Genomic DNA, 144,179 nt, shown 5'->3' on the forward strand with positions numbered 1-144,179 from the left:
ACAAAGAAGCCAAGGCAATGAGCCAGATGAAACCGAAGAACCTGGCAGAGCCGTCAGCAATTTACAAAACATGAGAAAGCACCATCTTGAGGGTGCTGGGATTGGGGTGGAGAGGGACAAGTGGAAGACAGACTTCTTGCCTCGCAGCTCTGAGACACCATAATGTGATAGCGTTCTTATCAGCAGGACTTGCCTCTCATCTTCTCTTTGGACTCTGGAACACAGAGCGAGGCAAAAACAAAGTGTGTTCAGAGAGAGTCGAGAGTGAGGAAGTCTTTTTACAAGTCTCTGAGGCCTTACAGGGAAGATACTTTCCTAAAGTTAATTACTTTCTGGATGAATATCTGATTAGAAATATCATTTGCAAGCCCCACCTGCTGCGGATGTCTCTTGTTTTTAAAGTAGATGTTCAAAAAATGTTAAAATCCTAATATATATCTTCATCTCCCATGGAAAACAGAACAGTGATTATTTTGGTCCCTAGGGAGTTGGGATCTAGTCACGGAATTCATTTTAGCCTTATGTAATCTAGGAGAACAGGGAACAGATCGGATGAGAAATCTCAAAGTAAAACATGCCGCCCACAAAATTAGCCTGAGTCATTGCTCTAAGTGAGAGACTGGATTTAAATCAGAACTAATTTTTAAAATTTCAACCAATGACCCTTCGACTCTGATGATGAGGCTATTGTCTTGGAAATGAGCCAGTGTGTTTTTGTCTCTGTGTTAAAAATGTACTTGCTGCAATATTCACAAGATACAAGAAAAAAGGGCAGAGCCAGAACCCATGAAATGAGATTCCAGTCTCCACCATATGACTTAGTTACTCTGAGCCTCAGTTTCCTCACCCATAAAATTCTGATTCTGATGTGTTTATCTCTTTCCTGGTTACTCTTCCCTGTTATTTCCTCCCGAGCCCCATCTGCCTTCCTTCTCAACTCTCCACCTACCTACTGCCATGATAAAGAGAGAATATAAGTTGAGGGGTTAATGAATGCACTTGGACAAGCACAGGAACATCCCATACCATGTATTCATTCATTCATTTTTTTTCATACATTCATTCACTCATTTCGCAGAGCATCTATTTAAGTCTCTATCAAGTGCTAACTAGGCTTTAAGGCTGGATCCCACAGTCCTGGTGAGAAGAGAAAAATAAATGGTTAATCACAAATGAGTGTTACAGGCAAGGAAACACTTGAGATTGAGTGCAACCAGGGATTAGAGAGACTTATCTAGTTTTTCTTTGGGGGGAAGGTGATGGAAAGATTTCCAGAGGAGACAAATCTGGGGGAAAAATAAGAAAGAGAATATTCTTGAAGGAAGGGGTACTAAGCAATAAGCAAATGCTCAGATAGCTATATATATCTGTAATTTTAGGGCATGAGGCTGAAGCAGAAAACAAAGAGCCAAGGCCCTATGGGCATTGTTGAGGGAAGCAATTGACTTACTGATCATGGTCTGCATAGGGAACTGGAAGGGTCAATAATCACTTTGCTGATACTAGCATATCTAGCAGCGGGTGCACAGCTGTTATATCTCCATGCTTAAAAGGCATCACTTACGGGAGTGAAGAAAACCATTGTGTGGAGCTCCAGAGGATTTGAACAGAAGGGCAAAAACTACAGAAAATCACAAACGTTTAGCACTCAGTGCTATTAAATTGGAAGAGGGTGCTTGGAATAGCAATAATACTCCACCAATGGCTGGCCTACCACTTGCTAGAAATGTATCATAGTTGGACAACATAAGCTTTAAAATCTCTTCCAAACCAGTGAAGCTTAATTGGTATTCACTTTTCCTCCCAATGGACATCTGCTGAGTCTTCTATAAAAGAGAACACAACAATAAACCGGTGATATTTCTGAGACTTTTTTTTTAACCAATAATTTTTTTATGAATTCTTTCTTTCCCTCTTACCCCAATATGAAGCCAAATCTTGTGACGCTTTCTACTAGGCAAATTGTATTTATCAAATAATTATTGTCCAACTTTATATTTCAGTAGTCAAATCAAACAACAGTCCTGTGATTTAAGTAGAGATTTTTGGATATTGAAACTAGCTTGAAGTCTTCTACCTGGGGACTGAAGATTGGAAACCTGCAGAGAAAATAATCTCCAAGGTCCCCTCCAGCAATGATAGTCTATGACTCTAAAGATTAGAGTGAAAAAAAGGAGGGAGAAGGTGGATCTTCTCAAGATTCTGCAGACAAGCTCTCAGAAGAGAAAGCAAATGTGAGTGTGTATATATGTCAGTGAGGAGCCACTGAGAGGGAAAATCCCAAGAACAGTCTACAGTAGCAGAGAAGCATGAATGTGGATAGAGCATCAGGTGTATGAGTATGAAGATCTGGCATAGAAGTCCACGGGTCTGTGGGTTGGCTACACATTGACTTTTGATTAGGAGCAAGTATTTCACTGCTCTCAGTCTTCAGTTCTGTGTAGCAGGCCAATGATTTTTAGCTTGGAAGTGTCATTGCAAAGATTAAGTGAAATAACATGTAAAGCAATGAACCTATCCTTAGCACACAGTAGGTTCTCAAAAGACAGTAGTAATTATAAGACAATGATGCTTTAATCAAGAGGTTTAGACACCAAGGAGCTGTTTAATTTGTTTACTGTGCAGAAAGATGAGAGTCTTTATTGCTCTAATGACAGTTAGATGACTTTAGAGGCCGCCTAGGGATAGTGTGCTGTTGTCATTGTAGATAATAAAAACAGAAATGAGAGGAGAATTAATGAGGAAACCAGACAAATCCAAAATGCTGGGCCATCATCCGTCTGGACCGCATCAATGCAGGAAAGGGAAGAGATGACGTAAGTGTTTATTTCTAACTCTCCCTCTCTGAGAATGCTGAGTGTTTTCTGTCTGACTTCTGCTTTTAGCATTTCCAACACACCTGGACTCCAAGCAGCATTCTTTTTAAATCTTTTGTTGCTATTGTTGCTGTTGTCATTGGCCTGGATCCTGAAAGCACCTGTGTGCATGATTATGTTCTTGGTACACAGGTAGGAAGGTAATAATGATATGCTCCCCAAGAACTAGGAAATGAAGCAGAACTAGGAAATGAAGGATTGTCCTCCCAAGAGTTAAGCCTAGAAATTAATCCAGTTAAAACAAGATATGCAAATTTATCTCGCAAAGACCTTGAGCCCCAGGCCCCAGGATTGGGGCTAGCCTCAATGAAGATATTAAGGTATCTACAGAAAAACTTTTTTGGAAATTGGAAACTGGCATGGAAATGTAGAAAAAGAGAATGAAGCCCTGTTCAAGGTCATGCTACTTATCCAGTGCATTGGAATCTGTCATGACACCGATCGATTAGAGGACAAACTCCAAATCCCTCATACGGCTGCTGAGATCTGACATGATTTAGCCCCCTGCACCTCTGTCCCTGACTCAGTCCCCTCTGCCCTGGACTTCTTGCTGTTTATACAATGTCTGTCCTCATGGCCTGGGATTCCTTTCTCCCTAATTTTACATGGTGCTGTCCCTCACTTCGTGGCTCAAACTTAACTCCAAAGGGAAATGTCTTTGGACTACCTTGTCTAAAATCCATCCAACAAAGGCATCTGGCTCAGTCAGTTAGGTGTCTGCCTTCTGCTTGGGGAATGATCTTGAAGTCCTGGGATAGAGCCCTGAGTTGGGGACCTCACTCAACAGGGAGTCTGCTCGAGGATTCTCTCTCTCTACTTCTCTCTTTGCCCCTCCCCCTGCTTGTGCACTCTCTCTCTGTCTCTGTCTGTCTCTCTCTCAAATAAATAAAACCTTCAAAAAAATAAAAATCAAATTAAATTAAATTAAATCCATCCAACATAGGACCAGGGCCCCACAATACATTTGTGACTTATGAAATGACCAGGCACTGTCCTCAGACTTATGAAAACAATGAATGCAAAAACACAATTCAAGTACAAAAGCCAATAAATATCATGGCAGGAAAAGCTGATTTAAAAAGTTGAGAGAGGTATAGTCGGCACAACATAAAGCTGGTGAAATATTTAGTCTTGTGGATTGCAATGCTGCAACAATATTTTCTGAACAAGGAGGAAAGTCCTCCAGAAGAAGTTTATTTATTAGAACAAGGTTTTATTGTCATGAATCTGGCTTGCTAAAGCAAGTGAATATCTTCTAGAATACTTATTCACTCTGTCACTTAAATGTATTTGGTGAAATTTTTAAACTGTTTTCCTCAACCCGTCCTTTTCTGAGAGCTTGATCTTACCAACTGAGGTTTTTGAAGCCATGGATCTTTTTAAGAGAGAAGAGAACTCGTTTTTATTCCAATTTGGCAAAAGCATTCCAAATGGAAGATGGAGATGTCAGACTATCTTATGATATCACTACACTCCCAAATCTAATTCATGGTCTTTGTTCTGATTGCATTCACATTAAGCAAGGTTATGATTACGACTTGCCTTTTCATGTAGGTCTCCTAGGGAAAGAAAGAACTAGAAATGTGGACCCAAACTTTCTGTCTTCCTATATCAATTGTATTTCTTACTATTAATCAATGTAGAGCACCAATGACCTACTGAATACTTAACTTGTGGTTTCATATTTGGTATTTGTGTGTTTTGTCCTGTAGCAAGATGCCTACTTCAGCATCCTGATGAAGATGGGAGGGACAGGTCTCTATGGATGTTTATAGCAGAGAAGAATGGAAGGAGAGGAAAGGATAAAGCCTTTTTGCTTGCCAGCTTCTGGGTCCTTCCAAATTACTATCTGATATTTCATGGACCATTGGGAAAAACAAGAAGAATGTGGTGTGTGTGTGTGTGTGTGTGTGTGTGTGTGTGTGTGTAACTGATTCAGAATTTTTATAGGGAGCCAGGGGTGGAAGGAAAATGCCATTGGAAATCTGGTGGATCCCTTTATACATGGTGCCTATGAGGAAGTGGGGTTTGGAGAAGAATGGCCTGGAGAACCAGAGTCTTGGGACCCAAAGCCCGGAGCACTGTGGTCAAGCATGTTGCATGGGGAACAAAGCCATCCTGTTCTAAAGCATCCTGAGAATCTTAACAATGAACTGGGCAAGTGCAACAATCCAGTGGATAAAGTTTGAGTCAATTCTAATAATTTGAAGATCAAAAATGAATGGTGATGCAAGCAACCTGTGATTCTAAAGACCTTTACTCCTCTTACAAATGAAGTGGCACCTCATGTACCCTTCTCTGCCCTGACTCAGCATGCAGACAAATCAAGACTCTGATTTTGTACTGTGCATGTCCAGTGCTATGGTGATGAGCACCAAACTGAGAGGTAATTTTGCTAAACACTGTCCAGCCTCTGGGAATAACACACAAGACTCTGTAGTTTCTCTTTTGAAATTTTAACTGCAGATTGGGGCTGGTCTTAGAAATTACACAAATAGATAACATTTCTAGAAGTAAACTCTCAAATGTATTCCCCATTTGCCCTCTACTGAAAAAAAATAAAATAAACTTTGAAGGAGGTATGATGTTTTCTACTTCCTAAGTGAGTATACTAAGGCTCAGAGAAATTTAAGAAAATCCTCACAGTCATTCAGCTAGTAGATGACGCTCAAACCTGAGTGCCCAAGTCCAGTGCTGATCTGATAAAACTAAGTCATTTTGGAGTCATGAGAAAACTTGAAAGTTACACAAAGACACAATCCATTTACTTTTTTGAATATATATATATTTTTTTAAATTTTATTTAAATTGACTTAACTAACATATATATTATTGATTTTAGAGGTAGAGGTCAGTGATTCATCAGTCTTAGAGGATATCCATTTACTCTTTAAAAGGAGGAACGTATGGTGTACCAGACATCATGTTAGGTTCTGTTAATTAAAGTCCCAGTCCTGAGTAATGTAATTGTCCTCTGGTGGAGGGTAAGCACATGCTTTGAGCTTACTCATGACAGGTACTTACGGATTCTTCCATATAGATGGGAAAATGGGAGGAAAGAACGGGAAGCTTCTTCAAAAGAAGAAGCTGGGTTTCAAACAAAGACGTTTAAAGCAAATACAGGCATAGAAGTTTGAAACAGGCTGTGGGCAAGGTCAAGGAACAGTGAGCTGCTTATTTTGCTTTAAGAATATGGGGCGAGTTTCAGGAGTGAAAAAGTGGTAGAGGATTTCGTACAACTTAGGCAAGATAAACAGTGTCACATCCTGGGGACTGCCAGAAACACCCCAGAATCAAGACAGGGTCCAAAGATCAAAAACTAAACTCTTAAGAAGTCTAAAATTCTAGGACTTTAGTTACTTCCCTACTGTTGGGAGTCTCATTATGTCTATAACTTTTCCTTGTAGGAAGAGACATTAAAATCTTTAATTCAAAAAAGATCCTGTGGACTCTCATCCTTAGCAGCACAAAAGCAGGGAGCCGATTTAGCTGATCTGGAAAACAAACTGGTGCATGGTGGTGGCCATTTGGAAGATCAGAAAGAAAGTGAGTCTCTGGGGCCTGTGATAAGAAAACCAAGATGAGCACAGGAAATAAATCCGGCTTGTTGAAGGAGCCCTGGGGATGAACAGTGGATAAGCTCAGAGGTTCCTGGATAAGACGAAGAACTCCCAGCAAGTTGCCCTCCTTGAGCCACTACAGAGCTCTGAAGAGATAGGAGTGAAATCACAACCCATGTGCTCTGATGATTTTCTCTCCTGGGCTCTGAGCAGGAACATAGGAATCCTGCCATTAAACTGCTACCTCTGGATGCTCATGCTTTGGTTTGTAATCCAACATTCCTAAAGCCTTTCATCTGTGTCTCTGGACTCAGCCTATTGCCAGAGCAGAGCCTTGTTGGCTGTTTAATGATAGTCTAATGAGGTCTCAGAGTGTCCTAAAGGGATGCCTCTAGCCTGCTGCTATCCCTTTAAGGAGGGGGCCTTTGAATCTAGGTCTGCATTAAGTATAAATCAACTTTCCATCTGTGTCTGGTGCACACATGGGTGAAATCCACCTTCCCTATCACTCGTTCCTGGAGGGGATTTTCTCTCTGCATTACACCTGCAGAACGCCATCCTCTTTTCTCTGGCAAGCCTGGATACATGATTAATATTTTAAGCCTCCCAGGTTCCGCTTTCCCTAGTTTCAAAAGTGCCTGAATGTTGGACTTTTAAAAAATGTATTTATCTCCCCATCCAGACCACTGAGGAGGAATTGCAAGTAGAAGGCACAGCCACGGGGGCCGAAACAAATCCGGGCAAATCTTTAAATTGCTTCTGCAGTCATCTGGGTTTTCTTTCATTAGCATCTCAGATGCTACTTCTCTCCCCTGCTGACCTTCGTTTTGGAAAGGAAGAGAGAACAGATTTAGGAGGGTATTATATCTTTTCCTTCTGAAATGTGGACTTGAAATGTATGGTGAGTGTTCTCAGCTCGGTTCAGAGAGAAATCGGTCTGGCTTCTCCTGTCCTGGGCACTGCCGTCCTCTTCAGCTCAGCTCTCAGGAGATTCTTCTAATTTCCCCCTCTCTTTCTCTCCCTCCTTCTCTCCCGGCAGCTCTACTAAAGTTTTCCCTACCAGGCTTCTTGCATTCACCTCACGACTGGCTGCAGGCACTTGGTTACCTCCTCATCCGCAGTCTCCTTACAGCTTGGTTGTTTGGCTCCAGAAGCAGAAATAGCCTTAGATATGGAGGCAGGAAGGGCTGACCACATACCCAAGAACCTGGGATCTGAGTATTTATGTCCAAGTTCATCTTTGACACTAATTCCTAAGCCAGAGCACAGATGTTGATCACGTTAAGCTTCAATTTCTTCACCTGTAAAATCAGGGATGGTAATAATAGTAAATGAATAATAAAGAACAAATAAATAATAAATGAGAACATAAATATGATTCAAATGTCACAAAACATGTGCAACTTGTTACATAGATCTATTGTGTGCATCTACTGCACGGGGGGGGGCTGTCATTTGGGAGACTTCAGTCTGGAAAGATGCTCACTCAGTGCAGCCCTTGCATCTCTAAATTCCTAAGCATTGATCCATATAATAGACAACTATTTATTGAGAGACCATATCTGTGTTGGGTACTGGAGACACAAAGAAAAATGGTATTTGTGGTATTCACAGTCTAGTGAGACAAAGTCACCAATAGCCCCAGGAGAAGCTCTGTTCACTGCCCTCCACTTGGCTAAGTAGCCAGGACAATGGAAGCCCTTCTCTCATTGAGAAATATAGACTGACTCATTCCCAGAACATACTGAATGTCTGCAACTAGTAGAGTCTTCTCTATACACTGTGTTCTTCTGCCCCCCACCAGCATTTGATTGAACACCATTGTCCTGATTTCATAGAATCAAAGATCTCTGTGCATTGACAATATATTATGAGGACTTGGAATGCTACAAAGGAGCGCAAAGTAGCAGAGGCACCAGCCTTCAAAGAGCAGTGCTGGAGAGCAGGACAATAACAGGACTTGAAAGCCAAGGACCCAGGAGGAGTCATGGCACTCCCCAGTTCTGTGAGTTTGGGCGATGCACTTGACCAAGCCCATATTCCCCATTTGTAAGATAGAGTTAAGTCTACCTGCCTGTCAACAGTGTCATGAGAAATAAATGATACAACTTATATGAAAGTATTGTTTAGATTATAAATGTTCTCTTGTTAGTTTCAGAGCCTGGCATAAAGAAGATGCTAAAGAAAATTCACAGAAGGAATAAGGAAAGATGAAGAGGAGAGAAGAGACAAGATACATAGGTATATTTTTCAAAACTGTGAAACAGAAAAATATCTGCCAAGAGCTAGTAGGCTCTAGGAATTGAGTAGGAATTGATGACAGAAGCATATTAGGAGCTGGTTTGTATTTTAGTATTAATTTTAAAAAATACTCTAGTAAGTTTAAGTATGGTGGATCTGTGAAGGGAAATATCAGAGATAAAAAGACAAGCTAAAAAACATCTATAATAGTCAATAATAACCTAAGGCAACATCATTTGGAATGCACTCAATATATTGGAGGAGCATAAGGAGGACATTTTACGATGTGGGAAGGAAGGGACATGTTGAAAATTAATTTTCAGATTCCTCACTGGGAAGCTGGCTGGAGGAGCATGTCATTTAACTAGGACAGGAAATATATGAGAGAAAGAAGGTTTGAGGAGGCAGTGATGAATGCAGTTACAGACAGGCTGAGTGGCAGTGTCTACAGGACAGTCAGGAGAAGATGGTGGCACCTAGCTGGATGCAGAAATCTGAAGCTCAAAATCACATGTGTGGGGCCGATTCAAAGGGAGTGACTGAGGTCATCCTCTGCAAGCTGTGTCATGTGAGAATAATAAAAATGGGCTCAAAACAGAACCATGAAGAAGTCTGATATTTTCATATGGTTCTAAAAAGTTGTCATCAATCAAAGCTAGACAATTTATATGCAATTTTCAAAGATAGGCTTAAAAGCACCAAATCTGGAGTCAGACTGCCTGGTCTCCAGTGCCAGCTCCACCACTTATTAGCCTGGGCAGGTCAAGTCAGCTCTTTGAACCCCAATTTTGCCATTTGTCAAATGGGAACATGAGAGGAAGCAGCTGTTGGGAGCATTAGCCAAGTTAATGTGGGTAAGATGTTTATCCCAGTGCCTAATTCATAAACACAAAAATATATTTAAAATATTAGATATTTTAAGAGACTTTGGGGGCAAGACTCACATTTGTGTTTTAAGCCTTTTTTAAACTCTGAATGAGAGTTGTTTTCCAGGCCACCAGTCTAGAAAAAGATCAATGAAAGGGTCATTTGTCATTTCCTCTTAGTTTGGTCTTTGAACAGCCTCCAGCCTCCCTCCACCTCTTTCCACCTCTCTCTGCAACCCTCCACCCACCTCAGACATCAATGCTTGCTCTCCATGCTAGAGCTCTCAGTGCTCTTGGCCTCTATGCATACTGGAGGCTCGCAGTGGTACCACTGGGAGTCCTGGGCCAGCGTATCTGCTGCCTGCCATGCAGAGGCCTGCTGCTACCTGCCCCCCAACACCACCACCACAGACTCCTTGTCCCAGCAAACCAGAATAGCCATCCCTCCTGTGCAGGCTATTCCAATACTTCCTGCCTCTGCTGCCCCATCTCTGCCCCAGCTTCCACTTCTTGTAAACAGTGGTCCTATTACCCTTGTCTCTGGCCACCAACACTTCTGAAATTTGAGAATTCATTCACTCCTTCAAGAAATATTTATTAAGTTCCCATCATGAGCCACTGAGCTAGGCATTATTGAGGAGAATAAAACTTTCCCTTATGGAGATTATCACAAGAAAATAATATGTTGTTTTAAGAAAATAATATGTTAATCAACCAAACATAAATCAAGAAATAAGATAATTTCAATGATGAAGGAAATAAATAAAGAGATGAAATAGGATAAGTTAGAGTAGGATACAGTAGGATAGGGTAGAGTAAGATAGGGCAGGGTAAGGTAGCGTAGGATAGGATAAGATAGAGATGGATAAGGTAGGATATGGTAGGAAAGGTAGGATAGGATAGGATAGGATAGGATAGGATAGGATATGGTAAGGTAGTATAGGATACAGTAACACAGAGTAGAGTATGGCAGGGTAGGGGAGGGTAGGATATGGCAGGGTAGAGTAGGGTAGGATAGAATAGGTTTGAGATGGATCTCTAACACAGTGACATTTAACTGAAACCTGGATCCTAATAATGTTGTGTGTGTGAATGTGTAGAGGAGAGGGGAGTGGAGATTTTCTTATTTGAGGTCTTATTAAAGCCAAGCACGTTGCTGGATATCTTCTTAGATTTGCATTTCTCATTTGCAAGTCTCTTTCTCCCTCTTGAATTAAGCAAGCTCAACAAAAGAAATATTCTCCACCCCCTTTCCAATGAAACGAAGAATGCTTTGAATTACATGATAGATTTTTCTGTTTCTGCCACTCTCGGTGTCTCCATATTTTAAGGTGTTTGATGAGTGAGAACATGAGGTTCAAAGATCCTACCACGTAGAAGATGAACTAGAAGAATTTCTTCTCATCAACTAAAATCCACTGTAGCACCAACTAGTTGGAAATAATATAACAGCCTCTCAAACCTGTGCAGAGCTTGACAGTTTGCAAAGTGCTTCTGTAGACTTGATTTATGTAAGATCCACAGCCACTACATGAAATAGTATTTTCTCTATTTTGCCAATGGAGAAACTGAGGCTCAGAGAAATCATGTGACTCTCCAAATATGCCACTTGTAAGCGATGAAACTGAGATTTGAAGCTGTTACCCATCAGTCTTTGGGCACATTTCCTACCACTGTTATTGCACAGCTTCTGAAACAGTCTCAGGTCAATTTATGACATTGGGTCTGTCCTAAATTGCTATGGTTAGTTTTTACTCAGCCATAACTTATGTTTGTGTCCTGTAGTTTTGCCTCCCTAAGGGTCGAGACAGACACCACTGCTTTTCTGGCTTACTCACATGATGAAAGACAAGACTTAACTAAAAGTGTGTCCCCTGCTCACCTGGCAGTCCCGAGTGGGTGTCTAAGAGTCTCCCAATGCAACACCTCTGCTGTCCTGAGGGCTTCCATGGACAATTTGTTCTTGCCTCTCACACTTAAAATCTGGGCAGCCCAGGTGGCTCAGCGGTTTAGCGCCGCCTGCAGCCCGGGGTGTGATCCTGGAGACCCGGGATCGAGTCCTGCGTTGGGCTCCCTGAGTGGAGCGCCTGCTTCTCTCTCTCTCTGTCTCTATGAATAAATAAATAAAATATTTTTAAAAATCTGGCTCCATCAGCCCCTTGCCCCATTGGGCCAGAGAATGCAGTGGCTGCTGGGAGCACTACCGCCCCTATTGGTTCTGGCACTGTCTAATGAAATCTCCCCTCCATGCCCATCTCAGGTCCCAGGAGGTCAAGGCACCTTACTCTGGAGCAGAAAGAATTCTGTTCCTCCTAACATTACTTCATTTAGATTTCCCAGCTGCTCTCTGGTATTGTCCACTCTGAGCATCTTTACATTAAAGGTGATGAAGCCAAGACACAGAGACATTAGCCTCTTACTCAGATCCATACGGTAATAAGTAGAAATGGGATTTGAACCCAGGCAAGTCTGACTGCGGAATCCACATGATGAAACCCTGTCCCCTAAAGGAAAGCACTCAGCCTCAGAGAACAGATGCTGACACACAGGCTTTATCTAGTGAGGCATGTGACTGCCATCTTATAAGGCATGTGACTCGGACTTGTCCCCTGTCCATCCTCAAGGACTTAGGTCAAAAAGCCTGGGATAAACAGGTTGCAGACACATAATCAAATGAAACAAATGGCATTCAGTCATCAAAATATGAGGGATCTGTTTTCACATGCACACATGCATGCATACACACATCAACAGTATATTTGGAGAACAGGCAGCAGCATTTGAGCTCTCAGACACACACTGCCCTGTTAAGAAACCCGAGAGTGTGTCAGAGAGCCAGCAGCTCTCCAACCCTAGTGCACTGTGACATACTAGCTTGTTAAAAAAATTCTTTTGAGTGGATGAATAGAATCTGGAGTGTCTAGATATTATTGCCTTATTACTGAAGCTTTTGAACTAATTATTTTGTAATCCCACATATTCTAATAAAAAAGTAGTGAGTTTTAGAGGCAAGAGCCAGATTTAGCATATACCTAGGTTTGAATGTGACCTTGTAGAAGCTGTTTAATTTTCTGAAGTGTGACACCCCGAGCTACAGTACACAGCTAGTAATGGATAAGGGTTACAAATGCAGCTAAACCTGGCAGCTCCATACTTGCTGGGCACAGCTGGCACTGAACAAAGGCTTATTCCCTTCTTTCAGCTTCCTCATTGGTATTTGTACCTTCAATCTCAGTGACTGCTTATCTGACCCTTCATGGTGTGAACAAAGGGAAATGGTCCTAGGAGTTTGGACACCTGATCTTGGTACTACTAACTCTCTCTGGGCAGTGCTTTAAGCTATTCAGACTTGCCTCATCTCACATTCTAATCAATCAAATAAGACAAGACTAGATGTCTTAGCATGTATTTGTGAGGAGGAAATTAGACTTTATCTTGAGAAGGAGATATAACAAATCCCATTTCTCAACCTCAGCACTATTGACATTTTGGGGTTGGAAACTTCCTCATCGGGGGCTGACCTGTGTACTAGCAGCATGCCCAGTCTCTATCTACTAGCTGCCAGTAGCATCTCTCCTCTCAGTTGTGACAACTAAAAATGGCCTCATTTGAGAACTACTGAGCTAAACAAATGGTGGACACTATTATTGGCCTTTTTGCAGCATAGAATTAGAATAGGGGTGTGTGGGCAGCCCTGTCCACAATTTCTCTTTAGCTCACTTTCACTCTGTTACAGATGGGGTTTAGGACAGTAATTCTTTACTTCTAATACGTGTGTGATAAACTCTGATTTTCCAAGTGAGCAATATATGACTTAGCCCCTCCTCTCATTGAGTTAAACAAAAGATCTTATAAATTTTAATCCCTACCTCTCACTAATAAGCAAACATATACTCCATTAAGTAAAAGAATTAAGAACAAAATGCACTCCTAGCTACCGATTGATTCCTCTTCACATTTGTGTTCCTTTCTATATGAAGACAGAGACGAATCCTCTCTTGCACTCCCACCCAAAGCTTCAGCTCTTTCTGTGGCCTCCAGAGGTTACTGGAGAACAAGAACCACACTTCCTCCTCTGTAACTTTTCCTTGTGGCCCTTCAAACATTAGCACTGTCTTTCAGCCCCTTAGAAGGCAGCTCTTTAATCCTGCCAGACCCAGAAGACATCCTTCCCCCTCATACCTGTAAATTTCTGGTCTCCAACCTCTGTTTAATCTTCTTCACAGCACCTCACTTTCCTTTGTCAAAACTGAGAACTTGACCCAGCATTTCTGCTTCTGGGTATATATCCAAAAGAACTGAAAGCAAGGTCTCAAAGAGTGAGTTGTACACCCGTGTTCATAGCAGCATTATTCACAAGAAAGAAAAGGTGAAAGTAACACAAGTGAACATCTATCTATGGATGGATGGATAAACCAAATGTGGCATATACATAAAATAAAATATGATTCAGCCTTCAAAAAATGAATTCTGACACAGGCTACAACATGAATAAAATTTGAGGACATTATGCTAAGTTAAAAATAAGCTAATTACAAAAAAAAAAAATATGACTCTACTTACATGAAGTCCCTAGAGTAGTCAACGTCATAGAGACAGGCAATAGAGTTGTGGTTGTCAGGGACTGGGTAAAGGAAGCAATAAGGAGTTAGTGGGGTTCTTTTTAGAATTTTAGTTTTGCAAAATGAAAAAGTTCCAGACATTGGCTACACAACAATAGAAATATACACTAGTGAACTGTACACTTGAAAAATGGTTAGCATAGAAAATTTCAGGCTATATATATATTTTGTCACAATTTAAAATAAAATTTAAAAACACTGGGATCCCTGGGTGGCTCAGCAGTTTAGCTCCTGCCTTCGACCCAGGGCATGATTCTGGAGTCCTGGGATCGAGTTCTGCATCAAGCTCCCTGCATGGATCCTGCTTCTCCCTCTACCTGTGTCTTTGCCTCTCTCTCTCTCTCTCTCTCTCTCTCTCTCTCTCTCTCTGTGTCTCATGAATAAATAAATAAAATCTTTTAAAAAATTAAAAAACAAAGAAAAACCCCAAGAGATCTATGTCCTCTCCTCATCTCTGCATCAGGGATCCCACCACCTCCTCAGTGGCTTCATACGTCTGCAACTTTCCTTGTCTTGCCCCCTATTTCTGGAAGGTACAGGAGAATGTTTTTCCCTCTGCATGATCCTTCCTTGGTCTTTAAAATAAGGAGGGTCATCTTCTTCATTCTTTTTTCTCCACTTCTCACCAGGAAGTGAATCTTCTCTCACTAGACAGTTAAGTAGTGGGCCTTCCTGCATCCCTCCCCTCTCTCTTTTCTACTCCTTAACTCTATGTAGTTACATCTCCATCTTGGTTATACCTGCTCCATTTCCTATATCTTGCCTCATGGGACATAAATTCTCCAGGCCTTCCAGGGTAGTTTAGTTCATTTCAGACACTTGAGTCAAGTTCTATTGTCCAATTCAAGTTTTAACTGCAATAAAGCTGACTTTTTAATCATTATCTGGCTCCTGGGTTATTTTTCAACTGGTTCAGAACCCACAGAGGAGGGCCTGTGATTAATAAGTGTCCTCAAACTCATTCCAAACATCCAGAGACTCTAGGAGCATTTTTTGTTTGTTTTGTGTCAACCTTGAATGACATAAAGAGCAAAGGCCCAAACTTGATGGCCAAATTACATACAAATCCACCATATAAGGTTATTTAGAAGGCCTTTATGCCACAGTTCTTCAGCTGGCTACCCACTGTGTTAACATTATTATGTCACCACACTGAGAGCATTGCATGTTCCTTTCACAATTCCAAACTCTGCATCAGGTGCAGAGTGGAGCTGCTCCTGCCTGTTTGCTGCCTGACTGACTGTTATTACAATACAGAAGGGAGATGACTCTCCAAACACTGTCCATTTGGGTCATTCTTCACTTGGACAGATGTCACTCTCAGTTGCTAATAACACATGAAAGCAAAAAAAGGTGGGTGACTAGGGATAAATAATATCTCATCTTACTGATTTAAAGGAGACATACATCTAAATTTGATGAATTTAGGCATCAAGCTTCTTGGAAAATTGCTTTTCCCTTTTGAGTCTCCATTCCATTGTCTATAAAATTAGAGGTTTTGTTCTGATGTCTAAGCTCCCTTCTATTTCAAACATACTTTTAATTTAATGATTCAATTGTGTTTTCAGCCCAGTATTAAGAGATTAAGGCAGAAACACCCCATCCTATCCTTCCTACTGCATAAGTGTCCAGCAAACATTTTCGTTTTTGTGGACATGGGAGGATCCAGCAGCCTGTTGAACCACAGTATCAAACTCCAGTCAGATGGTCCACCCACTGGGTTTTTAAATCATGGAATGGTTCTGACCCAACATGAGGGCAGCTAGAATTGGCAATCCAAGGGTGACTATGGGAGGTGGCCCAAGGGGTACTCTAGATAATCAAAATGAACAAAGTTATTCCTTTCATCACGTCATCAAAAATAAATCTAAGCTATGGGTTAGTTCTGGAGGAATACCATCCAACCCTAATCTTATTCATCCCCACAGTCCACTATTCCCTCCCTGGCTTGGCAGCTTGCCGCAGGGGGAAGTGAGCTGCCTGGGGTAATAAGCTGTCAGATTCTGCATTTAAATATTACTCACCCAGCTCAGTTCAAGGTACAGGTCAGCCCATAGTATTAAGTTAAGTACACTGGGAAATACATTATCTTTTGGGTCACAAGGGTACAATTCAGTGAACAGCAACAGGATTTCCTGGTTGATAGATGATTCCACAAGAGGTTATAACTCGCTTGCCCCAGAAATAATAGCAATAATCCTCTACATTCATATTCTGCTCTGGAGTCTGTGAAGGATTTTCACATCTGTTATCAAATAGGATATTCTCAGTGGAGTCAGCCCAGCATGGGAGGAGGTGGGGGCATAGACATAGGCTGGAGCACCTATTTCCCACTGTCCATGCTCTGTTGCTTTAGGTAGTCACTTCACCTCTTGAAACTGAGATTCACTAGCTATAATCAGAATATGCCATTAATGTCCGCCTTGTGGGGAAATCAAAGAGATCAAATGAGGTGCTGTTTGTGCATATATTTTTAATTAAATGTCACAGAAAAGAACCTCTTGGGCATGTTCTATAAAAGCAAAATTAAAAATTATGAAAATCAGCCCCAATTTACTTTCTAAAGCCTAAAAACTATAAACACAGGAGAGCTAAAACAGTTTTAAAATGGTCTTCTCTTTATTTTTTCTTTTAATTGGCATTCATTCATTGGGTACCTTTGTATAATAGCTATAAAACTTAGTCACTGCCTTTCAGGAACTTGGAAAATTAAGCTATACATAGTTTTAGCTACAGCAGTGACTTTAGGTAGAGAATAGAAATGGAGAAGACAGGTCAGTTTCACAGACGTAGGTGTCAATGACTGCCATTGATATGATGCCATTTAAAGACACTTAAGGAACAAGATGACCTTGCACCACAGTACTGACATGAAGGAGTTATCAATGTCACTCTTTCAAGATGGGGCAGCTCCTAGACATATTGTCTCTGACTCTCACATACACCCAAGAAGGCATTATTTTTTTTTTATTTTTATAAATTTATTTTTTATTGGTGTTCAATTTGCCAACATATAGAATAACACCCAGTGCTCATCCCGTCAAGTGCCCATCTCAGTACCTGTCACCCAGTCATCCCCACCCCCCGCCCACCTCCCCTTCCACCACCCCTAGTTCATTTCCCAGAGTTAGGAGTCTTTCATGTTCTGTCTCCCTTTCTGATATTTCCCACTCATTTTTTCTCCTTTCCCCTTTATCCCCTTTCACTATTATTTATATTCCCCAAATGAATGAGACCATATAATGTTTGTCCTTCTCCGATTGACTTACTTCACTCAGCATAATACCCTCCAGTTCCATCCACGTCGAAGCAAATGGTGTGTATTTGTCGTTTCTAATGGCTGAGTAATATTCCATTGTATACATAGACCACAGCTTCTTTATCCATTCATCTTTCGATGGACACCGAGGCTCCTTCCACAATTTGGCTGTCGTGGACATTGCTGCTAGAAACATCACGGTGCAGGTGTCCCGGCGTTTCATTGCATCAGTATCTTTGGGGTAAATCCCCAGGAGTGCAATTGCTGGGTCGTAGGGCAGGTCTATTTTTAACTCTTTGAGGAACCTCCACACAGTTTTCCAGAGTGGCTGCACCGGTTCACATTCCCACCAACAGTCCCCCTTTCTCCACATCCTCTCCAACATTTGTGGTTTCCTGCTTTGTTAATTTTCCCCATTCTCACTGGTGTGAGGTGGTATCTCATTGTGGTTTTGATTTGTATTTCCCTGATGGCCAGTGATGTGGAGCATTTTCTCACGTGTTTGTTGGCCATGTCTATGTCTTCCTCTGTGAAATTTCTGTTCACGTCTTTTGAAGAAGGCATTATTATTATCATCATCATCATCATCATCATCATCATCAATATCATCCTCAGCTCAGGAAACTGAAGCTTGGGAAAGTTAAATAATATGTCTATATCTGGTAAAGCTTCAGAGCATGGGTGTCTGAACCCAAAACTCTTGTCTGTTGCCCTGCATGGGGAAGTATATCTTCTCAGAAATCAGAGAAGAGAGAACCCCCAAAATAATTGTTTTGCTGGACCCTAAAAGACCAAGAGAGGGAGAGAGTATGAAGAAAGCCATTTCAGGAAGAGGTCACAACATGAATAAATTATGAATGTATATTTTTTAAGATATTGAGGCATCCAGTCTGTCTAGTGCTGATCATTACCAGAATTTTCAGCAACTTGTCATCCACCTTCTAAAGACCAAGTGACTTTAAGATTCTTCTTAAGAGGGACCTGGGTGGCTCAGTGGTTGTGCATCTGCCTTTGGCTTGGGGTATAATCTCGGAGTCCCGGGTTTGAGTCCCTCATCAGGCTTTCTGCAGGGAGCCTGCTTCTCCCTCTGCATATGTCTCTGCCTCTCTGTGTGTCTTTCATGAATGAAGAAATAAAACCTTAGAAAAAAAGATTCTTCTCAAGATAACTTCTTAAGAATCCTTTCTCAAAGTAGACTCAGCTTCCTGATTCTGCAGCCCTATCTGCTGTCACTTCAATCACTCTGCTGCTTCCTATTCCCCCTACCTTCTCCAGGCTAAGCCCTAATGCAGATTCCATATTTAGAATAAGTGCTTGATTGTTCATCAGATGGTGAATGAAACCGTTTTATGGTATACCAGCACTCTGACTTGGTTTGGTTTAGTTTGATTTCCAACTCTACTTGTAGGGTAGAAGTGGCAAGTTCAAATGTCTATGTTGACAGATCCCTGTGATCTTACATTGAAAAAAGTTAAGAAGACCACCATACTTCCATACTAGCACCAGTAGGGAATCAGCAAGCTTTTTTTTTTTTTTAGGCTTTTTATTTTAAGTATTTTATGTTGACTTTGATGCCCTGAGATTATCAAGTATGCAATATTCATGTATGATAAAATACAATTATGGAAAATTCAACTGAAATGGACAAATAAAGGTAAACATGACAAAGAGATGTGGTGCAAACTGCTAACAAGTAGCAAATATAGGCATACCCACATCTCCTTTTTTATTAAAAAGAAATGCACTGTCAATAAGCAGAGTCAATGGCATCTGTTTGCATCACTTTGGGTACTCTGGATGGAAACAGGCAAAATTGATTCTTTCTAATTTAATAGAAGTATTTTAGGACCTCAGAGTCAAAGGAAGATTTGACTATTCAAGCTTCATGCAATATGCGAACCAAGGACCCTCAGAGCATTCTTCATTTGTTCATTCCACAAATATTGTTGAGCACCTGTTTTGCCTGGAATTGCTCTCCATGCTGAAAGCATAGTGGAGATGGAGTCTAGATGTGATTGCAAAAGCTAATGAGCACATGTTCCAGACACAGATGCTAAATGTTCAAATTCCAGTGCCTGCCTTCCTTGTAAGGTTCTGCTCAAGTTTCAATTCCCATAAGAGTCTGAGTAACCTAGCTTGGATCAGGTGCCCACCTCCTTGGTCAATGTTGGAGGATGTTTTCTGAGGAAACTTGATGAACAGCTGCACCATGAAAATAGCCACAAACGATGAAAAAAAAAAAAAGAAAAAAGAAAAGAATGGTGCTTTCATAAGAAGGGGAAAAGGATGCCAAGAAGGAAAAAGAAAAATTGTCTCATCTTCTGCCTTACAGGATAGAATGAGATCATGAATATGAAGACATCGGCACAGAACGTGGCAAAAAGTAACTGTATGATGGATAAATAAATAACAACAAGAAAAGTAATTTTAAAAATCCATCTTCTATGTGACTAGACATCAGAGTATGGTAAGTAATTATGCAGGGTTTTTTTTAATACAAACATACACTCAATATGTCAGAAGTAAGATACCAGGTTTAAATTATTTATGAAATTTGGTAGAGCATTAATATAAGTATTTAATGAGGAAGTGTTAGTCCTGATTTTCCCTGTGCTTGGCAGACTTCAATTTGGTTGCAAATTTAATTAAACACATGCTATAATCCAAATCCTTGGAGCAACACACATATTTTAAGAGAGATCTCAGAATACAATAACCTACCAAAGAAATAATAGATTATAAACAGATCTGAAAACTATAACATATGTCAATGTTTAAAAGGATGGGGCATCTGACCTAACTCAGCATTATGCACATCAAATTGTATACAACTCTAGTCGGGACAGAGTTCTTCTCCAGAAAAGGAAAGAAAGTTTCTGGTGAATATCTTGTGGCTTCTAGAAGAGAAGTTTTTGAGTCCAGGACAGGACAATGACTCAGCATGGCTAGTTTTGCCTTTAGCTAAAGCATCAACTGTGCTATGTCTTTCACAAAACAGCCCCAATGTACCTTGTCTTTAGAATGGCAGGAAGAAAAAATCTTGCCTAGTGTCTCCATTGTTTTCCAAGAAATTAAGAGTGAATTTTCTTCAAAGCTGGAGAGAAAGAAGAGAAAATCCAAAGGACAAATGTGGGCAAAACACATACTTAAGTCTCTCCATGTGGCTGGGGGTTCCTCACAGTATGGAGGAACTAGGTCCAAGATCAAGGATACCAAGAGACAACTGGGTGGAGATGACATTGCATTTTACGATCTAGTATTGCAATACTATGCCTGGGGTGTTACTGCCCTCACATTCTGTCTGTTAGAATGGAATTACTCAGACCAGCCCATACTCAAGGAGAGTGTAATCAGATCCCATACCTCAATGAGAGAAATGTCAAAGACTTTTCAGATCTGTTTTTAAAACCAACACAGACATGTTTACACTCCTCTCCATGAAAATGACCTTCATCTTCTCCTGTGACATCTCCTTCCTCCAAGTTTTATTTGGTATTACAACAGGTTCAAGCTCCAGATCCAGGATCCAATCACCAAATTCTATAAAGTGGAAATAACACTTTCTCCAACTATATCATAAAGGATCATGTTAAGTGTACACACACATATGCACAATCTATACACAAACCTAAAATCATGATGCCTTTTTCAAAAACACTGACTGTTAATTATACATAAAACACCTCCATTCATGAAATTTTATGTCCCCTCCCAGGTAGTTAATTTTATGGAAATGTACAATCCTTGTCCTTCTGCTTGCACCCCTCCCCTGCCACCTCTACATACACACACTACACTGCTAGCACTTGGGAATACTTGACAAATACTTTCACCAAGAAATTACATTAAGGAGTTAAATTAACATTAAACATTGCATGACACATGCATCAAACAAGTGTTGTTTTTAGATGCTGAGATTTTCTGGGCAACCTCCAAGCGCTAAAGTGTTTAACCTCAACCATTGATTCCTTGTTCTCAGATGGCATTTAAGACATTGAGCTATGTCTCCTCTTGAATTCACCCCCCCCCCCCCCAGCATTTCTGGAAGGTTGTATTTTGCTGACTTTGGACATTAGCCAGGAAAATGTCTCCTATAAGATGAAGATGACTGGTTATTTCCCCAATACCTATTCTCTCCTTCACTTAAAAAATAAAGATTCTAGCTAGGCACATGGCCATGTAGTGAAAGTTTATTTTTGAATTCCCTTGAAGCTTGGTGTAGCCATGTGACTATATTCTGGTCAATAGTATATGAGTGGAAGTGCCAACTTATTAGTTCTGGGTCAGATCCTTAACATATAGTAAGCATGTAATTCCTTTCTCTTCTCTACATCCTGGTTTCTGGAATATGGATGTTATAGTGGGAGCCATAATAGCCATTTTAAACCACAAGGTAGAAGCAACATGCTTGAGGATGGCAAAGGAATAAGAAAGTCCATACCAGATTGACTTGCTATGGTTGCCTGCTTATACTCAGATACTTAAGAGAGGAAGAGCTTTTATCTGGCTTGATTGTGTGATAGGACAAAAAAAAAAAAGTTAAATAACAGACCCTCTCAGATCCAGGCCCACCATAATCTCTCAGATATGCCAAGCATTGGCCCTAACTCCACTCCTTCACAATCTCTTCTTTTCCAAGAAGTCATGGGCCATCCAGTGGCTGCAGCCTGCTCATAATAGGCAAATGTCTGCAGACATTTGCCACCAAATCTCTCAGACAAAGTTTAATAGCCCACTTCATCCACTAACCCTTTGCTTCTAGTCTTTTCACATCTAATAGATCTTCCAAAGTCCTGTTGACAAGAATAAGAGTGCAAATACTTAAAACTGGAAAGTTCCAGGCAACAAACAATCAGAATGAGCTATCCATAAGCGACCACACCAGCTACTGTCCTAAGCAGCGGCCCAGCCATCTGGTGCCTGCCTGCTAATTCCTGCAGGTGATCTTTCTTGCCTCCTAGCCTGCTCAGTCCTACAGTGCCCATCCCTCTCCACAGCAGAACACAGTAGTGGAGACTTGCTATAAACAAACAAAAAAGACATTACAATTAGAAGATGGAAGCCATCCTTAATTAAAAGTCAAAAAGCGTGTGACCTTAAAATGGATAACAAGCCAGAATATCCACTCTGGGTATTCATTTATACCTATGGAATCCCCAGATGCATTTTAGCATGTGTGTGCTTTCAGACTTGCTACAGACCACTAACTATAGCTCCTGCACTCTTGGTTTTAAATTGTGACTAGCACATTAAGAAACAACATATCGTGGACACAAGCAATCCTGCAATTAGCAAAATATTTCAACACTCAAGTGGGAATACAGTGTTTGCACAAATGCAGCACCTTGTATGCCAAGCAGTTACAAAACAAAGAGACCAGTAGCAGAAGGAATGTATATCTCAGCCTCAATGACATGAGAGCTGTTTTGAGTACCTCAGTGCAACACAATTAAATATTTACTGAGTGGTTATTCTGCACCAGGTGCTGACTCTACCAGGTGTTGGGAGGCAAAGGTTATGAAGACAAGGTCCCAACTCTGAAATGAACAAATTGATAAACAAAAAACCTGGAAGTGTCTTTAAGTACCATAATAGGAAATGTCTAGAAATGTGTAATGAGAACACAAGTGAAGTAGCAATCATCTCTGACTGGCATCAGGCTGCCTGGAAGTGTGCAGAAAGGTCACACTGGAATCAGATCATGAGGATGATGTGATCCTCACCAGGCAGACAAAGAAGGGAGAGTACGCCAGTAGTAAAAGCAGCAGAGGCAAAGGCTATGCAGGCAGGAAGAGGCACAGCATCCAGGGTGGCTCTCTAGCAGGCAATGAGGCTGCAAGGTATCATTTTCAAATGCTGCTGTCAGTTAGAATCACTGAGAATCTTATGGGAACTACCATGCCAGCACCAGCCAAGAATATTAAATCAGAATTTTTAGAATGGATCTGGGCAACAGGACTTTGTAAAAACTCCCCATGGGATGCTAATTGTAAACCAAGGTTAACAACCACTGCCCTGGTGCAGACCGAGTAGGTCTCCAGATGTCATCCTGAAGAACTCTGTTGCACTCTAGGTTATGGGAGTCCTAGGCAGTCCTGTCCAGCTCTTGCAGATTTTTTATGACAAATACCTGTGTGAAATTGTGTACTATCATACTGCTGGGGAGAAGGGGCAGAAGATAAGTAGCTATTCATTTCTTAGAAGAAATACAGGAATCTCAGTTATAGGCAGAGCCAGATTCCCCTAGAGGGGGTAGATGCTCCATCCCAATCCTGTGAAAACTAGTTCCATCCTGCCTCAGTCTAAATGAACCGGAAGTCATTCTCAGGAGAAGATCCTAGAAATTAAAATATCTAAGACATGTGACTCAACCAAGAGAAATACCATTTCTACAGGAACATAGCTATCATTTCACTCAGCAGGCATTTATGGAATGCCTGTAGGGGCCGAATCCTAGAGATGCAAGAATGAGATATTTACATCTCCAAGCAAGTTTCTATGATTTGAGAAGTAATAGATGGAAGGGTATTAGCATGCAGACCAGCTTGCATCCAAGGAGATGAGAAGCAGTGTGCCTCCCCAAACTTCCCCAACTCCCATAGTCGGCAGTTCTCACCAGCATACCTCACTGTTGTGCTCTGTGTGTTGGAAACATCTATGAGATATTTCTTTTTCTCTGCTGAACTACAGCTTTTCAAAAACAGAAGAATACCCTAAATAATGTAACAGCAGTTCGCATGCACATACTTTTTTAGATACTCCTAGGACACTGCTGTCACTTGGCATATTCAACACATGGCATCAACAGCTTGGAGGAGGTGTTTTAAATACACCAGGCTCCCTTGCAGATGTTTTGAAAACTGCTGGATTCCAAAATTTAAAAGAAGCAGAATTTTCTTTTATATTTTATATTTCATGGAACTCAAAAATCTCTAGTCTTCAAGACTGAAGGCCTGTAGAGTTCAGAGATATTACTTCACTGATCTGGCCAATTTCTACCAAGCACCTACCATGTGCCATCAGTAATGCAGGCACTTAGGAAAGAAATCAATGAGCAAACATATTTGCAAAATTCCTGCCTCTGTAGAACTTACATTCTTGCAGACTCTGACAGAATGTCAACTTCGGAAAGTTATGAACTGAGTGCAAATCACTTATCTGCTGTGACACTCTGAGTACCTGACCAACCCCATATGAGCCTGTTTCATCATTTTGAAATGGAGCTAATAATACCAACCTCCTGAGATTATTGTGAAAATAAATTGCACAACCATAGCAAAGCATCTAGAACAATCTTGGCTAACAGAGGCTCCTAGAGGCCTATTAGATCCCCTTTCCCTTCTACTGTTTATGTCTAGGACCTCATGCTCTCTCAGATAGAAAACCAAAGAAGAGAAGGCATTATTAAGTACTGGATTAATTAGAGACACAAGATACTAAACAAACTCAGAAATAAACTATAAGCCTGATGTTTTGACCAGGGTAACTGCTGCTTCATCTTTCCTCATACAAACTTCACCAAGGCAGTGTGAGGTAGAGAGAAATACCACGGGCCATGGTCAAGAGACTAGATTCTAATTCAAGTTCCTCCAACAACAGCTGTGTGTCTTTGGGCAACTCACTTTCCCTCTCTAAGTCTCCATTCCCTGACCTGCACAATGAAGGGCTATCCTGTATCAGTGTTCTCAGCCTCCACAGCAGAATCCCCTGGGGAGCTCTTAGCACATATTGATGTCCAGAAAATTAAACCAGGATCCCTAGAGGGATTTTTTTATTTTAACTCTCCTGATGTGAAACCAGGATTGAGAACATCTGGTTTGGGCTCCTCTTTGAGCTCTAACATACTAAGACAGGGCTTGCAAATTTAAGTGCCTTCACAGCCAACCACATGATGTAAGTGAATGAAGCCAGGCAATAGGTGATCTTGGCCAGACCACTCTTTCCATATGGGAGCTAGAGATGGAAAGCTGGACTGGGGGTCCAGGGCTGCCAAATATTTCCTTACTCAAGGGAAGCTGGATATCAGGTATGTGTGCATGCCGCATGCATGTGCTTACAGGCAAAAATCTCGAAAATTTAAGATGGTAACCCAACTGGGATTTTTTTCAGTTGTATAAGCAAAAACAAAAAACAAAAAAATCAAACAAAATCAAAAAGCGTTGTATACAGTGGTAATACTAAGGACACCAGTGGTAGACTCCTGTTCTCTGAGACTTGTGACCAATTCAATTCTTGGAACACAAAAGCCATGATTAAAACCTGGGGTTTAGAGATTCCTTTTCTCCCTTTCTTTGTATTCTGTTAAACATTTTTTTTTATTATTGCTCTCCTTCTAGGAGCCATTTAAGACATTTTTTCCCTATTCACCTCCCATTAAATTTTAATACCACAGATATGCTGTGTATCTGTTTATGTGTTCTATGTGCTTTATATATAAAGAGAATATAATCTCTTACCGCCCCCCCTTCACCATCCCCAGACTTACTTCTACAAATTGCCTCACTGAGAATGCATGCCTTTTATAAAAGAATTGAGGCATCTTGACCTGTCTATTCATCTAGCTCAAGTCTGGTTTTGGGCCTGTGTTCTCTACCATGTCCTCACCCACGTCCACTTCTAGGAGAGACTGAGTGAAGCAGAAGAGCTGTGGTCCAGGTCTGAGTACCCAGGTGATCAGTAAGCAGGTGTGCAGTCTACAGTGAGCCTCTTACCCTCATGATCCCATTCTCAGTGCTGCACTGACTTCAGAATTGTTTTAAGCATTCAGTGAATTTCAAGGCTGGCTGAGACCAGAGGCTGGTGAACACTGTACTGTACTATCCAGATCCTCCATCTGTGAAGACCTTGTCCCTGAGGGTGGACAATTTTCAGCTGTCAGCCCCTCTGGAGATAGCCTCTGGGTACCCATATTCTGTGGTCAGTAAGGGAGTAGAAAGGGCTGGTCATCTCAGCCCAACAGGGAACAACCCTGAAATGCCACACTAGCTAGCTCCAGGGTGTCCCTTGGGTCTGGCCAAAGCTGTCACTGGGCTGGGACATCTGAACCCACTTTCATCCTCTGCCCACTCCTGTCTCATTCACTCTCTACTGGATTAAGAACCCAAGGACACACTTGCACCAGTATCAGACTACACACAAAGCTCCATTTCAGAATCTACTTCCTAGGGAAGTAGATTAGTAGCTAATTACCACAATAACTACATACATAGCTAGTGCAATACTTATTGGCATTATTCAAGAATAATTTCTTTCTGAAATTTTAAGCATTTTCACACTAAGTTGACAACTGAATTTGCAGCTGGAATTTCATATCAAGGATGATGTGTCACATGAAAGTAACCACAATGAAGAGCTTCCAGGCCTGATCCAATCAAAGACCTGAACTCAGGAGAGGGCTTTATTTAACATATTCCCCTCTTTTGTGATCTATCTACCCTTTTTCATTTCTGCTCTGGCAGATCTGCATAATTCCCGCCTAAGGGATTTGTCTCTTCTTTGTCAGATGAGTAAATAAATCCAACTTTGGGTTGGATCAGTCTGGTGATCTTTGTTTCTTACTCTTGACATCACAAATCCCTGGGATGCTCACCCTCCTCATAAACCCATTGCCTAATGCCACTCCTGGGTTCTCCAGGGTCTCTTGTTGGGAAGCTCAGTACACCCTTCCCAATAGCTCATCCCAGATGCTTTATCTTGCCAGAATAATAGTTATTATTTTAAACTAATTATAAAGCTTTCTGGATTCTTTATGTATATTAACTGATTTAATCCTTAAAATCAACTTATGATGTAGCTATCCCTAGGAAACAGGTTAGGAAAAGAGAGATTGATAGCCATGCTATAAGATGCATCTAGTAAGTGGTACAGCTGGCATCTGAACACTTTAGGACTAAAGCCTAAGCTAAGGAACTACTACACTAGAAATCATCTCCACCCTGGTTCTTGTTTCTGAGCAGCTGCTTTCAAGATGGTTCTGTGGATAATATCAAATAAAATCTCACAGGCACACAAATGAATAGGCACAGTTTACAACAGGGGACACAGTAGTGGCAGAGACCTAGATATAGGATCCATGGCAGTAGCCCCAGTCTTCAGGGCATGGTATAGCTCTGTTTTAGGATGAACTGTCCTCTGTGCATTCTGACACTAGGCATCCCTCCTTCCCTTCTCTTTGGTGATTCCAAACTCAATTTGACTTTTTGCCTTAGTTCCTGGTGCTCCTAGACCAGGATTTCTTAACCTCAACTCTGTTGACATTTGGAACCAGTTTATTCTTCATTGTAGGGGCTATCCTGTGCATTGTAGGATGTTAAGCAGCATCCCTGGTCTCTACCTACAGATGGATGCCAATAGTACATGTACTTCCTCCCTCTGTCATCATAATCAGAAACATCTCTGATAATTTCCAAAGATTCCCTAGGAGAGAGAAAATTGTTCCAGGTTGAGAGCCACAGGCTTAGTCTCCTCCCCCCAACTAGGCATTTTCTCCCACTTCTGGAGCAGGTTTGACTTCATGCTGATGACTCAGCACCCCCATCTGGGCAGACACCCCCTGAGTGATTGTTTATCTTGGCATCTTCCTCAGGAGTTTGACCTCTTGACATCCCAGAAACAAACTACGATATTCTTAGCTAAGAGAAATCCTCCTCTGATGGAAAAGTGTGTCTCATGCCCCAGACCAGCCCTACATTTTAACTGGTGCCTCCTATCCAGTACTGGTGTGTTAGAACTCCAACCCATTCTCATAGAAACCCTGGTGAGAGGATGAGACTGAACACATACCTGTAATACTCAGTGTTTCTCCATGCCAAACCCATTACTTTTTATCTTAATTCAAATTTTCATTTTTAAGAAGGCATCAGGCATGTGCCATGTATCCTATTTTATTCCTACTGTGTCTGTCAAGGACTTTTTAAAAAGCCAGCACCAGGGGCCAAATAATAGATTTAACTTTATAAAGGGTCATGTAAATGGCTCATTGACACATCTCCCAGGCCTGGCAAAGCTGGTAGCCAAGCTCCAACAGAGCCTGAAAATGAATGTCCCAGTACTCAGGTTCCAGGGCTGTGAGCCACTGTTCTCCCCCTTGGCAATCAAGCTACTCCCTCAGCCCAGCCCCCTTCTTTCTGCACCAGTACCCTCATCTAAAGGATAAGGATGGACAAGTAACACTTCGGTCTTTGGCTTTTTCAAGGTGTGACTGTTGATAAGACTCTTGGCCTGAATTTCATAATGCAGATCATCCATTCTTCACTTGTTCACCCTCATTATACATCAGTTCTCATGGCTTGCAGAATGGAAAAGGAAAATTTCACTTTATGATCATATTGACCTCAGTTTCATTTTTGCTGTGTGTCCTCAGCAAATTTCTTAACTTCTCGAGACTTGCACTTCTCTTCTATTTGTGGAAATGTTAATAAAAACTGTTTTTTCTGTGTATGCCGTTGAAAAGATAAAGTTACTGTGTGCAAAGTGTCTAGAAGATTCTTACTGACTAAAGGCTGCTGGAGTGCAGGTAATGTTGTTGGTATAAAATAGCAATGAAAATAATGATGTCAATGAATTCCTTTCCCCCTTGGAAAGAGAAGCTACCTAAATTTCCAAATCCTTTCTGACTCTGAGGAAGTAGGTCATCCTAAGAAATAAAACAAACAAAACAAAAAACATACACATTCATTAACTCTCCTTTTTAAGATTAGAGTTCTTTTGAGTCGGTCTTGAGCATCTGGATCCCTGTTCCCTCTTATCTGGGCAGACTGTACAAAACTACAGGAAGTTTCCAAGAAGAAAGTACTCCAAATAGCACTCAGAGATTTAAAACCTAAAAAGCTGCAACAATGATCCTGAAACTGCCTTCCAAAATGTGTGTGTGTGTCTCTTATCATTATCTCCTCATAACACCATTGTTATGAACTTGTCTGAAAACAAGAAATAAAACACTGAGAACCAATTACTATCAGTGCTGGATGGTATACATTTTATAGTACACTATTTAATCCACATGAAAACCATGTAAGGTAAAGATAATTATTAGGCTCATTCCAATGTCCACATTGAAAAACTAAGACTCAGAGCAACAAAGTAAATACCCCCAAGGGGTGTCAAATGTTTATTACAATCTTAGACCCTAATTGAAAATCTAATATTCTTTCCATAATATTGCTTCTCAACCTTGTTTCTCTCAAACCTCTTTCACATCGATTTAACAGAGCTTGAGAGTGGAGAGCCCCGCATGGAGCAATAAGCAGTGAAGGGAATGGTTGTCACATTTTGGATAGAGAATTTGTTGTTAGGTATTGTGACATCTGCCCCAAAATAATTAGGTGTTTTGTTTTTTTTTTAAAGACATTGTAGGAACAAAGTTCACAAACGAAAAATGAGGAAAATTAAAGTTCTATTCCCTTATTAGAATATGGCTGAAACTCTTCCCAGATCATTGGCCTTGTATCCTTTGCCAACACTTGATTTTTTACTGCATTCCTTTGGTTGTACATCTCTTTCCCTCTTCCTTTTAGAGTCTTAGTTGGCTTTGATTGCAAGTGTCTTATTTTACATGATTAGAAAGTTCTGGCATGGATAGGTTCTAGGTTTTTTCTTTCTCTCCATATCTCAGTCCTCTTGAGGTTATCTGATGAAAGGTCCTTACATACCTACCCCCATCTCTAAACCCACATCTTCCTAGTTTGGCAATGCCAATGGGGAAGGGAGAAAAACTCAACTCCCTAATTCTACGTGTTGTTTTTTTTAAGATTTTATTTATTTATTCATGAGAGACACACAGAGAGAGAGAGAGGCAGAGACAAGACAGAGGGAGAAGCAGGCTCCATGCAGGGAGCCCGACGTGGGACTCAATCCCAGGACTCCAGGATCACGCCCTGGGCCAAAGGCAGGCACTCAACCACTGAGCCACCCAGGCATCCCTTAATTCTACATGTTAATTCTAGAAAAGATACTGGCTGATTCTGCTTGGGTTATGCATACACGCATGTAGACAGTAACTCTACCCAGAGGGATAGGCTGTTCTGTCCAGTCAGGGTCACATACCCCCTCTTTAGCTGAGGGTAAGAATAGAATGATTACCATATCCTACCTAACAAGCCCATATGGACTAAGGGAGGGATTCTCCCAAAGGAATCAGAAGAAAGGGGGTTAGAGAGCATGCTGAATACACACAAAAAATACATAACTACCATGCTCTACTATAATAACAAAGTTGAGTGATGTCTGAGTGGATCAGTGGTTCAGCATCTGCCTTTGGCTCAGGGCATGATCCCAGGGTCCTGGGATCGAGTCCCACATCAGCCTCCCCATAGGGAATCTGCTTCTCCCTGTGCCTATGTCTCTGCTCTCTCTCTCTCTCTCTTTCATGAATAAATAAATAAAAGCCTTTTTAAAAATAATATAGTAGAACAATTTCAGGATCTTCACACCTTACCTAAGCCCTCTAAAACTCTCAAAGGTGTTGCCACTTGTGAGACACAGAAATGTTTCCTCTATGGTGTAAAGTTGTCCTGGTGACATTCTGGTGATTTTCTGTCCCCTAGCCATCCTTTCTGTCCCTACCAACCACTCTGTTACCTATGAACATTTGGAAGCCAAGGAACATTCCCTTATTCCTGCTGTCTCTGAGCAAATTGCTGCCAGATATTATCTCCTATTGTATCTTCTCTATTCTGTGACCCACTATCAGTCTATCAGATATGAATTTTACAGGATGCTACTGGTTGTTCATGAAGTTTCTTTGGCAGGTTTTCTGAATGGTGTGACACAACAAAGCCTCTTTCTTATGTCCCTATTTCATTTCATGGTTTAAAATAATCACAAAAAGAAAGTAGATCTGAAATTCTTTTCCCAAGACATATTGACTTGATAGTGAATAAATCAGAGAAGCATTGCTGTATCAAGGATTGCTCATTCCTTTAGAGTTGGTTCTGGTGAGATATGCTAGAGAGAGTTATGTCAATATTTGACATGACAGGCAGGATATAGAACTAAAGTGATGTGACCAAAAAAAAAGTCCAGTTATTGTAGAAAGAAAATGAAGGAAAAGTTGGTCCTGTTCTAAGAAGGAAATGATGGTTAATGAAATTGTGCAAAAGAACCATCCATCCCATTGCTATGTACTCAATTCAAGTATTTCAACTCTAGCTTCTTAGGGACTTCAAACCTGCCATTATAAAATATGATGCCCAAGTCACATTAAAGATACCATGAAGTGCAGCTTCAGTTATATCTTTGCACTTAATCTGTTAAACTCAGGTTTTTAAAATAAATGTAAATCCCAGTGAAAGTGAGATTCCTCCATATGTGATTCTAGCTCCAAAGACAGTTCCAGAACTAGTAAAGGAAAACATAGTTCAGTGTTCCATTCTTTGCTTTGGCTACCAGGGCTAAATTACCAGGGGGCTAAATTTTGTCCTAACTTATTAAACTTTGCCTATAGATGCTTTTAAAACCATCATCTCAATCTTCACTACAAACCTAAGTTATGTGTTCTTATTCTGAATATATAGATGCAGAACAGGGACTCAGAGTGATTAAGACCCTATAGTGGCAGAGGCACAACTAGACTCTGGTTTGGTAGACTTCAGTTCTGGTGCTCTCTTCTTGCAACCTCTATTCTGAGCCTTATGCAAGTTGGCCTCTGCCCTAACCTCCTGGATTGGCAGACATACTAGATTGGGCTAACATATTGAGGAATATCAATGAGCTACCACATTGAATCAATATTTTTAGAGCATTTTTAGCATCAATGATATACTGTGTTGTCCAAGTACTAAGCAACTGTTTACTTGTCATAAAGGCTCTGTGCTTCAATTCAGTCTTCCAAACATTTATTGAATTGAGTTAATAGACCTACCTTGTGTTTTTCTGGAATATAGGTTTTATGTCACTAATATTGGAGGCTCAAAGGCAGCTCCAAAATTAGTGTTGAAGGGAGGTCAAAGAAGTGACTCTTTGGACACTGTGCCAGTTGCATGCTCATTACCATATTAATGTTGCCCATGTGAGGCCTTCAGTGGCATCCTTCAATACATGCAAATATGCATTGGAAAAAATGGAAATATATGTAAATGACACAGAAGTTATACTGCCCTATTAACATCACAAATCCCTATTTACAGCCCACTCTTAATTTAAGTGATCTTTCTATTAGAAGAACCACTTATGAAGTTAATCTGGAACGGAATCGCAGCATGTCAATTAAAATGGTGAGACAGTGAGACCACCATCAATTGGTAACTCTTTAGCAGATGTCTTAATTAGGCTTCTCAGTGGCAGGTTGACCGACGACACTCTGTGAAAGTCATTTTCAAGTTTGCACCTGAGGACTCTCTTCTCCAAACTTTTTCTGTTTTTCTTCTTTCTGTTTAAATCTTAGCTATTATGAAGTTTCTCTTTGTGCGTATTTTTCCCAAAGATTTGATTCTTTTTCTCTTTTCTTCTTACTGTAAGAGTATTCAAGAGAGAATATTCCATTCCTAGAGACTGGGGCACCACAAGTCTTAATTTAAGTTTTTTGTTTTATTTTAAATATTCATATGAACTTGGTGTTCTTCTTAAAAATATCCAGGCTTGTTTTAATGTAAAAATTTGTTTAAAATCATACACTATTAAAATTGAAGCCATGTTACTTTGCATCTTTGTATATTCTTGGCTCATGCTACATGAGGAGTGTGAAAGTTAGGGCTGCACATTCCTTAGTTTGGAAAACACAAGTATCATGTAAAGAGAGCTTTGGAACCATCCAGATTTGAGTTTAAAACCTTCCACTGCTACTTATTAAGTGCATAACTTAGGACAACTTTTGTCATTTAGACTGAGCTCATGGGGCTAGGCTATCTCTCTGAACATTTTTATTTTTCCCCAGCTTCATTGAGATGTAATTCATATATAACATTGTATAAATTTAAGGTAAACATATGTATTACAAAATGATTAACACCATTACTCTTTCTTTTTTGTGGTAAGAACATTAAAGACCTACTTCTTAACAACCATCAAGTATTTACCACAGTACTATCAACTATAATCACCATGCTGTACATTAGATTTCCAGAATCTTTTCATCCTATAACTGGAATTTCGTACCTTATTACCAACATCTCCCATTTCCACCACCCTATCGCCTGGCAACCACCATTCTACTCTCTGTATCTATGAGTTCAGGTTTTTCAGACTCCATGTGCAAGTGATATCATACAGTATTTATTTGTGTCTATCTGACTAATAAATTTGGCATAATGCCCTCAAGTTCTGTCCATGTTGTTATAAATGGGAAGATGTCTTTCTTGTGGCTAAGTAATATTCCATTGTGTATATATAACAATCTTCTTTATTTATTTATCTGTTGATGGACATTTAGGTTGTTACCATATCATGGCTATTGAAAAATGTTACAATGAATATGGGAGTGTAGCTATCTCTTTGAATTCTTGATTTCATTTCCTTTGAATATATACCCAGAAATGGTATTGCTGGATGATGGTAGTTCTATTTTCAACTTCCATACTGTTTTCCATAGTGGCTACACCAATTTACATTCCCACCCACACTGCAAAGGGATTCCCTTTTCTCTACACCCTTGTCAACACTTGCTATCTTTTGTCTTTCTGATGAAAGCCACTCTAACAGGTAGGAAGTAATATCTTATACTGGTTTTGATTTGCATTTCCCTCATCATTAGTCATGTTGAGCATCTTTTTATGTACTAGGTCACTATTTGTATGCCTTCTTTTAAGAAATATTTATTCAAAAAAAAAAAGAAATATTTATTCAGATCTTCTGCCCATTTTGAAAATTGCATCAGTTTTTTGCTATTGAGTTGCATGAGTTTTTAAAATACATTTTGGATATTAACTAACACCTTATCTGGTGGATGATTTTCAAATATTTTCTCCCATTCCATAGGTTAGCTTTTCATTTTGTTGATTATTTCTTTTGCCATACAGACATCTTTAGTTTGATACAATCCCACTGATTTATTTTTTCTTCTGTTGCTTGTGCTTTTGATATCATATCCAAAAACTAGATGCCAACACCAATGTGAAGGAGTTGAGATTTTCCTTATGTTTTCTTCTAGGAGTTTTACCATTTCAAGTCATATTTAAGCCTTTAATCCATTTTGAGTTAATTTTTATAAATAGTATAAGATAGGGGTTGAATTTCATTCTTTTCAACGTGGTTGTCCAGTTTTCCCAGTACCAGTTATTGAAGAGATTATCCTTTTCATACTGGATATTCTTGACTCCCTTTTCAAAGACTAGTTGACCATACATGCAAGGGTTTATCTCTGGACTCTCAATTCTGTTCCATTAGCCTATGTATGTATTTCTGTGCCAGCGTCCTACTGTTCTGATTACTTTAGGAATCCTGTCACTTCTACTCCCTTCTCATCTCTATCATTTAATTCAGCACCTGATACATAATAGGCACATAGACTTTTAAATTTTATTTATTTTTTATTGTTTTTTTAAATTTAAATTCAATTAGCCAATATATAGAACATCATTAGTTTCAGATGTTGAGTTCAGTAACATGTCAGTTGCATTTAACACCCAGTACTCATCACATTATGTGTCCTCCTTAATGCCTATCACCCAGATACCCCACCCCCTACCCATCTCCTCTCCAGTAACCCTCAGTTTCTTTCCCATAGTTAAGTCTCTCATGGTCTGTCTCTCTCTCTCTGATGATTTCCCATTCTGTTTTTCCTTCTCTTCCCTTATGATCCTCTGTGCTGTTTCTTATATTCCTCATATGAGTTAAACCATATGATAATTGTCATTTGCTGATTGATTTCTTTCGCCCAGCGTAATACCCTCCAGTTCTATCCATCTCAGTATAAATGGTAAGATTTCATCCTTTCTGATGGCTGAGTAATATTCCATTGCATAAAAATATCACGTCTTCTTTATCAATTTATCTGTTGATGGGCATCTCAGCTCTTTCTATAGTTTGGCTATTGTGGACATGGCTGCTACAAACATTGGAGCACAGGTGCCCCTTCAGATCACTACATTTATGTCTTTGTGGTGGATATCTAGTAGTGCAGCAGATTTTTTTTTAAATGAATACTGTCTCTATACCTAAATATATTTCCTTTCCAAAGTGGAGATAACAAGTTCATCAAGAGATGAATTTTTTTAAGATTTTATTTATTTATTAATGAGAGACACAGATAGAGAGAGAGGTAGAGATACAGGCAGAGGGAGAAGCAGGCTCTATGCAGGGAGCCCGATGTGGGACTCAATCCCGGGTCTCCAGGATCAGGCCCTGGGCTGAAGGTGGTGCTAAATAGCTGAGCCACCCAGCCTGCCCAAGACATGAATTTTAAAGAAATGTTTCTACATCTTTAAAAAAAAAAAAAGTTTCCTGTAGAAAGAAATAAGTATTTTGTGATGAAGAAATGTCCAAGCAAATTCAGATACTATAAGCAGGAGTTTTATAATTTTTTTTTAAACAGACAGAATGAAGCGTTAAGTATAGAGCCCTAATTAGAAATAGAAGATTGATGGGGCATCATTTAAACATCAGACTCTCGATTTTGGCTCAGTTCATGATCTCAGGGTCCTGGGATTAAGCCCCACCCATGGCTCTGTGCTCAGTGGGAGGTCTGCTTGAAGATTCTTTTCCTCCTTCCTTCTCCCTCTCCATCTGCCCCTCCTCCCAGCTCATATTCTCTTTCTTTTTCTCTCTCAAATAAATAAATAAATACGTTTTAAAAAAGAAAAGAAGAAAAAAATTTAAGATTGAGGTATTTCCTGTTGTCACAGACCAGGAGTAAGCAAGTATTTACTGAAAGGGGTCAAATAGTAAATATTTTCAGTTTTGTGGGCCATACTATCTTTGTTCCAACTACTCAAGTCTGCCATGTATCACAAAAAGAGCCACAGACAGTACTAAATGAATAGATGTAGGTAGCTATGTTTCAATAAAACTTTATTTACAGTAATAGGTGGTGATTTTGATTTGGTCCAAAGCTGAATATACTATACAGACCTTTGTACAGACTACACAAATGTTATGACCTTGAGATTGTATTAGGCATAAAAGGTTTCTAATGTCTAAAATTAAAACAGATTAAATTAAGTTAAAAAATAAATCATTAAAAAATAAATAAATAAATAAATCATTAAATTCTACCAATGAAACTAATAATACACTATATGTTAAATAAATTGAATTTAAATAAAAAATAAATAATAAATAAATGTAAAACATAAAGCAAAACCTAAACACATAATAGGCTGTCTCTAATACTGATGACAATATTTTTTACCTGTAAGACATGGTGTTCAGCCTTCCCTCTAAGTAAACTTGATTCCAGAACTGTTTGCGTGGACTACAACAATGTCTAGTTGTGAGGTTTCAGGATTGCTTCTGTAGATTTCAAGCTCTAATCCAAAAAGGGTATGGAGCTCTCATCTGATGATGAGGAAAAATATCCCGACTAGGGAAAGGTTTGGCATGCTGGTGTCTTTGGTTAAGTCACTAACCCATTAACCCAAACAGAAGATAGTACCAATGATAGAATAAAAATATTTTAGGGATCCCTGGGTGGCTCAGCGGTTTAGCACCTGCCTTCAGCCCAGGGCCTGATCCTAGAATCCAGGGATTGAGTCCCGCATCGGGCTCCCTGCATGGAGCCTGCTTCTCCCTCTGCCTGTCTCTCTGCCTCTCTCTGTGTGTGTCTTTCATGAATAAATAAATAAAATTTTTTAAAAAAAGAATAAAAATATTGTACTTATGCCTTCAGAGAGCCAGAGTGGAAAATGCTTTGTAAGAGAAAAAGCAATGATCTTCATTTTCCTGTAGTGATGTAGTTAGTGTCCCAATATAAATCACAGTCAGCAGTTTGGTGGAATAGGAAAAGCATGGGCTTTGGAGACTAAGATCCAAATTCAGGTCTCATTTTTTTTCCACTTAATTTGTGAGAAGTACAGAATTCCTTAATCCCTATAAACCTCAGTTTCCTCATCTGTAGAGTACAGATGACAAATCCTGTCTTGAAGGCTGTGGTTGATTAAGAGGTTTCAATGAGTTGCATGTATGAGTTAATAATATATGTTCTTAGCATCGCCGATAATGCACAGTATAAGCTCCATAAATGTACATTTCTTCACTTTACCATCTCCTTTCTCCCAACAATGCATAAAATAAGACCTTTCTACTACTCTCAGCCAAACCATCCATTTGCCCTGCTAATAAATGAAAGTTTTATCGCTCCTTCCCAGATGTGGAATTATACTATTGGTATCATGCCTACTGTATCTTAATCCCTTTACTAATGTACCATTTTACCTTGAATTGTTACACAGAGTTCTGCCCCTCTTACTCCTCTCCTAGCTTGTTATGAAGTCATTAGTCAATTATCTTCAAATATTATTGTTCTAATAATAGCACTGGCTCTCAAAACATCTCAAGGACCCTCACCTCATCATAATGTACTGTTTTTAAATCATCTAGCTACCTGTTTACAATTGTTCCTTTTCTTTACATAGCTGTAGTAATCCATTTGAAAGCCTCCATCCTATTTGTACACACACACACACACACACAGTGTGTGTGCATATATTTTTTCTATTTTTCTGAGACTTTGTTTTTGCAATTAAATTATTAGCAAACAAGATTTGAGAGAGACACATTAACATATTTAAGACACTGCAAACTCTAGGGTATGGTGAAAAGCATTTTTTAGCAGCATCCATCTGCATTCTCTTGATGTTTTAAATTCCACTTGCTTCTCATCTATTCATGAAAGCAGATCAAATAAGACTAGTTTTTAGCAAGTTCTGACTTTCCTACTTCATCCACAGCACACAATAAAAGCTCCATGTCTGAGGATTTCACCTTCAAGGCTGATATCTCATACAAGCATAAATTTGAACCCATTGGGCTGAAGACCTGTGAAATGTCAAAGAGAATTTCTCAGCCGAAATATGAGATTAGTTGACTGAACATTCAATTTTGAATATTTGGGGACTCACACAGGTGCTCAGAAATATCTGAAGTGTGTGTCAAGAATTCACTGAATTTTTAGAAATGATGATCATCCCATGCAGGACCAGAAAAGATTGAAGAGGAGTAGACCTCAATAAAATGGTTATCTCTGCAAAAAAAATTTCCAGTCTCCCTCCTCCTTCTTTCCATGTTATTATTATATGAGATTAGGGATATTAGAATGAGAGAGTTCTCATTTAAGAGCAAAGTTCAAATTCACATTTGGGGAAGATTTCCAGTTTTTAATTGCTTACATGCAATAAAATAGATGCAGAAATGTATGTTTTATAGCATCTCCACCTCCTAAAAATATGAGCTTGGAGAAGTACAGAATCCTTGACCTGGTCATTCAAGGCAGGAAGGGGGAGACCATTCTGAAGTTTCTCTTTTCTCTCGCCCCCCACACTCAATCTCTTCTGAATCTTTGCCACATGGTTATGTTAATGCCATCTCTCCAACCTACTTCTGCTGCTAAGTCAGGTGCCCATCTGCTCCTGCTGTCTCTAGTTCTACCCTTGTCTTGTACACTTTTCCTACTGTGGCCAGAATAATCTTTACAAATGTCTAATCTAGTCTTGCTGTTTTCTTGAATAACATACTTCAATTGCCCTCAATTATAGGCAGCAAGACATTCGAACCTCTTAGGATGATTTATAAAATGATATCACCCTGCCTGTCTCTCTAACTTCATTCCTAATATTCCTTACATATAAGGTTGCCAGCATTAGCAAAAAAAAAAAAAGACACCCAGTTAATAATCTTTGTGTTTATATGTCCCATGCAATATTTGAATGTACTCGTACTAAATATTTTATTCTTCATTTCTCTGAAATTCAAGTTTAACTAGATGTTCTGCATTTTATCTAGCAATCTCAATTTCACAGATACTGTAATCCAGCCAAACCATATACTCGTACACTTTCTTGAATGTGCTCTTTCATCTTTCTCAATTATAACCCTTGTGAATTCAGGACTATGCACTTAAGCCCAAACACTTAACATATTGTTAATATAGACACTCAAGTAAGTATTTATTGAAGGGTGAAAGACAAGCAATGAAAGAAGGAAAGGATGAAAGAAAAGAGGGAAAGAGGTAATAAAAATACCTTTAAGTGTTAAAGACTTACATCCTTCCAAATTTAGAAGTAAAAATCTTCTACTTCTGAATTTCTCTGGAAATCCTTTCCTGCCCCTTCTTGAAAGAGTTACATATTTCTTCTTCTATAGCATCATGTAAAAGCAGCTGTAAACACTTGCATTTTAATCCTATTATTTACTCATCTAAGCTTCCTACTAAACCCTGAGTCCATCAATGGCAGAGTAATTTTTCTTTATCAATTACCCAGAGATCCTTCAAAGGCAAAATGGAGCATTGATAAAGGCTTCCTGGTCCTAAACCATGGGAAAGCAGGTGCTTTAGGAAATTCATGCCAAGGAGCCTTGCAAGGCTGGCTCTACTTTGAATGACTCTCCATAAGAGGATCAACTAAGACCAGTAAGTGCCCTTTGTATCAGATATATTCATGTCAACAGCATCCAGGTGTGCTTCACAGAATTTAGCCAGTATGACAAGGGGACTGCCATCTGGAAACACAAGTACATCTCATAGATTTCCCCAGGAGAGATTTCCTTTAGAGGCAAATAGCTCCTCTTGAGGTGTTGTGAGTGGCCCAATTCCTGAGGCTTTTTCTCCTCCAAATAGCTCTGCATATCTGATTTAGGGCCATCTGGAGTCCCAAGCCCAGTCATTGGACCCAACCTGGAGCTGAGGGATGGAGTACTTCCTATATCTACATATGCAGCAGATAGCACCATGTAGTCCTAAATGAGCAGCTGCCAGATGGATCCTGTTGACATGTGAATCCGATTTTATCACTCCTTTACTCAACACCCTCTTATGAATCTTCATCCTACCCAGAATAAAACCAAGTTTTTGAATGAACCTTGAGGATGTACATAATCTGGCACCCTGCTACCTCTCCATGTCCCATCCTCACATTGTTCCAACCACAATGGCCTCTTGCTGTTTCCAAAATTCTCCAGTGTCTCCAGCATGTTCCCATCTCAGAGCCCTTAAACTGGCTGCTCTCTGGGCCTGGGACACTTCTTCCCAGGAAGTCCACATGGCTGGCATCATTACCTCTGTCAGGTTTTCCTCAAATGTCATCTTCTCCGGGAGGCCTTTCTTTCTTTATTTTTCTGCATAGCCATTTTCCCTTCCTATCATACTATGTCTTATTACAATATATGTAATTTCATCTTCCTCCTGTAGAATGGAAGTTCTGCAAGGGTGGGATTTTTGTCAGCTTTATTTGCTGCTGAATCTCCAGAGCCTAGAATACCTGGGAAGGAAGGAAGGAAGGAAGGAAGGAAGGAAGGAAGGAAGGAAGGAAGGAAGGAAGGAAGAAAGAAAGAAAGAAAGAAAGAAAGAAAGAAAGAAAGAAAGAAAGAAAGAAGAATGAGAAGAAGAAAGGAAGGGAGGGAGGGAGGGATGGAGGGAGGGACGGAGGGAGGGAGGAGAAAATATGATAGGTATCAAAATGCATAGAAAGATCAGATCTTCTTGGCTTTGCCTCTCAAGTCAGGTCTCCAGAGTCTTTGCAAGTCTCAATTTCCTTCTAAGTAAATTAGGAACACTTCTTGCTCCACCTACCTTAATTACAGCTCTTAATCTAGTCTTGCTGTTTTCTTGAATAATATACTTCAATACCTTCAAAGCTGTAGGTATTGACAATTAGGTGCTGAAGCAGCTCTGAGTCTTGTACTGGAGTCTTCCCAGCGGATAGCTTCTACATGAGATCTGGGAACCACTGGTAGAGGGCCTGACATGGTTGAGGAGGCTAATCACTGGGATCCACAAGGCTGAAAACCTTCTCAGCAGCCCCTTTGTGCATGCTCCCCACTTGTAAGATTTGGCACCAGTCACAGTGAAAAGCCCTAAGGCCCATCAGGCTCAAGTCCTGAAATCCCTTCTGGCTGTGTCAGGTTTCTTTCTCCAGACACTAACCCTGATCCTACCAATCCACTTACTTGATCATTTCAGTCCCAAAGGCACCAAGATGCCTCTCTATTCCTAGGGAGAGGTTGAATATGAGGTGGTGTCAGAGGCTCCTCAGTGTAAGACTTGCCTCTTAATTTCCCATCAGGATCACTCTGATCTTGTCATTCTTCTATGTCTTTGTTTCCTCAGTTATTAATGGAGGTATTGTCCAGATCTCAGGGTGATGGTGAAGACTAACTAAGATAGTACAAGTAAATCCCTCAATACAGTATTAGCACAGAGAAAGTATTCAGTGAATTTGACGTCCCTTCTCCTATATTTGAAAAAGGCAAGCCACTCTTCCCTGGCTGTCTTCTTCTACCACCTCCTGACTCACCCTTAGTCATCAGTCCCAACCTTGCTCTGTGCAATGTTTAATGTTCCTCATTGAGCCTGGAGATGAAGCTTGCTGGGCACTCCTCTTAAGAGCTCCTTCTGCTTTCTGCTGAGCAGTCATTTATCCCATAAAACCTTCTGACATGTTCTGCTACCTAAGGAATTATGTGAGAATTGAAGATAGAGTGTGTGTACTGGGTTGCAAACTTTAAAGTAGTATACCAAATATGAGAGACAATTATTTTTAAAGTAAGGTTTTAATCCTGTAGATAAAGGCATGGCATCTGGGTGGCTCAGTTGGTTGAACATCTTACTTTGGCTCAGGTCATGATCTCAGGGTCCTGGGATTGAGCCCCACATATCAGGCTGCATACTTAGCAGGGAGTCAGCTTGTCCCTCTCCTTCTCCCCTTTTTCCTCCCCCAGCTTGTGCTCACTCCCTCTCTCTCAAATAAATAGATAAAAATCCTTTTTTAAAAAATCCTGCAGATAAAGCCAAAGGAAGAAGAAATTCCCATGTATAAGAGACCCCTACAGTCCTTGTGATAATGCTCTTTCTCATACTTCACTTGATTCACAGTAACAGCTAGTTCAACGTTAGTCTTTGCATTTTAAAAAGAGGGACATGGGGGCCCAGACAATTTAATTCCTGTGTTTACATGGCAAGCCTGGAGTGAAGGGGAAATTCAAATACAGATCTGACTTTCTAGATCATATTTTTTGACCTTCACCGTGCTTCCCAGCAGGGTATGTTTAGTAGGCCAGAAAGTATTCCAAGCCAATTCTGACTGACCAAAGAGACCATCATATAAATGTTCTCCACCATTGAGAAGTGATTCTTCTCACCCTTATTTTTTATTTGGACAATTAAGAAAATGTTAGCTCCCTAGAATGAAAACTCCTGGCATAATGAACCATGACTCACTCATGTGTATTGTCACAGTGATCCTGTCACACAATAGGTTATCACAGAATTTTTGTTGAATGCACTCCTTATATTTAAAATTTTAATTGTTTTTATAATTAAAAATCATAAGGCTCCTTACAAGATACAAAGAAAGTAAAAACAATACTTCTCCTATGTTTACTATGCAGATGTAACTAGTGTTAATATTTTGGGGTATTTTCTTCTAGTTTGAAATGTGCATGTTTTTAATTATTATGTTATGACATTAAAATTAAACATAGCTATTTTTACTACTGTCTACTTTCTTTTCATATCAAGAAACCAAATTTCATTCTGTAGAAAATTTAAAAATTTAACAAGTACAAAGAACAAGATACACAATGCAACCTTTCAAAAATAATGATAATCAAATATATTTCTAATGACAACCACAAATAGCTCCTTTTGTTTATGTCTTCCACTTTTTCTGTGTATTTTAATGTGCTTGAAATAATGGCATTATATACTGCTTTTTAAGCATAAAGAGCTCAGACGTGTTCATAGTTCCTGAATGGAAGACAAAATAAAAAGTGGTTTAATGACAGATAATATCTGTCAGTGGGTGGTATATTTCTCTCCAAAAACTCAGGCTCTTCGTATAAATTTTAAAGATCCAGAAAATAACCACTCAGGTTCTGTGGTATTGAAAGTGGTCATATGTCACTCTCTTCAACTCTACGTTTATAAAGACAAAATGGATTTTTTCTTGTTATTGTTTATTAATCTTCTCAAAAGTGTTTTAAACATTTCAGTATTTTAGCAATAATTACCCAGTCTTTGAACAGAATAGTAAGAACTATTATTTATAGTGAGCATTAATCATAAACACATTCTACCTGAATGATGCCAGTTTTGAGAGGGACTCAGCATAAGAAAAAGGTTCTGCAATAGGTTCAGAGTGCTGTAAAACCCACTCTGCCATGCAGGTCATATGATCCAGCAGATCCAATGATGCCTGGAGTGTCATTGGAAGACAGGGATGTAGTCTGAAGGTTTTGATAGGCCCTTACGGGTGAATTGGGGCACAGGCCTTAGGATTTTGGATCAAAGCCTTTCTATCCTCTGCAGATAACTACACTTCTTTTGAGAAACAGCTCTTGGCTTACTACTGAACCGTTAGTAGAGACTAAATGCTTCACCATGGGCCACCAAGTTATTCTACAACCTGAGTTGCCCATCATGAAATGGGTACAATCTGACTCACATGTCATAGTGTTGGGAGTATACAGCAGCACTCCATCATCAAAAAAAAAAAAAAAAAAAAAAAAAAAAAAAAATATATATATATATATATATATATATAAAATTGGGCCACAGTAGGTCCTGGGAGGCACAAGTAAATCACATGAACAAGTGGCACAAAAACCCAAGGTCCCTGTTCCTTTTACACTGCCTTCTTTGTCCCAGTCTGCAACTATAGCCTCATAGGGAGTTCCCTACAATCAGTTAACAAAGAAAGAGAAGACTCGGGCCTCGTTTACAGATGCTTCTCCACAATGTGCAGGCACAACTCAAAAATGGACAGCTATAGCACTACAGTCGATTTCTGTGACATCCCTGAGGAGAGTGGTAATGGAAAATCTTCCCAGTGGGAACAGCTCTGAGCAATGCACCTGGCTGTTTACTTTGCTTGGAAGGAGAAATAACCAGATATGCAATTATACACCAACTCATGGATTGTGGCCAGTGGTTTGGCTGGATGGTTAAGGGCTTGGAAGAAACAAGATTGGAAAATCAGTGTCGGGGAAATTTGCAGAAGAGGTGTATGGATAGACCTCTTGGAATGGACAAAAATATGAACATATTTGTATCCCATGTGACTTCTCACCAAAGGATGACCTCAACACATAAGAATTTTAATAATCAAGTGGGTAAGATGACCCAGTGGGCTCATGAACACAGTGGCCATGGTCTCATGGGTGAAGAATATGCATGGGCTCAGCAATATGGTCTTCCACTTATCGCAGCCAACCTGGATATGAACATTTCTGAGTACCCAATCTGCCACTGATGTGTCACCATTCCCCTGTAATGATCAGCCAGTTACCTGGTGACAGGTTGATTACTTGGACTGTTTCCATCATGTAAGGGGCAGCATTTTATTCTTACTGGAATAGACACTTGTTCTGGATATAGATTTGCCTTCCCTGCATGCAATGTTTCTTCCAAAACTGCCATCTGTGGACTTATAGAATCCCTTATGCATTGTCATGGTATTCCACATTGTATTGTTTCTGACCAAGAAATTTACTTCGTAGCAAAAGAAATGCAGCAATGGGACCATACTCATAGAATTCACTAGTCTTACAATGTTCCCCACCATTATGAAGTAGCTGACTTGATAGAACAGTAGAATGGCCTTTTGAAGACTCAGTTGCAATGCCAGCTAGGTGGCAGTATCTTTCAGAGCTGACACAAGATTCTCCAGGAGGCTGAATATGCTCTGAATTCCAGTTTGATCTATGGTGCTGTTTCTCCCATGGCCAAGATTCACAGGTCCAGGAACCAAAGGTTGGTGATAGGAGAGATACCACTCACTGTTATCCTTAGAGACCCACTAGAAAAAGTTTTGCTTTCTGTTCCCACAACCCTATATTCTGTTGGTCTACACATCTTAGTTCCAGAGGGAAGAATGCTAAAAAAAAAAAAAAAAAAAAAAAAAAAAGGGAAGAATGATTTCACCAAGAGAAATTACAGTGATTTCACTGAAATGGAAGTTAAGATGAGCACTGGGTGTTATTCTATATGTTGGCAAATCAAATTCCAATAAAAAATATACATATAAAAAAAAATACTGCCATCAAGACACTTTGCATTCCTCCTGAGTCTGAATGAACAGACAAAGAGTAAAAGAAAGTTACTATACTGGCTGGGGTGATTAATCCTCACTACCAAGAGGAAATTGGATTACTTCACATTGGAGGAAGGGAGAATATATCTGGAATATCTAAAAAAAAATCCCTTAGAGTGTCTCTTAGTATTACCATGCTCTATGATTAAGTTCAATTGAAAACGACAACAATCTAAACCAGGCAGAAATACTAGTGGCCCAAACCATAGTGAGGCTGAAATGAAAGTTTGTATAACCCCACCAGGTAAAGACCATAACTGCCTGAAATGCTTGCAGAAAGCAAAAGGAATACAGAATAGATAACAGAAGAAAGTATTTATAAATACCAGCTACAACCCTGTAACCAGTTACAGAAACTAGAACTGGAATTATCATGGTATTTCCTCCTTATTTTGCTATGAATGTGTGTGTGTGTGTGTGTGTGTGTGTGTGTAAAGCAACTTGCTCAATATATATGTTATATATATATATACATTAATGGATTTTTCTTTCCTTTCACATTCTCTTGTCACGTAACATAAGATGCAATGATTTTACGTCATAGTACTTAAGTTTTGTTAATTTTACATTACAGTGTTTAAGTTATGGGATATCAAGGAGAAGAGTAAATATCACTCAAAAATTTTATCTCCTCTTCTAGAGAAGGAGTTAGTGCCTTTTCGGTTGCACTCAGGATACTTATTTCATGTTAGGCAAAATTATGACATTGCTATTGTCTTTATTTGGAAATTAAGTATGGTTTAAGGAGACATACATGAACACCAAGTTGACAAGGAGTGGGCTTGTGATGGTTAATATTATGTGTCAATTTGACAGGGCTATGGAGTGCCCAGATTAAATACTATTTCTGCGTGTGTCACTGAGGGTATTGCTGGATGAAATTAGTGCTTGAATGAATAAACTGAGTAAAGTAGATGACCCCCATCTCCCAGAGTGGGTGGGCATCACTCAATCTAGATATCACTCATGAGAACAAAAAGACAGAGGGAAAAGGAACTGACTTTGCCTGACTCCTTGAACTAGAATATGGATCTTCTCCTGCCCTTACTTGGGACTTACATCCTTACACCAAGGATTTCCTGGGCCTCCAGAATGCAGATGGCAGATGTTGTGACTTCTCAGCCTCCATAATCATATGAGTCAGTTTCTTATAATAAATTTCACATATATACATACATGCATCCTATTGCTTCTGTTTAGAACCCTGACAAACATGTACATATTACCTTTTCCCCCACTTAAAAATCTGCAAATGCAATTCTAATAAAAGATACTTTAACATTCAATGCTCCAAAATTCTAAAATGTGTTTCATATCACACTGATTTTCTGTGATTTCAATCATGTTCTTAACTGCATCCTAATGCTAGCTGTAATTCTACTGTCAAAACTTTAGTGCCCTAGAAATTCTCCCTTATCTCACCCAGCTCCTTTCACATTTCACTCTATATTTCTTTATGACATGTCCTATTTTTTAAAGTTTATTGTTCCTTGCATCTCATCTAAGGATGCCAAATACTTTCCTTAAAAAAGCAAAAGCCATTTCTTGCAGCAGATCTTTGGCAAGGGTTTGTTCTTCCTCTGAGTCTTCATAATAATCTCTGATAATCATTGTTCCAAGTTCCTGCAGTGTGATTGTTGTCGCTGTTGGGGTTCAGATCCTCCATGTGTTATGGCTTCCTCATGCTTAAATAAAAAATGTATCAAAGCCCATGGTTTGCCAAAAGACCTCCAGTATGAATGTTTCTTGACCTCGCTTACTTCTGGCTAATTCTTCTTCTCCAGTATTACTACACACCAGTTGAATGTTCATAGCTCCTAAGTAAGTTTCACATTCTAACACATTTTATTAACTGTGACTCTAATTTACCAAAATGGAATTCTTCCCAAGTTATTTCTGGATTTCTGCTGACATGAACAGTTGTCAGATATGAAAATAATCATAAGTTCCCTACATATACTACTAGCACGGTCTTCCTAGATTTCTTTCCCAAGGAAAGGTGCAGAGATTGTATTTTTCCACCTCAAGATGCTATGCATTACTGCCATTAGCCCAACTGACTTTCAAGAGTAACCATATCTGAAGTAGTAAACTAAACAATGAGAAGGGAGTGAGACCAGAATTTGCTTCATAAAATGGAAGAGCCACACGGCATAAGGGTAGCTCTGTGGAACAGACAGGTGGTGGCAAGTTGGTTCTCCACAGGAGGAATCTAACTCAGAGGCATTTGAAATAACACCATTTTTAAACTAAAATTAGTGAAATAACAAATAAAAAAGAAACAGAGAAATAAAACCAGATTTCCAGCTTCTCTTGTTTTTTTAGAAAGATTTGGCAAATCTATGTCTGTGTTCTTACGAGACAGTTTGTTATCTTTACATAAGGCATATCTTCTCTGGTTTGCCTCAGTCTCCTCCCTGGACAGCTCACTCATTTTCATTACTTTAAGTATTTGAGTTTTTTTTTATTGAAGTTGACATATAATATTAAGTTAATTAGGGATACAACAAAGTGACTCAGCAACCATATACATTACAAAATGTTCACCATGATAAGTATATGATATTATTGACTATATTCTATATGCTGTACTTTCATCTCCATGACTTATTCATCTTTAAAAAAACAGATTCATAAATATAGAGAACAAACTGGTGGTTGCCAAAGGAGAAGGGGTAGGGAGACAAGCAAAATAAGTGTTTAAATTTTCAACCTTAGTATAAACTGTATTCATTCCCTAGGGCTGCCATAACAATGTATCACAGGTGTAGCAGCTTAAAACAATAGAAATTTATTCTCTCACAGTTGTGAAGATCAGAAGTCCAAAATCAAGATGAGACCTTCCACACCTCTTCCTCTTCTGGTGGCTCCCTGCATTCTTAGCTTGCAGCCACATTACTCCGATCTTTGTCTCAGTCTTCATGTGGCCATATTTTTTTCTATGTTCCTTATTCTCTTCCTGATAAGAATACTCTAATTGGATTTAGAACCTACCTGAATCCAGTATGATCTCATCTCAATCCTTACCTTAACTATATCTGCAGAGACCCTATATCGAAATAAGGTCACATTCTGGGATTCTGGGTAGACAAGAATGTCCACCAGGGGATCTCTTCAGGGACACACAAACCCATAATGTGGATAATGAAAGAAGGATAATGACCCTTCCCACCTCTTTCCTGTTGAAAAATTCCCAAAGAGTACACCCAAGCCAATGGAGCATGCTCTTCTCTTCATTTTCATTGACCTCAAAGTTGGGCGGGGGGGGGGGAATCCTCCTGAATCCAGCGTTTAGTTGATTGTCAGTCCAAGTTTATGGCTGTATTTTGAGTTTATATCTTCTTTTAAGCCTTCTTAGGTATTTTACTGTGCATTACAGAGAAGCTGTACCAGGGGCTGTTAGCAGACACCATCTTAAACCAGCAGTCAGTGAATCAACTTTATAAGCTGCAATTTAGAAAATAAGGAAAGGATGAGCTTTTTTTTCCCTTCAAGTATACTCCTCATTTCCTCCACACTCCCTCTGCTCCCGACTCCTCTCCCCAAATGCATCAATCACTATGGTGACTTTAGAGTCCTATGGGAAGAAGGATAGCGTTGCGCACAAGCATAGAGCTAGAAACTCCATGGGGCTGAGTGAGACACTATAATACAATTGCTGAGACCTTTAAAGTCTGATCTCTAAAACTTTCATTTCTTAATGTTGATTAAATAATGAAAACAATTCTAGGTTAGGAAAATGTTAGTAATCAGCTTAATATAATAACTATTGTCATTGATTTGTATATTTAATGAAAACACTAATTACTGCATATTCATTATTTTATTATGATTAATATACCATATCAAATGTTTGGTAATAACAAGAAAAACGTCTTTAAGAACAAGAAAAATGTCCTATCCTAATAAACTGAAGAAAAAACAAAGAAGAAAGAAGAAGAAAAATGTCTTATCCTAATAAACTGAAGAAAAAACAAAGAAGAAAGAACAAGTATCTTAAAATTTTCAAAGCATAGCTCTGGAAACCAAGGTTTATACTTGCAAAAGGATTTGTCCTAAGTCACCCTACTAATTGGCCAATTACTAATTGGCACCATACTAATTGGAAATCAGAACCATAACTCAGGCCTTCTAGCTCATTGTTCTCTGTACATATGACACAATTAAGTCGTTTAAGAAAGTTGGGAATATATTATTTTCTATACTAATTCCATTCATTCTTATGTATCACTTTGCAGTTTCCAAATACTTTTACAAAGGACATTATGTCATTTGATTCCCACAATAATCCTCTGATATGAAAACAGTAGGTGTCCTTTTACAAGTAAGAAAATGGAAGTCCAACGTTCCCAACTTATCACATTTATTCATTGAACACCATTCACCTATCCTATATTAGGCCTCCAAAAGCAAAAATGGCTCCGAACTCTGAAGTTTGGGTAGTCTGGAGAAGGAGATAGATAGACCAGACATCACCAGCAAAGTGTGCTAACAGAGGTGTGCCCGATATGCTAAGGGAATGAAGAACCAGGTAACATAAGAGCAGAAGTTAGAAAAGGATTTATATCTGAACTAAGGCTAAAGGATAAATGTTCACAAGCTAGAGAAGAAAAGAAATGGAATCCCAGCTGAAAGAGGGGTACACAGTAGACAGAAGACACAGGTATATGTCATGGTGAAGCCTTTTGGCATGGCTTCTGGGAAGGATGTGAATCAGAAAGGAGATACACAGAGAAATTGAGACCAAGTGAAGAAGGCCTTTCCACACTAGGGTGAAGAGTTGAACTCAATCAGCCAGATGAACAGGTACTGGTTTTTAAAATAGGAGTGTGACATTATCAGATTTGTGTTTGGAATTCAAATATACCTCAAGTTCAGGCATGTAACAAAAAAGAAAGGTAAAAAAACCATAGTGGGAGAAGTGATGACAAACTAGAGAGAAGTCTGATGCCTGAGTGAAAAGAAATGCCCCCTACTGTCCAGTAGGAGCACCTGCCTATTGCTCTGTGTAACCAGTGTGATCCAGATCATTTGAATTTTCAAGAGAAACTGGAAATGTGTATTTTTGTCTAAAACTGTATGATTTGTCTATTTCAACATTTTATTCCAAAAAAGTGATTTGAACAAAAAAGAAAAAGAAATGCATCAGTGGACTGCTTTTATCCAACAAGCCATTATTTGTCGCTTGACCTATGTGCAAGGGAAGAGTCTGGAAGCAGGGAAACAGTTAGGGATCTATAGCAAAAGCATAAAACTAAGGCAGGGCCAATGAGGAAAGAAAAGAAAAGAAAGGGATAGCCGACATCAGAATGTAGAATATAGGGGTACGTGGGTGGCTTAGTCTGTTGGACATTGAACTCTAGATTTCAACTCAGGTCATAATCTCATTCAGCAAAGTAACTGCTTGGGATTTTCCCTCTCTCTCCACCCCTCACCCCACTCGTGCTCTCTTTCTCTTTAAATTGAATTTCAAAATCTTAAAGAAGAAGAATAAAGAAAAGGAGAAGGAAGGAGAAGGAAAAGGAGAATACATACTCTAGAAGAAAGTCACCAAGTGGTAGATGGAGCAATGTGACTAGGTGTTTCAACTCTGGCCTGTGATTTAATCCTTGGTGAGATTGTTGTGATTTAAGTGTAGGTTTTACTAAAAACAGAAACAAAAACAAGCACAGGCAAAACAAAAACAAGCAAGACATAGAAATAAGTATCAAATAATGAGTTCTAAAAAGTGAGCCCTCGCTACCATCAAAGACCAACGTCCCGTGAACCCTCCAAGTTCAAAATGGCACACAGCAGCTCCATTTGGATTCAGAGCTATATTGAGAAAGAAGACTAGTGTTCTTTGTTTCTTTGCTTTAGCCTCTGAGGTATTCAGTTAATGTTCTCTGCCATAAAAAAAGAAATGGTTGGTCTCCTTTCCCTAACTACACTGTCTCTCTGATTTAAGTACTTTTCACCTGTGAATGTCCTTGGTTACTCCTAAACTGCATTCTGTCCTATAAAAGGCACTAAATTAAAGACTGCTTTGGCTCTATGTTTTAGTGAAGTGATTTTGAAAAGTGCTATAAGGTTACTCCTCCCTTTAGAGAGCTAGTGCAGTTCACCTTAAATGTCATCTCCTTTCTGCAACTTGCTTTACAAATGTACCCCCTTAAGACTCAGCTCAGATGACCTCTCCCCTATGAAGCCTTTTCTCATCACACCAGCACCCACTGGCAACCTAAGTTTGGGTCAATGCACTCTGACTGTGTAAATCATCATTGTTTGTCACCATCTAATTAATTTCCACTCTTGAAAATCTATAAGCAATACCCACTACAGCAGCTAGAGTGGTCTTCTTAAAAATATGTCAAATCATATCACTGCCCAACTTAAATTCTCCACGGTCTTTCCTCTACAAGTAGAATAAAGTATAAATTCCTTTGAATTATTTACAAAAGCCTGGATTATCATTCTGTCTTTAATTTCTGACACTCTTTTCTTTCTTCTGGTTACATTCCAATCACACTGACCTTCTGAGGGACCCTTAGATACCACCAGAAAGCCTTTGTACTTGCTATTCTATTTACAGTGCTTTTCCCAAACTTTACACATAGCTAGATTTTTCTCATCCTCTAGTCCTAGGTTAAATTCCATTTCCCCTTAGAGGCCATTCATCCCTAATCATCTAAATTCTTCTTACTTTTCTAGGTTATTCTCTCTCAGCATCTGGATTACTTAATTCATAATTGTAGCAGCTATAAGAATTGCCTTGTAGACCTAATGCTAAAGTACAATTGTGTAAGAACCCCAGTTTCTCTCTGAAATCCACTCATATACATGTTCTGAGGCCATGCTTCCCATGGATTCCTCCTAGCCAAGGGATGAGGGGGAAAGGGATACACTAAGGCAGTCTGTTCCTGGGGACATGGGAATCCTCTAGCCAACAATTTTGGCTTAGAAACCCACCATCAGTTGAAACTCTCTTAGACTGCATGACAGTCTGAGTCTTTTCCTACCTGCCTGCCTTCCTTCCCTCTCTCCTCATTTCCATGAGTAATGGCTCCCACCAGCACCAGTAATGGTCCCTCCAGCACCTTTCCCCATACTCCTTCAAAGGTCTGTGTGTTACTTTTTAGTCTCTTAGAATCTAAGCCAACACAACAGTACTTAACTAAATGTGTCTATTTTTGTGTAAATATGTGTGTATTGAGTTTCACCAATAAAAGGCTCTCTCCTTGAGGGAAAGGCTCTGGTTAGATTCACTCACTGCCATGTCCATAGCATTAGCACAATCCTTGCATTGAGTAGGTCCTTGTCAATATTTGTCTAATTTTGTACATAGGTCTATCAACACATTGACACATACATTGAAATCATCCAGGGGCACCTGTGTGGCTCAGTTGGTTAAGCATCCAATTCTTCATTTCTGTGAGGTCATATCAGAGTTTAAGATCAAGCCCCACGTCGGGCTCTATGCTAGGTGTGGAGCTTACTTAAGATTCTCCTTCTCCTTCTCCTTCTGCACCTCTCCTCAGTCTAAAAAAAAGAAAGAAAAAGAAAGAGAAAGAAAGAAAGAAAGAAAGAGAGAGAGAGAGAGAGAGAGAAAGAAAGAAAGAGAGAGAAAGAGAGAAAAAAGAAAGAAAGAAAGAGAAAACATCCATGTGCCTACTTTTATCTCTCACTAGGCTATAGAATTTCTTGAGAATATTTATTGATAGGGTTTGGTCCCAGCATGTAGACACAATAGCAGCTCAATTCATGTTTGTTCAATTGAGATAACAATTCCTCCTTCTTTGCTCACTCGGCCAACACACCCCAGGCAATACATGTTGAATCCCTGTCTTCCCTAATACTGTCTAGTTTACCCCCAAGTAGTACCTCTTCCTGTGTCTTACATCTCTGTGAATGTGCCCACCATTCCTCCAGATTCCATGAATACTTCTCCTGGCCTTCTACCTCCCCTCAGGCAATTCCAGGCTACTCAAAAAACCACCAATTCCTATCATTTTTACCTCCTGAGTATTTGCTCATTCAATGCACTTTTCTCAATTTCTACTCCAAGCATCATCTCTCTCCTTAACCAAACACTCCTTTACAGGTTTCTCTTATTCCATATTTGCACCCCTCTCATGCATTCCCTATCCAACAGCAAGTGTTCTTTCTAAAAGGCAATCTAATCAGGCCACACTCTGCTTACAGTCCTTCCAGTTTCAAAGTCTGTTGAGGAGGACTTTCCAGGAAGATGCACTCATTCCAGCCCAGTCTCCTTCCCCACTCTATACACATCTCACCTGATCTTCCAGCCATAGGAGCAGTTTGCTATGCCCAAACTACCTTACTCTTTCAGGAAAGCTGGCTTTCTCAACTCACTTCCACTTTTATCATACTCATTTATGCTGATGTCTCTCTCTTCTTTTGAGAAGCTTTCTAAGAGACAAGTCTAGTCTGGATAAAGTGGTTTTCCATTGAATTCCTATAGAAACCTTAAATACTCCCAAAGTGATATTTGTTTTAGTCAATTTGGGTTGCTATAACAAAAATACCATAGACCAAGTGGCTTAAACAACACACATTTATTTCTGTCTGGAGGCTGGGAAATCTAAGATCAGGGCAAATTGCTGTCTACTGAAAGCTCACTTCCTGGTTCACAGATGGTGGTCTTCTTCCTGTGACCTCACATGACAGAAGAAAGCAAAAGATCCCTCTGGAGTCTCTTGCACAGAGGCATTAATCCCATCCCTGAGGGACCCCACCCTCATAACCTAATTATCTTCCAAAGGCCTCACCTCCTAATACTACCATATTGGGGGGTAGGATTTTAACATATGAATTTGAAGGAAGACACAAACATTCAGTCTATAAAATACTGATTACACGGACTTGTTTAATTGTATTTTAACTAAGCTGTGTAACTCATACTTTAAAACAAACCAAAGATTTGACCAAGTTACCCCATTTCTTCAAATCATTTAAAGATTCCCCATTGCTTCCAGATGTGAACATGCCCTCTTAGATTTCTAGCCTCATCTCTCCACTCCATCCAAAGCTCTTGGCATTCCCAGATATAAACACAGCCTCACCCATGGAGCTAGCTCACAAGTCTTTGCATGTATTGTTTCTTTTGTCTGGACTACCTTTCTTCATGTTTCTTCTGGTCATTAGTCCCTATCCTTCAATACCCATCTTGAGTATCCTCTCTTCCATGAAGTTTTTTGATACTTCTCTCCTTTAGGCAGATGTGAGCTAGTAACTGTCAGAGCTGAGATGTGGCCCTTCTTCTTCTCCTGTGGCCCCATGTTAATTGTACAAATTTCCATTACTTTATGGCATTTCTTGGTTTATAATTCTAATTTTGTGTCTGCCAGTGGACTACAAACTTCTCAAGGGTAGCGTCAAGGTCTTATTCAGCTTCCTTTGTCCATGCCTGCTGCATACAAAGAAGGTGTTCAATACAAACTCATTGAGTGAACAAATGAATGAACACCTTCATCCATTCTTCAGGGATGTACAAGTTTTCACCTCTCCAGTTATTCTATCTTCTGTAAACTACAACAGATGAGATTGCCTTATTTTCTGAGCTCTATACATACATAGCGATACAATCTTTCTTAGTAGATTCTAAACATCTAAAGAGCAGGGGAAAAGCCTTACAGTCTCTTTGTTTCTATGACTTGCACATAGAAGAGCTCAATCTACATTTACTGATTGATTGTTATTGCTCAATTTACTATTCCTTTTTGATTCAGCAAATCACTGAAAAAAATTAAAAAGGAAAGCCTTCTCAGAAATCAAACAACAAAATCACAAAATGTTCTTTTCTAAAAATAACATATCCCCAGAACACTCAAGGCAAAAGCTGTGTGTTTTCTCCTCTCCCATTAATGAGAGAAAGATACGACTTCCTCAGTTTTCATTTTGTCTGCGTCATGTCTGTGTTGCCTGGAGATTTGTAGCTGTTGTTTCAAAAAAGATCAAATGACAACAGGAGATGGATGGTCTCCTTGATTAAAAAGTGGCACTCAGATACATCAGCTTCCTCAAATTCAAGGAGGAGAGGGTTATTTCACAGCTAGTTCCTACTTCAGAGGCACGAATCCCTGGGAGCAGCTGAGGCTGGTCATTCCCCATCAGATCTGCACACACAGGACTCTTAATGCAATGACATGTAGAATAGAATTACAAGGGTTTAGGATTTGTTATTCACTGACTCAAGATAATCTGCATTCAAATCTCAGCTCTGACAGTTACTAGCTGTGTGATCCTGGGCAAGTTACTTAGCCTCTCTAAAGCTTTGGTTTCATCATTGGGAGAATGGGCAGGGGGTGATAATAGCATATGTAATGGAGCTGCTGATGCAGTTGAATGGGATAACACAAAGCATTTACCACTGCCTGTTTCTTAGTGCTCATTAATGGTAGCCATTATCGTTTCACAGCCACAACTGCATGTGTCATAATAGCTACCAAATGTTGAACATTTACTGTGTGCTGTATATACTATGCTAGTTGTTTTTATATAGATGAATTTACTTATAAATCTCAAAACAGTCTTTAATCAGGTACTATCCTCATTTTATAGTTGGGGAAACTAGATTTCCATGAGGCTAAGTAACTTATCCAATATCATGCACCTGTTACAGTGATCTCTGTGACATGAGTTGCCCTCTTTTCCACAGTCCTGTGTTTCTGTTTTCTGTCTTGAGTGCGCAGGAGGGAGAACCCTGAATCCCATACAACTCCCACAGCTTCTGGAAGGATTTGTGAGATGGGGGTAGGCTGGCCTGTTGGATTCTCTTTAGTACTACTAACTTAGTAGTAATTTGGACTGTAACCCCATGAGTCTCTTACATTGGACTCACATTTGAGTTTCAATGGCCCCTTTAATCACTTTAATTGAATAGTATTGGTCCTTAGATCTTTCCACTCCAAGGGAGGAAAAAAAAAAAAGCAGAAAATCCTTCCCTACTATCACCACCAATCTAGAAGGGAAATGGCCTCAGCTGTCCTCCCCTTATTCCTTCCCCATGGACAACATGCTGCCCATAGGTTTTTAGAGACAAAATTGACACCAAGCAGGAAAGGCCCTTTGGCTTTGTTTTATCCCCCACTGGATTCATAGATAAACCCATAGTGAACCACTAGCTCCCTCATCCCCCAATATATCTAACCTTTCCTTTTTCCTTCCTACTAAATATTCTCATCTACCTGGCACTATAGCTTTTATGTATTTGTCAATCCTTAATCTATCAGAGCATCCTCTTTGGGCAGTAGTTGTGGGAGATAGAAAAAGGCCTTGAGCTCCCTCTAGAGGTTGGTATAATGTGACCAAGACACAGGATCCTTGCCTTGACTTCATTGCTTTTTATGACTTTATTGGTAGGGGCAATGTCGCATTCATCTGTGTATGCCAAGAGCCCTACAAGAATGAATTCAAACCAGTATATTCTCCCCTGGAAAAGTGAACCGGGGCCAAAGTGACAATTTTAATAACTCCCTCCAAGTGAGCAGCAGATACAGAGACAACTGCTCTCTCCAGTGTGTAGGCAGGCCACTTTGGCTTCTGGAGCCTGCTGCATCTCAGCAGAAAACGGGAAAGCAACAGAGGGGCTAGCCATCCAACTCTCAGGTTGTGAGGTCTGAGGCCCTACCTGAGATAGAAACAGAAAGAGAAATGTGCTTCCTCCTGGCACCAAACCAGTGAGAGGCACCCAAGGTGATAGACTGCCTAGTGCCAGGCCCTGGAGGTACACAAAGGCTTCCTGATTCAGACAAATAAAAAGCCAGCCACTGTATGAAGCAGGCTTGTGTCTGGAGAATCACTGGCTACATTTCCTGCTCCTGTGCCCATCCTATGCATTGGAAATATTTGGTACTTGCTAAATACATTTTTTGGAATAATGTTGAATGAGTACACACCTAACAGCTGTCCTATGGCTGTTTCCCCTAACTAGTGTAGAGGGCACTTGTGGGAAGAACTATGTCCACCAAAAGAAATATATTCCATTTATAACTTCCAGTGCCTATGAATGCAATCTCATTTGGAAGTAGGGTCTTTGTAGATGTATTCAAAGTCAAAAAGAAGTCATACTGGATTCAGGTTATCCTTAATCCAGTGACAAGTGTCCTTATAAGAAGAGGAAAATTTAGACACAAACACACAGAGGCACGGGGGGAACACTATGTGATGACAGAGGCAAAGATTGGAGCTATATATCCAAAAGCCAAGGGACACCACAGATTTCTGACAACCATAAGAAGCCAGGAGAGATACATGGAATGATCCTTCCCTGGAGTCTTCTGAGGGAGCCTGGCCCTGCTGACATCTCAACTTCAGGCTTCTGGCCTCTATTACTGTGAAAGAATACATTTCTGTTGTTTTAAGTAATTTAATTTATAGTAATTTGATATGGCAGCCCCCAAAAAACTAATACAGGACCTTACTTTTTTCACAGCACAATGAAATGAAAATTTTAGGGTCCCCACAGGGGGAGTATTACATCTCTTACCCCCTCCAAAAAAACCAAACAATATCGAGTTATTATTTTCACTGCTTCCAGTTCTCTGCCTGAAGATAAGGCATTCCAATCATGCAAACAGTTTGGGGCTTAAAATTCAAGGACATACCATGGAGGGGTTGCTGGTAATGTCAGTTAAAGCTCTGTAGTTCCCACAGGGCTTCTGTTCTAAGCAAAAGGAGAATAGAACAGAAACAGAAATTATGGACACACTTCAATTCCCTCATGTGGGACACTGGGAAGCAGCTTTTCCCTTAATCTCTTTGTAAAAATATATTTTGAGAAAGAAGATGTATTTGCAACAATACAGGGCATTACAGACATTACATGCTCTCTGGCCTAGTTGCAGAAATAGCATATCCTCTGCTTAAGGACAATAAACAATCGTCATGGTGTGTTAATCTCATATGCTTCCCAGGAGAAGGGAAAATCATCACATGGAAGTAACAGAGGGTTTCAACATCCTCCCTCCCCACAAAAAGGAATTGTTCTGAGCACCCTCCCTTCCAAAGACCCCACTTCCCAGGAGAGGAACAGCCCCTTTTTGTCATCAAATCCATGATATCTGGCACAAAGGTGGGCATCTTGGAGATTCTCTGAAAAAATTGGAATGGAAGAGCTGGAGATGGACAGGGTCCTCCAGTTGGAGGGATCTGAAGCCACAAAGGTCTCCTGCTCCATCTTTTTCCTACCAAAATCTGTAAAGACATGAGGAGAATCTTTCATCTGAATTTTCTTTAGAAGTTAACATTAATTCAGGGTTAAATCTTCCATTAAAAACCCATTCATGCAATGACTGGGCTTCAATCAAGCCAGCTACACTGCCTAAGAGGACATATTTAAAAATCCTTTCCATTTAAGTGGGCAAGGCAAGGTGAACATAGCATTGCTCAAACCTACCTAGTTTTAGGATAGTTGCTGCTAATCAGCCTGACTCCTTGCAATCTCTTTTGTCAGCATTGACCTTGGATCTCTATTTGCTGACTCTCCTGCTATGTTTTCTTCCCAACAGGGCTCCTGGAAAGCCCCCATTTGGCCCAAGCCCCAAAATTCCCTCTGATCGGCTCTTTTGGAACTCATCCCGCTGAGGCGATGGCTGCCCCTACACATTCTGATTCTAGGAGTTGGAGTCTCTGCTTTGACTGCAGTGAGAAAGAGTCCTGAGAAAGCAGCTCTCCCAGACCTATTGGTTCTCCACAGGCTGCCCTTAGTGGGTTCATCTACCAGCCATGAGAGCAGTGAAGCTCAGCTCACCATTCAGAAATAAGAAATAGTGAAAGGGATTATAAGGGAAAGGAGGAGAATTGAAAGAAAAATTTAGAGAGGGGGACAAACCATGAGAGACTCCTAATTCTGGGAAATGAACAAAGGGTTGCAGAAGGGGAGGTGGGCAGAGGGTTGTGGTAACTGGGTGACAGGCATTAAGGAGGGCATTTGATGGAATGAGCACGGGGTGTTATACTGTATGTTGGCAAATCTAACTTCAATAAAAGCAAAACAAGGGCATCCCAGGTGGCTCAGTGGTTTAGTGCTGCCTTCAGCCCAGGGCCTGATCCTGGAGACCCAGGATCGAGTCCCATGTCAGGCTCCCAGCATGGAGCCTGCTTCTCCCTCTGCCTGTGGTCTCTGCCTCTCTCTCTGTGTGTCTTTCATGAATAAATAAATAAAATCTTTAAAAATAAAACAAAACGAAAAGATCTCTCCTTGCATCATTTAGGTTTTTTAGGCAATATGAGCCTTTAAGAGAATAGAATGGGCCAGATTCCAAATAAATGTTCTATATTATCTTGGCTAAACTTGGTGATGGTTAGACAAAGATGGAATCAGAATGAAAAGAAAAGAGGAAAAATGGTTAGGAATATCAGAACAGCTGGTTTTGCAAATCTGCCTTAGGGAAGATCCAAAAGCTGCATTTCCATCAATTAGGGACAGGGTAGTTCAGATTCTAGTGGGAAGGGGGGCAAGTGGTATCAGGTCCAAATAGCCTGAGGTGCTATCATAGAAATTTAAAGATCTACACACACACATACACACCTTTTCCTAGCCCAAGCAGCAAAGCATTTGGATCTCTAGGGTCTAGAAGATGGGAGTTAACCCAGTGACTTAGAAAGGAGGCCAACCTAAGATTAGCAGTAAGCACCCCACTGGAAGAAATGTAAATGGACCCAGTGAAGAAGATATTTTTTGAGGGTGAGAGGTCATTAGACCTCACCAACAGTGCACCTGTCCTGTTACCATGATGGTAACAGAAGAATCTTGGGTCAGGCCACTCCTGAATCTTAATCAATCTACAAAGTGGCTGTAATGACAGCATCTCTATATACTGCAAGGACACTTGGAAGGATTACATGAGACAATGATTGTTAAGAACCTTTGAAAATTACCAATTCCAAACAAATAGAAGGGTTATAATTTGTTTATGACAAATTCCTCTCACCTGCTAAAGGCACAGAGCTTGCTTGTGGGAGGAAATGTGGTGTTAAAACTTTGAGAGGTGGTGTGGGTTGACAAAGGTGTTTGTAAAGTGAATCACATCACAATTAGGTGACCTTGTTAAGCAACTTCAGGTGAAAGTATATTTGGTAATATTGGGAAGAATTTCCCTTGAATCTTGGAACAGTGCCAAGAAGAGCACAAAGTGAAATCTGAGTCACAGTGGGGTCAAGTGAAGAGCCCTCAGTGGGAAATCAGGAGAACTGGATTCTCATACCAGGTATAGCTATGCATGGGCCTGTGTCATCAACTGCCACTGTGGCTATTTTCTCACTTGTAAAATAAAGGCAACATCTCCTAGTTGTTTCCATATGTAATGGTGTGTATGTGTGTATGTGTGTGTGTACACATGTCATGCTTATGAAAGAAGCATTAACCTAACTAGTGTTAAGCTCTGGATTTTGCTTCTGATTGCCAGGATTGTGTAGGGCGCCCCCTTTTCCCATATGTTGCACCTATATGGACTGTGCAACCTTGGGCAAATGACTAACACTATTGGGGTCTCAGTTTTTTCATTTGTAAAATAAAGATGGTAACTGTGCCTATCTATGGGATTGGGATGAGAATTCAACAAGATACTTCATGTAAATCATTTACTGTAGTGAGTTTTTAAAAGGGCTAATATGTTATCCCAGCAATGGATAATAGACTATTACTATCATCCTCACTGTTAGTTCTCTCACAGCCCTACACAGCCCCAAACTGCAGTTGTATATTTACCTGTAGTATCCTCCCACTGAACAGAGAGGCCCACTGAAGGCAAGGATGGGGCCTGTCTCATCATCACTCTACCACCAACCTTTTCCTGAGTACTTTGACTTTCAACAGGTGCTTGGGATGTGTCCTGTCGAATGAAGGGTTCGAAGCAGTGGTTCTCAGCCCTGCCTGCCACTGACATCACCCTGAGAGCTTTAAAAATCTTGAAGTCCAGGGCAGCCTGGGTGGCTCAGTGGTTTAAGCGCTGCCTTTGGCCCAGGGTGTGATCCTGGAGTCCCAGGATTGAGTCCCATGTCAGACTCCCTGCATGGAGCCTGCTTCTCCCTCTGCCTGTGTCTCTGCCTCTCTCTCTCTCTCTCTCTCTCTCTCTCTCTCTCAGTGTGTCTATCACGAATAAATAAATAAAATTTAAAAAGAAAAAACCTTGAAGTCCAGCCCCATCTCCTGAAATTCTGAGTGAATTCATCAAAACTGAGGCCTTGGCATGAATAGTTTTTCAAATGTCCCCTGGGGGCTCCAGGAGGCAGCAGGAGTTGAGAACTACTTCAGAGTCTCAAAGATCAGCCAGCTCAGGCTGGCTCTGAGGCCCGCCCTCCAGCTACCTGCTTCCAACACGGTTTGGAAGGTCCGGGATCCCCTAGGGACACAACTTTCTGGGATTAGAAGCATCTTGTCCTGACTGCTAAGCAGTGTCTCCCCACTACACAGCCCTGCTGGCCTCACCGGCTCCCCATGGAACACAACGCAACCCTCGTCCTGAAACATGGCCCAAGACAAACTGCAACTGCTTTTCTTTTATAGCCAAATTCAGGCACTCTCAGCTCTCAGTGAAAATCATTTGCAGGCCTTGTGGGATAGAGGAGAGAAAATAACGTCTAAAATATATAAATAATTCAAGGCTGAGTTTATTCATGATGCCGTGTTTTCTCCAAGCAGTGGTTTGTATAATCTTTCTTACACTGCCAGTTGGGCTGCCTCCATAGCATTTATTACTGCAGACAACCCGTTAGAAGCTGTTTTGATTTATGCATCTACATTGTATTATGGAGGTAAGTTTATAGCACACTGCGGTTTCTGCTGCTGACATCGTAGGAAGGGGGGGATAAAACCAAAATGACTGGAGGAAAGAATAGGGCATAGTCATTCCACCAGTCTAAGGAGGGCAAGAGAAATGGGCCTATGTACTTTTATGAGATATTTAATTAGTTATCTGGTACACACACTCACACATACCCACGTAAGACCAAAAAAAGTGTTAATCAAACATCTTCTAAGGGACAGTTTATTCTTCTAGGAGATAGTGATACATGGGTGAATAAAGTACATAGAATCCCTGCTCCAATAACATATTGTTGTTCCACCAACATCTTCCTAGGGAAAATGATGCTACCACCATCTCCATCTCCCCAACAGTGCTTAGCACAAGGATAATGCATGGTAGGCATTTCACGTCTATTGACTGAATGAGTGAATCCAAGATGAGGAATAAAATGAAGTTACACTGTCAAGATGCCTTTTTAGCTATCTCTCTTCGTGTCAAGGTTACCTAAGAAAAACCACCCAAAACCTCACTCAATAAGCATTTATTGCTTGGATCTCAAGGATGTTAGACTAGACGGCTCTATTATCTTTGCTTGGCTCACTCACACAGCTCAGACATGGCTGGCTGCCCACTGACCAGGTCAGCCTCTGCTGGAACAATTGGGGTGACTCAGCTGTGCTCCCTGTGTCTCTCCTTCTCCAGTAAACTACACACCATGTCCTCGCAGACAGAAGAACAGAGTGTAGGTAGAAATACACAGGCCAATTGAGGTTTAGGCTTGGAACTAGGAAACCATTACTTCTAATGGATTCTATTGGCTGAAACAGATCACAAGTCCAGCCCAGATTCAAAGCATGAAAGAATACCGTCTTTAGTGGGAGGATTTGGAAAGTCACAGAGCAAAGGACAAAGCTAAAGAGGTGACAAACTGAAGCCACCATTGCAATCTGCCACAGATACCCAGCAAATCAGCAAAGAGCTGTGACTGGAACAAAACTCCTAAGTGGAGTCTACTGTCCTTTCAAGTAGCACCCAAGTACATTCTCACCCAGACTCTGAACAAGGCTCCCTGGTGAGTTTAGGGAGAAAGTATGTGTGTGTTTGAAAATAGTGCAGTGTGCCCTGAGTATCCTCCCACCTATGTCCCTGCTCTCTTCACCTGGGCCCCACCTAGGGTTATCTCCTGCCTCTGATCCCTTGCCCTTGCTCCTACTACTTCTTCCTGCACCTTTCTTTCTTTCTTTCTTTTTTTTTTAAATACTTCTTTTTTAAAAATTTTTTTTTAATTTATTTATGATAGTCACAGAGAGAGAGAGGCAGAGACATAGGCAGAGGGAGAAGCAGGCTCCATGCACCGAGAGCCCGATGTGGGATTCGATCCCGGGTCTCCAGGATTGCGCCCTGGGCCAAAAGGAGGCGCCAAACTGCTGCGCCACCCAGGGATCCCTTCCTGCACCTTTCTTAATACACCACTATAATAGAGAGGATGTGTTTATAGTAAAACAATGAGACAGAATTTTATTTAATTTTTTATTATTTTTTAAAGACCATTCATTCATTCATTCATTCATTCATGAGAGACACAGAAAGACAGGCAGAGACACAGGGAGAAGGAGAAGCAGGTTCCATGCAGGGAGCCGGACATGGGACTCGATCCTGGGTCTCCAGGATTAGACCCTGGGCCAAAGGCGGCAGTAAACTGCTGGGCTACCGGCGCTGCCCAGAGACAGAATTTTAGCTGCAATATACTGAGGGATTACCACATCCCAGGCCCAGTGGCTAAAGGACTTTGCACATGTTACCTCACTGAATCCTTATACCTACCCTATGAGTGAGTGAAAATTATCTCTTATTTTACCTCTGGGGGCTGAAAAATAAATACCAGAGGAGATAAAGTCACTTATCCAAGGTTTTAGAACTAGTAATTAATCAAGTCAGGTTTCAAATCTAGTTTGTCTCCATCAGAGCCCATGTTTCTAACCACTATACCATATCGGCCATCCTTGAACGCATTCGGTCTCCTTCACTAAACCATGACACCAATCTTGGTAAGGAATTTCCATTTTCTTAAAGCAAAAGACCATGATCTTCTGCCCTGCCCCTTCTTATCAGCTATTGCAAAGAAGAATTCAAGTTCACACAACAATATCATGGATTATTTTCCACTGGGAACAAGGATTGGGGGCAGATTGCGAAACTTCCTGTCTTATATGATTTCTACCGGCTCCCACAAGAATATTCCAGGCTTTGTTAGTCAGAGTGACTGCAAATGAGGCCATAGATTCAGTTTCTCCTTAGGCCACTTGGAGTCAATGTAATGCCTGCTGTAATTTGCTTGCCCACACAAGCACCAATAATTCTTTGTGTAATTTCCTATTGTTGGTTGGGAAGGATGCTGATTCTGAACCAGAGAGAAAGTCTGAGAATCTCATGTACGTTATTGCAAAAGTTTGATCCCAACAAGAGTGCCTTGATATGGACAGTGGAAGAGTGTGACCAGAGGAACATGTGGCAGCTTATTCCAAAGTTGAGCTGGGAAAGGAGACTGACTTTCCCATAAGTGGACTGTCTATCCAGTCCTCACCTCTGCAAGCTGAATTTAGCCTTCCCATTAACCTCTATTTAACATTGACACCCAAAGAGCAACAGACAAATGGAAACCTACCACCTGACCCATAGGTTTCCAGGCTCATGAAAGTTCCAATGCAGAACCCTGGGGAAAGCTGGATTCTAAACCACCATGGCTTAGATTTAAAGCCCTGAGAAGAACATGCTCAGAGATGCTGGAGAAAAAATACGTTACATATATATCCATAATACTTTTGGTGCAATTAATCAGCCAACTATATAGGTAAAAATAACAGGCCTGTTTCATTCCATTGGTCAAGGGGAGTTTGCTGGGCACCAACCTTCAATGGGAAAGGAGTATACAATCCTCAATAGTGAAGTTTACCACATTAGAGAAAAAGGTGGAAGAGTAGAAGAGAGCCTTCTATGCCCAAACAAGGAAGAGTGGAAATCAGAACCCTGTCTTTAAGGCACAGTGACCCCATCCACTAGTAAACATATCCCAGGGAGTGGTAAGCTGGGATCAATCACACTGGCCATTCCTCTCCCCTTGGAGCAGAGTGAATGAAGGATTGGAGACAGGGCCATAGTCTACCTCCTTAACATTCCTGACATGAGAAAAATGGACAGAAATCACCTCACTTTTGAAAGGATGTTTTGATATTAATAAATGGACATCAGTATGTCTACTCTTACAAAAGCCCATGGGGGGTGGCTAATTTTGAAGACAAGTCAAAAAACCAGCTGAGAGTGCAAGAACATGGATAGAGAGAAACTAAAAGGATTTAGAGGCAGTCTGTTCAATGCAGCCTTTGCTCCTGGGAAGCAGACCCGTCCCTTATGCACAGCTGTGATGTGTGGGACAGAGTTGGGTTCATGAGAGAATGCAGAGGCATCATCAGAGAAGCAGATGCTAAATTGTTCTTAGAATGAAGCAGGGGCTGAGGTGTGAGCCAAATGGGAAGCAGGGAACCAGAAAAAGGAGGGAGGAGACCACCAAAGAGGACAAAAGGGAGGTGGCAGGAACCCACTCTGGACATGGCCGTCTTCCCTTGCAGGTGGACTGCTACCTCCCCCAGAGGGCTCAGGCTAGAGTGGGATGGATGCTGTCCAAGGGAGGCTTAATGACCTCTTCATGTTGGTTTCTTTGTTCTATAAAGGCATGTACAACTGCATTAGTATGCTCAGCAAAGGGCCTCCTTTTGTTGTGGCAGGTGCTGTAGGAATTCAGAACAGCTGATGTTTCATAAAATCATGAGCCTGCAGAGAGCCCTGGGAGGTCAGAAAGCCCAGGCCCCTGCCCCTCACATCTGGTCCCTCTGTTGAATGGTGCTGCAGCTCAGAAATATTTTTAAAATCATGTTTATTGTACTTCATCTTCTTTCAAAAGTGATACATTTTCATTAGAAAAACGTGCAGCATGCAGTAAAGCAGAGAAGAAAACAAAAATAATTTCTAATCTTACCACCACCGAATGAGAGCCACTGTCAAATCTCAGTGGGGAACCAATCGTTCTCTCTCAATCTCTTACCTGCGGGATACAGGTATGCGTATGTGTCTGTATGTGTCTGTGTGTATTGTAAATGTACAAAAAGAAAGTGGGACTTTTCCTACTACTACAGAATTATCAGATAAAGATGTGAACAAAGAGGCATTAAGTGCCACACATTTTAAATAGAGTCAAATGCCTCTCACAAGCCTTGTCAAAAAGTGACCAAACTCACATGGTTACCTTCAACTATCACCCTGCATCACACCATCACCTGCCTTCCCATCTATGAAAGAAGACCAAGGAGAAGAGAAAGAGGCACTCTATGACTATTGAGTGGCAATGCTATAGCATATCAAGATCCCAGCAAAAATTCTATGACATATGGAAGAGGAGAAGCTTTCCAAGAAGATAAGTTTTAAATATATGGAACACTGGCAAGAAGAGAATACTGACACTGCATCCTCCAGTTGGCCACCTGAGTAAACAGCAGTCTTTTTACTGTTGATTTGCTTGGTTCCTGCTTAAGTACGAAAATAGAGCATTTAGAGAGAGAGAGAGAAAGAGAGAGAAAGTGGAGCTGGGGGTACATCCACAAAGCAGCCTGTTCCTTCAGCTGTCCTTGCAAAGATGCACCAACTTTCAGGAGGTTAGGTGGACACTGTAGAAGATAATTTTGACCCATCTTTCTGGCAATCCCATTAAAGACTGGGTTGTGCAGGAAGAGGAGCTAAAACTCAGGAGGCTGTGGATGAACTCCTAAGGGAGCATCTGAGGGAGAGTCAGAAATTGTCAGCTGGAGTTCCATCTCTGTAGTTGAAAGGCCCCTGAAGAGGAACCCGAGAAAACTGACAATGTGCCCACCAGGAGGGACCCACAGAGAGGGGAATCCACCATGGAGAGGGCCCTGAGGGCCTATCAGTGTGGACCAAAGAAACTATGACTGCCATCAGAGAACCTCAGCAGCAGCCAGCTCAATAAGCAGCGCAGTCCTTGCTCTCTTTGTCTCTCCCGCCAAACACACGAGAGGAGCTGTTGCCTCCAAGGGGGGGGTGAAAAGACTGCCTCCAGAGAAGGGAAGGAAGAGGAAGAGTAAAGAGCCAGCTGGGTCCCTCCTCCTCACGTGTCCTAGGTCTCAAGCCCTGATAGCATTGGAAGGATGAGAAAAGATGAGATTGGTCATTTATGCTGGAAAGATTTATTATAACCAAAGGGAATAGGAAATTATGGAATCTGCTACCTGTTAGGTAAGAGATTTAACACCACATCATTGGGAACAGAGCCTAGGGTCACAGTAACTGGGCGAAAATCCCTTGATGTTTGTAACCCAGCATGTTAACATGTTTCTATAAACTTAAAACACACTCGCACACATATGCAATGCATACACAATACACACATGCATATACACACATGTGTATATACATATACACACATATACATGCACACACATACACACATGTATTGATACACATGCATATATACACAGTTACATATATATGCACGCATATACATGCATACACAATACACATACACACATGCATATACACATAATACACACGTGCACTCATGTGCACATATATACACATATGTGTACATGTATGTATACATACACACATCAAAATACACATTTTTTTTAATCTGGACAAAATAAAACACAGCCAAAGGCGACTTTATTTTTTCACATCCCTGCCTTTTCTCCCTGATTCTGTGACCCTTCCTTCTCAGCACCTGCATGAAATCTCAAGCGGCTTCCAACATTTCTCTATTTACTGTCACATAGAACCAAGACCCCTCACCCAATCTTGCATCCTATTTAAAGTCCCTCTCCTCCCTGCAGCTCACACTTGCCTCAAGTGGGGGAACCTGGGGGAGGAAGCATATGGTGGTGTCAAGGTCAGCTTCCATACATTGTGGAATCACTATGTTGTACTCCTGAAGGGAACATAACATTGTGTCCCAACTATACTCAAATTAAAAAAAATAAAAATAAAAAATCCGGTTAGTGTAACACCCAACATTTGTGAAGTTGTAAAGAAAGTAATATAATCTACTTACTGCTAGTGGCTATAAGCATACTCTTTTATGATGACCAAATAACGAAATGTATGAACAGTCAAAAAATAAAATATTTAAAAGAAAATAAAGAGATTAGAGGGTGTGGTGGCTTTGTTATGAGGGAAGTTAATTCCCAGGATTCCATATCTGTGAGGTTGCAGGGAGGGGACAATATAAGAGAAGTGTGCATGAAATGTAAAAAGGCTTAGTGGAGCAGTGGCCATTTTTTACATCTTAAAGTTTGGTCCCTAGACCAAACCAGGGACCACACCAGGGACCACACCAGGGACCATGACAGCTTGTACACGTGGTCACTGATGCTCCAGCTCCCCTTGTTGGTGTGGAGCAGAGCCAGGGCCTGCAGCACCTCTAGCTCCCACTAGATTGCTTCTTTCAGCTTCTCCAAGTCCCAAGTCAGGAGCATGCACAGCTCCATGGCAAAGGGCACTAGCTGCTCCTGCATGACACCAGGTCATCAAAGTGGGAGGGCATGAGAGACACACAGCAGTTTCAGTTTATTCTTGTGGGATCCAGTGCATCACCTGTTCCAGTTTTTTCCTTGTTCTCCTCCACTTCGTGTCCATTTAATTTTTTTTATTTTTTTTATTGGAGTTCAATTTGCCAACATATCGCATAATACCCAGTGCTCATCACGTCAAGTGCCCCCCACAGTGCCCATTTCTTATCCCAACTGCTAGCCAAGCAAACCTATAGTGACTTCAAGCCCAGCACCAGAGGCAGAGTGCCAGACTTTTATGACTTCTATGTCAACTCCCGCAATGGAAGAAAGTCTAACCCCTTATTTTCTATCACCTATAGTGGTTCTGCTTCTCTGATTAAACTCTGAGAAAAAAAGAACCAATTCCTAGCACCTTGATGCCCTCACTGGCTGGTCATGCATTACTGTCCTGCAGTGCATGGCTTCCTTTCTACCTACACTTAATCCCTTTTTGGTCACCTCATATGTCCATGCAGTCCTCTTCCCTGATACCTCTTTCAAGGAAGTCCACATCTACCACCCCTTCCATGGAGTCAATTTCTGGCCCACAAGGAACATACATAAAATGTAGACCTACAGACTCCAGAACTGCAGTCTCTTTTCACTAGAGCCCTCTATAAATAGTTTGAAGCATGGATCAGATACTAGTCCTTAGGTTCCCCAAATACCAAGGGAAGCATATCAAGTTCTCCAGTTGATTTTCTCCATCAAATTGCTTTTTGTTAGGCAATACAATCTCCCTAAGAGGTAGGATATATTTCTCCATTTCCACTGGCTTGGAGCTTAGCCAAATGACTGGTTTTGTCCAATTATGAGAAAAAGTAATACTGTGTTAATTTTGAATCAAGGTATAAAAAGGCATTTTTCAACTAATTCTTATACTTCTGCCACCACTATTAAAACTTGTCTTGGGCAACTTGCTGGTTCGAGAATAAAAACTTGAATCCACCTATAGCTAAAAATAAACCTAATTAAACCATAGTCTGAAGTAGAGCTTCCCAGAAGAGTCCAGCTTAGATCATCCAAATTGTAGTCAATCTGCAAATCCATGAACATAAACATTTATTGTTATAACCTAATGAGATTATGAGGGGGCTTTTTTGTTGAGTTATGCGGCATTATATTATTATGGCAGTAGTTGACTGGTACATTTGGCTTATAGTGAAAAGGAAGTATATGCCTTCGGTAATTCTCTCCAAACACTTTCCCATATATCCAGACTCCTAATAATTCTTTTTTTTATTTGAATTCAATTAGCCAACAAATAGAACACCATTAGTTTCAGATAATTTATCAGTTAATAATTTATCGGTTTTGCATAACACCCAGTGTGAATTACATCTCATGCCTTCCTTAATGCTCTCACCCAATTACCCCATCCCCTCACCTCCCCTCCAGCAACGCTATTTCTTTCCCATTGTTAAGAGTCTCTCATGGTTTGTCTCTCCCTCTGAGGACTTCCCATTCAGCTTTCCCTCCCTTACTGTATGAGCCTCCGCACTGTTTCTTACATTCCAATATATATGAAACCATATAATAATTTTCTTTCTCTGATTGATTTATTTCCTTCGGCATGATACCCTCCAGTTTTATCCACATCAATGTAAATGGTAGGTATTCATCCTTTCTGATGGCTGAGTAATATTCTATTCTCTCTCTATATATATATAGAATATATATATTCTTCTTTATCCATTCATGTGTTGATGGACATCTCAGCTCTTTTCACAGTTTGGACATTGCTGCTATGAATATTGGGGTGCGGGTGCCCCTTTGGATCACTACATTTGTATCTTTGGGTCAAATAACTAACAGTGTTATTGCTAGATCATAGGGTAGCTCTATTTTTAACTTCTTGAGGAATCTCCATACTGTTTTCCATAGTGGCTGTACCAGCTTGCATTCCATTCTACAGTGTAAGAAGGCTCCCCTTTCTCCACATCTTCACCAACATTTGTTGTTTCTTGTCTTGTTAATTCTAGCCATTCTGTTGGGTGTAAGGTGGTATCTCATTGTGGCTTTGATTTATATTTCCCTGATGCCAAGTGATGTGGAGCATTTTTCACGTCTGTTAGCCATTTGTATGTCTTTGGAGAGATGTCTGCTCATGTCTTCTGCCCATTTCTTGACTGTATTATTTGTTGTTTGGGTGTTGAGTTTGATAAGTTCTTTATAGATCTTGGATACTAGCCCTTTATGTGATATGTCATTTGCAAATATCTTCTCTCATTTTGTAGGTTGCCTCTTAGTTTTTTTGACTGTTTCCTTTGCTGTGCAGAAGCTTTTGATCTTGATGAAGTACCAATAGTTCATTTTTGCTTTTGTTTCCCCTGCCTTTGGAGACATGTCTGGCAAGAAGTTGCTGCGGCCGAGGTCGAAGAGGTTGCTGCCCATGTTCTCCTCTAGGATTTTGATGGATTCCTCTCTCACATTTAAATCTTTCATCCATTTTGAGTTTATCTTTCTGTACAATGTAAGAAAATGGTCATTTCATTCTTCTACATGTGGCTGTCCAATTTTCCCAGCACTGTTTATTGAAAAGACTGTCTTGGGCAGCCCAGGTGGCTCAGCGGTTTAGCTCCTGCCTTCAGCCCAGAGTGTGATCCTAGAGACCAGGGATTGAGTCCCATGTCAGACTCCCTGCATGGAGCCTGCTTCTCCCTCTGCCTGTGTCTCTGCCTCTCTCTCTCTCTCTCTCTCTTTCTCTCTCTCTCTCTCTCAAATAAATAAATAAAATCTTTAAATCTAAAAAAAAATACTGCATTTTTTCCCATTGGATATTCTTTCCTGCTTTGTCAAAGATTAGTTGACTATAGACTTGAGGGTCCATTTCTGGGTTCTCAATTCTGTTCCATTGATCTATGTGTCTGTCAAACTCTCACTATTCGCAGATGACATGAAACTTTATATGGGAAAACCAAAACACCACCCCAAAATTGCTAGAACTCATACAGCAATTCAGCAACATGGCAGGATATGAAATCAATGCACAGAAATCAGTTGCATTTCTATATACTAACTATGGGTCAGGAGAAAGAGAAATTAAGGAATCAATCCCATTTACAATTGCACCAAAAACCATAAGATACCTTAGAATAAACCTAACCAAAGAGGTAAAGGATCTGTACTCTAAAAACTACAGGATACTTATGAGAGAAATTGAGGAAGACAAAAAGAAATGAACATTCCATGCTCATGGATTGAAAGAATAAATATTGTTGAAATGTCTATGTTACCCAGAGCAATCTACACTTTCAATTCAATCCCTATCAAAATATGTATACAATGGAATATTATTCAGCCATTAGAAACGACAAATACCCACCATTTGCTTCAACGTGGATGGAACTAGAGGGTATTATGCTGAGTGAAATAAGTCAATCAGAGAAGAACAAACATTATATGGTCTCATTCATTTGGGGAATATAAAAAATAGTGAAAGGGAATAAAGGGAAAAGGAGGAAAAATGAGTGGGAAATATCAGAAAGGGAGACAGAACATGAGAGACTCCTAACTCTGGGAAACGAACAAGGGGTGGTAGAAAGGGAGGTGGGCAGGGGGTGGGGGTGACTGGGTGATGGGCACTGAGGGGGGCACTTGGTGGGATGAGCACTGGGTGTTATGTTATATGTTGGCAAATTGAACTCCAATAAAAAATAAATTTAAAAAAGAAAACAAAATACCATCGACATGAGGCATGGTAGATGATGTGCAAGTGCCTCTTCCCACCTGCATCTGTGCACTTCACTCCTTCACTCTGAAGGTTCTTGCAAAGAATGAAGCCTCAATGCTACCTGATGAGGCCCCCAGTCTACCAAGGATTGAGGTAGTATCACATCCTTCATTGTGGCTAAAGTTATCTGGGTGCATTTAAATACCTGATGAATAAGAAATAAGTTAAAAGTTATATTAAATTCAACTGAAATAAAACATATTGAATTGAATTAATGAACCACAGAGAAACAAACAAACAAACAAAAAGACTCCATGCTGTTTCCAGCATGAAGGCTCCCCCAAATCAAATGTGGCAGAAAATATTTTTAAATGATATTTTAAATATTTTCAATAAAGGCAGTAAAAAAAAAATTGTCCAACTGTTTAGAGATTTCTCTTCCAAGGTTTTAGAGATTTTTACTCCTGAGCCAGGCTTTTAGATTAAAAAAAAGAAGAAGAAGAAGAAGAACACAAGTTACATGACAAATGTTTTATTTTGCTAAACAATATAATAAATTTAGATCTCTAAAGGACATTATAAAGCTTTAATATTTCCATTTTCACAAAAGGTTCATTCCCCTTCTCATTCTAACATTATCATCAAAGAAATATACTTGCCTTAAAATTTTCTCAAAATGCCCTATCTCCTATCTTTGTCCTTGATTTTCTCCAAACCAACATGGTTATTCAGGTTCAGTAGTGTTACATAAAAATGCATGGCTATTTACTCATATGCAGAATTTAAGTACCAAAACAACTGAACAAAGAAAAAAGAGACAAAATGAAAACACTCTTAAATACAGAGAACAAATTGGTGGTTGCCAAAGGGGAGGTGGAGGGTGGGGAAATAGATAAAAAGGATAAGACTAAAATTATCCTGATGAGCACTAAGAAATGTATAAAATTGTTGAATCATATCGAACAGCTAAAACTAATACAGCATATCTGTTAGTTACACACCCAGTTAAAAAAAAAATAAAGAAAGAAAAGAAAACGCATGGCTAGTCTCAAAGCATTTTTTTAAGCATACATATAGTTGACCATAAAGCATCCCAGAACCCTCTGGAGTGGTGTTAATAAGCATAGTGCAAATAGAATTGATGGTCTTAAATGTCTGCCTTCCTACACTGATGTTTAGGAATGATGATAGGGAAGCACAAAGCTTCCTTCAATAGCTACTACACAATTCTGATCAATATTATTAATAAAAGCTATCAATGATTGATCAATTAGGCAAGCCAAACATGGTTCTATCATTTAACCCTTATGACCAAAAGCACTCTATGAGAGATACTCTTAATATCTGCACTTACAGATGAAGAGACAGGATCAAGGGGGTTTAGTGACTTAACCTAAGAGAAAATCTAGATGGTAAGTGATGGAACCTATTCTTTCCCTAATCCCAAGACACCAACTCTTAACTAAATTGTATGTCTCAAACTCCATCTCACTATCAGAAAGAATAAAAACAGCAGTAGCTACTACTATTCACTAAGTTTTACTGATTATGCCCTAACTTGTTTGGTGTTGATACATGTGTGCAATGCGAATTTATTCCACATTAGTGTACAAAATATGTCACATAGTTTTATTTGTCTAAATCAAGTTCACTTTACCTGTGAGCTCCTAATGGACAGATTGGCAGAAAGCTCAACAGCAACCATTACAGGGGGAACCTTCCTCTTCTCTAGTGTTGTACATATGCTCCATCCTCCTTCCTGGTCTAGAACATTTGGGGATGGACCTTCTAATCCTCACTCTGTCTACATGATCCCTAAAGTATGCTGCCCAGTACCTAGCCTCCTTAGGTTTGTAACTGACCACACTTCATCCAGGATAAATACATCAAACAGTGCCCAAGCCTCTGCCATTTCCAGAAGCCCCAAATTCCTTTTCTTTGCCAACTCATAGAAATAACCCATGCCAGGTATAAGCTAGTGTTTGAGAATCATTCTTCCAGCGTTGATGCTTAAGAACTAATATCCTCCACTCTGAGAACCTCAAAGAGCTGTTTCAAGAGATTGGACATATGAGGGTGATCTTTAATCAACCATTAATAGAGAGAGGAAAAAGAAATGTGTTGAGCAGTTACACTGTGCCAGACAATTTGCCATATAATATTCCATTTCCCCTACAAAACTGCAAGGCAAAAAAATATTATAACTGTTTTTTAAGATGAATAAACAAAAGATCAAGGATGTTTTTGTAAAGTCTTGAAATCAGGGGATCCTCAGTGGCTCAGTCAGTTAAGCATCTGCCTTCAGCTCAGGTCATGATCTCAGGGTGCTGGGATCAAGCCCCATGTTGGGGTCCCTGCTCAGAGGGGAGTCTGCTTCTCCCTCTCTGTCTCCTGCCCAACCCCGCCACCTGCTTATATGTGTTCTTTCTCTCTCTCTGTCTCTCTCTGTCTCTCTGTCTGTCTCTCTCTCTCTCTTTGTCTTAAATAAATAAATATAATATTTTTTTTAAAAGTCTCCAGATCATACAGCTATTTTATCCTCCAGAGATGACCTGGTAAAAACTTGTAGCTAATCTGAATAATAATTACCATTTCTTAAGTTTTCACTCTACCTACACATTGCATAGGCACTTTACATTCATTAGTGCCCACAACAACTCTAAAACATTTCATCATATCTGCCTGAGAAATGAGAAACACAGGAGCTCAGAGAAGCCAAGTCCTTTGCCCAAGGTCACACACCTGGGGAAGGATGGAGCCTGCATGTGGAGCTGCCATATTAAACCCAAAGTCTGACTCTCAACCTGTGCATAGCACAGCTCTCCTCCAGTTATTAAAATGGAGTTGCAGCCCCAATGGGACTGGAAACTGTGGGAGGCATGAGTGGATGAAGGAGGCATGGACAGGAGAGCAAAGAACACGGATTAGTAGTCCTGCTGTTCCTCTGCCTTACTGCTGAGTATTTTGCAGGATAGAATCACAGAACAAAAGGGCAGAGGTCTTGCTTACTTTGTTTTACAAACCATACACTGCAGAATGAGAATAATTATTAGTCATCTGTGAGGCTTGTGATGCTAGTGGCTTAGTCATTCAAGAAGTATTACAGATCACGCATCTGTAAGCCTCTAGGTAGATCCTCAAGTCACCTACAGAATCCTTAAACAGGCACCAACTTCTCAGACTCCTTGGGGCAGGGGGAAGCACAGACACACTGCAGGAGCTATGCAGTCTTCCTCTTAATAGATGGAAATCTTTTGGTCAATAGCTTTGTGAGAAGTTCAGCAGAATGCACAGGAGTCCCTCACCTGCTTCCAACCAATTTCCTTTTCAGCAAGACAAGATACTCCAAGCAGTTTTATGTCTCCCTATGGGCACTGGAGTTTCCATCTCAATTATGTTTGCTTGGCATTTATGAGAGATGCTGTATGTGTGAAAGAGGTAGGAGAGGAAAAAACAACAGGCGTATAAATGGGTAAAAGAACCCCAAAAAAGCACTGAGGTTGGCTTCATGATGGAAGAGCTGAAAAGTACATGTGACCTTTACCCTGGTTGCAACACCCCAGGAAATTCATACTATGGAAATCATTTAAACTGTCAGAAAATCTTTAAGCACAAAGATACTCATCAAAATGTTACTTATCAACAGCAAAAGCATAAAACACCTGCATACCCAGCCCTAAGGCTTTGTTTGTGAACAGTGTGCTGTATCCAAATAGTGGGTTATCATCATTAAAGTGTTTGTTTTTAAAAGTCTTATAACATGTAGAAAGTTATCTCTTCTATGTGGAAAACAGTACTGAATTTGATGTACAGTATAATAATAATCATATAAACCAGCAAGCCAGTTTTTTGAAGAGAAGAGGAAAAAAAACCCTGAAAGCAAACAGGCCCAACTGTGCACAGTGTTTGCCTTGGGAACTGACTCAAAGGTCAATTGTTTTTCTTTCTATTTTTCAGCATTTTCCAAATGTTTATAATGAGCATGCATCACTCTTATAATGGAGAAAAGCAGTAAAAATCGCTGATGAATTATTTGATTGATTATCCTTAACAACTCAGTTCTGCCTATAATTAATCCATATTATGGTTGTTGACAGCAATAATCCAAGTGTTTAAAAGGGAGCCCTTTTTTAGCTTGGCATTCCAAGCCTTGCTTCTTATCAAGCCCACTTTCCAGTCTGAAGTTCTTTCTTGTTACGGCCTCCAAGTAAATGTTAAACAAATCTTTGCAGAACCCACCCTGGTCTGGCTGCCTCCTTTCTTTTGTCTTACCAATTCCTCTTCCCAATGTACCCTTACTCCTTCACACCATCCCTCCATGACAGCCGATATCAAAAGGCTCAGCCCAAACACCTCATACCTTCTGGAGTGATCTTAGGCTCTGGGGCAAATTATTTCACTTCTCAGAGTTTCGATTTCTGCATTTGTATAAAATGAAAATAACTTCTACCTTGATTTTGGTCAATATTACATAAATGTATCTATAGCAAGTGTCTAGCACATAGTAGGCACACAAAATGTATTTAAATGGTAGATATTATTTATGGGGCATTTTTCCCTCTGAATTCTATCCCCAACCTGTAGCTGGCTCAGTGCTGGGCACATAGAAATCACTTGATGCATGTTCATTGGATTGAAAGATACCACCGGTGATGAAGAAGGCCCTAGTAGATAAGGACATGTGGCTGTATGATTTTGGATACTTTAACTTCATAAGGAGGCACAAATTAAAAAGCTAGTCCAAAACAGAACATTCTTCCTACATAGAGGATGAGTTTTATCAACTTTGATCAGAAAGAGGCTTTGGAAAATTGCCTGCAGGCATCACTGGAAAATCTCACTCCCAAAGCAAAGAACATCAGAAAATAAGATGGAAAATTTCCTACTTTTCCTCCCCACCCCCACAGCAGGCCCCTATCTTTAAAGGAGGATTTGGTTGTTTTTAAATGAGCTTTTGCATTTTTTTCAAAAATCAGCTAGATACCAATGCATCCCCACAGCTGAATAAGCACAATTAAGATGAAAGATGTATCCTGGGGACAGCATAAACTGTGATCCAGCCACCCCTCGGGCTTGTGTAACTTCTCCTGTTTGATGAGAACAGAAGACGAGTGGAGTGTCTGTATCCTATGTCATGCAGGGTTAGCAGCCTCAAAGTTCATTTTGAAAGGAGAATTTCAATGCCTAGGGACTGAATTTCATCTGGGTCTTGTCTACTCAGAAAATCCATGGCTATAATGGTGGTGAAGCTCCTTCAGCTCAGCCCTTATAGAGAAACTAGCCTGATCCATAGGCAAGCAAATAATCTTCTTCTTCAATCTGCAAAAGCTTGGAGCAGCTCTTTAGCAAAAGAAATAAAAACAAAATATTGTACAAGCTATACTGTCTTGTTGGTAGATGATTCTAAGGGAGGGGTGCTTCAGAGGATGGTGAGTTGAGGAGAAACCCAGAAGTTTCAGCATAACATTTTAAAACACCTTTTGGTTCAGTGAAAAGCAGTGTGCTTGAGCAATTTTCTTCCAAATCCATTAAATTATTCATTCATTCAATACTCAACAACAAACTACTTTCCATTTGCTGTTTCATTTATTCATTAAATAAACATTTACTGAGCAAGGAATGGATACCATGTACTGTCCCGTGTGTTATGAGGAATATAAATAGTAAATGCTGACATTTGTTGAGTGATTACAATATGCCAGCAATGGGCTACAATCACACAGCTGGTTAGTAGTAGATCTAGTTTGTATCTATCCAGAAGCCAGACCTGGAAGCCATATATTTGGCTTCATGCTCTATTGCCTCTCAAAGATGTTAGCTATCCAGATGTTGAGATGCAAATCCTATCATCAAGGAGCTTAGATTTTAGGAGAACTGAGACATGTGTGCTAAGAGAAGTTCAGGAAAAAGTGTCAAGGACATTTGGAGAAATAAACGAATTCTTCTTTGCTAGACAAAGAGAGATGACTCCTCAAAAGTGGTGGCACTCTTGATGGACAAGTAAGATTTGAACAAGCACCACTGGGCAGAAATGGTATTCTACTTTTTTTGTATATTTTTTATTGGAGTTCGATTTGCCAACATATAGTATAACACCCAGTGCTCATCCTGTCAAGTGCCTGCCTCAGTGCCCATCACCCAGTCACCCCAACCCCCCCACCACCTCCCCTTCCACTACCACTTGTTCATTTCCCAGAGTTAGGAGTCTCTCATGTGCTGTCACCCTCTCTGATTTTTCCCACTCATTTTCTCTCCTTTCCCCTATAATCCCTTTCCCTGTTCTTTATATTGTCACATGAGTGAAACCATATAATGTTTGTCCTTAATTACCCTCCAGTTCCATCCACATTGAAGCAAATGGTAGGTATTCGTCATCTCTAATGGCTGAGTAATATTCCATTGTATACATAGACCATATCTTCTTTATCCATTCATCTTTCCATAGACACTGAGGCTTCTTCCACAGTTTGGCTATTGTGGACATTGCTGCTATAAACATCGGGGTGCAGGTGTCTCAGTTTTTCACTGTATCTGTATCTTTGGGGTAAATCCTCAGTAGTGTAATTGCTGGGTCATAGGATAGTTCTATTTTTAACTCTTTGAGGAACCTCCACACAGTTTTCCAGACTCATGGACTGGAAGAATTAATATTTTGAAAATGTCAATGCTGCCCAGGGCGATTTACACTTTCAATGCAATCCTTATCAAAATACCATGGACTTTCTTCAAAGAGTGGGAACAAATCATCTTAAGATGTATGTGGAATCAGAAAAGACCCCAAATAGCCAGGAGAATATTGAAAAAGAAAACCAGAGCAGGGGCATCACAATGCCAGATTTCAGGTTGTACTACAAAGCTGTGGTCATCAAGACAGTGTGGTACTGGCACAAAAACAGACACATAGATCAATGGAACAGAGCAGAGAATCCAGAAATGGGCCCTCAACTCTATGGTCAACTAATATTCAACAATGCAGGAAAGATAATCCACTGGAAAAAGGACAGTCTCTTCAATAAATGGTGCTGGGAAAATTGGACAGCCACATGCAGAAGAATGAAACTAAACCATTCTCTTCCACCATACACAAAGATAAACTCAAAATGGATGAAAGATCTAAATGTGAGACAAGAATCCATCAAAATCCTAGAGGAGAACACAGGCAACACCCTTTTTGAACTTGGCCATGGCAACTTCTTGCAAGATACCTCTATGAAGACAAGAGAAACAAAAGCAAAAATGAACTCTTGGGACTTCATCAAGATAAAAAGCTTCTGCACAGCAAAATAAACAGTCAACAAAACTAAAAGACAACCTACAGAATGGGAGAGGATATTTGCAAATGACCTATCAGATAAAGGGCTAGTATCCAAGATCTATAAAGAACCTATTGGGAAACGAACTAGGGGTGGTAGAAGGGGAGGAGGGCGGGGGGTGGGAGTGAATGGGTGACGGGCACTGGGGGTTATTCTGTATGTTGGTAAATTGAACACCAATAAAAAATAAATTTAAAAAAAAGAACCTATTAAACTCAACACCCAAGAAACAAACCATCCAATCATGAAATGAGAAAAAGACATGAACAGAAATCTCACAGAGGAAGACATAGACATCTCCAAAAAGCACATGAGAAAATGCTCTGCATCACTTGCCATCAGGGAAATACAAATCAAAACCACAATGAGATACCACCTCCCACCGGTGAGAATGGGGAAAATTAACAGAACAGGAAACCACAAATGTTGGAGAGGATGTGGAGAAAGGGGAACCCTCTTGCACTGTTGGTGGGAATGTGAACTGGTACAGCAACACTGGAAAACTGAGTGCAGAAATGGTATTCTAAACCAAGGAAACAGCATCAGCAAATTACAAGGAAGGAAAGCATCAGGTGTGGGAGAATGCAAGTAGCTCAGTTTGGTTGGAGCATCAGTGTATGTGAAGAGCCACAATCAGGGAAAAGGCTGCAGCTGGATATTGAGGCAAGTGTGTGTGCCATGTTAGCTTTTTGGGGTGCTTTCCCAGGTAATGTTCTTCTAGTAAAATGTATCCTGCAAGCAGCTACTAGCCCCTGGTGAGGGTATTTGCTCTATTAGAGTATTAAGGCACTCCTCTAAAATGTCCATGAGAGGGATCCCTAGGTGGCGCAGCGGTTTGGCGCCTGCCTTCGGCCTAGGGCGCTATCCTGGAGACCTGGGATCGAATCCCACATCGGGCTCCCGGTGCATGGATCCTGCTTCTCCCTCTGCCTGTGTCTCTGCCTCTCTCTCTCTCTCTCTCTCTCTGTGACTGTCATAAATAAATAAAAAAAAAAATTTAAAAAAATAAAATAAAAATAAAAATAAAAAGTCCATGAGAAAAACTTCCACTTTAAAGACTTGCTAACAGACTCAAGCAAGATAGTCATTCTGTAGTTTCAAAGACATCCTGTCCATCTTGGGAAACTGTTGATTTGATATCAGCTCTGAAAGTTTGGACAAGGAATTTGAGGAAAGGTCCTCTCTCACTAAAAAAAAAAAAAAAAAAAAAAAAAAACATTTGCCTGTAGGGTCTGACCCAGAGGAGGTATCTGTTGGGTTCATTCCCAGAGCAGAGGAGGGAAATAGTGCTATTCACTATGGTTACCCACTCCATTTTGTTCTTTCTTTGTGCTCATCAAGCAACATTATGAGACCTATCTGATCTCTCCTGGAGTGTTATGTGCGGCTGCGGAAACATGCTCAGAGGATCAGCATTATGCTGTCAACATACATGAGAGAATTGGCCTTTGAGTTTGCTCATCATGGGTCAGTCCCCACCTGGCACCAAGAGGCCTTTAGATGGGGAGAGAATGCACATCCAGTTAGATGATCAATAATAGGTGTTCAGCCTGTATCAGAAAAGACTAAAGGGGACGAGGTATCTTCACATGTTTAAAACATGATGATATGTAAAGAAGGACTGATTTTAATGGACAAAACTTAAACTAGTAAGTGGACTGAAATTCATATGTATTAGATACTAGGCATTGTGGTAAATAATTATACACACAATGCTATCTAGCTCTCACAAAATTATTACAGGCATTAATATTTTCATTTTTCAGCTAAATATTCACATGATTTAAGAGTCTCAGAAAGATTGGGAAACTCATTTGAGGTCCCACAAATAACAAGTGATGGAGTTAGAGCTCAAACTTCTAACTCCCTGGGTACCATCCTCACTATAACATGCCTTAAGGATCTTTTCTGTTAATTACCATAGGTAACAAACAGGAAGGAACTACAAGGAAGCAAATTTTAGCTCATCATAAGTACTTCCATTATACTCAAACAGAATTACTTACTTTGGGCAGGAATATGTCTACTCTCTAGACCTTAGATTTCCCTTCTAAAAAATAAATAGTACAAATTAGTCCACCACATTTTATTTTTGCAGTAGCTCTCCATAATCTAAGATGGTATTGAACAGACAGATATCTACCTCCCCGGTAGTTCTTGTATCCAGAGGGCTCTACTGGGATTAAGAGAAACCTGTCTACAAGGCATTTAGGTACCTTCCTGATCCAGCCCCTTTCTGTCTCCCCTTCCTCAACCTTCCACTTATCCTACACTCATATCCTCTTGGTCTCCAAATGAAGGACCATCTGTCTTAGGCTTCACACATTCTATTCCCACCACTGGGATAAAATGAGGCATTGACCTTCTTACAGGTTAATATTCTTAAGTATTTTTCAGTATTTATTTGATATCACTGGGGAGAAAATACTTCTCCATTAATTAAAATATCAAGTACATTCCTCTTAGGTCAGTAAATAGCATATCACTTAACTACTTCATCTTCTTTAAGTTCCTTTAAAATAAGATGCCACTCCTGTAAGTATATTAATGGCCAAGGAGAATACACTCAACATTTCATAAAAGAGTTGGAAGAGGGCATTTATATCACATAGAACATAGCATGTCATGGTAAATAACACCATTCTCTAATTCTTTCTTCACCAGCATCTTTATCATCCCTATAGCCATGCTGAGTCTTATCCCAACTATTCTCCTGGTCCCCATTCCTGTGACAATAGCACCCCTATCTCTCTCTCTCTTTCTCTCTCTCTCTCTTTCTAATGCAGAGCATTAAACTCTGTCTACCTACACCCACCAAATGTCCTCACCCCCTATTTCTTAAAGCTATTTTCAAAGTTCAAAAGCTACTATATTAAGAATGAAAATTATGTTTATGACTAGCAAAGAGGAATTCTAATTTTTATTATATATAAAATCCAAAATAAGGGTTTTATGCTATGTGTCAAATAAAAGAGAGACCAAGTTACATTCCTTTAAGTGCAGTAGGAGCCACATGTAAAAATCTAAGTTAACTGGTACTGTATGCCTTTTTTTCTAGAGCAATTTTGTGTGCCTCACAGAGTAGGGCCCCAGTTGCCTTGTATCTTTCCCCTGATCTATACCTGATAGCTCTTGATCATATTACAAGATTTCATAGACTTCAATACTACAATTATTATATAGGATCTGCCAATATTCAGCATTTATCAAAAATCTGTCTCCCCCCACTAAACTGTGAGCTCCTTAACATAAAGACTGCCTAATCAATCTCCAATTCTGCATAGTCCCAGAGTAGAGAGTACAGTAGATCCTGATTTTTAAGAGGGTTTGTTGCATTAAATTGAACAAGCAAGTTTCTTCCAACTGCTTTTTAGATAGATGCATGCATGCTTACCTACACAAGTAAATACATATATATAGAGAAAGAGACATGTACACATGAGTCTATACACACATGCATGCACACACTCACATGATCTTAATCCCAGGCCAAGTCAAGAGTAAATTCACTTTGAAAGCAAAGCCTACCCAGTACTCCTCACTTCTATCCCAGGAAAAAATAAGCTAATCTTGACCCAGTACCAACCACAAAATTTTCTGTAAGTAGGAAAAATATGAAGGTAAAAAAACAGGTGAATCATGGGAGGTGATTTGCAAAAGAAAATGAAGCACACAGCAAGCTAGATTCCCTAAGGTTCCTAAACTGGTAGTTAATTGAATCCAGTGTTCCAAGACCTTAATTTCAAACAAGATCTTTGGGAGAAACAGTCAGTTGCTCTCCCTCAGGCAAAATGAAAACCTTTCCCTTAGCTCTGAGACCTAACAATGCTCCCAACTTCTATCTTAATCCTTGTGCTCACTGGGTAAGGATATACCTTAGGGCTTTCCAAGGCAGGCTCTGAGCCTCTCTTCCTCCTGTCCCTCCCACAACCAGCTTCTCAACAAAACCCTGTAGGTATTATTTAATCCAAAGCTCTCTCCATAAAAGCACCAAACTTCCCAGGCGTGAGTCCCTGCCAACCTGACCCAAGCTATATGTCATCCTCAGGTCTTGAATCAGAGCCATCACCCAGAATAAAATCTCTCCATCTCTTCTAGCAGTTTGGTGCACTCTTATCCTCATTTCCTTGTTCCCTCTTGTGCTCTCATTCACTCATTCATTCAAAGGAGACACTTATTGGATATTTACTGTGTTAGGGCTAAAGATACACAGAATAACTAATAATAACAACAACAGTCACTAAATTTATTGTGCACTGTAACAAAAATTTGATAAAGAGAAGACAAAATCTTAATTATTCTGTTTCATTGAATCCTCACAAAGACCCTTGCTCTTGCTATCTTTGTTTCCTCATTTGTGAAGTGGCATTGCTAACAGTACCAATGCCACTTCACAATGAGGAAACAAGGATAGCAAAAGCAAATGACTTACTGCATCCATTTAGGATTTTATTTGCAAGTAACAGAAAATTAACTCAGTGTGGCTTAAACAGTGATGGAAATGTTTTATCTATGGCAAGAGGCAAAATAGAGGAGGCAGCTCAGGATTGGTGAATTCAGTGACTTCATTCCTGCCAGCCCCCGCAGTCTTCAGGTGGGGTCTCCTCACAACTGCAACAAGGCTATAGCAGTTGAAAGAGATTTATCTAAACACAATAGTCCAAAGGAAGAGAGAAAGAACATACCTTTTCTTAGTGTCTGTGGTAGTTTCCTAGGATTGCTGTAACTAAGTACCACAAATTGGGTTACTTAAAACAATAAAAATGTAATTTCCTCATTTTTCTGAAGGCCAAAAGTCCAAAATCAAGGTGTCAGTAGGGCCATGCTGTCTCTGAAGGCTCTAGAAAAGAATGCTTCCTAGCTTCCTCCTGGTTTCTAATGGTTGCCAGCAATCCTTGGCATTCCTTGACTTACAGATGCATCATTCTGATCTCTGACTCTGAGAGACCGTTTTCCCTGTGTATGTCCCCTGTCTCTTTCCCTTCTTATAAGGGTATTAGTCATGTTAGATTTAGGAGCCTCCCTGATCAGTATGACCTCATCTTATCTTGATTACATTAGCAAAGATCCTACATCCAAAACAAGGTCACATTCATAGGTACTAGAGGTTAGGATTAAACATATCTTTTGGGGAGACCAATTCAACTCACAGCAGTGTCTTCTTGTAAGAGCTAGAAAACCTTTCCTGAAAGCCCCTTAGTTATCTTCTCATATATCATTGTTCAGAAGTACATCAAGTGCCCAAGCCTAAGACAATTACTACATAGGGGGATAAGGGCTAACCATGATTGGCTTAGACCATAAGGCCTATGACATAGTCTTCCCCAAAGAAGTATGTGGCTGGCTGAAAGAGACTAGGTACTTGAAAATCTTTAAAGAAGGACATGCAAATTGATGAAATTGATGTCTCTAGGAAAAGCAACCAACAGTGTCTGCTGCATTTGCCCATGGTCCCACATGGGTGTCTGGTTCTAGAGCTTCAGGTCTATGAGCTCTCAAACCTCCATTTGAATATCTGCTATGGTATTGTTCCCTATAGTTTGCAAGGCCCTATACTATGGGATTTGTAGATACCTTCTCCTTTAATCCATACCACAATCCAATGGGATACACACCATAATTACCCCTATTTTAGTGAGGCATCAAGCTGAAAGCTGCACAACTCTTAGGGGTAAATGTTTAGGAAATGTAAAAGTCTACCCCCAGACTGTGAGCAACTAATGGCCAAAAACTATAACAAATTCATGTTTATGAACCTGGTACCCAGTACCATGCCTGATACAGAAAAAAAAGGGTTTAGTAAATATTTCCTTACATGAAGATCCTAGCCCTTCTCTCCCGGAAAGTCTTACTGATTTTCAAGAGAACATTTGAATCTAATCCTGTAAAACATTGATTTCCCTTTTATCAGTTCCACCATCATGACTGAGAGATACTTCTTTGCACACCTAAATGGAGGTTGGTTCTTTTGATCATGGAAATTAACATAGAAGGTAAGATCCTTTGTTCCTTTTGGCTTCATTGAGCCTAAAAATGCCTCCTGCCTCCTGCTTCACAGATAGGCAGCTAGTTGTTTTTTCCTTAGGGAAGGAATGCCTACCATGTAATCCATCCTCCAAATTCCTTATAATGAGTGCTCTGATTGGAAACTCTGTATCCCATGAACAGGAAGAGACAGAAAAACTTGGCAAGCACAGAGCCTGTACAGGAAGTGCCAGATGTTTCTTTTGTCCAGTAAGATAGGAAAAGGAAGCACTGGCCTTAAACTCATACAGGATCTCTTCTCAGTTCAAAACCTAAGTAGCCCAACTCATGAACTTGGGCAAGTCACTTCCCTCTTCAGGGCTTAGTTTCCTCATCTGTCAAATGAAGATGTTAACTGGGTTATGTTTAAGTTCACTTCAGCCGTGACATTCAAAGCTTGGGAATCATGTCTTCCTAGATTTGCTGAGTGTTACAACTCTGCCTCTCTGTCTTTCTTCCTATGTCCATTAGTTAATTTACCCTGATCTGGGGAACAGGTGACAATAACATGGAGGGTAACAAATTAAAATTATGCTTCCATTGAATAGTTTGCTTTAAAATTGCTTTCATTATCATTATCTTCTTTCTTTAGTCTTGTGAGGATATTAATTTTATGATTTATAAAAATCAAAAAATTGGAGAAGTATGGGCTTACCAATGTCATGCAACTAACGAGTACCAAACCCAGACTTCAAGTCAGTGGTTAGTTCCGTTAATAGTCGGAGTCTGATTCCTCAGCACACAGATTCTCACGGTACACCTGCTGCATCAATCATAGAAGAATCCCAACTTAACATTTATTCCAAGGAGATGATAAACTGTGAGTAGAATTATTAACTTGGATCACAAATGTCTTTGCTATTTTAGAATTAAGCTATAATTCATCCACAAGGTATCCAGAATAAAGAAAAACTGTCTAAAAGCAAAGTTAATTGAAAGACAATGAATTGCTTTGAGAGATAGTGAGCTGCCCATTATAGGCAATATTTGAGCATGGGATAAATAAATGCCTGGTGAAACTATAAGAATTAGACTTTGGATAAATTGTATTCAATTTTCTGTGAGATGTCATTTGTACTGAGATGATTTGGATACTTGTAAGCTTGAATTGAGTTGGGTTTTTCTGTTTGTTTTTCAGAGTTTTTTATGAAAGTAAGTAAATCTATATACCCACAATGAATAATTGGAAGTTGAAATTAAAAACACAACACCATTTACATTAACATTAGAAAAATATTAAATTCTCAAGTACAAATCTAACAAGGTATGTATAACTTCTACATGAGAAAAAGTACAAAATGCTGATAAAAATTAAAAAATATCTAAATAAATGGAGAGATATTGCATGCTCATGGATAGGAAAACTCAACATTGCCAAGATATCAGTTTTTCCCAACTTGATCTATAGATTCAACACAATCCCAATTAAAATCCCAGCAAATTATTTTATTAAGATCGACAAACTGGTTCTAAACTTAATGTGGAAAGGCAAAAGGCCCAGAAGAAAAACAAAGTTGGAGAACTGATCTGACCTGATTTCAAACCTTAGTATAAAGCTACAGTAATCAAGAAAGTTTGATTTTTAAAAATCACAATTTTTAAAGAAAAAAAAAGAATAGATGCAAATATTAATAGGACAAAACAGACAGCCCAGAAATAGAACAATGACCCAAGCAAATACAGTCAACTGACCTTTGACAAAAGAGCAAAGGCAATTCAATGGAGAAAAGGTAGTCTTTTCAACAAATAGTGCTGGAGCAAATCAGATAGAGATAAATCTTACACCTTTTACAAAAATTAACTTAAAAATGGGTCATAGATCTACATATAAAATGAAAGGCTATAGAAAATAACAGAGGAGAAAATTTAGGTGACCTTGGGTTGGTGATGACTTTTAAGATTCAATACCAACAGAACAATCCATGAAAGAACAAACTGACAAGTTGGACTTCATTAAAATTAAACACATACTCTATGAAAGACACTGTTAATAGAATAAAAAGACAAGCTACAGACTGAAAGAAAATATTTACAAAACACATATCTGATAAATGAGTTGTAGCCAAAATATACAAAGAATACTTAAATATCAAAAATAAGAAAACAAATGACCCAATTTAAAGATGGAGAAGAGATCTGAACAGATACCTCACCAAAAAAGATATGCAAATGGAAAAGAAGCATATGTCTTTAGAAAATTGCAAATTAAAATCTAGGAGCAGCCATATAAAATACCTATGTACCGATCAGAATGACTAAAATCTAAAATACTAACTTTTGTGACAACATGGATGTACCTAAAAAGTGTTATGCTAAATGAAATAAGTCAGATAGAGAAAGAAAAAAAAACATATGACTTCCTTTATATGTGGAATCTAAATACACATACACACATGCACACACACACACACAAAAAAACAAACAAAACCAAACTCTTAGATGCAGAAAACAAACTAGTGGTTGCCAGAGAGGAAGTGGGCAGGGAGATGAACAAAATAGATAAAAGGGATTAAGAGGTACAAACTTCCAGGTATAAAATAAATAAATCATGGAGATGAATGGTACAATAGTCAATAGCCAATAATATTGTGATAATGTTGCATGGCTACAAATGGTGACTACATGTGTGGTGAGCATTAAGTAATGCAAAGAATTGTTGAATCACTATGTTGAATGCCTGCAACTAGTATAACATTGTATATTAACTCTACTTCAATAATAAATTTAAAATATAAATGAGTAAAATACTAACCACACCAAATGTTGGTGAAAGTGCCAAGCAATGGGAACTCTCATTCATTGCTGGTGGGAATGCAAAGTAAAACAGCCACATTGGAAGACAGTTTGGCCTAATGAGAATGAAGACACAACCATTCAAAATCTTTGGGATACAGCAAAAGCAGTCCTGCGGGGGGAAATACATCGCATCCATCCAAAAACTGGAAAGAACTCAAATACAAAAGCTAACCTTGCACCTAAAGGAGCTGGAGAAGGAATAGCAAATAAAACCTTCACCCTGCAGAAGAAGACAGTTAATAAAGATTTGAGCAGAATTCAATGAAACCAGAAGAACTGTGGAACAGATAAACAAAACCAGGAGTTGGTTCTTTGAAAGAATTAATAAGATAGATAAACCATTAGCCAGCCTTATTAAAAAGAAGAGAGAAAGGACTCAAATTAATAAAATCATGAATGAGAAAGGAGTGATCACCACCAATACCAAGGAAATACAAACGATTTTAAAAACTTATTATGAGCAGCTATATGCCAATAAAATAGGCAATCTAGAAGAAATGGACACATTTCTGGAAAACCACAAACTACAAAAACTGGAAGAAATAGAAAACCTGAACAGCCTGATAACCAGGGAGGAAATTGAAGCAGTCATCAAAAACCTCCCAAGACACAAAAGTCCAGGGCCAGATGGCTTCCCAGGAGAATTCTATCAAACATTTAAAGAAGAAATCATACCTATTCTACTAAAGCTGTTCCAAAAGATAGAAAGAGATGGAGTACTTCCAAACTAGTTCTATGAGGCCAGCATCACTTTAATTCCAAAACCAGACAAAGAGCCCACCAAAAAGGAGAATTATAGACCAATATCCCTGATGAACACAGATGCAAAAATTCTCAACAAGATACTAGCCAATAGGATCCAACAGTACATTAAGATTATTCACCATGACCAAGTAGGATTTATCCCTGGGATGCAAGCCTGGTTCAACGCTCATAAAACAATCAATGTGATTGATCATATCAACAAGAGAAAAAACAAGAACCATATAATCCTCTCAATAGATGCAGAGAAAGCATTTGACAAATACAGCATCCATTCCAGATCAAAACTCTTCAGAGTGTAGGGATAGAGGGAACATTCCTTAGCATCTTAAAAGCCATCTTTGAAAAGCTCACAGCAAATATAATTCTCAGTGGGAAACACTGGGAGCCTTTCCCCTAAGATCAGGAACACGACAGGGATGTCCACTCTCACCACTGCTATTCAACATAGTATTAGAAGTCCTAGCCTCAGCAATCAGGCAACAAAAATAAATAAAAGGCATTCAAATTGGCAAAAAAAAAAAAAAAAGTCAAATTCTCCCTCTTCGCCAATGACATGATACTGTACATAGAAAACCCAAAAGACTCCTCCCCAAGATTGCTAGAACTCATACAGCAATTCGGCAGCGTGGCAGGATACAAAGTCAATGCCCAGAAATCAGTGGCATTTCTATACACTAACAATGAGACTGAAGAAAGAGAAATTAAGGAGTCAATCCCATTGACAATTGCACCCAAAAGCATAAGATACCTAGGAATAAACCTAACCAAAGAGGTAAAGGATCTATACCCTAAAAACTACAGAACACTTCTGAAAGAAATTGAGGGAGACATGGAAAAATATCCCATGCTCACAGATTGGAAGAATTAATATTGTGAAAATGTCAATGTTACCCAGGGCAATTTACACATTTAATGCAATCCCTATCAAAATACCATGGACTTTCTTCAAAGAGTTGGAACAAATTATCTTAAGATTTGTGTGGAATCAGAAAAGACCCCAAAAAGCCAGCGGAATATTGAAAAAGAAAACCAGAGCCGGGGCATCACAATGCCAGATTTCAGGTTGTACTACAAAGCTGTGGTCATCAAGACAGTGTGGTACTGGCACAAAAACAGACACATAGATCAATGGAACAGAATAGATAATCCAGAAGTGGGCCCTCAACTCTATGGTCAACTAATATTCGACAAAGCAGGAAAGACTATCCACTGGAAAAAGGACAGTCTCTTCAATAAATGGAACTGGGAAAATTGGACAGCCACAAGCAGAAGAATAAAACTAGACCACTCTCTTGCACCATACACAAAGATAAACTCAAAATGGATGAAAGATCTTAATGTGAGACAAGAATCCATCAAAATCCTAGAGGAGAATACAGGCAACACCCTTTTTGAACTTGGCCACAGCAACTTCTTGCTAGATACCTCTATGAAGACAAGAGAAACAAAAACAAAAATGAACTCTTGGGACTTCATCAAGATACAAAGCTTCTGCAACAGCAAAAGAAACAGTCAACAAAACTAAAAGACAGCCTACAGAATGGGAGAAGATATTTGCAACTGACATATCAGATAAAGGGCTAGTATCCAAGATCTGTAAAGAATTTATTAAACTCAACACCCAAGAAACAAACCATCCAATCATGAAATGGGCAAAAGACATGAACAGAAATCTCACAGAGGAAGACATAGACATGGCCAACAAGCACATGGGAAAATGCTCTGCACCACTGGCCATCAGGGAAATACAAATCAAAACCACAATGAGATACCACCTCACACCAGTGAGAATGGGGAAAATTAACAAGGCAGGAAACAACAAGAGGATGTGGAGAAGGGGAACCTTCTTGCACTGTTGGTGGGAATGTGAACTGGTGCAGCCACTCTGGAAAACTGTGTGGAGGTTCCTCAAAGAGTTAAAAATAGATCTGCCCTACGACCCAGCAATTGCACTGCTGGGGATTTACCCCAAAGATACAGATGCAATGAAACGCCGGGACACCTGCACCCCGATGTTTCTAGCAGCAATGTCCACAATAGCCAAACTGTGGAAGGAGCCTCGGTGTCCATCGAAAGATGAATGGATAAAGAAGATGTGGTTTATGTATACAATGGAATATTACTCAGCCATCAGAAACGACAAATACCCACCATTTTCTTCGACGTGGATGGAACTGAAGGGTATTATGCTGAGTGAAGTAAGTCAATCGGAGAAGGACAAACATTATATGGTCTCATTCACTTGGGGAATATAAAAATTAGTGAAAGGGAATAAAGGGAAAGGAGAGAAAATGAGTGAAAATATCAGTGAGGGTGACAAAACATGAGAGACACCTAACTCTGGTAAACAAACAAGGGGTAGTGGAAAGGGAGGTGCGCGGGGGGTTGGGGTGACTGGGTGACGGGCACTGAGGGGGACACTTGGGATGAACACTGGGTGTTATGCTATATGTTGGCAAATTGAACTCCAATAAAAACATTTTTAAATAATAATTTAAATTTTTTTAAAAAAAGGAAGACAGTGTGGCAGTTTTTAAATCTAATCACAGACTTACACAATCCAGCATTATGCTCCTAGATATTTCCCTGGATGAGTGAAAACTTAAATCTTCACAAAAACCTACACACAAATGTTTATAGTACTAAATTCATATTGGCCAAAAACTGGAAGCAACCAAGTTGTCTTCAGTAAGTGAATGGATAAATAAATGTCCAGACCCTAGAATATTATTCAGCACCTAAATGAGCTAGTAAATTAGGAAAAGACATGGTAGAAACTCAAAGACATATTGCTAAGTAAGAAGCCAGTCTGAAAAGGCAACCTACTCTATGATTCCAACTCTGATATTCTAGAAAAACAAAACTGTAGAGATAGTAAAAAGACCTCTGATGGTCAGGAATTCAGAGAGAGGGATAGAGGAGTGAATATGTAGACCACAGGGAATTTTTAGAGCAGTAAATCTATTCTACATCAGACTGTAATGATGAGTACATGGTACTATGCATCTGTCAATGCCCATAGACTGTACAACACCAAGGGTAAATCCTAACACTAAGGATGGACTTTAGTTGATAATAATGTACCAATATTTGTTGATCAATTTTAACAAATGCACCACACCAATAAAAGATGCTAGTTATAGGGGAAATCATATAGAAGCAGGAGAAGGAGAAGATAGTTAATGTGCTCTGGGGTGTTCTAGCTGAAACTGCATGCATACATGTTTTGAAATCCTGACAACTAGAAGCATGCCCCTGACATTTGAAAGCTGCCAACAATTCTGCTTCATTGGAGGTAGAGGCTTGAATTTCTCCGTGAGGGAAGACAGCGCCTTTGTTAAGGGAGAAATATTTATAGGACATTTTAATTAGACAAAGGAAAAGTGGGACTTCTTCTGAAATAAGGAGACGCAAAATAATGAGAAACCAATCATCTTTGTGAGACACATTCCCAGGCCAAACATTTAAAGAGAGCCTTGGTGATTCTCTCTCAATGTGTCCAGAGAGTTGAGAGAAGGATCTGGGTTAGGATAAATTTCCCTTTTCAGAGCACTCTTTCTCAGGACAATAAACTGGGCATGCATGTAAAGACAGAATGGACTATGGAGAATAGCCATAGTGCAGGTCCCCAAATAGGGAGGGACTTGGGTCCAAGGAAGCTGAGAGTTACCACACCTCGTAACATCCATCTGCACTGCCAGGCCTCTCCCATTTCACAAGCCTTCAGTAATGTTTTAGGAACTGCATTATGGAGAATTAAAGGACAAAGCACCAAAGTGTGTGCTTAAGGAAAAGCAGTCTGGAGGTAGTCAGCCCTGAGATAAGCCAGAGGCAACCTGAACATTCTCAAAAACCCCAGAAAGGCAAGTCAGCATGTGTTTAAACACCACAAACAATAGGGCTGTAGAGGTTCTGAAGAGGGATAAAATGGTCTATGAGATGAAGGGATGGAGCTCCCAGCCACACCTTGAAATTCAGAAGTTTGGAATACTGAGAGTAGAGGGCTTTCCTGGAAGAGCTCATGTGAGCAAATGTTACAGACCCACTTCATAAAAAGTAAAATGCATCTGGAAACATCATTTGATGATACATTTTTCTGGTCAATTTGGTAGCAAAGAAATTGTCTCCTTGTGCAAACTTTGGAACCAGTTTGTCAGCTAGAAGATGACACCATACACACACACACACACACACACGAACACACACACTCATGCACTAACTCACTCACTCAACATATGCTGTGTAGCTGTTGAAGGAGTCACAAAGTACATCTGGCTCCTTCTAAAGTTATTTTTCCTTCCAAGCTTGAATACAAAATTGTGCTTTCATATTTCTTTCAATCCAAGTCCTGTGGATCTGCTTAATAAGATTCAGACTTTCATTCTTTCTATCTCAGGAACTAAAGAAAAAAAATTCTCCAGGGGTCAGCCCTGCTTGAATTCTCAGCAGACTTGACAATGGAAAAGTTCAAACATTATGGCCTCCAGTCATTTTCTAAAACAAACAACACCAAAGCAAGCCTGGTAGGCTCTTTCATGGTTTACATGACTAAAATTCTCTCTCTCTCTCTCTCTCTCTCTCTCTCTCTCGGTTTATTTTTTTCCCTCCCTCCTCCACATAGTCTTCAAAAATCTGTGAGTCATGTGTACACTTGGACCTCAACTGACAATCCCCCATGTATCAGTGTGAAATGTCAGTAAGTAAATTAAGCAAAAGTTCTGGCTTGGGAGATAACTCAGGGTGGAAGGCTGCTGGAGCTGCCTTTTCGGTTCTGATGTCTCCAGAGGAGCGAGGGCAGGTGGGAGTCCAAGACCACAGGAATGAGGCAGCTGTCAAGGAAAAAGCTCACGGACAAATCCAGAATATTACCTGAAGATCCAGGAAGTTGGAGCAAAGCCAAAACTGTCAGCACTGTCATGTGGAGACCTTGCTGTTGGAGGGAGGAGAGCACCTGAGATGAGGCAGGTGGCCATCACAGAGACTAATCTAGTGACACTGCTGGTCAGTGCAGTCTTCAGGGTGGTTAACCAACTGCCACAGACCCATGACCTCTTCCCTGAATATCCCCAGTTCCCTGCCTTAACTGAGGATTGGCTTCCCCCGGTAATACCAATTCCTTTGCAACCACTCCAGGTGGAATCTGCCCATTTTTAACACGTCCTTCCACTTGCTCAGAGTTGTGATCAGCATGATGGTGCCCACTGCCATCCCCAGCTGCCTATGCTCTTGTGTCAAAATCCTGAGCCTTAGGTCTCCCAGCCACCCCAGCATCTGACCCCTGCCCATGCTGCTTCTAACCACCCTCTGGCCATTATTCATTCTGTCAGTGGTCTAAATGATGGTTTAATGGTGTTGATTGTATCTGGCCCACAGCCTCCCCTTCAGCCCATATCACCCCAGGGGCAGTATTCACAATGGCCAGCTTATATGATCACCAGACTTCTCAAGTCCATGCTCTCCCATCTCAGAGTCTCTCTTCTCTTCTCTAGACAGCATTTACTTCCACTCAACATTCAACAAATAGTAACCAGCATCTACCACCACCTACCATTCATTGTGCACTGGACATGGTACTGGGGACTCTTAAGTGAATAATGGGAGAGAGAGTCATACAGAAGAAGAACACAGAGAAATCCAATCTGGTAGGAAGGGTGGGACAATAGAGCCCCCTCTCAGCAGAAAAGCTGGACCTTCAGTATTGAGACAGTAGATAACCCATCTGGGTTAGAGACAGACCCCATCAGTGGAGCCCATCACAGGGACCCAACTCCAGTAGAAGATAGGGAGAGATTAGATTAGCTACATTGTGTCTCATAAAGCCTGTCAAGGCTCAAATTAAGTCCTCAAGTGAGGAAAAAACTGATTATCAACCAGAGATGAAGGCAAAAGCCTAGTCATAAGCATGGATCTTATTCATCTCTGTAACCTGGCACCTAATACTATATTAGGTCATGGCAGATGCTCAGTAAATGTTTTTTAGAAAGAACTCATTCATGATGAACATAATAAGCAGAACAAGAGATGAACAATTCACAGGGCACCAAGCAGTCAGGCTGAATTCCCAGAATTCAGAAATTTTGGAATTTCAACTCTAGATCCCACTTACACTTGTTTACAGGGCTCCTAAAATACTCCACTACTTTGTTTCCAGGAACCAGGGCTTGGCTGCGTCTACAAGTGGGAGGTGATCAGCATGAGGAGCTAGATGGCCATGGAACAATCAGGGCTCACTCAAGCTCAGCCTACCTTGGAAGCAGTATGTGTCAGTAAGAGGAACCAGAAGTCAACCCAATCCATCTTCCAGCTGAAGCCTTTTCTAGACCTTTGCTTGTGATGGGAACCAACTTGCTTATTGGAATACGGACCACCAGGCTCTAAAACAGTTCCTTCCCAACCTGGGTCCCCAGCAGAGTCCCAAGACCCACAGAAATCTTCAAAGGTAACCAGATGATTCATGGAGGGCATTTCTCCCATCCTTAAATCCTAACAGAATTTAAAGCATACAGACTAATCAAAGTGTCCTTGTTTTTTGCTCAAATTAGAACCAAGTCAGTGTGCTAATGCTAGTCATGTAGATCAGAAACTATGATTAGAGGTTATATGTGCATTTGATTAAATTTAAATGGAAAAGCGAATCAAATATTTATCATTAAGTACAGTTTGCTTGACAAAATCTTTCAAAACATGTTGTACTTTGCAGGGAGTTAATAAAAGAGGCCTCTTTGGTGCAGAAAAGTTGAAATCATTTGACAAGAAGAAAGAAAAAGCTTGTATATTTCATCAGCTTGTTATATAAGGCCAGAAGCATCTCATTCCCTGCCTTAGGAGATGCTGAAAATGTGTGTTGATCTTGGCCTCTACTTCAGAGAACAGTATAGCTTAGGCAGGGGGGAGGCTAGTTTACAAATCAAGCACATATCCTGCCTTTTCTATACAAAGTGTATCTGAGAGTAATCAAAGAGTGAATAAGCAGTCCTCTTCATAGAAGTATTCAACTATAGTCCTTGCCCATGGTTCTCCACATCATTTAATAAGAGATCACAAGCTTGAGATATTAACAAACCTGGATTTGAAACCCAGCTCTCCTACACATTGTAGGGACAATGTATCATGGAAGATATGCAACTGCAAGTATCAAAACTGCCAATAAATGGTGGCTTTAAAAACTGGGGTTTTTCACAAATAACAGGAGGTCAGCTACAGTAATCTCGAAATGAAACAATTCCATAAGGGCATCATCAAGAAACTGGGCTCCAATTTAATTTCTGCTTCTAGGTGAATATACATGTAAGTGTTTCTTTTTGACTTAATCACTGTTACTCCTCCAGCCATTGTATCCACACCCCAGGCAGAGAAAACAGGGAAGGAAAAAGGGCAAAAGGTATGCATCAACTGAATCTATCTTTATCAGGAAGACATTAGCTTATCTGGAAGCCTCATTCAGTAGATTTCTACTTATGTATCTTTATTGGTACATTGTAGGGAGAGTCTGGATAATAGTTAATTGACAAAGAATTGACATTTACAGAAAGCACATAATCAAGTACACATATATATTTTCTTCAAATAGAAATAAAGACCTAAAATTTAAAATTAGTGAATGCTATTGAAATAGTTAACAAGACATTTAAATGGGTTAATAATGGGGAGGAAAGGAAGAGAGGAAGGGAAAAGAAATTGAAGAAGGAATGAAGAGATGAAGGGGAAAAGGTAAGCAGAAAATCTCCTTGATCACTTTTGCTGTTTTGAAAATTGGTAAATAAAAGTAAAAGGAATCAAGCATTTATCCTGGCTTTTCTGTACATAGCATTCCTGAGGGTATTCAAAATCCTAATGAGGGGATTCTCTCTATGGCAATATGAGAGCTTAGAGGAGAAATAAAGAATGATAAAATTAGAACTTTAGTTTTGTGGGGCACCTGGGAGGCTCAGTCAGTTAAGCATCTGACTCTTGGTTTCAGCTCAGGTCATGATCTCAGGGTCGTGAAATGAAGCCCCGTATCAGACTCTGCACTCAGCTGAGAATCTCTCCCTCTGGCACTCTCCCCTCTAAAATAAATAAATAAATCTTTAAAAAAAATAATAAAGAACCTAACATTCTGTGAACTAGAAAGAAATAATGGATCCAGGCAATGATGACGAAGCACTGCTAAAGTCACACAAAGTCCATTAGATGCGATGAAAAAATACACCATCTTCTAAAGATTGTGATTGTCTTGCCAAAAACTCCAAGCTGAACTGTCAAGCTTCAAGATCTAACTACCAATTTACCAAAATAGAGAGGCAGAGGAACACGTTAAATGATGCCACCAGAATTCAATCAGGAAAGTCCAGAACATGAGAAAGGCTACACGGGAAAGGCTACAGGCCAAACAAGTAGTTTTTCAACAAATAAATGACACGGGGAATAAAAGACTAGAGGAAGGGAAAGAAGAGTTGTTGTTGTTGTTTTAATTGAGGTATATCCAGCAATTACAATGTATGACACTCACTGGACTGTTGATAGAAAAAAACTATAAAAAGAATATAAAATAACAGGAAAATTTGAGCACTGACAGTATTTCAGGGTTATAACCAATTATTTTTAATTATTTAGATGTAAAAAATAGTATTGTCATTAGTTTAAAGAGTACTTCCCTAGTAAAAACATGCTGAAGTCTATGTGGAATAAATTATATAATGTCTGGAATTTTCTCCAAAATAATTCAGAGGGAAGGAGGAAAGTGGATGTAGGCACACATGTAATAGCATTGGGCACAAGCTGGTAACTTGAAATTGCATCATGGGTGCAAAGGAATAACTTATTATACTATGCTTTTTACTTTTTATGTGTCTGAAATTTACCATAATAATTTTTAAAATGCTAACCAACCTCAGAATGAATAGCATTAGGCAAAAATACTATTGAACTTAGCCCAAAGTGAAGAAGCTGTTCCGAGGCAGTCAATTCCCTCAGAACTGTCAGAGATCTTCCCAGAGCCCCAATGGGAGGAGCCAGAGGTTGATATCAGAACCGGAGAGCCTTTAAGCAGAAAGTAACAAAATAACAAAACCTCTGATTTCTGTGCAAGAAATTTCCTTGTATCTTTTCTGTGTATCATCTTCACAAAATCCTGAATTTAAAAAAATCTCCTTAGATTTTACTATAAACACTTGAACTGTATGATCCTACCTTAACACAAAAATCAATGTAGGATTTCCCCAAATGATCAAAAGCAGATAAATAGCTCCTTGATAATGTTGACTTTGTAAAGCTTCTTTTTTACTCTCTCTCTCTAGGTATGCTCCCTCATACACATTTACATATATTTTCACATAATTACGAGGTTTTAAAGAAAAGAAAATGTGATCATAGAGAAGTCAGATAGTTTTCAAGATATTCCAAATTAAATTTGTGCACTCAGTCAACAAATATTCGAGTGCCTACACCACTGAGCATTGTCCTGTGTTCTAAGAGATGATGCTGAGAAAACAAGAGGTTCATTTTTTTGCCTGGTGGAACTCCCAGCATGAAAAGACCTTAGGAGACAGAGTGTACACCAAAGACATCCATTAGTAAGTGTAAATGACAACATATGTTCATAGCACTATTGTTCTCGATAGCAAAGTGGTGGAAACAATCCAAGTGTCTATCAACAGATGAATGTTAAAAAAAAAAAATGTGGTAAATACACACAATGGAATATTATTTGGCCTTAAAAAGGAAGTACAAGGACGTTCTGGCACACAATACAAATGGATGAACCTTGACAACATTATGCTAAATGAAATAAGCCAGTTACAAAAGAACAAATACTGTAAGTCCACTTACATGAGGCATCTAGAAAAGTCAAGGCATCTCTATAGAGATGGAAACTAGAACAGTGGTTGATAGGGGCTGGGAATGGGGGAATGGGAACTTATTATTTAAAATAGATACAGAGTTTCAGTTTGAAAGAAGCAAGACGTTCTGTGCAGGGATGATGGAGGAACTGATTGTACAACAATGTGAATGTACTCAGTGCCACTAAACTATACACTTTAAATAGTTAAGATGCTAAATTTTTGTTATGTGTATTTTATCACAGGTTGTTTTTTTTGTTTGTTTTTTTGTTTGTTTGTTTGTTTGTTTTTTTAATGATAGTCACAGAGAGAGAGAGAGAGGCAGAGACATAGGCAGAGGGAGAAGCAGGCTCCATGCACCGGGAGCACGACGTGGGATTCGATCCCGGGTCTCCAGGATCGCTCCCTAGGCCAAAGGCAGGCGCCAAACCACTGCGCCACCCAGGGATCCCCTTTATCACAGTTTTTTAAATTACAGTCTGCAGTAAATGCCACCAAGAAGAGTTATACAGCTGTTTAAGAAGACACTGCAGACTGCCTCCCGGTGTCTAGTCCCCATGCTCTCCTTCCCAATATACCCTATATTTGCTTAAGGGTCTATTTGTCCCACACATAGTCATACTAATATCTTCTATGCCTCTATTGATATATACTGATTAGTCCAAGCCAATCACACCATGATACTGTTCTGACAGCTGTTGCTGATCTGAGGAGTGCTTTGACACATGAACCATGTTGGTACAATAATAATGAAGTAAAGCATTTATATTCCACAGTTGGAAGAGATGGAAACAAGGAAGCACACTGGTTACATTACTGCTGGCAACCATTTTGTAAACACATGGGGAAGCTGCTTTCAGCTGAAGGTAATGCAGGAAACTAAGCATAGAAAAACTCAGAAGGACCTGGTCACAGAGAGAAGTCACTGATATTGCTAACCCACTGAAACAATCAAACTCTGTAGCCATTCCTACCTCTAGACTTAGTGTTTCTTGAAATAGTGCATATTCCTATTATAAAAGTCAATTTAAGTCAAGTTTCTGATAGTTCAGCCCAAGTCATCCTATCTGAAGCAATAATACCAAAGAAGCAAAAAATAGGAATATAATTGTCCTCGGTGTAGAATTTAGGACAAGTAACATCCAGGCCCTGCAATAGCATATGCAAAGGCCCTGTTGCAAAAGGGATTGGAGTTCCTGTCCAGGAGTTCCAAGAAGTGAAAGAAGTCTAGTCTAGCAGAAGTTCAGAGGAAGGGGGTGGGAGGTGAACAATGTTATTAGAAGAGGTTGAGAATTGGGAGGGGGACCCAGATCCCATATGTAGCTCATGCTAAGAAATGGGTCTTAATCCTAATGTCAGAAGCCATTGGAATGTTTTATAATATCGTGAGGACATGCTCTGATCATCTTTAAGTAGACACCACAATGTGTAGAAGTGATTGGAGGAAGGTCAATGAGAAAGCAGAGAAATGAATATTTCAGGCAGCTGATGGCAGCCTAGGCCAGGACAGCGGCTGAGGAGATGGAGAAATGTGGGCAGATTTGCAAGGTTTCAAAAGACAGTATCAGTGAAACTGATGTTGCATCAAATATATGTTGTGAAGAAAAAAAAAAAAGGGGAGGTGTCAGGTGTGATTTCCAAGTGTCTGGATATAACAGGATGAACGTGAGTGTTTTGTCATAGTAAGGTACACTGAGAGACAACCAGATTGGGGGAGAAAGATCTTGAACTGTAAACAAGTATAGAACTAATACCTAACTGATTTGACTCACTAAGGCTGCATTCTTAAAAAAAAAAAAAAAAAAAAACTTATTTATTCATTTGAGAGAGAAACAGAGCATGAGTTGGTAGGGGAAGAAGCAGAGAGAAAGGGAGAAGCAAGGTGCCTGATGTGGGGCTCAATCCCAGGACCCCGGGATCATGACCTGAGCCAAAGGCAGACACCCAGCCATCTGAACCACCCAGGCACCCCTAAGGTAGCATTCTTAATTATAAGTAATGGAAATAGTAGTAGTTACCATTTACTGAGCATGTATTCTGACCAAGTCACACAGTGTACTGCACTACAATTATAGTCATCATTGCAGCAGACTCTATTGCCCCAAGAGCACCTCAACAATGTTTCATACTCCTCTCCAATGTCACCTTGCCCCTGATCCCATCAAGAGGCGGTGTCTATGTTCCCACCTTGAATGTGGGCGGGCTTATAACCACTTCAACCAATAGAATATATTAGTAGTGCTGCTATTCGATCTCTGAGGTTAAGTCATTAAAAGTCACACATTTGGACAAGTGCTCTCAGAACACTCATTTTGGGGAAGCCAGACCACATAAGTGCTCTAGCTATTCTGAGACCACCAAGCTGGGGAGGTCACATATAGGTACTCTGGTTGCCATATTGCATTGAGCTTCTGGCCAACAATCAATGCCAACATAGTAGCCAGGAGGAGGGACCACCTTGGAAATGTATTCTCCAGCCCCACTCTGGTCACCATCACTGTCTCCATGAGCAGCAGAAACAAGCCATCTCCATCAAACCCTTCCCAAAAGAAAATAATAGCTAGTTTATGGCACTAAGTTTTGGCAGGGTTTATAAGACTCTCTCCACCATTATATAGGTGGAGAAATGAAGACTGACAGAGATCAATGTAACTGGCCCAGGGTCACAGAGCTAGTGAGCACAGCAACCACTATTAAAACTAAATCTCTCTGGCCCCGAATCAGTGCTACTTCTTAAATCTCATTGCTGCCTCATTTCTGGTCACATCCCAAAGTTAAATTGCTACTTCTATTCCAAATCTTACACCTTACCCCAAAACATGTCTGCGAACCCAACCTCAAACACATGCATTTTGAAAGCAATCTATTCTGCTTAAAAACAGCAACCTGCCAGTAAAACAGGGAGTTTTGCAAGTGCTTGAAAAGTTGTGTGTCTGTGTATGTGTGTGTGAGTGTGTGTCTCCCATCCCTCTTCCCAAGCAGTAGGGAATTGATAGGAAATTAAAACAGACAACTTCCATTTTCTTTCAAGAGAGATTTATGACCACTGTCTACAGAATTTCAAGCTGTGAAGTGAACTGTAAAACAAAATGTTTTAAAATAATATGTTTAAAGCAAAGCAGTGTTATGTACAATTAATGTAAAAATTATCAGAAGTGATAGTTGCTGAAAAAAATAAAAGTAGAGAAATATGACTTACGAAGGTACTAGCATTTCATGAAGCACTAATCCATCAGCAAGGAGTACAAATCGAAGGGATAACCCGGTATATTAATGACTTCAGAGTAACTTCTTACTAATCAGATATCTCAAAGTGGAACTCAATCCCTTTGTCACTGCCTTAGTCCAACCTTAGGATTTTGCCCCTTTCTCCCCGAAGCCCCCCTTAGCTGGTCGCTCTGTCTCCCAGCCTATCAGTTCTACGCGAACATCCCACACCCCATCCCACACCTTATTTCCTCTGCTGGGAATGCTCAACATCTGCCCCTGGCCAGGATAAATTCTTCCGATGCTACAGATTTCCATTTACGTGACAGTTCCTCGGAGCTACATCCTTGCTGGGCTAGGATCCCGTGAAATAATGTATGGAAACTGCTATGCCAGGTAAACCTTGTCCTGGTGTTGATAAGTTCGCTCAGACAACAAACCCTCACCTGAGTCCCCCATACCAAGTGTTAGCCCTCTTTGAATCTTTCCTGAGCTGCATGCTCTGTTCTTCAGAGATTTTAGATGCTGGCAACAGAAACAGACACTGGCCGCTGTAGACAGAACAGGGAAGTACGAAAGGATATAAACAGCTCACAATTTCAAGGAGCACTAGAGGACCAGGCTTGAGGTTACACAGTCAAAAGCTGTACCTCTTAGGGAAACCCAGAGTTGCTTGAACAATATAGGGTGCAAAGGGGGAACTAATGAGGTGAAGAACAATAGCAGAAGTCTGAGGGCCAGGTGTGACAGTCCAAGCAAGAGGTGATGCAGGTCTGAGCTCAGGCAGATTATTGAGCTCATCTTATTGAGATGGAGTGAGCAGACAGATTGAAGAAACCACTGAAGGATGGACTAACAGAACCTGCAGAAGGCTGAGAAGGCTGAGGGAGCAGAGGCATTCTCAGAGAACTCCTTTGCTGCCAGCTGGGTCATGGGATGGACGGCAATGCCACTGGCAGCAGTAGGGAATGAAAAGGTGGGTGTGGGGTGGGATAGAAGAGGTATGGCTGAGAGCAGTCTGGGACACACTCAGGTAGAGAAAACATGGCTTTATTAGTATGCCCATCACCCAGAGGGACTAAAGCTTTGGAGAGACAATGGGAAGGGCACAAGGAATGGGTGCGTACGAACATGCTGGTGTTGGAAGTTAGTGGACTTCATGGGACTGCCCAAGGAGCGCTTGTGGAGAAGAAAAGTGGATCAATGCCAGAACTGGGGTGGCCCACTTATCCCAGTCTGCATGACATTTTCCAGGTTTTAGAACTAAAAGTCTCACATCAGAGAAAACTCCTCAGTCCCAGGCAATTCTGAACCTACTGTGTAGGGAGCAAGAAATAACATGAGAGGGAGATGATCTGCCCAAGGTCATCTAGTCAATGGGGTGCAAAACCACACCTAGAACCCAGACTTCCTATTTTCTTTCTTCACAGTCTGTTGGACAAAAACTAAATCAGAATAAAACAAGGAAAGTGAAGTACTAAGGTCCGAATCCCAGACTCCTGACTCACTAGGCATATGACGTCAGGCATATCAGTTACCCTTTCTGAGACTTACTTTCCCTGCCTGGAAGAGCAAAGTTTGTATATGGATATTCCCTAATCCCAGAAAGAAACATAGGATGAAATAAAAACACAGACATAATGAGAGGTGAAGACTTTGTAGGCAAGTTGACAAGAGAAGGAAAGAACCATAGATGAATGTACCTTCCCCTGATGGGGGAATCTAATAAGCTTAGGGGTGCTGGACTTCTCCTGGTCCAGCCTTCACACTGGTTTGAAAAGTTTAACCCTCACAAAGTGTCCTCACTGCTCCTGTGAAAAATATGGTCCCACCACTAAAACTGTCTGGAGTAAAATATATTTCTCCCAGAAAATGCTAGTGGATTTATCACAACTGGGCCATTCATCTGTTAAAAAGCAGAATGGCATTTATTGCCAATTGCTCCCTTTATGGGAGAAAAGAAACAGGGAGCCTAATAAGCTTGGTTAATTTTTTTCTTTTATGGCTCTAGCAACTGCACTAAATATTCTGTCTGCTTTTCTTACACAGTTTGGAGGCGGCTCTGAACTTCGGAAGTGTAACAAGGAAGATTCCAGCAGAACCACACGGGGCAGCCTCAGGAGGAGACATTGGGTGGAAAGCAGCTCTGAGAATCGACTCCAGGAAATGACCCTGCTGGAGGGTTACTTGATTACCCGATCGGTTTAGAACAAGGATGTAACTTTTTTAAATCCTTCAGGCAGTGAGCAAGATACCTATAGTGATTTGGCTGAAATAATTCAGAGATACATGAGGTTTTTAAGTCAAATAGAAAGACAGTGTCAGTTTCTGAAGGAAAGAGATGCTGAGTAACACCCAGGTCTGAGCCTTAACACTGGTTAACTGTGTTAACTTGATTGACATAGGACCTCAGAAGGCCTATTTCAAGTGCTCATCCCCGACATCCCAGAGCACACACACATCCCCCCTGATGCCCCTGCTAATTTCATTCATCTCCCACTTAAGAAGTTTGAGAGCATCTGCTGTAGATCACACACTACTTTCTCTGGAGCACAGCACTGCCCAAAAAACCACCAAGGGCCTGCCTTTTAGATCCCAACTCTACCATTTGAATGAACTTCCAGGCCAGCACTATCCAAAAGAACTTCCTGAGATGATAAGAATATTCTCATACTCACTGTCTGATATGGCAGCCGCTACCCACTTGTAACTAATGAGCACCTGAAAGGTGGCTGGGGTAACTGGTGAGTTGAATTTTTAAGCTTATTCAGTTATAATTAGTGCAAATGTAAATCTAAATAGCCCCATGTGGCTATGGCTATCACATTGGATGGTTCTGATCCAACCTGTTTTGAGATCAAGCCTGTTTGAGCCTCAGCAACTTCATCCATAAAATACACCCTGAGCAAGGTCGCTTTGAGGATCATCTGTTAAAATGCATGGAAAGCCCCTAGCCTTGTGCCTAACATGAAGTCAGGGTTGGTAAGACAAGAAAGTGGGACCTTTCATGAATCTGTCTTCATTTGGCCCTAGAATCAGCACTTTGAGGCTTGACATTAACTGGGGGTGTCAGACAGCATGAAGATTCCAACCAGGCAGTTGTCCTGAGCCCACAGGAAAGCAATCCATCTTTCAGTGAACTTTTCCATTGGTGGCCAAGAATGTTCTGCATGAGGAAATCTATTAACTGCTTCATGTGAGTGAATATTTACAGGAAGTTAGAAACTGCTGACTTTAGCTAAGGAAAATGCCCCTCTGTGGAGTTTCATGACCGATTAATGCTCTGGAATTTCATTGAAGGGATTTATAGATAAAGGTTACCAACTATTCAAGTGCATTTTTAAATATGCTCTCACAAACTGGAGGTTCTATTCAAGATGTGGCACTGGGCTTCCAGAGGGCAAAGGAGAGAGCTCTTTTAATACAGTACTGAATAGTAACAGGACCGTGATGCTCCAAAGTTGTCAGTCACAGGCACCATTTCACAAAGGCTTGGACTCCCAGCCTCAGAGGGACCTTAAAAACCATCTTATCCTGGCCTTCCTCCAATGCCTAAATCCTCCCAACACATTAGCTTCAGCTTGAGCAACTCCTGTAATAGGGGATCTCTCTGTGTCCTAAGGCAATCATTGCATCATTAGACATATGATATTGCTAGAAAGAGCTTCCCCTGGTGAGCAAAAATTCAGAGGAGAAACATGGTATCTTAGAAGAGTGTTGGGCTCTGCCATTTTCAATTCTGTGAGCCTCAGAATCTTCAGACATAAAAGGGGGATAATAAAAATATAGTATGGGGCCGTTGAGAAGATTGAGCTAGACAGAGATGCCATGGAGTATGCTCCATTCCATTCCTTCCCCTGGCTCTGCTTCTTCAGCACTGGAGGCAAGCTGAAGATGGCTAATCTCTTGCAGGGACTCTCTCCTCAGTGGTAATAGCAATGGTAGTAGAAGTAGTCACACAACTATTGCTGTCACTTTTTTTTTTACTAATATTTTTACACTTAATAATTCTTCCACAGACTTAAAATATACGGGCATGTCCCTCCCTTCCCCAGACTCACCCTCTCTCATGTGTTAGAGCTTCAAATACCCCATGGTCCAAATAATTCAACAAGCCTGGATTTTTGTGCCAGAGACCAGCTAACATTGGGAACTGCAATATGAGCGATATCTAGAACCTGTCCATCCCTCCAGCTTCACTTTCTGTGAAAGTACTTAGCATAGGTAATTGCATTTGATCTTTAAAACAACATTGGGAGGTAGATATTAGTGTTATGTTCTACAGATAAGAAAACAGAGTGAGACAAGTTAAGTAACCTCCCCTGAAATATGTAAGTGAAGCTGGTAATTAATTCAGACAAACCTGAAAGTGGAAAAAGAGAGGATCAAGTGCATGGCTTCATAGGACTTGGGGCTTGGTGGAATAGAAGATGCCAGAACTTTTCTCTAAGGGAAGGCCTCAGAGAAGAATAGGAAGAGATGGGGGAAGAATAGCAAAGCCAGTGTCCATCGGGGTAATAAGGCCCCTAAAAATTTGCAAAATGCTGGAACTTCAAGCCACTAGACAAGAGAACTGAGATGCTTTTAAAAAGAAAGGACACAAAACTAAACATAGTCTTACCATGCAGTCTGGCAATCGTGCTCCTTGGCATTTACTCAAAGGAGTTGAAAACTTATGTCTATATAAGCACACGGAAGTTTATAGCAACTTAATTCATAATTGCCAAAACTCTAATGCAACCAAGATGTCCTTTAACAGATGAATGGATAAACTGTGGAACACTCAGACAATGGATTATTATTCAATACTAAAAAGAAATGAGATATCAAGCCATGAAAAAGACGTAGAGGAACCTTAAATGCATATTACTGAAAAGGATACAGAGTGTGTATTTCTACCTATATGATATTCTGGGAAAGGCACAACTATGGAGATAATAAAAAGATCAGAGGTGGGGGGGAACCTGGGTGGCGCAGTTGGTTAAGCATCTGACTTTTGGTTTTGGCTCAGGTCCTGATCTCAAGGTCATGAGAGGCTCCACACTCAGTGCAGAGTCTGCTTCAAATTCTCTCCCTCTCCCTCTGCTCTCCTGTTCTCTCTCTCTTTCTCTTTCTCTCTCTCTTTCTCTCTCTCTCTCATATAAATAAATCAATCTTTTAAAAAAGTCATTGGTGGTAGGGTGTGAGGAATGGGTGGGGAGAGATGAGCAGCCAGAACAAAGAGAATTTTAGGACAGTGAAAATACTTTGTCCTATATCACAATGATAAATATGTGTCATTATACATGTGTCCAAACTCATAAAATGTACAATACCAAGAGTACACCCTGGACTTTGAGTGATCATGATGTGTCAGTGGAGGCTCATCCTTGGTTTAAAAAGTAAAAAGTCCATTTCTGGTGAGTGATGTTGATAAGGTGAAAGGCAATGCATGTGTGGCATTCAGGGGAAATACAGGGAATCTTTGCACCTTCTCTCAACTTTGTTATAAACCTAAAACTGCTCTAAAAAAATTAAAAAAACGACAACAACAAAGAAAGAAAGGACATCTTCATAAAAATAAATTTGACTCTTGGGCCATCAGAATAAGTATTATTCCCAGAGAACTGGTTCTCAAGCTCCTACATCTTTAGCCATTTTTTATTTTATAGTCTTCTGTCTGCCCTTTAAATGTGCTTATCTCCAAAACAAAGTTGCAACCTCTTCTAGTGGTCCAGAGACCTCCTTTTTTGACCCTAAATCTGGTCTTGTCTTCTGTTCGGTTCTACTTCAGACTTCAGTATCTGAGGTGGATTTCTAGAAACCAGAGATACACATCAGGGTTCTGCGTACTGTGTGAAAGTGTGTTTCAAATTTCCTAACCAGTTAGGAGACACTGGCATTTCTTGAGCACCTACTATGAGCCAGGCACTATTCTAGCACTTACATATATTAAGTACTCCTTGACTGACCCTGTGAAATAGGTGCTATTAGTCATGCCACTTTAACAGTTGGGGAAATAGATATCAAGTAACTTGCCAAGTACTAAATAGTTAAGCAAGAATTTGAACCCAAGCAGCCTGATGCCAGAGCCTGTGATTTAAAGCATTTTATATATTTTCAGTTTGGTTCATCAAGTTTATTGAGCCCCTATCATTGGTCTTTCAAGGTATAAGGGACTACAGCTTCCACTTTAAATAAGAGAAAGTATCAAAACCTCATAGAAAAGCAGAGTTCAGGGACATCTAGGTGGCTCAGCGGTTGAGCATCTATCTGCCTTTGGCTCAGGGTGTGATCCTGAGGTCCTGGGATCGAATCCCCCATTGGTTCCCTGCAGGGAGCCTGCTTCTCCTTCTGCCTATCTCTGCCTCTCTCTCTGTGTCTCTCATGAGTAAATAAATAAAATCTTAAAAAAAAAAAAAGAAAAGCAGAGTTTAGGTCTCAAATCAGATAGGGAAATTGATACCTAAGGAAGGACAGTGACTTACCTAAAGTCACTTTGCCATGATAAAACTCAATTCACACTTCTGTCTCTCATTTTGCCGCACTTTCAATGATACAATACAGTACATGAAAATACTTTGAAAAAAATCTGCTCTACAAGCTCATGATATATTTATTATTGTTAACATTCCTCTCCCACAAGGCAAAATGTTTTTCACACAATAGGTGGCCGACAGATATGTTTAGGCTATAAAAAGTGGACCTAGGAATATAATTTAAAATACAAGGTCTTAGGTAAGAGGTCTTTTTGGAAATATATAGAAAGGCATTTTTGCAGGGCCAACATTCCATTAGTACTCCAAATCATTAATCATATTTTGTGCTTCAAGTCAACCCAATGCCTTTGCCTGTAAACTTTTAACAGATTGGAAACAGGTGACCTGCTTCTTGGACTCTCCTTCAGTAGGAAAACACTTGGGAAAAACTACAGGGGGTCGAAACTTAGGTCCGGGCTAATGAGGCCTACACTGCCATAAAATGGCATTGTGGAATCAGCTGATGTGTCATAGGAGCTCACAGTTCAGACCAAAGGAGTCAGTTGGGGAAATAAGATGACCTCTTTATAGAGTAGAAAACCAAAGTTCCTCCAGAGGCCGTGTGTACAGTGGCATTTTATGTGAACTAAAACTAATGGAAGTAGAAACCAAACCCACATCTTACAACTCCAAAATTCTAGAGCATTAACCAAATAGCTTCATCCTAATGAGATAATTCTACTATAGAGGGAAAAGAATCAATAGCTAATTAAAACACAACTATTGAGCAACTGCCTTTTGTTCAGAACTAGGCTGAGTATCTTGAGATTTCATAGTAAGTGTTGGACATAATTTCAGCTGTTCAGAGTGTTTATATCAACAATTAGCATTAGAATATTTTGAAGAAATCTCTAAGGGCCCTTTCAATTCTTGCATGATCCTGGTTGATCCTAAAGCCACATAGAAGAATGGCTAAAACATAGACTTGGGAGCCAGATTTTGGAGGTTCACATCCTAACTCTGACACTTACTAGCTTGACCTTGAGCAAATTACTATCTTTCTGAGCCTCAGTTCCTCCCTCTGTAAAATGGAGCAATATTAGTACATACCTCATAGCGTTGTTGCAAAGATTAAATGAGTTAGCACCTGTAAATCCCTATGTTAAAATTGGGCATGTACTAAGCATTCTGTCAATACTCATTATGTCTCTATAAAATGGAAAACCAAGGCTGACAAGTGTCAATGTGCCCAGAGGCAGTACAGGCACAAGTGACAGTGTCAGAGGGAGAAACCCAAGGCCTGTTGCTGTGATGATGTGCCAGATGGATGCTTCCTCCTTTGACCCCTTTAGGATTGCAAAAGGAATCCTCAAGCTACCCTGCCAGCACTGGAAATGGGCAACTGTACTCAAGCTTCATGGTGTAGGTGCTTGTTTGGATGTAATAATCTGTTTTTAATCTTGTGTGTAAATGAATACCGAGGTTAGTCACTGGGTGCATATTAATCTAAAATAAATGAATACATTTGAATTAATCAGATCTTCAGTCTATGTAAATTGATGATTTATAATGATATTAGCACAAATTGCAACGATAAATCATTTTAAAATTAGATCCAATGTTCCTTAAGGCAGCAAGGACTCTGGAGATTTGAGCATAACTTGTGACAACTTTAAAATGTAGATTGGTCTGGCTATAGCTTGAGGGCAGAAGCAAGGGGCCAGAAGACCAGAGGGCAATGTGGAACTACATCCTATGAAGGGACAATGATAATGGAACCTGCAAGGTCACAAAAATAAGAAAGAGAAAGTCAGTGAAACAGGCACATTCTGCATTTCCCAGTTTATTTTCTGGCTTGGGACTGAAGACCTTGAAACTTTGATTCAATTCAATGCAACAAGGAGGAGTTAAATTGAGACAGCTTAATGAAAAGGAAAGATTTCAGGAGGTTCCTCCACTCGGTGCTTTAGAGCAAACTAACTTTGCCAAGGCTGCTGATTTCATCTGAAAAGCGGGCTTCATCATCTCAACTTTAAAGTACTATTATGAGAATTAAGTAATATTGGATGTGAAGTGAAAATCCCAGTTTATGAAGAACAGAGTAGTAATTCTTAAAATGGAGTCAGACTGCCCAGGTACAAATCCTGGCATTGCCACTTGCTGGCTGTGAGACTTTCAGATAATTCTATAGTCTTTCTGAACCTCTGTTTTCTCCATTATGGGGTGAGGATAATGTTAGGGCCAATATCTTAAGACTGGCTTGAGAATTAAATGTAAACATGCAGGTCTTGTAACTAAGGAGATACTTAGCGAATGTTAGCTGTTAGAAATGATTGTTACTGATGTTACCATGAATCCTGGGTGGTGATACTGTGTGAAACTGACCTAAGAAGAAAAGAGGAACTATTGATGTGGGAAACAAAGGCAATAGAAATGTAGCTTACATTAAAATCTCCTCACAGTTTGCAGCCCACTAATAGATACCCGAAACATGCTGAGTGTGACCTTCCTCAAGGAACTCGTGACTGCCCTAGTGCCTTCATGTTTGAAAGTAACCTTATCTTGGCTACAGCTGGCCCCTCAAGGTCCCAAAAGCCTTGCTTCCAGATTCCTTGGAGACTTGTGCTATTCCTAACCTCCACTAATTTGAAAGTATATAATCAGGCACTCCTTACAATCCCAATAGAGCTCTTTCTGCCCACAGGTCCTGCCCCATAAATAGGGAAGGCATTAAGGTATAGACAGGAGAGACAGAAGGCCCCTGATTCCCCTGACAAGGCTCTGGAACTATTCCTGGCAGGTGGAGACACTGAGGCAGAGCTGCATAAAAGATAAGGAAACAAACCAAGACAGCACAAGAAGTTTAAGGCCACAAGCTTCCTAGTTAGTTCTCAACAAAAGATTGCCACTAAAAGGAAGTACTGAGGCCCAAGGGTTTCAGATGAGGATGAGGTAACCATTTTTTTATGAACTGAGTATATGTGTCCCCTCAAAATTCATATTTTAGGGACACCAGAGTGGCTCAGACAGTTAAGTGTCTGCCTTTGGCTCGGGTCATGATCCCTGAGTCCTGGGATCAAGCACCACTTTGGGATCTCTGCTCAAAGCAGAGGGAGTCTGCTTCTCCCTCTCCCTCTGCCCCACCTTGTGCACTCAGTCTTTCTCTCTCTCTCTCTAAAATAAATAAATACAATCTTTATTTTAAAAAAAATCATATTTTGAACTCCTAACTCCCAATATAATGGTCTTTGAGGATAAGGTCTTTGGAAGATAATTAGGTTTAGATGAGTTTAGGAGGGTGACATCTTCATGATGGAATTAGTACCCTTAAAATAAAAGGAAGTTATGAGTGCCCTTATAAGAAGTGTACACCAGAGCTCTCTCTACCATGTAAGGACACAGCAAGAAGGTGGCCATTTGCAAGCTGGGAAGGCCCTCACCAGGAGCTGAATCAGCCCCCACTTTGATCTTGGACTTCCCAAGCTCCAGAACTATACAAAATAAATGTTTATTGTTGAAGTTGCCCAGTCTATGGTATTTTGTTATAGCAGCCTGGGCAGACTAATGCACAGCTATTCCATAAATAGTACTTGCTAGAGTTAGAGTTCAAATTCAGGAATATCACACCTCATCTTTTTTTTTATTTAAGTTTAATTAGCCAACATACAGAACATCATTATTTTCAGATGTAGAGTTCAGTAATTCATTAGTTGCAATATAACACCCAGTGCTCAGTCCATCTTGTGCCATCCTTAATGCCCAGCTAACCCATTCTCCCAACCCAGCAACCCTCAGTTTCTTTTCCATAGTTAAGAGTTTCTCATGGCTTATCCCCCTCTCTGATTTCTTACCATTCCATTTTTCCCTCCCTTCCCCTATTGTCTTCTGCACTTATATTCCTCATCTAAGTAAAACCGTGTGACAATTGCCTTTTTCTGATTAACTTATTTCACTCAGCATACCCTCCAGTTCCATCCATGCTGATGCAAATGATAAAATTTCAATCTTTCGGATGGCTAAATAATATTCCATTGTGTCTATATACCACATCTTCTTTATCCATTCATCTGTCGATGGGCATCTCAGCTCTTTCCATAGTTTGGCTATTGTGGACATTGCTGCTATAAAATTTGGGGTGCAGGTGCCCCTTCGGGTCACTACATTGGTATCTTTTCACCTCATCTTTAGATTATAATCCTTCTCTTGTGCATATAAGTGTGCCTGTATGCATGCAGACACATACACACACACACACACACACACACACAGTCATACATAAAATGTGCTAACATATAACCATAAGTTGCAAAATCACAGCATTAACTTTATTTTTCCCTCTAAAAAATCATACTTTCTCAATTATCTTACAATTTACAATAAACAAAAATGGAATGTTTTCCTTTAGCCAAAAACAAGAGGTTTCTCTTACTGATGGTCAATTGGTAGCTAGCCTGTCTATCACCAAATTGTTCCTCTTAGAGCACAACTGCTATAACTTTGAAGCCCTGATACTGTCATCAAGTCATCACTAAATACACTGTTTCTAAAAGGGCCAAATCAAATAATTGGGGATCCCTGGAGGGCTCAGCGGTTTAGCGCCCCTGCCTTCAGCTCAGGGTGTGATCCTGGAGTCCCAGGATCGAGTCCCACATCAGGGTCCCTATATGGAGCCTGTGCTTCTCCCTCTGCCTGTGTCTCTGCCTCTCTCTCTCTGAATCTCATGAATAAATAAATAATTTTTAAAAAATAAAAAATAAAATAAAATAAAAGGGCCAAATCAAATAATTGAAAGGACATCAGAACTTTCAAAGACATCTAGCAGATTTGTTCAAAGTTACCATCTCTAGAGAAACACTCAGTATGGGTCCACAGAGCATGCACAAGGATCTCATTATATCATCATTTGAAACAATAGCTAAAGTTAGGAAACAATCTACATGTCCATCAATAGGGGAATGGGTAGGCAAAGGTATTTAGCCTTATTTTGCTTTTAATGTGGTAGCTCTATAAAAATTAGGTCTCCAAAAAGTATTATTGTTGACTGAAAAAAATACTTAAGATGAATAAACAGATATGACACTTTTCATGTCATATAAAATACAAACACAAAATAATACTTTATATTGTCTATAGAGACATGTCTGCAAATGCATGAAAAGGATAGAAAACCGCACAACAAAATAAAGTGGTCTAATTTGAGAAGAAGGGAAATAAGATGAAGAAAAGACATTTCAACATGTATAAAATTTCAATTTTAATAAGGATATATTTTTTATCATTATATAATAAAGATATTAATTTTTTAGAAGAAAGCACTTTCTTCTAAAGCACCTCACCTAGGCTACTTGCAATATTGCAGTACAATTCTGATGCTAACCATGCAGATGGAGTGTCAGATTCCACAGGTTAGGGGCACAATCTCTAAGAAAATTGCCCTCACTTCAGACACTAGCCACAAATTTGGAAGTCCTCGGGCCACCTGTACTTCTGACTAATTATTAACAAGTCCAGAGATTCCCATGACACCCCTCAGTTTCAATAATTTGGTAGAACTCCTAGAACTCAGGAATGTGCTATCCTTATGATTACAGTTTTATTTATTATTATAAAGGCTATCAGTCAGGATCAGGAAAATGAAAGGACACAGGGCAGGGGCACCTGGGTGGCTTAGTGGTTGGGCATCTGCCTTTGGCTCAGGTCATGATCTCAGGGTCCCGGGATCGAGTCCTGCATCAGGCTCTCTGCAGGAGCCTGCTTCTCCCTCTGCCTGTGTCTCTGCCTCTTTGTATGTCTCTCATGAATAAATAAATAAAATCTTTAAAAAAAAGACACAGGACAAAGTCTGAGAGGGTCCTGAATACAGAGCTCGCTGCTCTCAACCTGTAGAATAGGAATATGACATACCTCTGGCACACTGATGTTTTCACCAACCAGAAAGCTCCACTAAGCCTTGATGTTCAGATGCTTTATTGGGACCTCATTATGTAGGGCATGACTGAATGAATCATTGGCCACATGATTGAATGTAATCACCAGCCCCCCCCCTTCCCTCCCTCCCTGATTATTGAAAGATCTAGCTGTTCTCATGTGTCTCAAAGCCTCAACCCTCTAATCACATGGCTTGCCTTTCTAACCAGACCAGTCCACATCCTGAGCCACCTCATTAGCATAAACTCAGATATGTATAAGGCACTCCTAAGTAACAAAGATGCTCCTATTACTATAGAAATTCCAAGAATTTAGAGTCTCCTTTCCAGAACTAGAACAAAGGCCAGCCACATTCCTTATTATACTATCCCAATCCTCTGGTGACAAGCACAACTGCACCTTATTCACTTCAGGCTGGTAGATCTATAAAGTGTCAAGGAGGCATACACTATTAAATTTGGGCTCACGTGTTACAAAAGAAGAAACATGTTAGACAAGATTACAGAGGAGCTGCTCTGCATTACCTATGTAGATAATATAAAACACTGATTTTGTTCTCATATGTACAAATTTTCTTTTTCTTTCTTTATTACTCATTGTTATAGTTACATTTAGGTTAACTATAAGTTTATTATGCAATATTTCTTAGTAATACAATCCTAATGCCAAAAAAAAAAAACCCCACAAAAACTTTTCTTATATCTGCTCATAAGCTTTCCCTGTAGTAGTGCTAATACTATGAAGACTAGCCAAGGGGAGAAGAGATCTATTTATCAAGTCAAATAGATCTGGACTCAAATTCTAGTTCTGCATCACACTCTGACTCAAACCAGCTCCACATGTCTCTTACCTGCATAGCATCCGCATGTTCTCATTGTGATGATCAAGATACATGAGATTTGGAACTGGCATATTGTCATTTCCACCTCACTATTGGTCAAAATGCATCAGGACTGAATCTAGACACCTAGTAGAAGACATGGAAAGGGTATCAATACAGAAAAGGAAAAGAATGGGACCAGTGTAGAATCTACCACAACAGCTTTCTGAGAACTTATGCTATACTAGGATATCTGCTAAGTATTTTATATGCATTAGTACACAACAGCATTTCAGCATTTTGCAGATCAAGAACTTTGGACTTACACAGCTTAAGTAAACTGAAGGTCAAACAGCTACCAAGAGGCAGAATTGAAGTTTGAATCCAAATTGTCTGACTCCAGACTCTTTAGCCCAGAATTATGTAGCCTTGATCAATCTCCCATACCTTGAGGAAGCCAGAAAGGTCAGCAGAAACCACAATTATGTGGCATTAGAGTGCCTAGCTTCAATATTGTAATATAACTCTCCTCGGGATGAAGTGTCACATTTTCCTCATTATTTGGTACTAGTTATCTAGATTGCTTGTTTTTGAATTTCAGTTCCATAACATCAAATATGGTTAACTGGGATAAGCTACTTGACCATTCTGTCTTATTTTCCTCATATGTAAAAGGCAATAAGAGTGAAATGTCTACCTTAGAAGAGTGTTATATAAATTAAATGATGGAATAATTAGTATTTATAACAAAGATATCTAACATTTATATAGGTCCTCCTATATGCCAGGCATTAATCAAACTTTTTTATAAAAATTATCTCATTTAATTCTCACAGGGACCTGTAGGGATAGTACCATTATTCCTCTCAGTTTGTATTCAAGAAGACTGTAATATGAATAGTTTAAGCAACTTTACTCAGGTCACAGAGCTAATAAATAGCAAAAGTTGGACCATAAGGGGACAGTTTGCTTCTTGATATCTACTTTCAAACCAAAAATCCTCTGATCACCAACAATATCAATGATTTTTTTTTATTGTGGTCAATGCTGTGCTATTTCAGAGAACATACTCAGGGATTATGTCTACACAAGGGTTCTATCACTGGGCTCATTAGCCATTAGCCCCTGTCTGACAGGACTACCTAATGGTCCAAAAAGAACCAGATAATGAACCTGGAGGACTCCCATTTTCAAAAGAGGATAACAGAAATACTAGGGCTGTAGGTCTCCTACCAGGCTGTTCCTCTCACTGCAGATTAAAAACAAATAACTCTCAAGAGATCCACTTGTGAGTCCTTAAACTGGATCTTCTGGCAGAGAGACGAGGAGGCACTTAACAAAGTCAGGACCCTGAAGTGTGACTCCTTCTATGAAGATTGATCTGAACAGCTCCGAATAAATAAAAATGTGCTGAAGATGGTGTCCTTAGCTCTGAGGCCTAAACATTTAATTTGAGTACCACATACACACACACACACACACACACACACACACACACACAAAACCTATGACTGCTTTATGGCTCAGACTGCTGTCTTTCCCAAAGCTAAGCCCTGATCTTTCTGGTGATTTTTCTAAATGAAGATTGGAGAATTGTGATAATATGGCTTCCATTTAACTCCACAATCAGAACTGTTCAGGGACACCTGGGTGTCTCAGTGGTTGAGCATCTGCCTTCAGCTCAGAGCTTGATCCCTGGGTCCTGGGATGGAGTCCTGCACTGGGCTCCCCGCAGGGAGCTTGCTTCTCCCTATGCCTATGTCTCTGCTTCTCTCTGTGCCTCTCATGAATACATTTTTTAAAATTTTTTTAAAAAAAGAACTGTGTAATACAGCTGGGAACACAGAAACACAGGTAGACTGACTAGCTAGCTCAAGGTCTAATTGCTAGAGGTAGAAGGGCCAATGTTGATCCCATAGTTTTCTGCCTTTCCCTTTACAGCTACAACAGTGTTTGGGAAGAGATGGCCTCGGTAAACATGATCATCTCTACCCAAGTGTAAACCAAAGCCCCTTTGAGCCCTTCCCATGATCTCACTTCTATCAATAAAAAGAAAAAAAAGTATCAAGGCAAGATGGCAAGAGAATTAGGTTCAGAAATATAAAACAAACTGTCATTCTTCTGGTCTCTGTTGCTTAATACACTTATAAGAAGTCATGGATTTATTCTCAAGCAAAAATAAGGCCTCCTAAAAGATTTTGATCTATTGGTGATTCTTGAGAAGTGTTATTTAAGGACATTAGGTCAAGTGATAATATAGCATATGAGTTATAGAGGAAGAATCTAGACTTAGAAAAGTTAGGAAGTAGTTAGAAGCAAAGACAATGCTACATTTGCCACATATTTACTTTTCCTGTACAGCCAAAATACTATATTTCCCAGTCCACCCTGCAATTAGGTTAAAGCTATGAAACTGAGTTCCAGCCAATAGAAAATGGGCAAAAGTGATGTAAGTCATTTCCAGCCATTCTCTATAAGCAATTTATTCTAAAGATATACTTGTAAAGTTGCATGAAATTATATTACAAGAATATTCATGTAGCATCATTCATAATAGTGAAAACTTGGAAAGAGACCAGAAGTCCAACAGGATACTGAATAATTGGATATCCAAAACTTAAAATTGTGTGTAACCTTCAAAATGAATAAAATAGTTCCAGTAATTATTACTATCTTATTGGGACTAATCCTTCTATTGAAAACAACCTAAAGACTGGTTAAAATACATTTTAAAAAGATACTTTTTGAAGGTATCAGAGAATAGCCAAGGCAGATAAGAATTAAGGGGTCAGAATTCCAAGAGACAAACTGTACTCCATTGTCATTTTTATCTTTTGGGGCTTTGTTAATCCACAGCAAGGGGCACTTGCTATCACTTAAATAACAACAGAGGATAAACAGAAGAGTTGCAGCATTCTCACTGAAACAGAAAGACAAAAATTGGAATTAAGGGTGATGAAAACAGCCAGGTTTGGAGGGGTCCAAAGAAAAGGGCACCTCAGAAAATTAAGCTCAAAATTACACAGGTAATTTTGTCCAATTACTCCTTGATTCTTAACTATGGATTCATGGAACTAGATAATGGGGAAAAATCAAGCAAAAAGCAGCTGCTAAGATGTTTAAAATCTAAGCAAATATTTAGGCATTCTTACAGTAGTAAGGCTAGATAAATTGGAAGCCAGAGTCCATCATGGAGAAGACCCAGGTAGAAAACCCAGGTTTTATATTGATAACATTATAAGGCTATGCCCAAAAAGCAAGGAAACACATAAAAAGATAAGCCCTAATAAAGCCAGAAACTTAGCTTAATTGGATCAATTTTCATATGTTATATAACTGCAAAAAGAAAAGTAAATCCTCTCTTCAGGAAAGTAATGTCATTCAGAGCTTCTAAAATTTTCCATACACAGTGTTGGACATTTAATAAAAAATTACAAGTCATGCCAGAACAAAATAAAAAATGAACGACAACCAAAAAACAAAATAGACAATAGAAACTTAACCAAAGGTGATTACACAATTGGATTATCAGACAAAATTTAAGGAAATTATAGTTAATGAACTCAATAAAATATAGGATAAGATGGACAGTTTTACTATCTATAAGCTAAAATCTATAAGAAATATTTCAAGAGAAATTCCAAAATTGAAAAACATAACTATATTAGAATAAAAGGCAGATTGAAGAAAACCAGTGAAACGGTCAGTAAAAAATGTCCATATTGATGCATAGAACAGAGACATGAATATAGAAAAAAAACTGAAAAAGACACATGGAACATGAAAGAAGAAGAGAGAAGAGAGATAATTGGCTAGAAAAATATTTAAAGACTGGCTGAGAACTTTCCAAAATTCATGAAAAACAACAAGCCACAGATTCAAGAATATCTCAGAACCCAAACAACATAAATACAAACAAACAAAAAAATCACAAAAAGAACATCATAGAAAAACTAATGAAAGACAAACAAAATGAAAATCTTAAAAAAACAGAAAGAAGACAAAAAGAATCTCTTTTCACTTCTTAGCAGGAATTATGGCAACCAAAGACGATATAATGAATTTTCAAGGGCTAAACAAAAATAACTTACCAATCTAGAATACTTTGATTAGTAAATTTTAAAAAATCTTTTAAAATGAAGGTCAAATATATTTTTAGAAAAATAGAAATGGGAACAATTTATAATGAGTAGATCTGTGAGAAAGGAAATACCAAGGGGAATCCTTCAGGCAAAAGGAAAGTAATTCCAACCCACAGCTAACATCATCTTCAATAGCAAAAAACCGAGAGCTTTTCCCCTAAGGTCAGAAACAAAACAAGGATGTTCATTTTCACCACTGTTATTCAACATGGCACTGGAAGTCCTAGCCACAGCAATGAAATAACAAAAAGAAATAAAAGGCATCCAAATTGGCAAGGAAGAAGTAAGATGTCCACTATTTGTAGATGACATGACAATATAGAGAGAAAACCCAAAGACTTCACCAAACAACCACTAGAACTGGTAAATGAATTCAGTAAAGTCACAGGATACAAATCTGTTGCATCTCTATACACCAATAATGAAGCAGGAGAAGGAGAAATCAAGTAATTGACCCCATTTAAAATCACACCAGAAACAATAAGATATCTAGAAATAAACCTAATTAAAGAGATGAAAGACTTGTGCTCTGAAAACTATAAAACACTGATGAAAGAACTTGAAGATGACACAAAGAAATGGAAAAACATTCCATGCTCATGGACTGGAAGAACAAACATTGTAAAATGTCTATACTACTCAAAGCAATCTACACATTAATGCAATTCCTATCAAAATACCAACAGGATTTTTTTACAAAACCAGAACAATCAACTCTAAAATTTGTATGGAACCACAAAAGATCCTAAATAGCCAAAGCGATCTTGAAAAAGAAGAGCAAAGCTGGAAGCATCACAATTCCAAACTTCAAGTTATATTACAAAGCTACAGTAATCAAAACAGTATGGTACTAGCACAAAAAAAGACACATAAATCAATGGAACAGAATAAAAAACCAAGAAATAAATTATCAGCTATATGTTCAATTAATCTTCCACAAAGTAGGAAAAAATATCCAGTTGGAAAAAGATAGTGTCCTCAACAAATGGTGTTGGGAAAACTGGACAGAAACATGCAAAAGAAAGAAACTGGATCACTTTATTACCCTGTACACAAAAATAAATTCAAAATGGATGAAAGACCTAAATGTGAGATGTGAAACCATAAAAATCCTGCAAAAGAACAGGCAGTAACTTCCTAGACATTGGCTATAGTAAATTTTTCTATATATGTCTCAAGAGACAAGAGAAACAAAAGTTAAACTATTAGGATTACATCAAATTAAAAGGCTTCTGCGTAGTGAAGGAAACAATCAACAAAACTAAAAGGCAACCTACAGAATGGGAGAAGATATTTGCAAATGACATATCCAAAAAGGTTAGTATCCAAAATATATAAATAACCTATAAAACTCAACACTCAGAAAACAAATAATCCAATTAAAAATGGGCAGAAGACATGAACAGGCATTGCTCCAAAGAAGACATACAGATGGCCAGGAGACACATGAAAGGGCACTCAAATCACTGATCATCAGAGAAATGCAAATCAAAACTTCAATAAGGTATTACCTCTCACCTATCAGAATGGCTAAAATCAACAACACAAAACAGGACAGGTGTTAGCAAGAATATTGAGAAAAAGGAACACTTCTGCACTGTTGATGGGAATGCAATCTGGTTCAGGCACTCTGGAAAACAGTATGGCGATTCCTCAAAAACTTAAAAATAGATCTACCTTCAATATAGTGATTGCACTACTGAGTATTTACCCCCAAAATGCAAAAACAGTAATTCAAAAAGATACCAGGCATCCCTATGTTTATAGCAGCTTTATTTACAATAGCCAAATTATGGAAAGAGCCTAAATATCCCTCAATTGTTAAATGGATAAAAATGTAGTATATACATATATAATCGAATATTATTCAGCCATAAAAAAGAACGGAATATTGCTTGCCATTTGCAAGAACATGCATGGGACTAGAAAGTATAGCACTTAGTGAAATAAATCAGTCACAGAAAGACATATACCATATAATTTCACTCATATGTGAAATTGAAAAAACAAAACAAACTAGCAAAGGGGGGAAAAGAGAGAGATAAATCAGGAACAGACTCTTAACTATAGAGAACAAACTGATAGTTACCAGAGGGGAAGGGGTGGGGAGTGGAATAAATAGGTGATGGGAATTAAGGAGTTTACTTGTGATGAGCATCAGATAATGCATGGAATTATTGAATCACTATATTATATACCTGAAACTATCATAAAATATCATATATTAACTAGCCAGCATTAAAATGAAAACTTAACAAAATTAAAATCAACATATGAGGTGGAAAAAAAAGGAAGGTAATTCCATATAGAAGCACATTAATACAATAAGAAATTAGATTTGACAGAAAAGAGAAATGTGTTAAAAGCTAAATGAACATTGATTATATAAAACAAAATAATAAAATACTTTGGTGTTTCAAATATAGAGAGAATACATAATAACAATAGCTCATGAGTTAGTGGAAAGGTAAAATGAATTAAAATATTCTCAAATCCTTATATTATCTGCAAAGTAACAAAGGTACTAAATATGTATCAGACCTTAAGAAGTCAAGCATGCATGCTGTAGTCTTTTGGATAATCACAAAAACAAATAACAAAGTTATAATGTGTATTATATGTGTAAATGAACATATACATGAAATAAACTAATAGGGAAGGATATAATTTACAAAAAAAATACTTAATTCTAAGGAAAGCAAGACATGGAAGAAAACAACATAGTGAATAAGAACAGTGGGAAAACAATAAATAAATTTTTTTAAAAAGAACAGTGTAATAAGCAAATAATAAGGCAATTTAGTAAATATATAAGCAATTTACAATAAATGTAAATAGACTAAATATATTTCAATTAAAAATAAAAAATTGTCCTACTGGGATATTCAAGCAACACATCTTAATACAAGTACATAAATAACTGAAAAATTGAAGAGCAGAGAAACACATGCCAGGCAAAAAATAATTGAAAGAAAACAAATCTATCTATATTAACCTTATAATTAATTTTAAGGTAAAAAGTGTTACTAAAAATAGAGGCTTTTTTAAAGATTTTATTTATTTCAGAAAGAAAGAGACAGAGATAACAGAGAAAGCAAGAGCAAGAAGGAGAGGGGGTAGAAGGCTCCCACTGAGCAGGGAGCCCAAAGTGAGGCTCCATCTCAGAACCCAGAGATCATGACCTGAGCCAAAGGTAGATGCCTGACTGAATCACTCAGGTGCCCCAAAATAAAGGGATTTTTATAAGAATAAAAAGTAAGTAAAAAAAGAAGATATAAAAATGCTAAATTTCTAAACATTAAAAAAATCCATATATTTGTGCCAAAAACTGACAGAAATACAAGGAAAAAAATATATAAATATAAGTATTGATTTTCAAATAGCTTTCTCAGTAACAGAATAAACAGACCAAAAAAATCAATAAGGATAGTGAAGTTTTGAATATCATGACTAACCAATTTAACTGAATAGTTATGTATGGAATACTATAGTCAAAAAGTACAGAATATGCACTTTTTCGAGTACACATACAACAACATTTACTATCTGATCATATGCTGATCTATAAAGCAAATTTCAAAAAGCAATTAACACGTGTTCTTGACATCAATGGTATTAAACAAGAAATCAATAACAAAAACAAAAACAAAAAGTCCCCAAATGCTTGGGAATTAAGCAATGATGCAACACACTTATAAACACAAAGGTAAAAATTAAAAAAAGTATAGGGACACCTGAGTGGCTCAGTGGTTGAGCATCTGCCTTCAAGTCCCATATCAGGCTTCTCATAGGCGGCCTGCTTCTCCCTCTGCCTCTGTCTCTGCCTCTCTCTGTGTGTCTCTCATGAATAAATAAAAAATAAAATAAAATAAATAAAATAAAATAAAATATAAAAATCATAATGTAAATGAGAAAACATTTTGAACTGAATTCTAATATAACTATTATAGTTTTTAGAGGGAAAAATGTATAGCCTTAAATGCACCCCGATGTTTATAGCAGCAATGGCCACAATAGCCAAACTGTGGAAGGAGCCTCGGTGTCCATCGAAAGATGAATGGATAAAGAAGATGTGGTTTATGTATACAATGGACTATTACTCAGCCGTTAGAAATGACAAATACCCACCATTTGCTTCAACGTGGATGGAACTGGAGGGTATTATGCTGAGTGAAGTAAGTCAGTCGGAGAAGGACAAACAGTATATGTTCTCATTCATTTGGGGAATATAAATAATAGTGAAAGGGAATATAAGGGAAGGGAGAAGAAATGTGTGGGAAATATCAGAAAGGGAGACAGAACATAAAGACTCCTAACTCTGGGAAATGAACTAGGGGTGGTGGAAGGGGAGGAGGGCAGGGGGTGGGGGTGAATGGGTGACGGGCACTGGGTTGGGGGCACTTGACGGATGAGCACTGGGTGTTATTCTGTATGTTGGTAAATTGAACACCAATAAAAAATAAATTTATTTAAAAAATAATAAAAAATAAAATAAAAAGAAATAAAAAGGCTGAAAATCCATGATCTAAGCATGAAAAAGAATGGTAAATGACATTTAAGGGAAATTTTAAAAAGTAAAAATTTTAAGAGATTAATGCAATTTATAAACTTCTTGCAATTTTAAGAAAAAGTAAAAAGGAAAGAGCAGACTACTAATATCAGGGTAAAAGAGAACACCCTCACAGTTTCTACAGTCATTATAAAGATAATAAGAAGAAACATCAATGACATTTGCAAATAAGCTTGAAAGCTCAGAATAAATAGACCAATTCCTTAAAAGTGTAGTTTACCAAAACCAGTACAGAATAAATAAATTGCATAAATTAATAAATAAATAAAGTACTGAATAAAGTTTGCCTTACTATTTTAACAAGAGTCATGAAAAATTCTCTCATTAATGCAATCACCTCTTCTATTCATCATTACAGGTTTTAACCAGTGCAATAAGATACAAAAAAATTAAAATTAAAAATTAAACTGCTATTATTCACAAAAGTGTAACATAAATAGGAAATACCAAAAAAATACAAATAACTTATGAAAATAAATTAAGTTTTCAAGATTTCTGTTTACAAAGTCAACATACAGAAATTAATAGTATTTCTACATTCTAGCAACAAATAATTAAAAATGAAATTTGATGAAGTATAAGTAACAATACCTACCATTCAGACATATCAATACCTAGGAATAAATCTAATTTTTTAAATGGGCAGGACGTCTGCACAAAAAATACATACATTCATAAAAGAAAGTTAAATAAGAACTAAACAGGTGATGAGTTCATGGATCAAAGGACTCAATATCCCAAAGATAACAATTCTCCTCAAGTTGATTTATAGATTCAATTCCAACACAAATTTTATGGAAATTGATGAAATTATTCTAAAATGAATATGGAAATTAAAAAGTTTCAGCACAGTGAATATAATCCTGTGGAAGACCATAAATGAGTAACTTACATTACCAGATATCTACTCTTACAAAACCACAATTTTAAAGTGTGGTGGTGAAGATACAAGAGACAATAGACAGTAAAGAAATAGATGCTCCAAAAACAAATCTTTCCACATACACACTTCTGATATAGCACAAAATTAGCCCATGAAATACAGTGGAAGAAGCATGGTCTTTTCAATAATTGATGCTACATCAATGAACCTTACCCCTTCCTCACACCATACTCAAAAACTGGTTTCAGATATACCATAGATCTCATTGTGATAGATGAAACAATAAAACTTATAGAAGATAATATAAAACTATAGCTTCATTTGGGTAGGCAAAAATTTCTCAAACAGAATGCAGAAAACACTAATAAAAGAAAATAAAGATAAATCAGACTTTATTAACAGATACTTTAGACTGGAAAGGCAAAGCACAAAGTGAGAGAAGATATTGGCAATACATGCATCCAACAATGTACTTTTATTCAGAATACATAAAGAACTTCAATAAACCTGTAAGAAAGAGAAAACCCAATAAAACAAAAGCAAAAGACTTGTCCAGGCTCTTATAAAAAGAAGCTAACCAAGTGGCTAATAAGCATATGATAATGTGTTCAGGCTCCCAAATTATAAGGAAAATATAAAATAGAGCCATAATGAATTACTATTTAATAGCCACAAAATTGGCTTAAACTTAAATTTAAAAAAAAACCTCCTACCAAATGTTGGCAAAGATATAGAGCAACAAAAACCCTCATAGACTGCCTGTGGAAATACAAATTCTTACAATTGCTTTGGAAAAACTGTTGGCTGTAACAACTAATGCTGAATATGCATTTTTCTATTGCAGCAATTCCACTCCCAGGTATGTGCCCAAGAAAAGTGTATATATGCACATTCATCACAAAGGCATTATTCATAATAGCCCAGAACTACAAGCAATCTGAAAGTCCATCAAAAGCAGAATGAATAAATATAGTATAGCTATACAATAGAATACTCTGCAACAATAAAAATGAGCCAACTACTATCCACTCAATAGTGGAAGAATTTCACTTCTATAACAAGCAAAAGAATCCAGACACCAAAATCAGTTCGTGTTAAATGACTCAATTTATATTAATCTCAAGAAAAGGCAAAACATATCTATGGTGACAAAATTCAGAAAGAATTCAGGGGGAATGGGCAAAATGACATGGAGAGGTATGAGGGAGAATTCGGAGTATTATTATATTCTATCTTAATTTAAGTGGTGATTACATGGCTATATTCATTTTGAAAAAAATCATAAAGATCTGCAGTGAAGTTTGGTGCAATTTACAGCATACTTTAAGCAAAAAAAAAAAAAAAAAGTTTAGATCTGCATCCATAGACATAAAAAAAGATGTCCAAGCTATAATATTAAGTGAAAACAGCAAATTATAAAGTAGTCCCTATAATACAGGCCTATGTTGGAAAAATAAGCTTAAAAAGTATAATGGGGCACCTGGGTGGCTCAGTCAGTTAAATGTCTGCCTTTGGCTAGGTCATGATCTCAGGGTCCTGGGATCAAACACCACGTTAGGCTCTCTGCTTGGCACAGAGTTTGCTTCTCCCTCTCCCTCTGCCCTACTCATGCTCTTGCTTTTTCTCTCTCTCAAGTAAATAAATTTTTAAAAAAATAAAAATAATTTAAAAATAAATAAAAAGCATAGTGTGTGTGGATCCAGAAGATTCTGCTACCCAGAGTGAAGGCTGAGTGTGATAATAAGAGATTTTCCCTCCAAGTTTATATTCTTTATTATTTTAGGTTTTTTTTTTTTTTCACAACAAGCATAATTACTTAACTGATGGGGATTTTTTTTAAATAAGGCTTCTGAAAAGCAATTGAGAAAATGAGGCCTTGAAGTGAACTATAATTGAAATAAAGACATGGCATCGAAAGACATTTAGTATAAGATATAATTTGAATTTGATCCTTTTGCCCTGAAGAATGCCTGAGCACAGGAGGTGGGAGAGGAGTCTAGATGTCTGTAATGTTTCAAGCAGGATCATAACCCCTGTATCAAAGTGACATATTTTAACACAATGCCAAAATTCAAAGGATGTTCAGGTTTTCTATTGCCTTTCTTCCATCCTGCTTCCAACCCTTTCCTATATGCTGTATTTTAACCAACTTTATTTCCCTCCAAAGTCTTCCATATTTTCTCCCTCAGGAATAGAATGTACTTTGCCATATTACTTTCAATTACCATTTAATAATTTATGAAATTACTCAGCATCATACCTGCAGTATTTCGGTCAGGCCCCATTACATTGTAATGAGGTTTGATTTAACATGGTCATTATAAATGCTGCTAAAGGTTAACAGGTAAAAAAAGTTTCATTCCAATGCATTTGATTTCAATCATTTAAGAATAAAATAAGCATCTGTCACTAAGCATGGAAGTTTCTTTCCCCATAAGCATCAGAGTATGATTATTTCTCTCACAAAAGTTTAGCGGAACGTAAAGGACCATGGTCTGGCCTAAAGTCAACCTGTGGGAAGCATGTTACAAAGCAGAAATTTCCAAGGATTGTGCCACAGATTTTTTTGGGCAGAACCATTCTTCATTGTGCAGCACTGGCAGGATATTCAGCATTCCTGACCTTTGCCCACTAAATGCCTGTAGCATCACAGTTTTGCAACAGCCAAAAGTAGCCCCACAAATCTCCAAATACCCTCATTGGGGGCAGTATTTCTCCTTCACCACTGACTTGAAGGGTTAAGTGCAAGTCGGCAAGTTTAGGAAGTTTCATTCTGAAAGTTTAATTCATGCGAGACATAATTTTGATGTAATCAAAGAAAAAAATAACTATGATCTCAATCATCCTCTAAGGAGGGTAGATCCTCTGTTTGGTGAGCTCTTGAGACTTGTGCATTTCTCCCCAACACTATGTTCAGTGACCTCACATTGGTACTTTGAAATCAGCCATGGTGAGAATCTGGGGAAAGCCAGTTGTTAAACATTCAGCAGTATACGTTGTTCTTGATGCATATGACTTTTTGGCTAGGAGCTAGGAAATGAGAAAGAAGAACTTCAGAACATGGATTTAAAAAAAAGGAACAAAGAACAGAAAATTGCAGCTCTACTTTGTTGTGACCACCTGTCTTCAGTAAATTCTTCTCAACTTAAGATAAACTTGAAGCAAAGGAGCAACCAGTGAAGATGTGAGTTTTCCTTGAAGGTTGGTCTATTCATTCATTCATTTAACAAATATTTATTGAGCACAAATCAAATGCCAAGCCATTAAGTTGGCATGGCCATTCAAAGACAACACATACAATTACAGAAACGTGAGACAGAGGAGATCCACAGGAAAATAGATTACAGAGATATTATATACAAACTTTATGAAGGATTTTGAACACTTCTTTGGAATCAGTGAAGCTCTGAGCAAATCATACCTGGATGTGAAGAGTAAGGAACTGAATTTCATGTGGAAAACGCTAATTTATCAGAGGTTTAGTTGGGACAAAGCATCCAATTTCTTGGCATCTGGCACTGAATTGCTTTCCCTCCCTCAACCCTGAAAGCAGTATCCTTCTCTAATCACTGAACCCTGGCAGTTGGAAGATGCTGAACTCAAGGGAGCATCCGATGGTGCCCATTCTGGAGGCCATGTAACATGAAGACATCTCTCTTGGAGAAGCTCAGGGGAACATGAGATCTGTCTTTAAATGTCTGAGGATCATGTTTAATGAGAAGTTAGATGTCTTCTCACTAGCTCTAAGGGCAGCAGTAAAAACAATGAACAAAAATAATATGGTGGCAGATTTCATCTCAAAAAGAGAAAAAAACTTTCTAGTGGTCTGACATTGGAGCAACTAATAACCCTATTCCACTATGTCCCTATGTCAAAGGGATAAAATTCATATTCTTTTATGGCTCCTAGGGTTTTCTCCTTTTCTTTCTGGTTCTGGCGGCCACAGCTCCAACATCTTCCACTCCTGCTCTGCATCTGATGTTCAGTGAAGACAAAACTGCTTGTAGTTTTGGGACATGCCAAGGTGCTCATTCTCTCAGTTCCTGGCTCCTGCCTGAAGTGTCCTGTCACTTTTTCTTTATTTGGCTAAATGCTGCTTATGGACATGCCCTTCTTATCTACTCCCATAGCATTCTGTATACATCTCCACCATTGGCCTTCTGCATGCATATAAATAAAATAAACCTCTGTGAGTATATCTATTACTATAGTAGTTGAAAATAGTTAATTTGGGCACTTTATGGAATGGTGTGTATTAAAATACAGACTATTCAGCAAACATAAGATTCATTTGGGTGAGCCTTGGTGTCACTCCAAACAGAAAGACAGTCATCTTCCAGAGCAGCTAAAGCTGCAATGGGGACTGCCAATTGCCGGCAAGCATGCCATATGGGCAGCAGGTCTACTTGTGGCTACAGAAAAACAAGGAGAGCTTCAAATACAAATCCCAAATCAAAACTCACAAGGATAAGGCACTCCAAGTTGCAAATGTGATTTGAATTTGGGCTTATTTTCACAAATATAACTTTTATTCACAGTTGAGAAGTGTTCTTGATCATTACTCTATGGACTAGCTAGTCCTATTAAACATGTCTGATTACTTCCTTTTCTCTAAGTCACTGACTTGGTCAAAGTCAGAGATGCTGTATGTTCTGTTCACCATTACATTTTCCATACTCAGCTGGAGGGAAGGATTGAAAGTACCTGGTCTATGATTCATTTCTTTCTCAGTTGTCAAAGGACACTCTAGAGAAAGAAAAAAAGGAAGATAATCTAATTGAATCACCTATAGGCACACTGATAGCTGGACCTCCTGAAAAATAAGACATGATACTTACTAGAAGAGGGTCATTATTTATAGAATGTTCTTAGCAGGATGTCCCTGGTTTATAATCACTTGTGGTAAACAAACCTAGAATCTATGGAGTTATGTGGAATAATTTCCCAAAGTACACCACATAAGTTGTACAAATTTCTGGGGGCATAAAATGGAGATGTTTCCTAACCCAAGCCTTCTCCTCTGGGTGCAGTAACCCACAAACCTCACTTAGTGACTTCACTGATTATGCTGGGCCAGAGATTCCATATGTGATGTAGGAAGGAAAGATCTGGGAAGTCATAGGATATGCTAGACCTCTCTCTGCTTTGCCTGCGCTGCTTGATTACTTGGATCTCTGAAATTATTAGCAAATCTAGGTACTGTGTGAGAACTTTGATCCATATAAGTCTAATTTGACAATCCAATCTTCTGTGTTAGCTAGTGTAGGCATTTATTGTGGTAGCTCAATAAATACTGGCTAAACCAAATACCCAGACAGAGCGTTAGTTCCCATTGCTAGAATTATTACAACTAGAGCTGAAAGACAATCTTTTAAAGTTACCATATAGTGGGGTTCTGTGTTTGATGACTGCTTCTACTAGATTAAATTTTAAAGGCCTCCAATGTGAATATTCTATAACATAACGATCTGTCTTTGAAAGCTTGAGTCTCTGCACTCAAATCTCACCCCAGACCTCAGTGATATGATAAGCCATCTGCAACAACAGAAAGCTCAATTCATATCGCTCCTGCTACCACAGGCTGACTTAAGAGACAGAGCAAAGAATCTTTTGTTCTTAACAAAGCCATTAAAAAAAAACTCATAACAACCTTGAGATAATTTTGATATATTGATTCTATGATCCTCATAATAACCCTGTAAGATTATAAAGGGAGAAAAGCTATTTTCCTATCTAATTCAGAAATAGACTCAGAAAGGAAAAGTGATTTTTCCAAACACACACAGCTAATATTTTCTGGAAATTGGCCTCAAATGCAAGTCCTTGGCTCCCAGAGACAATGTTCTTTCCTTAATGTTCTCACACTACCTGTCTCATTCTTTCCCACCTTGGACAAAGAAGTAACCACACTGCTCTTTGAAGCACAATTTTCTCTTTTGCAAAATGGCAATAATGGCCCTACCTCACATATAAAACAGTGAACGTTTCATGATCGCAAATGTGTGTTTAGTACCCTGGCAAAATTGAGAGTACCAAATAGTATTACAATAAAAATTCTATGCATCTTCATCACATTTTGTAATATTGTATCCCTTTTGCATTCATTGTCTCATCTTATTTATTCCAATCATTTTTCAAGATGGACAAGGTGGGCATTTTTATTCTTTGCAAGAATGTAACCAAGACCCAAAACGTTAAATGAAATGATTAAAGGTGAGAAACTGAAAGAAGATCTCCTTGTTGTCTAATTCTAAAACCCCATCCTAAATGTTACAAAGATTTTATAAAACAGCAAGAAATTTCACTCCCTCTCCACTTGACAAATTTACAGCTTTGTGAACATCTAGGGCTTTTTAAAATGTCATTTTGTATATTATACAAAAAATTCAACCCATCTAGGAAGCAAGGTGTGTGACTGTGGGTTTCAAACAGTGTTTAAAGATCAAAGGCAAGGAAGCTTCAGTCTCTACTCAGCAAGTGCAAAAATCAGTCTTCAGTGGGAAAGTCAAGAAGAACTATGATGACCACCTAATTCTAAGCATATGCTGCAGATGCACAGCTAGGCACACTGTAGATGTTCTCTGAATCCTTGGTATTATAAATAATTAAATCTTGGGTTGAAGTATAAATAGAGAGATAATAAAGTGATCTTGAATTTTCCCCAATCCACGTAGCAGATGTTTTCCCAAGAAACTCACTTAAACAGAATTTCATTGTCTTCATCAGTAAAATAGGGATCAGAGTACCTGTTAGATCTGCTCTGAGAATAATTCTGGTTATCTACTAAGATCTGTTCTTCCTTTCTTCATAGGTATACTTCATTTCCAAGGTTTCTTTGCATGGTTGTGTGACTGGGTCTAAGCCAGTAGGATGTGAGTGGCAATGATGTGTACCATGTCAAGCTGGGCTATAAAAACCTCCAGACTCCTCCATGCTCTCTTTTTTGTGGCTAGAGACCAATAATGATGATTGGGAAGGTCTTGGAAATGTTAAAGATGGCAGAGCCACTGTCAACCTAACTCCTTGGAAGACTGCATGGGATAGAAACTGTCTCCCTACTACCAACCACCTCTACTGACCTGGGACATCCATCCTGGCTAGACTCAGGTAAGAATAATACAAGCTTGCTTGTGTTTGAACTACTACATTTTTCATTTCTTTCTTGTAGCAATTTAGCCCACATAAACTAATACAAATGATAATGCACCCTTCAACTGTAAAGGGTTATTTTTCTTCAGTGTCATTATTCTAAGCTCAGCTCTTCCCCAGTTTAATTTTTATGACATATGTCAGCTTTAAAATCAACTGGTTCGTTTTAATTATATGTTGTTTACAATAATGAAAATATCTCTGTACTACCACTCTACAATCTCTGTCAAACTGTAGCTTTTATCATGGCAATTCTAAGTTAAGAAAATCAGTGGGTCCTAACACCAATTATTCCAAGTTCAGAATGATCTGCTGCAGTAAACAAACTAGTCACACCTTGTGAGAAGAGGCAGTTTATAGAACTGGTTAACTTCCAATCACAACTGAGTTAACTGAAACCTGGAGAGATACGGAATATGGTATGATTCGGGAGCACCAGGGAGGCCCTTCCCTTCTGGCATGTCTGCCATTTATAAAGCATTGCTAGACAAAGCAATTTAAACTTTAAACTGAAATTTAAAACCAAAAAATGGTAATTTGGACTGCTAATGGATATAATAAGTGTTTCTAGTCTCTTCTACCTGAATCCATCTCAAATATCACTTTCAAATTTTTATTTGTGGGGCAGCCTGGGTGGCTCAGCGGTTTAGTGCCGCCTTCAGCCCAATGTGTGATCCTGGAGACCCGGGATCGAGTCCCACATTGGGCTCCCTGCATGGAGCCTGCTTCTCCCACTGCCTGTGTCTCTTCTTCTGTCTCTCTCTGTGTGTCTCTCATGAATAAATAAATAAAATCTTTACTTAAAAATTGTTTTTTGTAAAGCAGCACTTTATCTCACTGTTCCCAAAGTCAAGAACTTGCAATGGCTTCCTATTGTCATTTACCTTGGCCTTCCAGACTCTCCTCCAGGCTCTGGCCCCACCTTGCCCTCCAATTTATTTTCCATCACTGCCTGTCAATCTCCTCCCATACTCTGCACTCTCCAATCTCCTGCTGTCTTAGTAACTCTGCTGGTGACTGGCAGCCACTCTTCTCTGCCCCTCTGCCCATCTAAGTCTCACTCACCATATCAGGCTTAGTCCATCCATTCTGCCTACACCATGATGAATGCGTTTATGTCAAAGACCCCAGCTCACATGGATTGTGATTCCTGAAATCCATGGCCCTCTAGATCAATATCACACAATGGATAATTCATTCTTTACTACTTGGCTTCCTATATTTTTCTTCTGTTGTCTAGGTGGCTTTTAAATTCTATAAGGAAGAAAAAATTCACACTAAGAGACATCATAATGGAGTTATCAAGGGAGTGGGATTCTACTCACTGAACTTGGGAAAGTTATTTAAAATCCCTAGCCCTCAGTTTGTTCATCATTAAAAATGAGTTTCATGAACTATTCAACTCCAAAGTGCATTGAGTAGATGCCCTTTGCATCTGCATATCACTAATTCAACAGACTCATTGAGCCTCTGCTAAATACCACACGTGATTCTAGGAGCTGAGGATTCCTAAAAAAGGTCTCATGGTTGAGGTGAAGATGCTTGCTTTGGAACATAATGAGTTCCCTATTACTAATGGCACGCAAGCAGAAGCTAATGAGGTGTTTGTTGGAAGTGTTGGATGTGTTTGAGCTAGGGCTCCTATAGCCAGCAGAGGCCTACAGGTCCTGTCAGGAGGCTGAGGGCCACACACACTTCCTGCCCTCTGGAATCCAACCAATAATATAGTCAACAAGATCAGTTTGCAAAGGTCATCAGTAAGCAAACTATTGATTCACGTACTTATTTGGTCAGCTTGTCACCAACTAGACCCCAAGACCTGACGTTCATTGCCCACCCGCTTGTCCTCATTGACCTTCATTTTATATTTTTCCTTCAACACTCCAGCTTACCTCTTAACTCAGAAAACTGAAATCCCCAAACCACCCACCATCCCAGACCACCCAGATGTTTCAAACTAATACCCTGACATGTGTCTGCAAAAATGGACTGTGGAGTGACCTCTGGAATTACCTTTACCTCATTATAATACTAAAATCCCCACCTAGGGAAAAGCCTCAGACTCATTCACATAACACACCATATACACATATATGTATAGGCATGTTTCCCAAAGCACATGTGTGACCTTAAACCCGCCTCAACATATCATGACAAGGCTTCCCCATCTAAATAGTCTTTCTAACCCTAAACCAAAGGAACCCGGTTGCCTCCTCAAGGGAAGTCATGGCTCTTGAAGCCATTCCCTATGATCTCCTTATTTGCTACAAGTAAGTTTTCTTTGTTTGACAGCTTAACCGGGTACAGTTTCTAACTCACCAGGACTGAAGCCATGTTGGTTTGGTTACAAGCTCACGCTATTAGAACAAAATCTCACAGGCTGGGTGACTTAAACAACATTCCGACAGTTCTGGACGCTGAAAGTCCAAGACCAAGGTGCTGGTTGATGTAGTTCCCAGCAAGGACACTTGCAGACCATTGCCTTATATCCTTACATGTCAAAGAGAGCAAGCTCTGGTTTCTCTACCTCTTCATATAAGGATGCCATTCCCATCATGGAGAGCCCACCCTCATTTCAACTTCATCTAAACCTAATTACCTCATAACTGCCCCACCTCCAAATACCATCACTTTCTGGGGTAGGGCCTCAACATATGAATTAAGGCAGGGGAGGTGGGAGTATAAAACATTCAGTCTATAATAGGTATTAATTAATTGATACAGGTTAATTATACTTTCATTAATGTATTTACTAATTACATATGTAGTAACTGAATACAGATGCAAAAATTAATAGGCTTACAAGTGTCAGATATTCCTTGGAAGAAATCTGATAAAATATGGGATAGAGAATGTGGCTGGTCATCAAGCTATCCACCTCCCACCTAGAAAACAAATCTTAAGGGAGATTGGTGGAGTGGGAACAGGTGAGAAGTGAGCCTGGAGAATAGCCTCTGGGCAGCCTTGCCCAAGCAGCTGCAAGAATTAGGCCAGGGCCCCACCTCAGCCACTCAGAGTCATGTCTTCTCTCCTAGGAAGGGTGCTGGGAGCAGAGAACACACTGCAAATGTTCTTATGTTCCTTCTCCCCTGTTGCTGCCGGACATAGGAAGAGGACTCACCCACAAGAGTTCTCAATATCCTTTCAAAAATGCAATATGAAGATTTAAGCTGTTGTAGCATCTAGCATAGCAGAGAGTCCTCATAGGCTTTATAAACCATCAGACCATGCCCATGCCAGAATGTCAGCCCCACATCTAAATGTATCTCATCTACCATCCATGGCTCCCAGATCTGGCCCCAAATGACTTACAGAAACCTCCTCTGCAAACTACATCCCCACCTGCCGGATGATGTCATCATAACTCATCCAATACTCAGTCTCCCCCTGCAGGTTCCATGCCACATGCCTATTCCTGAATATAGCTCAGTGTCCCTCCAGCTCTGCCCCCACAACCACTCCAGAAAATGCTTCTCCCCCAGTGCCAGCCCTCTCAGCTTTCACAGACCTCACCTATCATCCTGTCTCCCTGTCCCATGCCTCCAAGAGGATCCCACCCAACAAACGAGGGCCTGTGGGAGGAGCTCAGAGAATGTCTGATGATCTTATCATCTTGAACAGTTAAGGGTTGAGATGTATCCATCTTCATCTGCCTTTTAATTCCTAATGATAATAATAATAAAATAATTTATTAACTGCTGGCAATGATCAAAGTATATGTCAGTGAATTCACATACATTATGTTCTTTGACTCTCAAAACAGCCTCTAAGCTTCTATTATTGGCCTCATTATATAATCAGGGAGCCAAGGCTCTGGGAGGTTACAACTGTGGCCAAGGTAGTAAGAGGTGGTAGGGGTCAGTGTTGCAAAGGGGTGTGGCTTTTTAATGTGGCTTTAATTATACCTAGAGGATCTCTCTCTGGGTCTCTCATGAATAAATAAATAAAATATTTTTTAAAAAATTATACCTAGAGGATTATGGAAAATCTCCCTTTTTGTGTTCTGCTGTTGATTCTGGGATTTTGCTCCCCCTGGAAGACTCATCTTTGTCCTTACACACTGCGTTGGAGTGGCTTGAACATGGAAGGACAATTCCTAGCTGCAGCAGGTTGGGAGGCCCTAAGTCAGTCATGTTACCCCTGTAATTTTTACCTTTCCATCAGCAGAATGGGGATAACACCACCAGCTTTGCCTTTTCCTGCCAATTTTAGAGGACTGTGGGGAAAATCCAGTGAGGTGCTACAGATGAGAGCATTCTGAAAAAAATAAAACAGCCCATTCAAATATGGTTGGGCATCAGAATGATCCAGAGGGCTTATAAAACCCAGATCGCTGGAGCCCATCTGCAGATCTTTTGACCCAGCAGTCCAGGGTGAGGCCTGAGAATCAGTATTTCTAACAAGGTCCCGGGTGATGCTGATCCTGCTGGTTTGCCCACCACATTTTGAGAACCACCATCCGATGCTAACCCCTGCCCTCAACAAAGTGCCCCAACTGTACTCCCCAAGTCATCTCCCTTGTGCGTCAAGAAGGGTGACAGGACAGTGCAGCCATCCCAGGGACTTCACAAACAAAGAAACAAAGTGAAGGAGTCAGGAGACCGTCCTTCTTTCTCAGAGAAGTTATTTGTCAGACCGGGCTCTTGCTGGGTTCATATGAGGGTGGGGGTGCCAAGCCAAGGAGCCCTGGTGACGAGCACAAGACTTACAGGTAAAATTACAGCAGCCGCCAAACCGGCGGGGACATGAGTCTCGGCAGCGACGTCTGAGAAAAGGTAGGAAGACAGCGCGGATCGCAAGGCCACGGACGGCTGCTCCCAACGGGGCCCTCGGGGGCGCAGGGACAGAAGGACACCCCGTGCTCCAGCAAGCCTCCCGGGGATGCGTCCTCCCAGATCTCCTGACAGGCTAATAGGGCTTTTTCCTTCTCTTGACGAGGCAGCCGTTCTCTCCTGACGCCTTTCTGAGTGTGTCTGTGGTTGATAACAGCGTAATTTCCCTCGGAAAATGTCCTTTTCTTCTGTGCCTGCTGGGGGAGGGGGGGGAGGGGGGCAGCGGGGAGGGAGCGAAGAGCAGGTTTTCACTGCTCCCTTAGGCACCTCCGCAGGGCCCATGGGTCCGGAATAGGAAGGTCAAGGCCCTGGTACACGCTGCACCTGCCCCAGTTCTGCAGGTGGGTCCTGTGCTCCCTGGTGAAGGGGCACCTGGGCAGCCTCAAACACCCCCACTGTAGGCACCAGGCTCCATGGGTGGGATCAAGCCCTGTCTCCTCTGGGCTGCGGCTGGACGCCCCTCGGTCACCTGCTGCCTGTGGCCGCCCCGAATCTCCGTTGGGGTGGGCAAGGGGCGGGGCCGTGCACCCAGCGCTGCTCCTGGATTTCTGCCTTCAAAGTCCTCCCGGGTATCCACCACCCCCTCGCCTGCAATAGTCTGGGCTCCTCAGATATGCAAGTGACTCATTTTCCATCCATCAGAGATGAGACTTAAATAAATAAAAAGGTACTTCGTGGGGCGGCTGGGCCTAATGATAAGCAATTATAGGAAGCCAAATGAAGGCAGTGCTTTGTGCGGGGCCTGTGAAATTGGTTAAGCAAAAAAGAATAATGACCCGTTTCAGTGATTCATCCCTTTGCTCATTTCAGAGGGAGCATTATCTCAGTTAAGTGATGCAATTAATATGAAAATGAGGGAATCATTGTTTAAGGAGATGAGAGGAAATCGGGGAGGGGGCCGGATGCCACAGTGAGGAAGCATAAGGACCACTGAGATGAAAATTTGCATAGGTCAGTAGCAATGTGAAGCCTTTAGCACGTATTCAAAGCTTAGCTTGCATTGTAATACTTCGCCATTAAATTCTCATTATGGTGACCTGTGTCCAACACAATTCAATTTTTCAGAATCTTAATGATAAAAAGTTAATTACGTTAAGGTGAAAACCTTTTGTGCTAGGCCCTAAAATAAAACACAGAAAGGGCGCAGTGAGTACCTACCTCAGGACACTGCAGGTAGTGCCAGGGGGGCTTAAATTACTGTTTTATTAACCATAACATGATTTGCAGGTTGATTTTTTTGTGAGCTTTGCAGGATCTTTTGTAATGAAGTCAAGAGTGATAAATAAGGTGTTTGCTTCTCCTCTTCACTTTTTTTTCCTTCCTGGGTTCTCTGGTGGTATTTTTCCATTCAGTAACTAGCAGACTATATTCCAAGGACTGGTCTATATCCCTGGATATGGAAAAGGAAGAGAACAGGGATCTAGGATGGAGCTGTGGCTGAGAGCACAGATGTCCAAGAGTCAGGTGCAGGGCTGTCACCAGCAACCTCTGTGCCTTGGGCATGGCATTTTATAACCAAGGGTTTCCAACCAAAGAAGAAAGGAGCATGATCTGGTCTTTAGAGCGTGGAGCTTCTGCCACTTACCTGCTCTGTGTCCTTGAGCCAAGTACTTAACCTCTCAGAGTCCCAGCATCCTCTTGGGCATAAAATGGATAACGTTGCCATCCTTGAAGGAATTGTTGTGAGAACTTGGAATCAAGTATATACCATGTTTCCTGCCAGTGTGGGGGAAAGGAGCATGTTACATCATGAGCATCAATGTGGTGTCAGAACCTCCACTTCACACCCAATAGGAATATAGTAAATATCAGTTCCCTCCCCAGGTAAGCCTCCACTTCTTCCAGTTGAAGCCAGAGAGTGAATCATGATTTTAAGATACTGACAAGACAGAAAAGTAGCAAAGACTGCTGATCCCCTCCACATAATCCAACACTGACAATTCTCAAGATAGGAAAAGGATGACTAACAGACCTCTGGAACTAGAGGAAGATCTATAAGAATCCAAGGAGCAAGAGAAGGTGATTGAGCCTCCTGGATGTGGAGTTGGAGGGAGTAGGAGGGGTAGAGGGGTAAGAGACACAACCACCCAGAGGAGATGTTCAGGGCAGACCACTGCAAGGCAACAGTAATAGGGTAGCATCAGAATGGCACACTGGTCAGCTGAAGTGGGAGCACTGAACACATACACAGGCTGAATCTTCCTCCTCCCACACTCCCAAACCCAAAAGCCAGATATTTGCAACAGAAGGAGAAGAAAAGCCCAAAAAGAATTAGTGCCAGGGCAGAGGCAGGGATTGTAACTGAGATGTGGCAGCTGCCACACCATCCACAGGAAACTCATCAAGAGAAACGATAGCCACAGCCTGGAATTTATTCTTTAATGCTGGCAAAATGAGGAAAAGACCAGCTTACAGGGGAAAATAACACAATATCTGAGTAGTAAAATGGCTCTAGTAATAATAGTAAAAACTTATCTGGCACTGAGTGTGTGTGAGGCATGGTTCTACGTAGGTGCTATAGATGCCAGTCTCCTCAATCCCCACAACTACTCTGTTGTCTCAATTTTAAATATAAAAGAAGGAAAGCACAGAGAGGTTAAGCGAATTACCTAAGATCACACAGCTGACCATTGGCAGAGGTGGGCTTTTGAAAGTAGGCCATCTAGCTCCAAAGCCTGTGCTTTGACTGCCACACTTTATTATGTTCTGACAGAGATACAATAAGCTGAATTATCTGTGCCAGATGAAGAAAATTAATATATCAGATGAAACCATAATTAAAAGACAGTTTATTAAATGTCCTCAAAGAGATAAGGAGGATATCTGAGACATAAATGAAGAACACCAAGTCATTTTCAAAAAATAACAAAATAAAGACAGTATGCATGAAAAACATGATACTTGTAGTTAAGATAAAGAATTCAGTAGATGGAGTGCCTAGGTGGCTCTGTTGATTGTCTTCCTTGGATTTAGGTGATGATCTCAGGGTCCTGGGATCAAGCCCAGCTTGGGCTCCCTGATGAGTGGGGAGTCTGTTTCTCCTATTCCCTCCACCCCTCTCTGCCTCACACTCTCTCTTGAGCACTCAGTCTGTCCTTCTCTCAAATAAATAAATAAAATCTTAAAAAAAAAAAAAAGAATTCAGTAGATGGATCAAATAACAGAATGAATATAGCTGCAATAAATCAATACATTGAAAATATAAAATAAAGATGCTAATGGCATCAGGAAGGGATACAGGGATTAAAAGTATGGAAGAAGAAAATCTGTCAGTACAAACATCAGCATATGCATCATAGGACCCCTAGAAAGAGAGAAAAATATGAGGGAGAAAACATACATATAAATGACTGATAACTTTTTCAAATTAGAGAAACATATGTGATTGAAACATTATAGAATCCAAACTTAAAATAAACCACGCATACTTTAACTCAACAAAGAGAAAAATAAGATCAATAAACACTTGAAAAATGATTTAAAAGCTTCCAAAGGAAAAGGTCACCTGCAAGGAAACAAAGATCCAATTGACATCTGATTTCTCAGCAGGAAAACAAATGCATAGAAAAACTCAAGCTAAAATTTTACATCCATCAAAACTTTTTTTTGAAAGCCAGAGTATTTTCAGGTATACAGGACTTCACTTGGATTACCATACCAAGACTCTCTGAAAAATACTTGGAGAAGTGCTTCTATATGAAAAGAAATAAATAAACTCTTACAATATATGGAACATATAGTAATCTTAGAAACCAAAGAATAGGGGCACCTGGGTGGCTCAGTTGGGTAAGTGTCTGCCTTTAGCTCAGGCCATGACCCCAGGATCCTGGGATCAGCCTCACATTGGGCTCACTGCTCAGCAGGAGTCTGCCTCTCTCTTTGCCCCTCCCTCTGCTCGTGCTCTCTCTCTCTCTGGCACACATGCTCTTTCTCTCACTCCCTCTCTCTCTCAAATAAATAAATAAAATCTTAAAAAAAAAGAAACCAAACAACAGGAAATATGGCTGAAAGATGTTCGAAAATGTGCAATAAGTACATTAAATATTAAGAGACTAAACTACTTCTCAAAAGTCAGAGATACATGGATTGGATTTCAAAACAAGATCTAGTAATTTGTTGGATACAACAGACCCACTTAAAGGACTATTTCAGAAAGTTGAAAATAAATGAATGAGCTGGAGCAGGCAAATATGAAGTGAAATGACAATTTTGATACCAAAAAAAAAAAAATAAAGTAGGAAGCAAAAAGAAATCAGAAAGGGACAAAGAGGAACATTATATGCTACTAAAAGAAACAGTAAGTCAAGAAGCTTTAATAGTCATGAACATAACTGTACTCAAAAATATGGCATTTAAAAATCTGTAGATTTTAATGTTATATATTTAGGCTCTTGCAGTCCTGGAGATAGCAATAGGTCCCCAAGTGCCATCCCAATATCCCATGTTGTTTTGTTAATCCTGCCCACATCTTCATAAGTCATCCCTTCATTAAACCATTTGAGTTGAATTCTGTTTCTTACCAGGCCTCCTTGATTGATCTAACTTTACAGAGTGCAACTCTCTGGAAACAAAAGTCTATGTTTGTATCAAAAAAAGAACAGGGGAAAAAGGAGTAAAATATAGGTTCTGGAATCAGACAGACTCCTCTAGGTATGAGGAGTCTTAACTCCACTGCTTACCATTTGTGTGACCCTGGGCAAGTTGCCCAAATCTCTGAGCCACAGTTTCCACAAATATAAACATTATGTAGTAAGTAATTCCACCTTCATACTGCTTTCTGAGTATTCCCAACATGGCAATCACTCAATAAATTTGGTGATGATAGAAAATGTAGAAATGGTAATACTAATACTAACACTGATGACAGTGCTGAGAATAAAAGAAGTTGTGGTTCTTGGTATTATCATCGAGCTTTTTATGGTGCAAATAGTCCCCTGTGGTCAATTTTACTAAGTACATAAAAGCAAGGCATATACTCTTTCTTCAGTAGCAAGAAAACCCAATTTATAATTCTGATATCTTGATGAGTGTGCAAACGCCCATAGACACCTACCCTGATATATTGCTTAATCTACCCTTGAGGTGAAATATTTAATATATGAAGCAACACTCCCAGAAGTTCTTACTCTGAATAGATTCACATGAGGTTTCATATAGTTGGCTATACTGGATGACACCTGGATGTCAGGAAAAATGCCAAGACCTGGATAACAATGGATCAAAGGGAGAAGGCAAGAATATGAAACCAATGAAAGGAAGATTCTCTGTACAGGAAGAAGGAGATGTGTTCATCAAACAAGCAGTTTGATGGCATTTTGAGGATTTAAAAAAGGATATGCAAACATGACAGGCAGTAAAAAATCAGCAAGACTTGGGAAATTGAAAGAATGAGGTGAGAATCAGGAAACAGGGAAAAGTCAAAATAGTGAGAAGACTGAAATCAAAGCATCCTCCTGCCCCCATCAGGAAGCCACTTCTATTCCTCCTGGTGGGGCGCAACACTACAGAATCAGTGATTCTGATTTTAAGCCTCAGGGATTCGTGACTAAGAAAAGTATCCCAAAATAGTAACCCAGTCTCATGAATGAATGTAGCCTGTCTCTAGCCAATTTTACTCATTTTATGGATCAAAATGTTCTTAAAGATTCACACATTCGATACCAGTGGCTTCAAAGCATGGTTTAGCATACAGTCACTGGGGCAACCTGTTAAAGCTCACATTCACAGATTAAAAGCTCCAGAATAAGATCCCAGGAATCAGTATCTTCAACAAGTAGTCCAGATAATTTCTATGCAGCCAGACAGGAAAATAGGTGTAACGCACAAGCAATGTGTGGAACCACTATTTCTATAGAGCCCCAAGTGACCCATTTCTCTACAAACTCAATGTTTGCTTACTTGTTGTCTTTCTTGGGATATTGGCACGTCCTATTAATAAATTTCTTCAGTAAAAAGGTATCCACTCCATATCTACCATGGCATGAGTGAAGAATAAGGCAATTCCTGATCTCTTTCAAAGAATTCAAAATGTAGGGAATTTGAGGCCTGAACACTATGAACTAGAACACAAAGTAGAATAAAACAAGCACTATAAGGAAGTTCACCAAGAGAAAAGAAAGAAGCTATTGATTTTGACTGGGGGAATCAGGGAAGACTCCATAAAAGAGGCGCCTTTGAACTGAACCTTAAAAGATGAACAGGATTTAAATTAGAGATGAAAGAAGAACGAGTGCTCCACTCCATGCTGAAGGAATGGCACAAGCAAATGCTTGAACAGGTAAGAAGGCAGAAGGTGTGTTTGGCTAACAATGAGTAGCCCAGTATTGCTAGAACATCTTGGGACCAGATCAAAGGCTCTGAGCATCCTGCAAGGATGTGGGACCTTTGGTAATAGGATATAGTAAAGATTTTTTTTAAGAAAAACAATAAGAATAATTTAAGCCTTGTTATCGGAAGATGACTCTACCAATATACCTGAAAGGTACATTGAATATTAAAGAGGTAAAGGATAAAAAAATAAAATAAAAAAATAAATAAAATTAATAAAATAAAAAAAAAAATAAAGAGGCAAAGGACTAAAAGTGGGGTTGTAATGATCCAAATGAGAAAGAATGAGGCTGGAACCAGGACAATAACGCTGGGTGTGGAGAGAAAGAGGGTGTGGCCACTCTAATCTCAGTGACATCCCTTACTGAATACATGTTCTTGGGCAAAGCAGTTACTCTCTCTGGGTCTCAGTTTCCCTCTCTGTAAAAGGAGATTTATGACTACCTATAGGTCTCCTTCCCTGGATTATTATGGGATGTGTAATCACCAAAATCAGGTCAAGTGCTCTAC

General features: G+C 39.6%; 2 long non-coding RNA genes across 3 annotated transcripts; one reads left to right on the forward strand and one right to left on the reverse strand.

The window, feature by feature from the left end:
- Window positions 1-7,514: 7,514 nt before the first annotated feature.
- LOC112653753 (uncharacterized) lies at window positions 7,515-14,997 on the reverse strand. 2 transcript variants are annotated; one of them, XR_007409921.1, is made up of 6 exons: window positions 14,906-14,997; window positions 14,107-14,167; window positions 13,726-13,841; window positions 11,426-11,652; window positions 9,622-9,679; window positions 7,515-7,737 (listed from the first exon to the last, which is right to left on the reverse strand). It is a non-coding gene; the product is annotated as an uncharacterized LOC112653753 (long non-coding RNA). The 2 variants fall into 2 exon arrangements; XR_004814505.1 differs by lacking the exon at window positions 13,726-13,841.
- A 369-nt stretch (window positions 14,998-15,366) lies between these two features.
- Window positions 15,367-59,583, forward strand: LOC112653754 (uncharacterized). Its single transcript, XR_003132487.3, has 3 exons — window positions 15,367-15,518; window positions 19,757-19,891; window positions 59,108-59,583. It is a non-coding gene; the product is annotated as an uncharacterized LOC112653754 (long non-coding RNA).
- Window positions 59,584-144,179: the final 84,596 nt, after the last annotated feature.

This window comes from Canis lupus, chromosome 3 (assembly GCF_003254725.2).
Source record: "Canis lupus dingo isolate Sandy chromosome 3, ASM325472v2, whole genome shotgun sequence".
Classification (NCBI taxonomy): domain Eukaryota; kingdom Metazoa; phylum Chordata; class Mammalia; order Carnivora; family Canidae; genus Canis; species Canis lupus.